This window comes from Spermophilus citellus (genome assembly GCF_964194105.1).
Source record: "Spermophilus citellus genome assembly, chromosome: 8".
Taxonomy (NCBI): Eukaryota; Metazoa; Chordata; class Mammalia; order Rodentia; family Sciuridae; genus Spermophilus; species Spermophilus citellus.
This window is the reverse complement of record NC_138189.1, coordinates 135,760,267-135,904,445: the sequence shown is the minus strand read 5'-3', so window position 1 is coordinate 135,904,445 and position 144,179 is coordinate 135,760,267. Positions and strand designations below refer to the sequence as shown.

Sequence of the window (144,179 nt, the reverse complement as noted above, 5' to 3'; positions counted from 1 at the left end):
ACAAAAGTCATAGGAAACAAAATTCCTTTTTTTTTTTTTACAAATAAAATTCTTTAGGACTATTGTTGTGTTTAATTGCTCTGATATCTTTTTTGAAAATTTTTTTTAGGTTGTAGATGGACACAACCCCTTTATTTTATTTATTCATTTTTATGTGGTTCTGAGGATCAAACCCAGTGCCTCACACATGCTAGGCAAGTGTTCTACCATGAAGCCACAACCCCAGCCCAATTGCTTTGATATCTTGTTCTCTTCAGAAAAAGTCTCCAGATTTGTCTCTTTCTTACAAAATTTTAGACTTCAAAAGGTTTTTAAATATTTTTAATTTTAAAAGGCAACATTCTCATTGGCAAATAAATGATGCTGGAAAAGTAAATACCTTTAAGATCTCCAAAAAAAATTTGGAAATGTGTTCAGTAAAGTATTTCCTTAAATATATTACACTTAACACTTTTTTTTTTTTTTTCCTAAAGATACCCAGCCATGAATCCAAGATGGTGGGCCAGAGGGAGGCAGCATTCTGTGTTGCTCCGTGACCTGGGGCTCAAGTTGTGAGAATACTTCTTCTCTTCAAGTGATATTCCTGCTCCCACGTGAGGCCCACCATGCCTGTCCAGGGCTCCAGGCTTCAGTATCAGAGTAGGTCTCCCAACTACTCGCAGGACTACCAGGGAACCCGATTGAGTACCATCAACACCTGCACAGAACTGTCAGCCACCCACCTGAGCAGAAATCACCACTCCCACACAAGTCACCTGGCAGCTTCCCACATGCAGGAACTCCAGCCACCACTCCTGTGTGGACCCCCATCTGCCAACCCGAGGCTCCCCAGCCACTGCCATCTTGGGACTCTGCAGCAGGAGAGATACTGTGTGCAGTGTCCTGCCTGCACCTGGGAACTTCACACAGGCTCTGAAGTCAGACGACAGCCACACACTGCACAAACTCTTCTCTGAACTCATCATCCAACGCCATGGATCAGCTCCAGCACGTGACCCAACAGCCCACCACTGAAAGCAAGCACCTCCATCTTGGGTCACCTTCATCACCCTCTTCAGTGGGGGCAACACCCAGTTTGGGAATCCAGCTGGCCAGGTACCCAGTTTCTAACTCCTCCCTCTCCCCAGCAGCCGCGACCCCAGCACAGTGACACTCTGGTTAACTTCACCACCCTGAGGGAAGAGATACCAGCTAACAAGAGATGACCCCACCAATTGGATGAGGAGGGAAGCAGGAAAGATTCAGATCTCCAACCAAAACAATCCTGTTTCTTCCTTCAAGATTTTTTCCTCACTCTCTCTCTTTTTCTGCCCTCTCATCCACAACATATGTGAAACCAAGTACTTTGCATGAATTAAGATTTTTGAGGACTGGGACATCTGAATAGTATATCACAGCTGTGAGATTTTTTTTCCTTTTATCCCACAAATTTCTACTATCTTAACATTTTAAATTTTTCTCAATATATATGTGTGTGTATGTTTTATGTACTCTACTGTCTTCCCACTTACTTGTCTATCCAAAATTACTTCCTCTCCCTTCTCCTGTTACTAATCATCCTCTTAAGGTTTATTTTTCACACTTCCTAAGATATAACAACTCTATATCTTCACTTTCTACCTCCTCAGAATATCATCCTTCTCCTTACCCCATGTTCTTTTTTTATGCCTTTATTTTTTATGTGGTGCTGAGAATCAAACCCAGGTCCCACCTGTGCTAGGTGAGCACTCTACCACTGAGCCACAATCCCAGCCCTCACCCCATGTTCTTTGTCCACCATCAGAAACTGTAAACCCTTTACAAACCTACTGAGTATATTGTAGATAATAATTGAATTCTGTCCATTGTGACCAAATTGTAAATGTCTTAATAGCAAACATTGATCTTTAGGGTGTATATTGTTTATATTGGGATCTGATAACATTTCCCTTCACCTCAAAGGAAAGGTATTGGAACCCTATAGGGGCACTATAGGCCTATAGGGTAAACATAGTAGCACCTCAGATCCAAAATGCTAGAAGGGAAGACACACAAGCAATACAGAAAGACAAGGGAAGAAAGTGCCCCAAATAACAAGATACCACATTATTAGAATCCATGGCCAGCACAGAAGAAGAAATTACAGAGAAGGAGTTCAGGATGTACAAGATTAAAATGTTCTTTGAATTAAAGGATGATATAAGAGAGCAAATACAGGCAGCAAAAGATCATTTTGACAAAGAGCTACATAAACAAATACAGGAAGCAAAAGATTGCTTCAACAGGGAGGATAGACGTTTTTAAAACAACAACAACAACAAACAGAAATCCTTGAAATAAAAGAAACAATAAGCTGAATTAAAAGCTCAATTGAAAGCATCACCAACAGATTAGACCACTTGGAAGACAAAACCTCAGACTATGCAGACAAAATATATAATCTTGAAAAGAATGTAGACCACACAGTGAAAATGGTAATAAACCATGAGCAGAATATTCAAGAAATATGGAATAACAAAAATACCAAATTTGATAACCCAATCAACAAATGGGCCAAGGACCTGAACAGACACTTCTCAGAGGAGGACATACAATCAATCAACAAGTACATGAAAAAATGCTCACCATCTCTAGCAGTCAGAGAAATGCAAATCAAAACCACTCTAAGATACCATCTCACTCCAGTAAAATTGGCAGCCACTATGAAGTCAAACAACAACAAGTGCTGGCGAGGATGTGGGGAAAAGGGTATTCTTGTACATTGCTGGTGGGACTGCAAATTGGTGCGGCCAATTTGGAAAGCAGTATGGAGATTCCTGGGAAAGCTGGGAATGGAACCACAATTTGACCCAGCTATTGCCCTTCTCGGACTATTCCCTGAAGACCTTAAAAGAGCATACTATAGGGATACTGCTACATCGATGTTCATAGCAGCACAATTCACAATAGCTAGACTGTGGAACCAACCCAGATGCCCTTCAATAGATGAATGGATAAAAAAAATGTGGCATCTATACACAATGGAGTACTATGCAGCAATAAAAATGACAAAATCATAGAATTTGCAGGGAAATGGATGGCACTAGAGCAGATTATGCTTAGTGAAGCTAGCCAATCCCTAAAAAACAAATACTAAATGTCTTCTTTGATATAATGAGAGCAACTATGAAAAGAGCAGGGAGGAAGAGTAGGAAGAAAAGATTAACATTAAACAGAGACATGAGATGGGAGGGAAAGGGAGAGAAAAGGGAAATTGCATGGAAATGAAGGGAGACCCTCATTGCTAAACAAAATTACATATAAGAGGTTGTGAGGGGAATGGGAAAATAAAGAGAGAAATGAATTACATTAGATGGGGTAGAGAGAGAAGTTGGGAGGGGAGGGGAGGGGGGATAGTAGGGGTTAGGAAAGGTAGCAGAATACAACAATTACTAATAGGGCATTATGTAAAATTGTGGATGTGTAACCGACGTGATTCTGCAATCTGCATTTGGGGTAAAATTGGGGGTTCATAACCCACTTCAATCTAATGTATGAAATATGATATGTCAAGAGCTTTGTAATGTTGTGAACAACCAATAAAAAAATTAAAAAAAAAAGCTACTCCAACACCTGGAGACTAAATAATATGCTACTGAATGAAGACTGAGTTGCAAAAGACATCAAGGAGGAGATTAAAAACTTCTTACAGGTGAATGAGAGCAGATACAATGTATCAAAACCTCTGGGACACTATGAAGGCAGTACTAAGAGGAAAGTTCATTGCATGCAGTTCATTCCTTAAAAGAAGAAAAAGTCAACAAATAAATGACAACACTGCATCTCAAAGCCCTAGAAAAAGAAGAACAAACAAACACCAAAAGCAGAAGACAGAAAATAATTAAAATCAAAGCTGAAATCAACCAAATTGAATCAAAAGAAACAATTGAAAGAATTGATAAAACAAAGGTTGGTTCTTTGAAAAAATAAATAAAATTAACAGACCCTTAGCCATGCTGATGAAGAGAAGGAGAGAGAAAACACAAATTACTAACATATGTGGTGAAAAAGGAAGTAACACAACAGACACTTCAGATATGCAGAAGATAATTAGACATTATTTTGAAAACTTGTACTCCAATAAGATAGAAAGTATTAAAGGCATCAACAATTTCTAGAGTCATATGATTTGCCAAATTGAATCAGGATAATATGCACAATTTAAACAGATCAATTTCAAGCAAGGAAATAGAAGATGCCATCAGAAGCCTATCAACCAAGAAAAGCCCAGGACCAAATGGATACACAGCTGAGTTCTATAAGACCTTTAAAGAAGAACTAATACTATACTCTTCAATTTATTTCAGGAAACAGAAAAAGAAGGAACACTTCCAAACTCATTCTATGAGGCCAATACCACCCTGATTCCAAAACCAGGAAAAGACACATCAAAGAAAGAAAACTTCAGATCAATATCTCTAATGAACATAGATGCAAAGATTCTCAATAAAATTCTGGCAAATTGAACACAAAAACATATCAAAAAGATAGTACACCACGATCAAGTGGGGTTCATTCCAGGGATGCAAGGTTGGTTCAACATATGGAAATCAATAAATGTAACTCATCACATTAATAGACTTAAAGATAAGAACTATATGATCATCTCAATAGATTCAGAAAAAGCATTTGAAAAATACAGCACCCCTTCATGTTCAAAACACTAGGAAAACTAGGAATAACAGGAACATATCTCAACATTGTAAAAGCTATCTATGCTAAGCCCCAGGCCAACATCATTCCAAATGGAGAAAAATTGAAAGCATTCCCTCTAAAAATTGGAATAAGACAGGGATGCTCTCTTTCACCACTTCTATTTAGCATAGTTCTTGAAACACTGGCCAGAGCAATTAGACAGATGAAAAAAATTAAAAGGATATGGATAGCTAAAAAAGAACTCAAATTAACACTATTTGCTGACGATATGATTCTATATCTAGAAGACCCAAAAAATTCCACCAGAAAACTTCTAGAAATAGTAAATGAATTCAGTAAAATAGTGGGTAAAATACAAATTCAGTAAAAATACAAATTCAACACCCATAAAACAAAGGCACTTCTGTATATCAGTGACAAATCCTCTGAAAGAGAAATGAGAAAAACTACCCCATTTATAATAGCCTCAAAAAAATAAAATAAAATACTTGGGAATCAACCTAACAAAAGAAGTGAAAGACCTCTACAATGAAAACTACAGAACACTAAATAAATAAATTAAAGAAGACCTTAGAAAATGGAAAGATCTCACTTGTTCCTGGATAGGCAGAATTAATATTGTCAAAATGACCATTCTACCAAAAGCATTATACAGATTTAATGCAACTCCAATCAAAATCCCAGTGACATTCCTCATAGAAATAGAAAAAGCAGTCATGAAATTCATCTGGAAAAATAAGAGACCCTGAATAGCCAAAGCAATCCTTACAAGAAGAGTGAAGCAGGTGACATCTATACCAGACCTTAAACTATCCAAATTAGATTGAATAGAGGACCAATGGTACAGAATAGAGGACATGGAGACTAACCCACATAATTACAGTTATCTTATATTAGACCAAAAAAAGGTGCCAAAAACATACATTGGAGAAAAGATAGCCTCTTCAACAAATGGTGCTGAGAAAACTGGAAATCCATTATGCAACAAAATAAAATTAAACCCCTATCTCTCGCCATGCACAAAACTCAACTCAAAGTGGATCTAGGAATTTAACAAGAGACTCTGCGTCCAATAGAAGACAAAGTAGGACCAAATCTCCATCATATCAGATTAGGCCCCTACTTCCTTAACACAACTCCTATAGCATAAGAATTAATATCAAGAATTAATAAATGGGATGGATTCAAACTACAAAGCTTCTTCTCAGCAAAAGAAACAATCTGTGAGGTGAATAGAGAACCTAAAACTTGGAAGCAAATTTTTACCACTTGCACATCAGATACAGCACTAATCTCTAAGGTATATAAAGAACTCAAAAAGCGAAACTCCAAAATAACAAATAACCCAATCAATAAATGTGCCAAGGAACTGACAGATACTTTTCAGAAGGTGATATACAATCAATCAACAAATATATGAAAAAAGTTCAACATTTCTAGCAATTAGAGAAATGCACATCAAAACTACTATAAGATTTCATCTCACTCCAGTCAGAATGGCAGCTATTAAGAAATCAAAAACCAATAAGTGTTGTTGAGGATGTGGGGGAAAAGGCACACTCATACTTTGCTGGTGGGACTGCAAATTGGTATAGCCAATATGAAAAGCAATTTGGAGATTCCCTGGAAAACTGGGAATGGAACCACATTTTGACCCAGCTATTTCACTCCTTGGTCTATACCCAAAGGATTTAAAAACAGCATACTACAGAGACACAGCCACATCAGTGTTTACTGCAGCACAATTCACAATAGCTATACTGTGGAACCAACCTAGATGCCCTTCAGTAGATGAAGGGATAAAGAAAATGTGGTATATATATACAATGGAATATTACTCAGCAACGAAAGAGAATAAAATCATGGCATTTGCAGGTAAATGGATGAAATTGGAGAATATAATGCTAAGTGAAGTTAGCCAATCCCCAAAAAATCCCAAATATTTTCTCTGATATAAGGAGGCTGATTCATAGTGGGGTTGTGAGGGGGAGCATGGGAAGATTAGACAAATTGTAGATAGGGCAAGGAGAAAGAGGGAGGGGGCAAGAGGGTAAAAAAAAAATACATGGTGAAATGAGATGGACATTACTACCCTAAGTACATTATGGAAAAGACACAAATGGTGTGAATATACTTTGTCTAGGAGCAGAGAGATGAAAAATTGTGCTCTACCTGTGTAATATGAATTGTAATGCATTCTGCTGTCATATATAACAAATTAGAATAAAAAATTTTTAAAAAAACAGCCATTATTTATTTAGTTTTAAAATGAGTATGTTAACGAATGTTCTTAAGAAGGCAACAACTTTTGATTAGTCATTTAAAAAATTACATTTCTTCATGCTGTATAATAAAGGTAATATAAGAGAATGTAGTTATAAGCTTCTTTTTGCTGGAATTCCAATCGTACAGTACAGTTTAGTCATTTATGTAATGCTAGAATAAAATTTAAAAAGTCTCTTTGCTTCTCTTCAAAAAGTGATGAATAATAACAGAAGATGGCCTGAAAAGGTCAATTTTTCCCCATTCATTCTGTAGTTTTGGAGCCAGTATTTTTAGCATCACAGGCTACAATTTTTACTTTATCCATTTTAATAAGTTCTGTCACCTCTCTGAATTCAACACTGTTCAATACGAAAGTCCACACATTATCTATATATATTTAGAGATCCCTGAAATTGACTCTATTCCTGACCTTCTGAGCCAATGTTGAATTTATAGCCTTATCAAACTGAAGTAGAACTTGAAGGGCAAGTTGGGGGAGATCTGTTGAGACGCTATGAGCTCATTTAGGCTCTCCTGAAGACTGGTTCCCAAAGTGGTATTTCTGTATGACTGGTATGCCATGGCTTAGGAGGAAGAAACCGGTTTTGCTTCAGGTTTGCATTGATGTCCTGAGAGCAAGGCTCTTTGCTCTGGGGAACTCACAGAGAGGAGCTGCCAGGAGCCTGGCTGGAGGTGCCCACCTCACCAACCACCTCTTCAGATGCCTCAGGAAAACCCTCATTTTTTCTCTTAAGACAAGATCTAGCTAAGTTGCTGAGGCTGGCCTCAAACTTGTGATCCTCTTGCCTCAACCTCCAGAGTCACTATGATTACAGGCACATGCCACTGCATCTGACTTCTTATAATAATTCATAGGACTCATACTAGACTTTAGAAAATAAGTTAAGGTTTTATATAATGACACATTAATGAACCATTGCTATTGTACTTATATAATCAGAATCTGCTTTTTAATATGATATCCCTGGAAGTTCACATGTACTTCAAAGTTTTAAAAGCAGTGAACTATATTTCAGTATTGTAAACTTCTCTTATTTTGAAAAAATAAAACAATTTTGCTGAGGTTTAATTCATGTACATAGAATAACAAGTATTTAAAGTGTATAAATAGATATCTGAGTCTGACATATGTATTAATCTGGGAAATCACCATTACAATCTTTCTTTTAAATATAATATTATATTTAATGTAGAAATAAAACGAATGTGTTATTTGATATGGGATCAAAAAGGGCTTGATAAACTAAGTGTGGTGGTAAATGCCTCCAATTCCAGGGCTCAGGAAACTGAGACAGGTGGATCACAAATTCGAGGCCAGCCTTAGCAACTTAGTTAGAACCTATCTCAAAAAGGGGATGTGGCTCAGTGGTTAAGAACCCTTAAGTTCAATCTCTGATACAGAAGAAAAATAAAAAAGAAAAGAAAAAAGAAAATAAAGACTTAATAGACTGTTTAGACTGCTACCTTCTAAATTTTTTTATGCTGGAAAAATTGGCATCAATATCAAATACTTTATTTAGAACTGATAATATATGCTTTTTTGTTTGTTTATTTTAATGTGGTGCTGAAGATCAAACCCAATGCCTCACACGTGCAAGGCAAGTGCTCTACCACTGAGCCACAAACCCAGCCCAATATGTGCTTTTCATTGAAGCAAAAAACATTAACATGAAATTTATCTCCGTAACCATTTCTAAGTCTTCAGTTCAGTAGTGTTAAGTATCTTCACATTATTGTGAAACAGATTTCCATAACATTTTCATTTCATAAATCTGAAACTATACCCATCAAATAACATTGTAAGTTTAGTACACATGCAGCCAAAGCAAGCACAATAGTATATGCTTTTGTAAATATCATTACTTTATTTGCCTTTATAGAATTTCTTAATTCTTTTGATGTTTTTAAGGACATCATTTATGCTGAGTTCAGTCCTGCATCATTTTGATTGACTTTTTGACTAAAAATGTTATGTCAAATTAGTCCTAAGAGAGTGTTTAAAGTGTGTATTTTCAACTTATGCCTAGAGCTTTTCTTTTTTTCTTTCTTCTTGTTGCTGGGGATTGAATCCAGGGCCTCATGAAATGCAAAGCACATGCCGTACCACTGAGCTCCACCCCCAACCTCCGTACCTGTCTTGAGTTCTAGAATTTGCATCTTTATTAATATCATCAATAATTTTTATAAAAGAGCCTGATAAGCTGGTGCATTCCTGTAATTTTAGCTACTTGGGAGGCTGAGATAGAAGGACCACAAATTCCAGGCCAGTGTGAGCAATGTATCAAAATACAAAATAAAAAGAGCTGGGGAGATAGCTCAGAGGTAGAACACCTCTGGGTTGGTGCAAACTATTCAATGTAACAATATCTGCATTTTTTTAAAAACCCACATATCTAACAATTTTTAGTTATCTACACTTAGGGTTGAATCTGAAAAATAATTTGATAATATTTAATGGTTTACTTTATTTAAATGATTTATTAATCACAGTTGCTATAATTTAAATTGTTTATGTATTGAACTCCCTTTATATTGTGCTACATTACTTGATGCCAGTGTTTGTAATCTATGTAATATATACCTTAACATGCACAGTTTTTGTCGTGATTTTTGTGATGTGAAGAAAACTCTCATTATCTCACTCAAATGCTTATTACCTGATCCTTTGAATGTTGAACAGCCTTGGCAAAAACTGCATCTGCATATTATGCCCTTAACAATATCACACTGGGATGATCTCTACTGCTGCAAAGACATTGGATTTTATATCAATTTTGATTGCAATGTTCACTTCACCTCATGATTATAAGAATGTGATATAAAATCTACTCATCTTTATGTCCATTCTTACTCTTTACGTGTTTTTTGCCCCTTTCCCAAAAAATGTTGCAGTAAAGATAAAAAGTAAAATAAATTAATAAGGATCAAGTTATTCATTGCTTGGTTCCCTCACCATTAGGGAGAACTGATCTATAATTCTGAAAGTTTCTGAAAAAATCCCAGTCTGAACTATATTTGAAAGTCTTAAATTCTGTACACAAGGTGGATAATTTTCAACAAGAGTGCACAATTATCTATCACTCAAATTAGTTGGACATTACCTAGAAAGATTAGTCTGAATTTTTTCCCATTTGGAGTTTTTCTTGTTATTTTTCAGTTATAGTTGACATATAGGTAGAAGTTAAAAGCTTAACTTGTCCTACTGATGAGGTGTCAGTGATATATTCCATATAGGTAGAAGTTAAAAGCTTAACTTGTCCTACTGATGAGGTATCAGTGATATATTCCATTGAGATTAATCTTTTTTTTTAAATTTGTTTGTCTACAGTGATTTTTTTTTTAAAAAAAATTTTAGACGTTGATGGACCTTTATTTTATTCATTTATTTGTATGTGGTGCTGAGGATCGAACCCAGTGCCTCACACATGCTAGGCAAGTGCTGTACCACTGAGCTACAGACCCAGCCTGAGATTAATCTTTTTATAAAGTATTTCACATTTTTTCCCAAAAGCTTATTCAATGATGCCAATATTATATTTCATCTATCTTAGACATCATTGGTGATTAATCAAGCACTTTAACTTAGAATTTATAATATTTTAATATATTATCTAAGCAATATACAGGTGAAAATTTAATAACAACTGAATTTTGTTCTAAAGATATGCTAGTAAAAATAAACAATAGAGCCTACATCTTGGGAGCAAATCTTTACCCCTCACACATCAGATAGAGCACTAATCACTAGGATATATAAAGAACTCAAAAAGCTAGACACCAAAAAAACAAATAACCCAATCAATAAATGGGCCAAGAACTTGAAGAGACACTTCTCAGAAGATGATGTACAATCAATCAACAAACACATGAAAAAATGTTCATTATCACTAGCAATTAGAGAAATTCGAATCAAAACCACTTTAAGATTTCGTCTTACTCCAGTCAAAATGGCAACTATTATGCATACAAACAACAATAATTGTTGGCGAGGATGTGGGGAAAAAGGTACACTCATACATTGCTGGTGGGACTGCAAATTGGTGTGGCCAATATGGAAAGCAGTATGGAGATTTCTTGGAAAATTGGGAATGGAACCACCATTTGACCCAGCTATCCCTCTCCTTGGTCAATACCCAAAGGATTTAAAAACAGTATACTACAGGGACACAGCCACATCAATGTTTATTGCAGCACAATTCACAATAGCTAAATTGTGGAAACAAGTTGATGCCCTTCAATAGATGAATGGATAAAAAATGTGGCATATATACATAATGGAATATTACTCAGCAATAAAAGAGAATTAAATATGGCACTTGCAGGTAAATGGATGGAGTTAGAGAAGATAATGCTAAGTGAAGTTATCCAATCCCAAAAAAACCCAAATGCTGAACGTTTTCTTTGATATAAGGAGGCTGATTCATAGTGGGATAGGGAGGGGGAGCATAGGAGGAATAGAGGGACTCTAGATAGGGCAGAAGGGTGGGAGGGGAGGGAGGGGGCATGGGGTAATTAATGAGTTGAATATGATGATCATTATTATCCAAAGTACATGTATGAAGACACAAATTGGTGTGAGTATACTATGTATACAACCAGAGATATGAAATAATTGAGCTCTATATATGTAATAAGAATTGTAATGCATTCTGCTGTTAAATATACATAAAAAATTCCTGCAATTACATAGTAATCACTCACTTATAACTTTATAGTAAGAGTTTATGTATAACATATCTGTATAATAAATTTATAACAATATCTTATTATAAGTCAGTATTTAAGTTAAAAATACTTATATAATGTAAATATATATTTATACTGTATATTTAGAAATATTAACATTTGTTTACAATGTTATATTTTTTAAAAAGTAACATATTTTACAGATTGTTTATAAATAAATATATACTTATATGACATACATCTATTATAAACCATACATATAATACATATAACATGTTAAGATATTTCATAATATATTTTATATTTATGTCTATATTTATGAATAAATATATTCTATACACATGTTTATACATGCATGTATTATCTACACATGATAAATGATAATATATCACTATATGTTATTAAATTTATATTATGAATAAATATATTATAATAGTACTTTAAAGTTAATTACTGATGACCTATTTTATAATGGAAATACTTATGGGTTTAAGGCTTAATTTTAATACTCATTGACTCAGCTATAACATTTTGGTACAGCAAACAAATGGAAGATCTGAACTCCAATATGAAATATCAAATTTAGCCAAGAGTACCAGTAACAACAGGAAATTTATTTCTCTTTTTTTAATTTTCTAAACATTTGATAATCATTACATCAGCCAGAAGACACAGCTCTCTGTTTATAAACACAGATTATCTTAGATATTAAATCATTGAGATTTTCCCATTATCAAATTTGCACCTCATTCACAAAATGGAATGAAAAATACCAGTCAAGTTAGAAAACAACCCTTCACTTTAATCTGCTAGAAAATTATACTTATTTTGTGGGATGAGATACATTAGTACCATCTGTTGGAAAATTATCACTACAATTATACAATTTGTCTGAAATAATTAAGAACATCTGTATAAGTTATCTCTTGCTATTTACCTAACTATCTATCAAATTATCTGAAAAGTTAGCAACTTGAAGCAACAATATACTTCAGTCACTGTCCCACAGTTTGTATGGATCAGGAATTTGGAGGGAATGCAGTTAACTGATCCCAGAGGTCTCCTGAGATGGCAGCCACAGTATCAGTGTGAACTTCGGTGTTCTGGAGGCCTGCCTGGGACTGGATATCTGCCTCCAGAGCTGCTCCCTCATAAGGCTGTTGGCAGAAGGCCTTGGTGCCTCACCCACAGGCAGCTTAAATCCTAACATTATCACATCTGGGTAAAGAACAACCCGAATATTCATATGGTGTCCCTATTATTCCATTTATAATGTAAACAATTGAGAGACAAAAATCTTTCAGGGGCTTGAATTATAAAATAAGCCTTCCGTGATAAGTTATACCAAGCTGTTTAGGGAAGGGTGGCTTAGTGCAAACCCAAACTATTAGAAAACCCAGTAAAATTTAGGGCCCAGATTTAAACCTGGCTAGTATTTTGGTAAGAAACAAGTTTTGATCCATATGGGATATGCACTGGGCACAATCCCAAAATTTAATTCAATTTTACGAGGTTACAGGGGCTGGATCAGGATTTTTTAAAAAACATTTTGAAAGTTGTTTTAGTATTTCCCTTGAACTGAAGCAGAGTTAGGGAAAACATGAAAACTAACCTGAAGTCATAATTCGGTTGCAATTATATCTTTGTATTTCCTGTTTGGAGTTTTACCTATTTTATTCAAAATCATCTGTGACGTGAAATTAAGCCTCATCAGTTCAAAGTAGTATTTATTTTCCAGAGAGAACTGTGAATTGTCTATCTTATGAAAGATTCACCTAGTAAGGCAATGGGGCACCCACTCCAGAGCAAGATAAGAAAAAATAAGAGTTCTAATGACAGGCAGGACAGCACAATATTTCAGGCAGTAACCAGCTCTGGAAACATGATGTGTAAAATAATACTTGTTAGGGACTAGCTTTGTTTGCAGCAAGAAAGGTTGTGGACTATATTTAAGACCCAAAGTTGTTTGCAGTCAGAGCAACACCACTTGGCTGGAAGCTTCTGTATCTAGGGAGACATGGAAAGAGAAAAATATTTACAGGCAAATGTAATCAAGGGAATTTAGAGTGCTATCAACAAGATCAATGGCTCAGTCTCCCAGTCATTCCCACAGCCAGCATGTATTTGGCTTTCCTGTTTTGCATGTCTCATTATTTCAACCACCTTTTTTTTAAAAATTATTTCATCTACATTATTATTTTTTTCTTTTTTTGGTACTGAGGATTGAACCCAAAGGTACTTAACCACTGAGCCACGTCCCAGCCTTTTTTAATATTTTATTTAGAGACAGTGTCTTGCTGAATTGCTTAAGGCCTTGCTAAATTGCTGAGGCTGGCTTTGAACTCGCATCTTCCTGCCTCAGCCTCCCGAGCCGCTGGGATTAGAGGAGTGCACCACCATGCCCGGTGCATATTAAGTATTGCTTCCTATTCGCACTTAAAGACAATATCTTATACCTTAAAATAGGAAAAGAAATTTTTATCTCCCCACAGGACGCACTGGAGAATTCAAAACCAGAAAATACTTGTCTTGGTCTGTTCAAGCTGTGTAACAAAATACCTCAGACTTGGTGTTTTAGTTAGCTTTTTCACTACTGTGACCAAAAGACCTAACAAGAAAAATTTTAGAGGAAGAAAAGTTTATACGGGGCTCACAGTTTCAGAGGTTTCAGTCCAAAGATGGCCAACTCCATTGCTCTGTGACTGAGGTGAGGCAGAACATTGCAGAAGGGTGTGGGGAGGAAAGTAGCTCAGGAAAGAGAGAGCTCTTCTCACTAGGGACCAAATATATAAGCCACAGTCATGCCCCCCAGGGACCCACCTGCTCCACCCACTCCCCCTCTGCCTACAGTTACCACCCAGTTAATCCCTATCTGTGGATTATGCACTGATTAGGTTAAAGCTTTCATAAGCCAGTCACCTCACCTGTAAATTTCTAGCATCGTTTCACACATGAGCTTTGGGGGGACACTTAGTATCTAAACCATAATACTGGGAAACTTATAAACAACAGAAATTTATTGCTCACGATTCTTGAAGCTGGGACCTCCAAGATCAAGGTGCCAGAAAATCTGGGGTCTGGCCTTATTCCTCATGGCACCTCCTATGTGTCCTCAAATGAGAGAAGGGGCAGACAGAATCTCTCTATAAACAGGGCGTTTGTAAGACCATTCATTCCATTCATGAAGGCAGAGCACTCATGCCTTGTTCACCTCCCAGATGACAGCATCACTGCACTGGGGATTAAGTTTCAACATGGGACCGGGACGGCGGTGGTACAATCATATCATAGCAACACTTTACATAGAAGCCCATAAAATTAACCTAAAATAACAATGGAATAGTCAAAAAGGCAAGTACAAGACCTTGCATTGTCATTTAACTCTTTGTATTGGACATGGTAAGTTTATTGGTCTTTTATTATAGATGGCACTGTTGTTGAGTCACAAAATTTTAAAAGGATCTTTATTAAATCCAGATATTTATTATCCTTATTATTCAACTGGCTCAATTGTTAAAAGCCAATGAAGTTAATTAGTATATATAATTAATTAGTATTAAGACAACAAAAAACCTGGTCTAAAATAACTAAATAGAACAAATTGGGTAGGTCTATTTTTGGAACATTGTTTAGTTTTCATAAGGACTAACCTGCAATACATCAATCACATTTATTATAACATATTTCAGTTGCAATTATATTTATACTGCATGTAGTTATGCCCTCAAACTTTAATACTTAATTTTTTGACTTTTCTCCATCAAACAATGAGAAGTTAACCAGTTGGTCATGTTTAGCCAAAATATTTGCATTGTTGTAAGTAATTAAAATCAGCACACTAAATTTTGAATTCTGTGATAATTTCAAGGTCATTATAGAGAAGAAACACAAAGTCACATTCATTTCTATGCCAAGGTAGATAGCATTCAATAATATCCCCAACTTAGGGAGAATAGTTTTATCAAAATTTAGAACTACTAAGCATTTGATTTCTCTTTTGGAACTGAATGGATTATTAATATTTTTAACTTTCTTGGGTTGGTGTGGTACCTGGCTCAGGTGATGCCCCAGAATTCAGGGACAGCAATGCTAGAGGACTCCTTGGTACACACTCAATTAATATGCTCCATTCAGCCAAGGAGACTGCAGGCCTGGAATCTCCTTGTTTCTTGCTCTTTGAATAGTCGCTCCATAAGGGGCTGCCTGACTTCCAGGGTGAGGCCAGGATGCCTGAGTCTTGTCTTTACTCTGCCTTGGAGCAGAGTTGACATGTCCCTGTGGATGTGCTTCATTTTCAGTGATTTCTCTTATGACTCTGTATTTTTCATTCTTGTGCTTGGGACATGGTTTGTATTAAATGTCCTTTCTAATTATGTGGTGTTAAGCTTGGGACCATGGACAGACTCAGCCTGCTTGAGCTCCAGCCCTCAGTGAGGAGGCACAAATGGGCTCCACAGGCCTGTTCCTCCTCAGGCTCCTGGCAGCTGAGCTCCCACTGTAATGATACCTAGTTAACAAATGGAAAAGAGGTTTCCCCTGTGCTCACCACTGGTCATTTCACATCCTTCCATCTTTCACTAAGAAGGGACAGGGAGAGTCACTAATTCCAATCCCTTCTCTTTCCCATCTCTAAAACCACAGAATAAAAAAAAAAATTTAAAGTCTGGGAACAGAAAAGTAAATAGTATGTGGCTAATTTTATCTTGAAAACTTGCCCTGTGCTTAGAGTTCTTTTTTTTTTTAATGTTTATTCTGGATCCATGATTGAAATTTTAGAGTTACCCTCAGTGCCCTCTGTCTACATATGTTTATAATTCAGAGACACTTGTTTTTATTGCATAAGTGTGTAATATTTTTCCATCTGAGCATATTTTCAATAAATTAGACTACAAAGTCATTATTAAAGGGGCCTTTTCCAATTGACTGATAAAATTAAATAAGAACTTGCTTTGGCTGGTAGCATATGCCTGTAATCCCAGTGACTTGGGAGACTGAAGCAGGAGGATCTCAAGTTCAAACCCAGCCTCAGCAATTTAGTGAGGCCCTAAGCAACTCTGCAAGACCCTATCTCTAATAAAACATAAAAAGCGTTAGAGGTGTGGCTCCGTGGTTAAGACCTCTGGGTTCAATCCCTGATACAAAAAAAAAAAAACAAAACCTTAAGTAGATTAAATGACCCTAAAATTCCCAGAAAACTTTTCTTTATTTATTTCTTCCTTCCTTCCTTTCTTTTTTTCCTCAGGTATTGGACCTGGGTGCTTAACCATTGACCCTCATCCCCAGTTCTTTTCATTTATGTTTTTGAGACAGGGTCTTTCTAAATTGCTTAGGGCCTTCCTTAATATGTTGTCCAGGTTGTCCTCAAACTTGAGATCCTCTTGCCTCAGCCTCCTGACTACAGGCATGTGCCACCACACCCAATTTGTAAGACTATCAACTTGCTAGAATCTAAAAGGAAAGAAAATTGTTCTTACTGAATCTAGCAAGAAACATTTTAAGAAACCAAGCTCACAGAAGTATATCTTTGACAAAGAAAACTAATTGAATATCTTCATTTAATTAAATTAGGTGTGTCTTCTCTGACTTATCAGTGTTAAGTATAATTTGATCCTGCCTTAATTCTGATGGGGAATGGTTTTTTTCAAAATTTATGTAAACTACCCTTACTTCCAGTTTATGTTTAAGATTGTAAAAACTATAAATTTGTGTTTAGTTAAATTGAATCATTATTCTGACTTTCAACAGTATTTTAATTTTATGTAAGTCAACTTGAAGCTAATTTCTTTAGGGAACTTAAAACTTTGGACTTACACTAAATTAGTTTTTAGGTCTTCATTGTAATCCTGCATCATAAGTAAGATACAACATGGACACATTTGTTGCTAAGTACAATTTTCAGTTTATATGTTTTTGCTTTGTATTTTAAATGCTATAGAGAAGCTATTTCTTTGGGTCTGTTAGTGAATGTGCTTAATTTTGCTACTGTGAGCAGTTGTATGTGTGTGGCTTTACTAAAATTGTAATGTGTATTCCTGAGCTCCTAATCTGCTGAAATGCCAGTGTATGATATACAGTTAACAATATCTACCCTTCAGTTTTTGACAAAATAAAAGTATAGTGATTTAATTTGATTGGATTAAAAAATACCTAGAAATCTGGTAAAGCATTATTTTGGGGTTTGTCTGTGAGGATATTTCTAGCAGTAATAAGTGTGTGAGTCTAAGCAGATTAGGTGGGGAAGATCCACTTCAGTGTGGATTTACAGTGGTCCCTCCTTATCCATGGGGGATACATTCCAAGACCCCTGATAGATGATCACAGATAGTACCAAACCTTGTGTATGTGTGTGTGTGTTCTGTATATACTTGCCTATGATAAACTTGAATTTATAAATTAGGAACAGTACAAGATTAATAAAAATAACTAATAATAAAATAAAGCAATTATGACAATGTACTACTATAAAAGATACGTGGACATGGGCCCTCTTTTCCTGAACTCTCACTGTGTTGTACTCACCTTTCTTGTCATCATGAGATGATGCGACCCAACATGCTGAGTGGAGAGGGCTGAAAGATGGGGCATTGTGACAGTGTTGTTCTGCTATCGACCCTCTGATGATCTGTCTCTTTAGTCAGACTTGTTCAACTCTTTTGAAAATGTGGGGGATATAGTTCAGCTGGTAGAGTGCTTGCCTCGCATGCATAAGGCCCTGGGTTCAATTCCCAGCACCACCACACACACAAAAAAAAGCCAATAGTTTGGGCTGGGGATGTGGCTCAAGTGGTATCGCGCTCGTCTGGCATGCGTGTGGCCCGGGTTCGGTCCTCAGCACCACATACAAACAACGATGTTGTGTCCGCCGATAACTAAAAAAAAGTAAATATTAAAAATTCTCTCTCTCTCTCTCCCTCTATTACTCTCTCTTAAAAAAAAAAAAAAAGAAAAAAAAGAAAATGTGGTGGCAGCAGCCTCATCAGCAGATGCACCAGCTTCAGGATGTTCCTCATTGAAAGCTTAGTCCTGAATTTGTGTAACTGTCCCTTCTTTGCAGTAAATGGCTTGGTGTCACTCATCTCAGGGGATCCCTGCTGAAGTCTTCATACAGGCTCAATGCTTTCTGGCACCAGGTGTTGTTGTTGTTGTTTCAGAGTAGAAATTAGAAGTTTATTAAAGGACAGCAGAAAAGACTTCTCCCGGAGGAAGAAGGGGACTCAAGAGATGGAATCCGTGGAAGTGCGGTTGTCTCTCCATTTTATAGTTTTTGGTGATGGAATGTAGGTGGGAAGGCCCGAAGGGTTGGGACACAGGTGGGCCAAAGAAGTAATCTGGGCAGGAAGGACTTCATTAACACTTCTTTGGGATGGGCTATCTTTAAATCTGCTGGGGCTGTTCATTAATATTTCTTTGGGATGGACTTTGGGCCTAGGGCTTTTCTCGGGACTTCATTAACATTTCAAGAGTTGCTCAACTTTTTCGGGAATTTATTCTCATGGCCTCCATTTTAGATCTCACTCGATATTAGACCCGATTTACTTAACTACACTGACTACCTAACTTTAAATCTGGCTTCATTCCCTCCTCTAATTTTGAGAACTCCTTACTGATGAAAGGAAAGGGGCAAAGATCGTTCTGGCTTCTTCAGGCTGAAAGGGGATGATGTTGGGCAAGCAGTTTGGAGTCCCCTTTAAAAATCGGGTCTATCGAGTGGTCCACGGTAGAAGTCCAATTGAGAAGTAATAGGCTGGAGGGCCATTTGAGTGATGGGTGGTCTATAAGAGAAACAAGAATTCATTAGTACTGGAACCAGATTGATGCAGCAATAAATGCCACAGCACAGGAATATGCCAATGAGTATGATGCCAAAGATAGAGACTAACAATGTTTTCTGCCAGGAAGTACCAGAGAACCAGGAGCTAAGATATTGTTCCCATGACAAAGTTGGTGAGGACATGGCTTCTATCTGAACATGTAAATCTTTAAGGATATTTGTCACATTGCCAGAATTGTCAGGGATGTAAACACAACATTTAACTTTTAGGGTTATAGATGTCCTTTTTCTTAAGATACAGTTTAATAATTTAATGTCATCTGATCTTGCAAAATCTTTTTTCTAGTATGACCTCTGTGTCTAATAGAGAAACCTTTAATCTTGTTACTCAGGGCTGGATAATCATACTAGCAAACACCAAGCCTACCTGTGTAGATTAGAAATAGCTGTAGGCCTTAAACTAAAAACTACTCTGGCATTCTTTTTGATAGTTATCAGGCATTTCTGTCTGAGAATCCTTCTTTGTAGCCTCCAGTCTTACTTATTTTGGGAGGCTAACATAAAGTGTATACCTTAAAATATTATTATTATTATTATTTGCTGAGAGCCATAGCTAAGTAGGAATGACGCATGGCAATTTCCTTGTCAGCCTACCCCATGTTGCTTAGAGGAAGGACTCTCCATTGTGGAAATGGGCTTGCCTTGGACCTAGGTCATTTGCAGTGACATTGCATGAATGTTTGAGAAAGGTGACCCTGCTCAAGGACCAGGGTGGATCCGGGTTTAGGGAGGATCCTGCTGGATTAGGGTGGGTCCAGGTTTAGGGTGTATCCTGCTGGGAATAAGGAGTATCCTGCTCCTTGAGTTTAGGGCGGTTCCAGGTTTAAGGTGGACCCTGCTGGGAATAGGGCGTATCTTGCTGCCTCAGGCGCCCGCCCCCTCCTTGAGTTCCCATTGAGTTCTCGCAGGATTCAGAGAGTATTTTGGGATGCAGAGCCCAGTGGAAATGTAGATTTTCCCCAGAACGTGCGTGTAGAGTGCCGGTGACAGTTCGGGAATAAAGAATTGCTGTTTGAATCCACAAGGCTGTGAGTGGCTCGTGATTTTGTGCCCAGCTAGACTGCAGCAATTATTATTATTATTATTATTATTATTATTTTAAATGTCCAGGAATGGCTGTGTTTTGGTTTTACCTATCTTTGCTAAGTGTTTAAGATGAAGCAGTCAAACTGACTTTTGTTTCTATCTATTGTTAACAGTCAGCTGAGTTTTTATGGGAGTCATTCCTGGGGAAATTTGAGAGAGGCTTCTCAGTTCTGCTAGTGCCATTTGCACTAGGATGGGTCTAGGTCACCAGGTGTTGTTATTTTTTTTTAATTATTTTTTATTTTTTTTAAAGAGAGAGTGAGAGAGGCGAGAGAGAGAGAGAGAGAGAATTTTAATATTTATTTTTTAGTTCTCGGCGGACACAACATCTTTGTTGGTATGTGGTGCTGAGGATCGAACCCAGGCCGCACGCATGCCAGGCGAGCGCGCTACCGCTTGAGCCACATCCCCAGCCCACCAGGTGTTGTTATTAATTGCATTCTCCTCATGTCTTCCACCCATAAATTTAATGCCTTTTTTGTCTTAATTACTATTTTTCACACTATGGCCATAACTTTTGCAGTTTGAGATATGACAGCAAAACTATCATGAATTTCTTTTTTTTTTTCACATTTTCATAGATGGAAGGTTTATTTTAACTACACATCTCAGCAACCTCAACATATGATGTTTTCTTTCCTTAAGAAGTTGACAACGTTCATTTTTTCACTTAAACACTTTACAGGTTTTTCTTGCCATATCCAAATTGCCAACATGTCTACCCTTGTGCTTTGGGGCTATCATTGAGTAAAACAAGGGATAATTGAACTCAAGCACTGCAGCATAGCAGCAGTTAGCTTGATAACTGTGACTAATAAGTGGGTAGAATTTACAACATGTATACAAGGGGAAAGGGGACAATTCACATCCCAACTGGGATGGAGTGGGACAGTGCAGAATTTTACCAAGCTATGCAGAATAGCAAGCAATTTAAAATTTATGAATTGTTTATTTCTGGAATTTTCCATTTAATATTTTTGGACTGAAGTTGAATTCAGGAAACTGAAAGCTGTGGAAAGCAAAACCACGGACAAAGGAGGTGTTTGTTACTGGATCTGGAATGTCCCCCGAAGCCTTATGTGTTGAATGCTTGAACCCCAGCTTGTCCAGCTGTTAGGAGGTGGTCATACTTAGAGGAAATAGATCACTAGGGGTATGACCTTGGGATGTATTGGGACGTCATCTCCTCTCTCTTTCTCTGTCTTCTGTTTCTGGCTGCTGTGAGCTGAGAAACTGTGTTGTACCACACACTCCCCGCCATGATGCTCTGCACCACCACAGGCCTAAAAGCAACCCAACTACGGCCTAAAACCTCTGAAACCATGGGACAAATATCAAAGGGATAGAAAGCCAATTTAAAGAAATGGTGGTACACACTTGTAATCCCAGTAGGCTGCAGCAGGAGGATCACAAGTTCAAAACGAGCCTTAGCAACTTAGGGAGGCCCTTGTCAACTCAGTGAGACCCAGTCTCAAAATAAAACATATAAAAGGGCTGGGTATGTGGCTCAGTGGTTAAGTGCCCCTGGATTTAAATCCCTGTTACCGGGCTGGGGATGTGGCTCAAGCGGTAGAGCGCTCGCCTGGCATGCGTGCGGCCCAGGTTCGATCCTCAGCACCACATACCAACAAAGATGTTGTGTTCGCCGAGAACTAAAAAATAATAAATATTAAAAAAAAATTCTCTCTCTCTCTCTCTCCCTCCTCTTTCACTCTCTCTTAAAAAAAAAATAAATCCCTGTTACCTCACCCCACAAAAAAAATGATAAAGTCCAAAGACATCAAATTAAATATAAAGAGATTTTCACTGAAACACATTGTAAATAAAATTCTCAAAAGTTAAAGACAAGAGAATTTTGAAAGCATAAAGTAAAAAATTTTGTCACATACAAGGGAAACTCCATAACTTCTCAGCAGAGACCATGAAGGAAAAAGAGTGGAGTAAGACATTCAAAACGCTAAAAGAGCAAAGCTGACAGCCAAGAGTACTACACTGGGCAAAGCTTTATGTTATAAATAAAAGAGGGATTTTACCAAAGAGATGAAAGATCTGTACACTGGAAACTAAAACACTGATGAAAGAAATCAAATAAGATACCAATAAACGGAAACATAGTTCACATGCGTGGATTAGAAGACTTGCTACTGCTAAAATGTCCACACAACCCAAAGCAATATACAGATTCAATTTAATCTCTGCCACAATTCCAATGGAATTATTCATAGAAATAGAAAAAAAATCCTAAAATATATGTGGAGCCACACACACACACACACACACACACACACACAAATACCCTCCCACCAAATAACCAAAACAAGAAGCAAGAAGAAAAGAGTTAGATGTTATACTACCTTTTATGATTAGGATCTAGAAATATCCCCTGAAAACCTCATATTTTCAAAGCATAATCCCCAATGCAGAAAGTTTCAGAGGTAGGGTTTTTAAGCAATGATTAGAGCTATGACATCATTGGTGGGTTAATCCACTTGATGGATTAATTGGAATGGACTAATGTGTGGTAACTGTAGGTAGGGTTCTTTCTTGAGAAAGTAGGTCACTCAGGGCATACCCTTGAACTATCTTTTCTTCTCTCTCTCTCTCTCTCTCAAGCAAAACCACGGACAAAGGAGGTGTTTGTTACTGGATCTGGAATGTCCCCTGAAGCCTTATGTGTTGAAGGCTTGGACCTCAGCTCTTTCTATATATGTTTATATGTGTACATATATATATATATCGATGTGTGTGTGTGTGTGTGTATACACACACACACACACATACACACACACACATACTTCCTGGCCATATGCCATGTGCTGAACAGCTTTCCTTTGCCACACCATGATCTTCTGTCTCATTTAGAGCCCAGGGCAATGGAATCAGATGAGCACATATTAAGATGGCTGAAACTGTGGACCACAATAAACTTTTCCTTCTCTAAGTTGTTCTTATTAGATATCTTTGTTATAGCAACAAAAAGCTGACTCACACATTACCTGATTTCAAAATATGCTCCAAACTATCATTATCAATACAGTATGGTACTGTTATAAAGACAGACATATCAGATAATACAACACAATACAGAACCCAGAAATGAATCCACACATGCCCAGTCAACTGATCTTTAACCAAAATACCAAGAACTCATGATGAGAAAAGGAGAGGATCTTTAATAAATGATGTTGGGAAAATAAGATATTCACATGCATAAGAATGAAATTAGAACTTTATCTCACACCACAGACAAAAATCAACTCAAAGTGGACTAATACTAAATGAAAAATCTGAAACATGAAAGTACTAGGAATAAAACAGAGGAAAAGCTTCTCACATTGTCTGGACAATGGTTTTATTTTATAAGACTCTTCTTCCGAAAAGCACAGAAAACAATAGGTAAATAGTATTGCATCAGACTAAAAAGTTTTGTCCAGCAAAGAAAACAATTAACAGAGTAATGAGACAGCCTATGAAACAAGAAAAATATTTGTCAACTGTATATTTGATTAGGGAGTAATGTCCTAAATATGTAACAAGCTCAGATCTGGGGACATAGCTCAGTGGTATAGCACTTGACAAGTGAGTGTGAGGCCCTGGGTTTGGTTTCTATTACTATTACTACTACTACTACTACTACTACTACTACTAGTACACACACACACACACACACACACACACACACACACAGTATTCAAAATATGTAAGGAATTCAAACAACTGAATAGCAAGAAAACTAATAATCCAAAGCAATAAGCAAAGAACTTGAAAAAACATTTCTCAAAGAAGGCACACAAATTATCATCAGGCATATAAACACATACTCAACATTAATAGTCATTAAAGAAATGCAAGTCAGAATAGCAATGAGATATCATCTTATACCTATTTGAAAGGCCATTACCAAAAAGACAAAAGGTAAGTTTTGGCAAGAACATGCAATTAAGGGAATCCTTGTAAAATGTTGATGGGGAATGTAAATTACTACAGCAATTGTGTTAGGTTTCTGTTACTTTAACAAGTGTCTAAGATAAATCAACTTAAAAGAGGAAAGGTTATTTTGGCTAACATTTTTGAACATTTCAGCTCATGTTCAGTTGGCCCATTGCCTGCTGCAAGACAGTACATTATGGTGGGAGCATGTGGCAGAGGAAACTGCTTACCTCACAGCAGCTGGTGAAAAAAAGAGAGGAAAGAACTATTATTCCAACCTTAAAGGGAACCCCCAGTGACCTAATGTCCTCCCATGAGAACCCCATCTCTTAAAAGGTTCCACCACCTCCCAGTGGTGCCATAAGCTGGCATAGACTTTAACCCATGAGCCTTTGGTGGATACTTACCCAATCCATACCAGCAATCATGGGAAACAGTATGGATGTTCCTCAAAAAAATTAAATTAAAATTAGAAATTACCATATGATCCCCAAATTCCACTTCTGGGTTGATATTCAAAAGAAATGAAATCAGGGCCTAGGAGAGTGATCTATATTTCCATGTTGATTATAGCATTATTCATAGCTAAAACATAGACTCAATCTAAGTGTCCATCAATGGATGAATGGATATAGAAAATCTCATAAATGCACACAGACATGTACTTATGCCCATGCTCATACTCATACAAACACAAGGATGAGAATTGATCATTCGCAACATCAATGGATGAACCTGGAGGACATTATCTAAATGAAAGAGCCAAGTACAGAGAGACCAATACATTATGACCCCACTTACATATGGACACCTAAAAAGTCAAATTTATAGAAGTAGAGTGTAGAATTGTGGTTTCAGAGGTTATGGAGTGAGAAAAATTAGAAAAATTAGAAAAATAGAAAGTGATCATTATTATCCAAAGTACATGTATAAAGACACGAATTGGTGAGAATATACTTTGTATACAACCAGAGATATGAAAAATTGTGCTCTATATGTGTAATAAGAATTGTAATTCATTTGACTGTCATATATAAATAAAAATTTTTGAAAAATAAAAAATAAAAAAAACAAATGGTAGAAAGTTTGTATTATTCAAATTGATCAATTTCTGGAGATCTAAACTATAGCATGGTTACTGCAGTTGATAATACAGTATTGTACACGTGAAATTTGCTAGGACAGTAGATCTTAAATATTCTCAAAAACAAACAAAAAAACAAAAACCAAACAAACCATACACACACAAAAGGTGAGTATGTGAGGTAATGGATGTGTTACCAAGCTTGATTTTGGTAATCATTTCACAATTTATATGTACATCAAAAGATCATATTGGGTAGCTCAAAGATATGCAATTTTATTTGTTACATTTCAATAAGGTGGTTAAAATAAAAAAGAACCTTTTGTCTAGTGCTATGTCCTGAGAATTTTCTTCCATTTTTTTTTGTAAAAGTTTTACCATTTTCAGTTTTACTGAAGTCTATTTATTAATGAAGTCTATTATTAAAATTTTTTGATGGTACAGGAGATTAAACTCAGGGAGTTCTCTACCACTGAGATACTTTCCAGTCTTTTTGTTTTCTTATTTTAAGACAGGGTCTCAAATTTGCAATCTGTCTGACTAAACATCCCGAGTTGCTTGGATAGTAGGTGTGTGCCACCATGCTCAGATTATTATTAATTTTGGGTTACTTTTATACTAGGTTTGAAACTTATAGCAAGCTTCTTCTTTGTCTTCATTTTCATCTTTTTCCTGACTGTGGACATGCCATTTCTCCTTAAGAATTTGTTGAAAATGGTTCTTTCTCTGTTGAATTACTTTTGCACATTTGTCAAAAATCAAAGGAATATATTTGCATGAGTGTACCTGGGTTTTTTTTTTATTATGTTCCATTGAATATCTGTGATCTATGTATTACTTCACCAATATTGAACTCTCTTAATTACTGTAGCTATATAATGAATGTTGAAATTGGGTAAGCTCCTCCTACTCTATTATTATTATTTTGCCCTATTTTAAAAGCTATTGTAGTTCCTTTGACTTTTCAGGTTACAACAATCTTGTTTATAACTAAGAAATCTTGCTGGAATTGAATTAAACCTGCATATCAATTTGGGGAAGAATTTACTTGTTTACTATGTTGGACCTTCCAATCTATGAACATGGTATGTCTCTCCTTTTATTTAGATTGTCTTTGATTTCTTTCACTAGTATTGTGTAGTTTTCAGCATTCAAGTTATATATATGTATATATATTTTGTTCCATTTATACATATACTATATATATATATATATATATTTTTTTTTTTTTTTTTTTTTTGAGACTGACTATGTAGTTCAGGTTGGCCCCAAACTTCTGGGCTCAAGTGATCTTCCTGATGCAGCCTTCTGAGTTTAAGCATGTGCCATCTTACAAGAAGTATTTAATTTTGTAAAGCAATTCTGACTGATATGATAATTTAATTTCTGAGGTCATGTATTCATTGGTAGTATATAGAAATACAATTGAGTGTGTGTGTGTGTGTGTGTGTGTGTGTGTGCGCGCGCGCACGCACTGAGCTTTGAACCTAGGGCCTCACACATGTTAAGCCAGTGCTTTACCACTGAGCTTCATCTACAGTCCATACAATTGATTTTTGTTCATTTTTCTTATATAATAAAACTTTGCAGATCTTATTTGTAGCTATGGGAATTTATGTAGATTTGCTGAGATTTTCCTATGGAGATGATTACATCATATGCAAATAAGGATAGTTTTGCTATTTCTTTCAGGGACTGTGCTGAATATGTATGATGTGAGCAGATAGCCTCACCAATCTGTGTTGTTAAAGGGAAAATATTACCTCATTAAGCATCATGTTAGATGTAAGTTTTATCTTTTTTTTTTTTTGGTGGTACTGAGGTTCAAACCTAAGGACTCACACATGTAGACAAATACCCTACCTCTAAGCTAAATGCCAAGACTTTTCATTTTGAGAAAGGGTCTCATCAAGTTATCTAGGCTAGCCTTGAATTTGTGATCCACCTGTCTCAGCCTCCTGAGTAACTGGGATTATAGGCATGAACCATCATGACTGGCTAGCTGTAGGTATTTTGTAGATGATCTTTAAGTAGAGTAAGTTCCTATTCTGTTTTTTTTTTTTTTGTCCAAGAATATTTATCAGGAATAGTTATTGAGCTTTTGTCAAATACTTTTTTTTTGATATATCAATTGATATAATCATATGACTTTTTTCTCTAAATTGTTAATATGGTCAATAATATTGACCAATTATCAGATACTAAACCAGCCTTATATTTATGGATTAAATATTATCTGGCCAGGGTGCTTAAGTCTATTTTTATATTGCTTAATTGTATCTGCTAATATTTTATTAAGGATTTCTACACCTATAATCATTGGTGATATTGGTCTGCCATTTTATTTCATTCTTTTTTTTTTTGTATTGTCTTTCATTTGGTTTCAGAGTTATGTTAACTTCATAAAATGAATTGGGAAATATACTTTCCTCTTCGATATACTGTAGGAGATTGGGTAGAATTGACATTAGTGTTTCTTTAAATATTTGTTGGAATTCTCCATTGAGTTATCTATGCTTGGATATTTCTTTTGGGGAGTTTTTTAAAGTTACATTATGTAATTATAATGCTAATCACATAATCTAATATTGTCTGAGTTATAGTAGCTTGTATTTTTCAAGGAAGTAGTATATTAAGTTGCTAAATTTATGTTTGCAACATTCCTTTATTATTCTTTTGATGTTCTCAGGGTCTATAGTGATGGGTCCTATTTCATTACTGATAATGGTGATTTGTGTCTTCTTTTCTGTCTTTTTAGAGGTTTGTCAGTTTATTTTATTTCGAATAGCTAGTTCTTTGTTACATTTTATTTTCTCTATTTTTAATTTCATTGATTTCTACTCTTGTATTTATTCTGTCCTTCCTTCTACTTACTTTGTGTTTATTTTTGCTCTTTTTTTCCCCAGGTTTTTGAGGTAGAAGCTTAGATTTAAGTCTTTTTTAAAATGTAAGATTTGGTGCTATTTCCTGTTTAAGCAGCGTATTAACTGGGTTCCACAAATTTTGATGTATTGTATTTTCATTCCATTCAATGTGTTAGTTTGAATTCTCTTGAGACTTCTTCTTTGACCTGTGGACTATTTAGAAGCATGCCATTTAATCTGGACATATTCCTTCTAACTTTTGAATATTGATTTTAAGTTTGATTGCATCATGTTTATGCATTTAGAATTGCTATATCTTCCTGGTGGACTGATGCTTTTCTCATGACACGATTTTCTTCTTTGGCCATTTTCTTCACTCTAAAGTCTATTTTACCTGATAATGATATAGCCATACCTGTGCTATTTTAATTGTTTTTGTGGTATATCTTTTTACATTTTTTTACTTCCAACCTTTTGAGGAAATGAAACCCAAATTTCTTTACTATAGCTTTAACTATAGTTAATTCTTCCAAAAAATGCTTCAAGGATAGTAGTTAAAATTTAAGGCCATGGGCTGGGGCTGTAGCTGAGTGGTAGAGCACTTGCCTAGTATGTTGCATTGGATTCTCAGCCCCACATGTAAACAAATAAAGTAAAGATCCATTAGCAACTAATTAAAAAAATTTAAGGCCATAAAATTTGGGTTCTTAGGAGTATTTTACCTATATTTAATCTAATTAAGAAGAAGAAAATGCAGAGAGAACTAAAACAACTTTGACAAGAACTAAAACAACTTTAAAGCAGTGTTATGTACATCTAACAGATATAGTCACCCACTGCTGTGGATTAATGGCCAAATATGAAGGGAATGTATTTAAATCTTACTTATTTATTAAGAGTGTGGTTAATGTTTCTCTAACTTATTTTTTTTAGGTTTTCATAAAATAAAACGAGTTTGCAATGAAGAAAGGTGCAGCATTCCTACTTTTGTCCTTTGTCAAATCTTAATTCCTATCTGTTACCATTCAATGTCATAAGAGAGCCCTGGTTCTTTGACATCTTTTGTCCTCTAGCATCGTTTCTTTGGTCCACTGTTTTGGTACAGCATATGCTGTTCTTGCACACTAAGTCTAGAGAGGAACTTTAGATATTAACAATGTATATCTATGGATTTGAGATAGAACACTAACATGATTTTAAAATGCAGCATTCTGTTGCTAGGAGCATGGTTAAAGCACTAATCCCTCTGGTGTTTTCTTGTCACAATTCATCTTACCTTCTGCCTTCTAAAAAAACCAGACCCTTCTTCCAACTAGACTCTGACTCTTAGCCTTGTGATTCTTCAGGATAAAAATATGTAACACTCGAACCCAGAGCTCCCCATTGAACACTATATTAACCAACTGACATGCACTATTATCTCATTTAATTCTTATGACATCATTATAAGTACATTATCTCAGTATAATAATATAATAAGAATATTTAAATAACTATAAGAATGTTAATTATATGAATATTATTTCAGTGTGATAATAAAAAGATATGAAACCAATTTCAAAGACATTGAAACTTACCCATATTTACACAACTAATTTCTAGTGCCTGCACGAATCTAGGCTTGTCTAAATTCCCAGTCTATTTTTTTATGAACTACATTAATTTTACATTATGCTATCAATTTGAGAAAAGCTAAATAGTTTTAGCTTTTTAGCTTTTGAAGCAAAACAGGCCTTTTTGATTTTTCCACCAGGTAAGTACTGCCATCTACCTCATTAACACAGCTAATGTCCCTAAGAACTCAGTTTGAAGTCATCCTGGTTTTTATTTGCTTTTCTGCAGCGCCCCTTACCCCTCTCTCATTCTAGACCCTGCTCCAAATCTTTTCTTTTGTCCCTTATGTTAGGCTAAAATTTGAACATTGTTTTACCTTTTTAGCTTCTATGATTCTTTCCTCAATAATTCTCCTTATACACCTTTCATATGAGAAATACATACAGACAAACGTGTTTAAAAGGTAACTGCAATTTGGGGGGCAGTATTTATTTATTTGCACTGTTTTTCTTGCTATTTATTTCTTTCCTTAAATAGTTATCACAGTCAAGTCCTTTCATTTATATACTTATGTATAATTTTAGGGTTTACAAATCAGTCCAAGACTTCTTCTAAAACTGTAAAGAGTAAGGAAATACTCTGAATACTAAATGTTATATTCTACTTAACAATGTAAATATTTAATATTTTTTCAAGTTATTTATGAGTGTGTATATGTCAGGTGACACCCTAGACACTACCCTTTTACTCTTCCACACTTTTTTTTTGTTAAGCTTTTTTTTTTTAAATAAAAGACAAATTTTCTTAAAACAAGAAGATGTTTAAAGGCTACCAAGTTTTAATTATTCAGGATGAAATAAATTCTGAGAATCTTATGTACAGAATTTGAAAGGAAAGAGAGGAACTGGGGAGACAGGTGAGCAAGAAATGAAAGATGGAGACCAGGCAGAGATACGCACAAGAGTTTATTTGTCAGAGCTGACATCTCTGCCATAGACGGAGAGAGGCAATACAGCCTCAGGTTCCTAGACTTTTTTGGGGCAGGCTTAGGGACTTGAGCCTGGTGGGTCCTAATGCAGGTGGTGAAAGGTTGTGTTAGTAGGAGGGCATAGTGAGCCTTTCTCAGAAATGCCCTTGGGCGGTAAGCAAAACTTTTTCTTAAAATGGAGGTGGTCACTTAAGTTGGCTGTCCAGATGCTAAGCAAGTACCTTACAGTATTGTTAGTGTAGTTAATAATAAATACTGTGTATTTGAAATTTTGCTAGGAGTAGATCTTAAATATTCATCCTTCCACCCCATGAAAGGTACTGATGAGAGGTGTGGGACATTAATTAGCTTGGTTGAGGTAATCATTTCACAGTATATCTGTGTATCAAAACATCACATTATGCACCTTAAATATATATAATTTTATCTTTTGCAGTGCTGGGGATTTTACTCATGGTCTCTTACATGTGAGGCAAGAGTGTTCTGCCATTGAGTTACACCCTCAAGTCTATATATTTTTTTTGTCAATTATATCTCAATAAACCTGGAAAAAATTTTCAAAAGTTTTCCCAATACAATATAAAAATTTATTTCAGAAAAAGAAATGGAGACCAAAAGTAGGATATACATACCAACAACATTCATTTTCAATACTTTTATATAAATATAATTGTAAACTTTTACATATTTTCGAATTGCTAAAATTCTTTTTCAGGTAACACTTCATAATAAACTTTTTTCTGTATTAATGGTTGTTAGAGGTAAATAGTTGATTTTATGGTTGGGCAATAGTTTTAGGATTATATGTTGAATCTCAAGCATTTTTGTCAGGTTTTTGCAAGTACATATGAAGATGGTTATTTATTATATGAAGATGTTTATAAACTTATTTATTTCTATATGTTATACATAGGCATTTGTAAACAATCTCAGAAACAGCATTTCTAATGGGGTAGGGGGTGCATTTCTCCTTATCTTAATTCTTTCATTATTCATATTTTTCTTCCTTGTGATACTAGTGATTTAACTTAGGGGCACTCTGCCACTGAGCTCCAACTGTGATCCTTTTTATTTTTTTATTTTGGGAAGGAGTGCCTTGCTAAATTGCTGGGACTGGCTTTCAATTTGTGATGTTCCTGCCTCAGCCTTCCCAGTAGCTGGGACAACAGAGTCACCACACCAGCTTCCAAATCTCAAGTCTGATCAAAGAATTCAATTACTTAAAATTTTTGCAGGCTACATATTCAAAGGAGACTCCTTCTGTTTGAAATTTAACATAACTAAGTTGGCTCAACCCTCAACTTTTGAAAATGTCTTTTTTTATTCAACAAATATTGATATAATACTGGACATGGGGAGGGTAAGACAAAAAGACCTGATGAGTAGGGAAGGGTGTGCAGATTGTCTACTGTAATATGCAGATTTGTTATCAAACACAACACAATGTGTGGTGTGTGTGTGGCTGGGGCTTGAACCCACGGACAGCTTCACCATTGAGCCACATCCCCAGACCTTTTTGAGACAGGGTCTCCCTAAATTACTGAGGCTGGCCTGGCATTTCCCATCCTCCTGCCTTGACCTTCCATTCCTTGGGACTACATGCATGTTCCACTACACCTGACTTGCTAACATTTTTCTGGAGAAGAATGTGCACTTTTATGTTTGTTACTTGAAAAAAAAGACACATCCTATCACCTGTCTCTCTCATCTGTTGATATGCATGTTTCTCCCTTACTGGGTAGTGTGCACATTAGCTTATCTGTTCAACTTCCAGCAGATAAATTCATTGGAAACATCATATTACTTTGTACCTAAGGGGCAGAAGGTATTTAGAAATGATTTGCCGTAGATTTAAATGCACAGACTTAAAACACACACACATGCGCGTTCCCTCTTTAAACGGATTGTTTTTTTCTTACACAACAAAAAAAGGGAGACGTCACTTGGGATAACCAAAACGTCACGCCTTATGGTGAAGGCGGCGGAAGTGGGAAGGCCAACAGAAGCCTCTAAATTTAGGAAGCGCAGAACTTAGTAAAGGTGTCAACTAGTTCCGAGTACCCCAGACTAGCCCCTAAGACGCCGCGGCGGCAGACAGCAAACCGTTAAGAAAGCGCCTACTACGACGCTCGCGTCACGCCAAGGTCCCGACGCACAACCTACGTCTCCGAGCGCTCCCTCCAGGCCCCTCCTACCCTTCGCTCTAGAGTCCGCTAGAGGTCCTAAGGGGGAGTGGCCAAATGTGAAGCGAATGCGCATGCGCGCTTGGGATCATCCAATGAGCTAACTAGCAATCTCGCGAGGGTTGAAAGTCGGTGGCGTAGGTAGTTGTCTGGGATGCTAGCGAGGTAGATGGTATCTATCAGAGGAAGAAGAGGAGGAGGTGAAGCGAGTTCCCAGCCTCAGTCTCTCTCTCGCTTTCCTTTCCCTCTCCCCGAGCCCTCCGCCTTCCTCTAAGTCAGCCCGCCCTCTCTGACCTCAGTGACCTGGGTGGCCCCGCCCACCCTCGTCGACGTGATTCCCGCCGTGAGGTAAGCGCCGGTCGAACCCAGAGCCCCGCGGAAGAGGTCGCCGAGGAAAGGGAAGCTGCTGGGCCCAGCTCAGGCCCGTCGCGGAGCCGCGGCGCGGGCGAGGTTCCGGGTGGGCCTCTTGCTGCTCCATCAGTCCGTTGCGACGTAGCCACCCGCGCCTAGGCCGCCTCCTCCATCCCTGCCGGCCAGGCCTCTGGCAGCAGCGGGTGACGCAGACAGAACATCATGTCGTCCGCGGCCGAGCCTCCGCCACCCCCGCCTCCCGAGAGCGCGCCTTCCAAGTCCGCAGCCTCTGCCGCCAGCAGCGGGAGCAGCAGCAGCAGCCACAAAGGCGGCCCCGAGGGCGGCGCGGCCCAGGCGGCTCCCTCTGCAGCCGGCGCCGGCCCCGCGGACGCCGAGATGGAGGTGAGGGCGGCTCGTGGCGCGGGAGAGGGCGCAGAGGGGAGGAGAGCTGGTTCCCTCGCCGTGGTGCAGGGGATCGCGCGCAGAGTCGTGGCGCGTCTTTGGGCCCCGGGTGGTCCGGAGTGAGGTTCCGACTCCTGCGCCCTTGCGTTAACCCAGTGCAGCCGATCCAAATGAGTAAATGGTGCTTTACGTTTAAATTGTGTTTCTTTTGAGAGTCTTGCCAAATCTTCGAACGCTCCTATTAAGCAGATGTTCTTGATTACTGTGTCGGGGGAAACCTATTCCTTCCACCTCCACAATTCCCTCTCTCCTCCTCGAATCTAGGTTTTAGTTTCTACCAAACTTCGGGGGAGGGCGGGGGAGGTGCCCTTTAGGAGTGGGATACGCAGGCGGGTTGGGGTGGCAACTAAAAGCTGCGCGTCCGAGGACTTGGGCCTCCTTTCTTCGTTCCGGTCCTTGCGGAGGCAGTATCTGTCTGTTCTGGGCAGAAACAATGGCGAGAGCTGGATGGCCGAATGCGCAGTGGGGATAAGCGGGGCACAGCTGCTTCTGTGAAGGGAGCGGAGGCCCCTCCCAGGCACTGTTGCACCGGGAGGGAAGCAAGCCTGGCTGCAGCAGCAGCAGCAGCCGTCTTGAGTCCCCATCTAATTTGGGGGTCTGGATGGGTAGATGAATGTATTACAGAATCAGGGCAGATGTTTGGCTTTCTGTCCCGGGCATTTCCGCTTTTTGGGTTTTGGCCTCTTTAAGAAAAAAACTTAAGCACTCGGTGTTGAGCCTTTTGGGGCCTGGGTTGGCTAGGGGGTGGTGACAGTACCATTGTTTTGAGTGTGTGCGAATGTGGAAAGATGGGGGACCTGCCAGGCGGGTCTCATGGGTATGCCTCCAGGCTTTGCGATGTCTGGGAACAAAGTGATTGTTTCCAATTTTTATTCTTGGCCTTGGACCTGTTTGGAGATATTTTGTAGCTCCAGCCCAAAGATTTCTGGGATTTTCCATACTAAGGCAGAATGAAAGTAATACTGCTTTTAAAATGAGCCTTAATGCAAAATTAACACAATAAAGAAATGATAATGGAGTTTGCCATTGAAGTGATAGGTTTTTTTTTTTTTTTGAGGGGGGTACAGCTAGGGTGGGGTAAAGAAACGGAACTTTAAGTGATGAGGGTAGGTTTCAGTGGAATACATGCTAATACTCTGCAGTTTTCAGTGATTAAGATTTGTTTCACAGTAAAATGTGTTCAGTGTTCTTTTATTTTCCCTTTAAAGTTTTAAATGGTTCTCTTGTATTATCAGGTCTGTTTAACTTGAATTCCAGCTCCAAGGCATAAAGGGTTTGGAAACCTTTGACGCTGAAAGCAATTGGGTGATTAAATATGTAGTTCCCCTACAAAGAGATGTGCTTAGTTATCCTCAGGTTTCCAAAGGGACTTCTGTTCAAATTTGGGATAACAAATGTCTTACCAGAGGCCTTATTTAAATATCAGAAAGGAAAGCAATTTAAATAAATATTTTGACTTTTTGAGTTCACATTTTAAAATTAAAATTGAATTAAAGTTTAAATTTGAGTGATAACTCCTGAAATCAGTAGTATTTTCATTGGCCAGGTGAGGAAATCCAATCTGCTGATCAGTAGAACCTTTGCTAGAACTCAGGTCTGATTCCAAAAGTGAGACTTTTCCCACACATCTTGCTTTGTCATGTACCTAAGATGCTTGGCAGTTTCAGTTATGGAAGAATGCCTTAGTTACTTTTACCGTTATGTTAGGAATATCAGTAACTTTATTTTTTATCTTTTTTATTTTTTTTCTCTCTACATACGCTTCATAGTTTTTACTGCTTCTTTAACTGAATTCAGAATCATTTGAGATTCAGAATGTTTTTCATGACTGAAGACCTTAGTCTAGTTATGCATTTGGAAAAAAGATATTCTAAATGCCTTTTTCTTGTTTGAAAGTAGAATTTAAGGTGATCTTTTTTTCTGACAAATCTCTTTTTCCCATAAAACAATTGTTAGTTTTCCCATGTATTCAGTTAATTTTTCTTCTTGCTTTTTTCCCAGTAATACGTCAAGGAACAGTTCCATTTTTTTAGTTGTTATGTTTTTGATAGTGTTCACCTTATTTATTCATCCTCATTGACCAGATATAGATAGACATGCTGTGTGCCAATAATTGTGTGCCCTTAAGAGGGCTGAAATTCAATTTTTTTTTAAATTATAGAAGAAAGAATGACAATTGTGGAAAGCACTTTGATTTTCTTTGGGTATACCTTTGGTAGTATTCCAGCAGGAATTTTGTTAATTGAAGTAGATGGCAGTTTGTCACTTTTATCTACAAAGACTAGAGATTTATGATGATATAAGGGCACACTGATGCTTAAAAGCCTTAGCAATGAAATTAGACTTGAATTTAGGTCATTTTGGCCCTTCTTCTAAATTCCAACAGCTCTTGTCTCCTATACTTTGTGATCATTTATAACTTTATAATAGTATGTATTGACATGCACAGATTTGGACATTATTAATAAAAAGTATGCTTTTACCAGCTGCTAACTTTTTTTAAATGGTTGAGTGGAACTTGAAAAAAATATATGTGTGTGTGTGTGTATTTAGTTGTCAATGGACCTTTATTTTATTTATTGATAAATGGTGCTGAGAATCCAACCCAGTGCCTCACACACACTAGGCAAAGCACTCTACCACTGAGCCACAACCCCAGCTCAATTGCATGGAACTTTGTAGTGTAAAAATTGGTGCTAAATTTTTTCGTGGCATTTGAATGCTAGGATAATCATTTGTAAGGATAACATTTAATACTAAGTATTAACACTAATACTAAGTATTAACTAAGTATTACTAAGTATTACTAAGTATTAACACTAATACTAAGTATTAACACTGTAGTTAAAGAGTATTCAAATTAGGCTTCAGGATACCTTTTTTGTAATATTCCAGATGATGGAAATTAGAGTGACTAATGCTCCCTTCCATGTGTACATTTGTGTAAAAGCACAGTTAGATAGATGCAATTTTATGATAAAAGGGGAACTCTTTTCATGTTTTATACTATTTTAATTTGGTTTCATAATTTTATTAGAAAAAAGAGGTATAGGGCTGAGATTGTGGCTCAGTGGTAGAGGGCATGCCTAGCAGGTGTGAGGCGTCTAGCAAGGTTCAACCCCCAGTACCACATAAAAATGAATGAATAAAGGTATTGTGTTCATCTACAACTAAAATATTTTAAAAAAGAGTGTAAATTTGCCCATATAACTTGCATTGATAAGTAATTTTATTTATTTATTTATTTTTTTAGTGAGAGAGGGGGGAGAGAGAGAGAGAGAGAGAGAGAGAGAGAATTTTTAATATTTATTTTTTAGTTATCGGCAGACACAACATCTTTGTTTGTATGTGGTGCTGAGGATCGAACTCGGGCCGCCCGCATGCCAGGCGAGCGCGCTACCGCTTGAGCCACATCCCCAGCCCCTGATAAGTAATTTTATTTGAGGATGATGTTGATGGTAATATTTTGTTTCAATCTTGGCAGTAGCCAGACAGCTTACAAAATTGGGTTAAACAGATTATTATCCCCATAGTATTTTATTTTATCCTTATCAGGTTTCCTCTCAGGTTAGATGACAGCCATTTAAGTGTGTAGGGAGTTTGGTGAGGAGTATATTATTTGAAATGTGCTTTGGGCTGAAATCAGTGTATAATGGTGAATTGACTAATCTGAAGAACAATTCCATGATTTTTCCTTTCTGTTAGGAAGTATTTGATGATGCATCTCCTGGAAAGCAAAAAGAAATTCAAGAACCAGATCCGACCTATGAAGAAAAAATGGTATGTTCTGGATACGTATAGAGTATGTAAAGAAACTTTTTGTTAGATGATTAAATATACTAAATATCCATGTTTAACTTTTATATTTAGAGCACAGATGTCTCAATGAAGTATGTAACCTGGAGTACTATAATTTCTATTTTTATTTGCCTACATAAACCAAATCTGATATTCAGTGAATTAGTGAACGTGATGTAATTGTCTAATTATGCTAACACCTATGAGATTTTAGCATCAAAAGTGAGGTGAGGGACCAGGATTGTAGCTCAGTGGTAGAGTATTTGCCTTGCATGTGTGGGGCCCTGGTTTTTATCCCTAGCACCGTATAAAAACAAATAAATAAAATAAAGATTAAATTAAAAAAAAAAAGAAGAAGAAGAAATGAAGTGAAGACCAGAGAAGTAGTTATTCTGTGTATATTCATCCCCATTTTTGTATTGGAGGTGGAACCCAGGGCCTTGCACGTACTCAGTGCTCTACCACTGAACTACCTGCCTAGGCCATGGCTGGGATTTTTACAAAAAGAAAACATGACACACTTTTTAAAGACAAAGTTCACATCCCATATGTTTTAGGAAACAACTTTTTTAAAAAAATATTTATTTTTTAGTTGTAGTTGGACACAATAACTTTTTTTTATTTTTTAAATTTTTATGTGGTGCTGAGGATGGAACCCAGAACCCATGTGCTAGATGAGCGCTCTACCGCTGAGCCACAACCCCAGCCCAGGAACATGACTTGACATAACCAGAGCTTTAAATGAGTTTTAACAGCAAATACTTATGATCTATCAAACTCTGTTCTGAGGGCTTTATGTAGCATAAACACAATAATATTTGAAATCCTTAAGGTGAAATGTGTCAGTTAATAACACTATAGTATGTTTCTTAAACAAGAGTATCCTAATTTTCTTGTGTGTGTCCAGCACCCAGCATAGTATCTGGCAGGTAGTAGAGCTTTATATATATTTTTAAATGTACTTTTTCTTTGTCCTTTGATATTCTCTTCAAAATCAGCAGATATTCTTAAACCTCTTAAATACTACGAATCCTAAAATTGTTATGTTTTATGTATACATGTAAATTTATACGTACATATGTAATATACATAATACATGTGCAGTGTTACATATGATTTTATATATGATTTCTGTAACATTTTGTATATCCAAACAGCTACAGTTTTGCTGCCCAACTTAAAGAAAAAATATACATATAGCCTGCCTTTAAAAATAAGTACACTTTAAAACAAATAATGTGCTTTTAAAGTAAATACCCCTTTTACCCTTTACAATTTAGATTCTGACCCTAACATTGTATTAGTGAATCTAACTTAAAGTTTGTTGGCTTTAGTTTCATTGTTCTTGATCTCACTTATGTTTGACATTGTTGACCACCCCCCAAAAAATCTTTACTTACCTTGAGACACCTTTTACCCCCTTGATACCCTACTTGATTGTGCCTTTGTCCTTTGTTACATTCTGAACATTTCTTCATGGACAGCTTGATTCTTACTACTGGATTTCACTTGCTGTCTTTAAATGGGATACTTTTAAATCTTTTATTTTGAGCCCAGATACCTCTTATTGCTTGTTGGGCATTTACTTTTAAATCACATTGGGACCTCTAATTTGAGAATATCCAGAATTGAATTCACAATCTTTACTTTACACACATACTTAATGTTATTTCAGTGAATGAAAGTTTCTCAATATATATACAAATGCCTGTGACAATACCTCCTACTTTTTATTTTCTTACATGTTTACTGTCATAAATCTTTCTTTTTTATTTTTCCCCTTCATCCTAGCTCAATATTCTTTATTTTTTTAGAATTTTAATATTTGTTTTTTTTTTTTTTTGGTGGACACAACATCTTTGTTTTGTATGTGGTGCTGAGGATCGAACCTGGGCCGCATGCATGCCAGGAGAGCGCGCTACCGCTTGAGCCACATCCCCAGCCCGCTCAATATTCTTTTATTTTGCATGCATGCACTTTTTTTTTTTTTTTTGCCTCTTAAGTTTTTCAGTTTCCAAGCTTCATTACATTTGTGACATGATCTTCCTTTGAATAGTTTTCTTCTAAACAAACTCCCATGTCATCTGCTAGTTCTTAACCCCATTATTTACTCTTCATTCTTGAATCTGGGATTCTGAGCATTACTTCCAAAGACAGAATAACTTTGTTTTTGCGGGGGAGGTATTGGGGGTAGAACCCAGAGGCGCTTAACCACTGAGCCATATCCCTAGCCCTTTTTTATATTTTATTTAGAGACAGGGTCTCACTGAGTTGCTTAGGGCCTCACTAAGTTACTGAGGCTGGCTTTGAACTCAGTCCTCCTGCCTCAGCCTCCCGAGCCACTGGGATTACAGGTGTGCGCCACCATGCCCTGCAGATTTATGGTTTTTATTCTTGGGCTTTTAGTACCTAAAACTTGACTTGGCTGTACCCTCCTTTCCCCCTAAGTTTTTGGATGTATCTTTCTACTCTGTTTCTGCTAACCCTAATTTTCAGGCTTCCTACACACACAAAATCATACTTATCTTATTTACTGTGTATTTTCAAACATATATATAGTCTCTGATGCCTTGTTTTTTTCTGTCTCAGAAAAAAGCTGGTCCATGGTTGTTCAATATAATCTTCATTGAGTTCATTCAATTCCCTAATTTTACTGTATTAATAGTTGCTGCATTTTAGGATCAATTGTTTTTTTTTTTTTTTTTTTTTTTTCCTTTTTACCACTTTTAACCTTTTAGGATCTCAAAATTATTTTCATTTTAGCCTGTTCATTCCCTTAAGCAGCAAGGTGCCTAGTTTTCCCCCTAATAATCGGGACAATAATAGTGACTTGATAAATTTTGAATACTATACAATAGCTTTTACCTTGCATGTCTGGAATTTAATCTGTGGATTTGTTTTCAAAGGTTATATATTTTGATCTCAAACATAATTACAGTAATTGTGAGTAGACTATTTTCAGTTATATGTTATTGGCTTTTATTATATATAATTTTGTGTAAATGTGCACATACTTATATCTTAGTTCCGTACTTGAAATGGTTTGTAATCTTGAAAAGCATAAACTAAGGCACATCATTTATAGGATGTTGCCAGGGAGGAACATGTTGACAGCCTGTTCTAATTGTGCATATCAGGTTGCTTCTATGACTGTTACTATGACCCACTGAAACACTTTTACCACTTCCTGATGGCAAATTTAGCTTCAGTTTTTACACTATTGTGATTTTTAAGATAACCGTTTTCCCTTTTAAAGTATGTGGTTTTTATAACATAAATGGTGTTTGGATACCTTCAGTGTTTGCTTTGGTGGGTCTTTTTTTAAATCTCTAAAACTGACATTTTAAACATTTTTATGGCAGCATTGTTGGGTAACTGGTTTATCTGTTGAAGTTTTCTAGTTTCTCTTTGTTTAAACAAACTATCCTGTCTAAAGTCTGGTTGCCTAACGTCTTGAGATTTTATAATTTTTTTTTTTTTTATGAAAACTTCTCAAGGATCTTACACTTTTTTTGGTTTATACATATTTTCATTCTTTTGGTGTGGTAATAGGAAACATTCAAAGGGGCAGATGGCAGATATGAAAGGCAGGAATAGTGTTGAACTACATTAAGTTAATGAATATTTCATGGTTTTTAAGCCTGATATCTTTTTAAAATTTGACACCAGCCTAACTGATGAATGACCAGTGCCTTTTCTCCAACTTTTGAATAAATTCACTTGTAATGTACAATGCCTTTTAACGTCTTTAAAAATATTTTTTTGTCAACTATTTTAAAGTATAACATACATAAAATGATTTTGAGTTTTGGCAGGTATATGCAGTCACGTAAATAACACTACAGTCATGATGTAGCATACTTTCCATCCTGTTAAAAGCTTCTGTCCCTCTGTAGGCAGTTCCTGCCCCAACCTCTTGCCACTTTTCATCTGCTTTGTGTCTGTAGTTAGTATTTCATACACTGTAAGTGGAATCATATACTGTAGACTTGTGTTTTGTCTTCCCTTGACAAAGTGCAAATTGTAACACTCATGTTGCATTTGTCAGTAGTTTGTTCTTTTTATTCCTGAATTCATAATATGGAGGCTTATTGAAACTGATTTCCAAAGTTTTGATGAAATGTACCTTAAACTTTTTTGCAGCAAACTGACCGTGCAAATAGATTTGAATATTTATTAAAGCAAACAGAGTTGTTTGCACATTTCATTCAGCCTGCTGCTCAGAAGACTCCAACCTCACCTTTGAAGATGAAACCAGGGCGCCCACGAATAAAAAAGGATGAGAAACAGAACTTGCTCTCAGTTGGCGAGTGAGTAATAGTTTATACTTCATAATTCAACCTTGTTTATTACCGATGGTTTTCATTAGAAGCATAAAGCTACTTTATTTTAAAAAAAAGTTAATACAATTGTGTATTTGGCCCCATTGGCTTGGTAGGATGTAGCCTAAATGTGTAAGTATTTTAAAATCCTGCGTGGTGTCTTATTTTTTTATAGCATTATATAGTTTATGGATTGCAGCAGTTATATTGAATAGGGAAGTCAGATATTAATGTTGTTTCTTACAGAGGGTATACATGCATAAGTTAAGTATCCTATTTAGCATCACATAGAAGTACTTAGAATAATCCAGGCTTGAACTTGGATCTGAACTGCTTATGCTCATCTCCAAAACCATATACACTCCTTGAGGGTATTACTTTTATGTGAAGTTTGTGCTGGTGTGTGGAATATTGTAATAATGTATGCCACAGAAGTTTGTTTAGCATTTTTGTTAAACAGTTGTCTTCCTCTAAAAATTGAAGTGTCAAGTTGTATGCCATTGTTTGGTGGTGATTGAAAATAAGTATACATGTTGAGTTTATCAGATTCAGAATTTTTGTGCTGGTTGGATAACTTAGGATGTTTAATTAGTAATAATTAATAGATTTAGGGCATCTTGACTCCCTGGAATGGCTGTAGTTTCCACTGTGAAAAAAATGTGATCAGTAATTGTAATACATAAGATTATCTAAAAGAAGAAATTAAAAATTTATCAATGTTAAATTCACAGAATTACCATGCAAGCAAAATTTCTTCATTTTATTTGAGGTATTCTGTTTTTTCAGTATGTCTTATACCTTGTCTGTTGTGTCTAAAGTGCTATTTTAATATTTGAAACTTTTAAAAGTCAACTTTGTATATCAGATGTATTTAAATTGTTTTAGAATTAAAGTTTATATCTACTTAAATATATTAGTGTCATATACTGGCAATGGGAACTACTATAACAATACTTTTATGGGATATTAATATTATTAAAGAAACCCTTCTATCACTAACCTAAAAGATAAAGGTAGCCCCCCTGAAAATATATAATGAGTTATTCAATTTGATTTGCTCATTAAATAGTGTTATTGGGGAAGATGATTTAGAGGTCTCAGTAGGGCCATAATCTGCTTTCTAAATTAGATCAAGATATTTACTGAAAGTATAAAGGTCTTGAAGTTGGAAGCTTCATAATTGGGAAGAAAGTGGTTTTATTCAGTTCAGCTCTATAGAGGTGAAGCAATTTGAGCTTATGAAGTTGTAGTTAATATATGGTATTTTCAGCTTTTGTATATTTTAGATAGCTGTAAAACATTTTAGATTTATATTTACTAGTAACTTTTTACTATTCACTTGTGTGTGTGTGTGTGTGTGTGTGTGTGTGTGTGTGGTGCTGGGCATTGAACTCAGGGCCTTGTGAATGCCAGGCAAGCACTTTCTAGGTTAATTTAGATGCCTATGAAAAATTATTATTATTATTTTTTTATTTTTTGTGAGTTCATTGTACTTTAATAATAAGGAAAAAAGGAAAACACAAAAATTCCATAACCATGCCTATTTTATTCTGTGTGAGTTCTTTTCTAAATGATAGAGATGTCAAAATTGATTTTTTTTTTTTTTTAGGCTGTGAGATTTGAGACACAACAACTAGGAAATGGCAGTAACACTTCTCCCCCAAATTTGATATTTGCCATGAGACTAATTTTTCTTCTGAAGCATAAATATGGGTATCTGATATTTTAGAAATTCATGTAATCTCACAGATTAGCGGAACCTCACAATGAAGAGAAAATCAGGAGGATTTGGAAGCTTGTTCTGATTCCACACCCTCACAGAGTTTTAATAACCAAAAGTGACATTGGTTGTATCTGTACCAAAAAATATAAAAAACTACTTCTATAAATTGATAACATAAACTGATGTAACCAAGGATGTAAAATATTCAAATGCAGTATTTATACAATCAGTGAAAAGATATTCCCTAAACAGTTATAATTTAGATATAGCCACAGTTTCTTTGCAATTCATCCTGTTAAGAGGTGGAAGCAATTGTTTTGTCCTTCATTTTATTTTTATTTAATTTTTTTTAATTAAAAATTACTGTGGACTCTGAGGCCAGCCACTTGACTTACTATGTTGAATTGTAGCTGGTAGTTAAAGCCAAAACTCAAATCATTTGATTTTATTTTCATTTGATAGCTACCGACATCGTAGAACAGAGCAAGAGGAGGATGAAGAACTGTTAACAGAAAGCTCCAAAGCAACCAATGTTTGCACTCGATTTGAAGACTCTCCATCATGTATGTTAAGCATACTTAAATTACTTGATTTTTTGAAAGATCTCACTTTGAGACATCCTTCGGTTAATGTTTTGGATTTGTCTTGGCTATAATTTGTACAGGGACTTTTTTCATAATCTTATATATTTATTGGTTGTGAATAAGTTTCAGATTTTTTTTTAAACGGAGGTAGTAATGTGTTATATAATGGATATTGTATTTCAGAGTTGTATAAAATGCCATTGAGTTTATTATTGTTTTAAGATACATGTAAAAGTAGGTATGATTTTGCCTTTTACCTGTTCTGGATAAGAAAACTAATTTGTAAAAAAAACAAAATTCATGAAGAATTTTGCTTACTCATCTCATGCTGTTATAGTAGCTTTAATTTTTTTTAACATATATTTGTTTTCAGTGGTTTTCTAAAAGGAAGAGTATTTAAATAGGTTTGTATAGTCTTTTTTTCTTGTCTGTTGGTATTAGAGACTTACACATTCTCTTGAAGCCTAGCATCTACCCCAACCCCCACCCCTCCAAACCTCCTCTAATGCTGCTTTATTTACGTGAACTCTTATCTAATTGAATTTCAGCTGGACTCATCTAGTTAGAAATTCAGCAATTGGTTTAAGGTGTACACTTTCAGGCTTCCTTTTTTTTTTTTTTTTACTTAGCACCTGGTATCTATTTCTATCCCAATGAAGTGAGGCCAGATGTATGGCATAGGGGGAAAGGAAATTTTGGATTATTTTTGTCTCACATTGTTACATTGTAACTAGCACTGGTTATTTTTCATCCTTAAGCAGTGATTTGACTTGGCAGGCAAAATAAGTAATGTGTATATCCTGAAAGAGTATTATTAGTCTAAGATGTATTGGGAAAGTAGCTTAGGAGAAATGGTGAAGGAAAAGGAATTTCCTATCATCTCATTTTTACTAGGAGGAAAATAAAATATCCAGAGAATCTGTGTCTGATCTTTATGAAAGATGAAAGCGTTCGATCACAAATGTTTTTGGTAAGGTTAGAAAGAGAAAGAAGTTAAAGAGTCTAGGACCAATATATGAAGAACAGAAAGTTAATGATTTGGATGAATACTCTAATGCCCAATCATGTTACCAGGAGTTGGTTATCTTTCACATCATTCGTGCTCCTACTCCATTGCAGACTCCAACAGCTACCTCTGATGATTTGGGATTTGCAGAATTCATGTAAGAATATCCTAGAAAAGAAAGCAAAATCAGTAGGCAAATGTAGGCCATAGTTAAAGCTCTGGGTATCAGATGAAGGGGGCTACTTTGTATTCCTGCCTTTAAAATGTAACCTTGGGTTTTCTCTTGTTCTCAGATGTAAAATGGGGTAAATTGAGAGATTATCAGGTCCGAGGACTGAATTGGCTTATTTCTTTGTATGAAAATGGCATCAATGGTATCCTTGCAGATGAAATGGTATGTGATTGGTAGTTTTGATTGAAGGCATGTTTTGTAACTTATTTTATAGAAAGTTTAAGATATACAGCATGTTTTGTTGATGGCAGTCTGGAATTTTTAGTAACTAATTTTCCTTCAGACTATTTTATAGTTGCATTAGTGAAGTCTTCACTTGTGAGGAATTATCTATGAAAGTAGATTTTAAAATAACACATTTTGTGAAACTTTTAAAAAAACTTTTGTAGTACCATTGTGTAACCATTTCCCTTCATTTTTATGAAAAATAAACTGAGGTCATTAAATGTTTATCACCTGTAAATATTAATTTTGTTTTCTAGAATGGCAGCTTGTACAGTTTTGTTTCATAAAAGATTTTATCTCTTATTTACTACTATTAATTATATAATAAAGGTTTTAAAAAGATTCCTTATTACCGTAGGGCTAAAATACTTAATTGGTTGAAGAAAGTATAGTGTCAAAGGAAAAGTGTTTTGGTTCTAACTGTGCTACATGATCTGGGGAGAATCACATTTTCTGAGCCTCACTGGGGTGATAATAATACCTCTGTCATAGACTTGTGAAAATTATGTGATATATAACACTGTGAGCTTTCAGATATTAAGTTTATGTTATATGTTAGCTATCATAAACATATAGCATTTCTTTTAAATGTTCTATATATGTTGGGCAGTATAAATATGGAACACTGCGTTTGTTTTTTATTGTTTTATGATTACTTTGAACTCTTTCAGGGCCTGGGAAAGACTCTTCAAACAATTTCTCTTCTTGGCTACATGAAACATTATAGAAACATTCCTGGTCCTCATATGGTTTTGGTTCCTAAGTCTACATTACATAACTGGATGAGTGAATTCAAGAGATGGGTACCAACACTTCGGTCTGTTTGTTTGATAGGAGATAAAGAACAAAGAGTAAGATTTTAGTATTTCATTACATTTTTCATATTAAAGGAGTTTGAATTCAGGCTTGGGGTCAGGAATTGCTGGAGGAAGGATAAAAGAGAAAGGGTCTTCAGAAATATTAGTAATTTATAAATGTAATATTGTCTAGATAGTTAAAATTTTTCCCAGAGAGAAGGCATTAGAGACTAAGAATATGGTTTTCCTCACATTTTGGAGGGTGATTATATAAAATCAAAGCCTGTGCCCTTCAGCAGTATTTTGTTTTTAAAAACAAACAGTTTTGAATGTGAGAGGCAATTGGAAAATTTTTAGGTTAGTGTATAGTGATAATAGTGTGTGTGTATATATATATATACACGTATATATATATATATATATACGTGTGTATATATATATATATATATATATATATATAAACAGTAGTCTTTAAAGATGAGTTGAGCCAGCTATTTTGATATCTATTGAATAAGTTACAATGTTGATTAATAAATAACATCTTTTTGGGAAGAAGACGTGGAAATAATGACACCATGAAGAATGTAAAGGTCAGATTTGGAAACTTACTCATACTGCATTAAATGACTTTGTGCTTACTTTGTTTTCCCTTCCTTTATCTCAGTGATGAGTGTGAATTGCTTTTTTTCCCTTATAGGTAACCAAAGGGTTATGTTAAGTTAGCAGATTGCTTTTTGTTTGGGACTTACTTAACCATTCTTTGCTTCAGTTTTCTTACTTGTGAAATGAGAGTAAAAATAGCAATGTGTTAATACATTTATGAATCTGAAGAGGGGAATGAACATGTTTACTGCAAACAGTCCCTTCAGTCTTCCTTTCTTCATATTAAAAACTTGTCTCCTAAGTATTCCAGGACTTAGTGGAATTGTAGAACGAAGACTTTTTGAAGTTTGTATTCATCAGCCTTATCTTTTTTTAAAACCTAATGATTCTGAAATCTAAATGATGACTGATTATTTCAGTGGTAAGAAAGCTAGTTCTGAATGTTTACATGATACAGCAACTCTATCCCTTTTTAATATTCCCACTCCCTTTTATGGATTAGATTACTTGTCATCAAGAAGTTTAATGTATAATTGATTTCTGAACGTTGTAATTTTTTAATTTTGCTACACAGGCTGCTTTTGTCAGAGATGTTTTGTTACCAGGAGAATGGGATGTTTGTGTAACATCTTATGAAATGCTTATTAAAGAGAAGTCTGTATTCAAAAAATTTAACTGGAGATACTTAGTTATAGATGAAGCTCACAGGATCAAAAATGAAAAATCCAAGGTAATTTGATATTCTGAACATTGTGTCTGAGAATTTAATCCATATTACAAATATTCTGATGATGTGATTGGTTCTTTCAGTTATCAGAAATAGTGAGGGAATTCAAGACTACAAATCGACTATTACTAACTGGAACACCTCTTCAGAACAACTTGCATGAGCTCTGGTCACTTCTTAATTTTTTGTTGCCTGATGTCTTTAATTCAGCTGATGTAAGTATTTCTAATTGTTTTCTGGTTAATAATTATGTTTTGTTTAATGCTTATGTGTTTTTATAATAGAATTGGCCTGCCTTTTAGTGCTACTTGAGGCAGTCATTAATTTCTCATGCTTTTATGTAGTTAAACCTGGTGGTTACCTATTAGTTGTCTGTGCATTCTTAGAATTTATTTTTGAGCCTTTTGGTTTTAGTCTCATTTCAAATCATTGTTTTCTTTGTGTGCATTGGCATAGGTTGCCATTGGCATGACGATCCTAGTTGATAGTCATGTTGGTCTGACTTTGTTTGAAGGATTGTGTCTGGGTTGACTGTTTGTACTTTCAGGATGCTGCTTTAAGCATTCCCAGGTGAATTTGTGTATCTCATATTGCTTATGTTTTAAGGCTCAGACATGACTTTCAAATATGACAAAATCTGCCTAACCTTTGTTATGTGATATTCTAATAAGCAGAACTTAATATTTATCTTTAAGTCATAATATTTATCTTAAGTCATTAAGAAATGATGGTAGCAGCTAGGCGCGTAGGTGCACACCTGTAATCCTTCCAGCTTGGGAGGCTGAGGTAAGAAGATTGCAAGTTCAAACCCAGCCTCAGTGACTTAGCAAAGGCCCTAAAGCAAATTAGATGCCAATAAGAAATTTCCTCTTAACAGGATCATCCTGTCTCAAAATAAAAAAATTTTAAAAGGCCTGGGGATGGGACTTAGTGGTAAAGTGCCTCTGGGTTCAATTCCCAGTACCAAGAAAAAAGAAAAAAATATGGACTTGAACTTAATGGTTTTAGTAGATCACAACTCAAATATTATACTAATTCTAGAAATTATTGTTTTATCTGGGATTATTGGAATTTTGTTCACACTGTCTCTAACCTTAAGATTTGTTTTATTTGTTAATCTAGGACTTTGATTCCTGGTTTGATACAAACAACTGTCTTGGGGATCAAAAGCTAGTTGAGAGGCTTCATATGGTAAGTATTTTGGAGTAGTGTTAAGCATATTTCTAAAGAGAAGAAATGATAAAGATTAAAATTAGATTATATTCTAGTTAACAAAAGCATAATGGCAATAGAATCAAAGCTGTTTGGATCTTATTTGATCTTATAATGGGGATATGGAGTGATGTGTAGTGGCTTAGTGTTGGAACCTAGGATGGGATTTTAACTTAATGAAGGGAAAAAGTAATTGCAGGTAAAAAAAGGTATAATGAGGGAAAAAGCATTACTTAATGACCAATATAGACTACTTTTAAAGCTTAGTCCCATTTAAATTCTATAGAATCTAATAAGTTACTTCTGAAAAGACAAATGATCCATCTGTTGTTTGGAATTCTAGTAACAAATTATATAAGTCAACTAATATTGCATTGTGTGAGCAGAGCTGGTATTGTGGTTTTTGTTTTGATGTGTAGCTTTGTTCCGTTCTAGGACAATGCACAAGTGAAAGTTGGTAGGTAAAGAAATTTCCTCTTAACAAATCTGAGATAAAGAAAGGTACATACCTAGTGAGCAGGAGAAAGCAGGACCTTGTAAACATGTGGAAAGCCCCTTGTGACCTGTCACCTTTGAACTTGTTTTCACATTTTGGTGTGAATAATTCTTTGGGGATGGGGAATTGGAGGGGTAGGGGAGAGAAGGTTGCCCTGTGTATTTTAGTATGCCTAATAACACCCTTGACATGTCTCCTCCTCATTAGATGCCAGTAATAGTATGCCTCTAGATGTAACAATGAAAAAGTGTCCCTAAACATTGCCAGTGTCCCCTGGAAAGCACAGTCATGCTCTGCGCCCCTTCCCCTGTGACCTGACCTTTCTAATATATTTACTTGATGAAAATTAATTGAACTGTACACTCATGATTTGTATACCCTGCATATAGGTTGCTTCCATAGATTAGGATAATAAATTTAAAAGCTATTCATAAAGAATTCAGTGTGGAACTCCCAAATTTTAAGCACTGTATAAGGGCAAAATTAAAAAGTTTAAGATCTTGTTAATTTTTAAAATATTTTTCTTTATTTTTAAAAAGTTTTATGAACGTATGAAATCTGAAAGGCCGTACTTCGTATTTTTTTTTTTTCCTAAATAGAAGATACAACATGAAATCAGCAGTGTGAAGTGGCTGCAGAAAAAGATACAAGTAACTAGTTTTAAACCTGGAAGGCAGTCACTGTAGAAAACAACATCTTTAAAATGTACTACTGTTTTTAGTGTTTTATGAGTGTAATTGTATGTTGGTTAAATAACAAAATTCTATTATTACCCTTCAGGAACTTAGTAGTGATAAATTATATATAGTTTGAATGGAAAAGTCCTAAGAATCATTTGATATTCGAGCAGACTAAATGTTGGTAAAGACATTAGTCTATATTTAATAGGTGATTTTTGTTCTTTTAAATTTATTTTAACTAGGTACATGTGACAGCAAAATGCATTTTGATTCATTGTACACAATTGCAGCAGAACTTTTCATTTCTCTGGTTGTAGCCTGATGTAGTGTCACACCCTATGTGCAGTCTTACATGTACATAGGGTAATGATGTCCATCTCCTTCCACCATCTTTTTAATAGGTGATTTTAAGATTTTGAAAAAATACTAGTATTACAGGTAAGGTCATCTCTGTTTCTCTTTGCTTTTTCTAAGGTTTTGCGTCCATTCCTCCTTCGTCGGATTAAGGCTGACGTTGAAAAAAGTTTGCCTCCCAAGAAGGAAGTGAAAATCTATGTGGGTCTCAGCAAAATGCAAAGGGAATGGTATGTTTTCTAAGATACTTGATATCACTATTCTCAAAATTTCATTTATATAGTATTTTGTTTTACTAATTTGTGCCTTCATGGAATTGTTGTTTGCTGGATTGAACTCATCTTGAAAAGAGGCTTGCTCAGCATATATATCATATAAAATCTTGAAGTACAGTTGAGAGAATCACGATGAAGCATAGTAAATTCATTTTTTATGAACTGAGACTTTAAATTTGAGACTTAAACAACAATACATTGAAAACCCTCTACTTTGGGATTTTTTTCTTTTAATTGTTGAGGACCTTTATTTTTATTTATGTATTTATATGTGGTGCTGAGAATTGAACCCAGTGTCTCACACATGGTAGGCAAGCACTGTACTTCTGAGCCACAACCCTAATCCTCTACTTTGGTTTTTAAGAGGAGAGTAGGGTGGTGCAAGTGGGAGACATAAGAGTTGGTTAACTGGTGATTAATAAGTAATTGGATCATGGATTTTGGCTAGCTAGCCTCTGGTGAAATTGTAGATTATAGACATATAAAACTTCCGTGCTTTCTTTTATCCCATAAGACTCCATGTATTTAAAACACTATTCTGAACCAAAGTTTTATTTTAGGCAGAATAAAATGTCCTTTTGAGAAATGATGATGATGATACCTGATAGCTATTTTTACATATTTGTATAGGGCAGCATTAAAAGTTGAAGACCTTAGTTAATTTAAAAAAATATATTTTTCCTCATTTTTTAAAGTTTTATAGATGTATGAAATCTTTTTTTATTATAAGTAGAACATACAACATGAATTCAACAGTGTGAAATGGCTATAGAAAAAGATAGTCTTCCTTTAGCATATGTTAATATAAGTTGTGTTCAAAGGAGGGAAATAAGAGCTTCCCTCTTTACTAGTCTTAACCATATTTCAAATGTATCCGATAACATATTTGCAAAATATTGGAGTAGCAAAAAGGCTAAAGGGATATATAGAGATCTGAGCATGCTCTCTGAGAAAGAGAGGTCCACTGTAGAAAGTGAGCTATCCTCAGTGTCCTCAAAACTTTTGAAAGGCTATTACAAAGTAGTGAAGATATTAGGCTTGTCTTGAATATATCCTATAGAACTAACACATGAGTCAGTGCAAACAAAAGGCAAGTATTTTTTTTTGGTTAAGCATTAGTGAACTTTATATCAATCAGAATGATGATGAACTTTACCTTGAGTAGTTTTTATGCTCCAGGATGGAGGTTAAACATAGATTCCTTAGGTTTCTTAAGTTATTTTGCTCAAGGGATTCAAAGTTTCACTGAAACTTCAGTGTTTACTTATTCTTTCAGTAAACTGAAATTCTGTGTATGCATTCATGGCTTTTTTAGTAATTTGCCTTAGCCTGTGGCTGTAGATTGATAGATCTCATATCTCCCTCTCCCTATGTATTTAAGCAGATGTTTAAATCACATTGTATTCATATCATTTTCATCCTCCTGCCTTACCTCTCATGTTTCTTCCTTCTCAGATTAGGGTTCTACTCAAATGCTGTACTAGCTACATGGTATGTGAGGCAGTTGTGCATCACTTAATGTCAAGATATGTTCTGAGAAATGTGGTTTAGGTGATTTTGTTTTGTACATATCATATAGAGTGTACTTGCCCAAAGCTTTGAACTCACTAGATGATGTAATTTCATGGGACTGCTGCCTGTGCTCATTGAAACATCATTATGTAGTGCATAACTATAAATGAGTAATGGTACTTTCTGTTGCAAGACTAGAAACTAAAATTATGTTTCAAAATTATAATTACTCAAAAATGTTGTATTATATTGCTATATTTAATCCCATCCAAGGAGACCATTTTGTATTTTTTTTTTTAAAAGAGAGAGAGAGGAGAGAGAGAGAGAGAATTTTTAATATTTATTTTTTAGTTCTCGGCGGACACAACATCTTTGTTGGTATGTGGTGCTGAGGATCGAACCCGGGCCGCACGCATGCCAGGCGAGCGCTCTACCACTTGAGCCACATCCCCAGCCCATTTTGTATTTTTAAAATAATGATGTCCTCAAGATCCAATGCATAAAGTATAGACAGTAGTACACTATGGGATATAAAGAAAAAGCAGAAAAGAGATTTCAGATGATAGATTCTAAACCATACCTTAGAAGTTGATGACTTGTTTCTTACAGGTATTTCAGAGTTGAGTTGGGGAATGGGAGTATGTAAAGTGGCAGGGTTTAGTCAGGGAATATTTGAGTCCTTAAAAATACTTTTCTTTTCAATAGGTATACTCGGATATTAATGAAGGATATAGACATACTAAACTCAGCAGGGAAGATGGACAAGATGAGGTTATTGAACATCCTGATGCAGTTGAGGAAATGCTGCAATCATCCGTATCTCTTTGATGGAGCTGAACCTGGTCCACCTTATACAACAGATATGCATCTAGTTACCAATAGTGGCAAAATGGTGGTATTAGACAAGTTGCTTCCTAAATTAAAAGAACAAGGTATTGTTACTTGCATCAAATTGAGAAATAATGGAAACTTAAAATGCTAGTGTTAAAATGAAGGGAACAATACACTTTTGAAATGACAGCTCTGGCACTTTTCTAAAATTTTCTGTCCATTATTATCTGAGGTTCCCCTCACTTCCTAGTAAGCCTTAAGTCTCTTAGCAGGTAATAAAGTAGTAGAGGCAGAAACAATTCCTGGATTTGGGTGTGTTTCTTTTTGGGGGGCGGGGGTAATGGGGATGGAATCTAGAGGCACTTAGTCACTGAGCCATATCCCCCGCCCTTTTTAATACTTTATTTAGAGACAGGGTGTCCCTGAGTTGCTTAGGGCCTCGTGAAGTTGCTGAGGCTGGCTTTGAACTCCTGATCCTTCTGCCTCAGCCTCTTGAGCCACCATGCTCAGTTGAGTTTCCATTTTATATATGCTTTCCTAGAAATTTCAGCTTTTTAATCTTAAAGTATTAGAAATTCTCCTTCCACCCCTACACAGATCCCAGATCCTTTGTTAGATAATGGTGTCATGGTATTGTTTTTCAATTATTTGGTTTTAAAAATTTAATCAAATATAGTTTACATAGACTCAACATTTTTATCTGTAGTATGCTGATTTTGTAAATACAAAAATAGATGTGTATCTCTGGTATTTATATTGGTATATCGAAATTACATGAATATGGAGAACTTAGTGTGAAGCCAGCTTTAGCAGTTAACACCTATGTAAAACTTGTTTTATCTATGATATACCTACTCTTTATAGATTATTTGAAGCAAATTATTCATTATGTAGCTCTTAAGGATGTTCCTTAAAGATGAGGAATATCACAAAGATTGCAGAGATGATAGGCGCCACATAATTTGAGACATGGTAGATAAGTAGAAGGATTTAAGTGTAGATAAGAGGCATAAGTTTATGGTCTTTTGATTGGAACTAGAATGAGATCAGGGATATTTGGTGTCCATTGTGGAATATGGGAGGCTTTGTGAATGGAAGAATTGTTGTTGATTAGTGGAAGATTATTTTAAGTATCTGTGAGGTAACAAGCTAATGATTCTCTCAGGCTTTGGGGTGGCAAGATCTCCCAAACTAGAGATAGATAGCCTTTTTGATTGCCTTAGTGCATTACCCAAATATTATCCTTTCTGTTTGTGTCATGATGGAAAAGAGGTAAGAAATTACTGATTTGAATAGTTAATCATGTCATTTTTTACCTGAAACCAAGTAGATAACTTGAAATTAAGGTGTAATATGTTAGTTTTGTTTAGCTTTAACTTTTGGAATAGATTTTTCTACTATTGAAACCTTTAATAGCAGGCTATTATATTTTCTAACAGGGTCACGAGTACTAATCTTCAGTCAAATGACCAGAGTATTGGACATTTTGGAAGATTATTGTATGTGGAGAAATTATGAGTACTGCAGGTTGGATGGGCAGACACCCCATGATGAGAGACAAGTGAGTGAAATTCTGGGAAGGAGAGATAAAAACATCAGATAATACAATTTTCTGATCCTGACTTTATTTTATATCCATAGGATTCTATCAATGCATACAATGAACCAAATAGCTCAAAGTTTGTTTTCATGTTAAGTACGCGTGCTGGTGGTCTTGGCATCAATCTTGCAACTGCTGATGTAGTAATTTTATATGATTCAGATTGGAATCCCCAAGTAGATCTTCAGGCTATGGTAAGAGAAAACAAACATTCTGTGCTTAATAGATTTCATAGTTAGGCAAGCTAATTCTTCCAATGTCAGTGTCTTAACCCAGTAAATTTGATTTTTTTTCTCTGATCCAATGGTTTAGTGAGGGTGTTTTGAATACCATCTAAGGGTATATTCATCTTACGGCTCTGTCCTAACTTGGGATGTAGGAGTCATCTGCTGTATCTTCTGTACCCTGATAGCAGAATTGGGAAGAGTAAAGAATTGCTCTGGAAATGTTTAGTGGGTCAGACCTTAAAGTGCTCCCACATTGATTGGCCAAAACTGAAATGTAGCATAACTTAACTACTTTGGGAACACCTCGCTGTTCTCTTACTTTTTTTTTTTTTTTTTTTTTTTTTTTAAGAGAGGAGAGAGAGAGAATTTTTTTTTTAATATTTATTTTTTAGTTCTTGGCGGACACAACATCTTTGTTGGTATGTGGTGCTGAGGATCGAACCCGGGTCGCACGCATGCCAGGCAAGCGCGCTACCGCTTGAGCCACATCCCTAGCCCGCTATTCTCTTACTTTACATGCTTAAATTTCATGCTTGTATATGGGAGTGTCTGGCTGGATCAGGAAATTATTATTATGCTCAGCATTATTATCTGTAGATTAATATGAAGATTTACAGATTTTTGTTTGATAATGCTAATGACTCAGTCTGTGATACTGGTGACCATTAAGCCAACTTTATTAAATCTGATAACTGGAGAAGATTTGATAATTATTACAAATAAGAAATGCTTTGTGGGAATGTGGTTTGTAGATTTACTAGATGTTAAACAGAAAATTATATGCAAAGTAATTTTCAAATGTGCAAATTTCTCTATTGTATTTATAAATTTAGTAATATTTAAAGAATAGGATCTTTATATTGTTGGTGAAATTTATTTTTTTCATGTCACATCTTTAATAGAAAGCTAGAAAGTATCTTGTACTTAAGAATACTTTATCAGTATATACTTTCATATATTATTTATATGACTTTTTAAATATATTCAAAATAACATGTTATTTCACTTAGGACCGAGCACATAGAATTGGACAAACCAAGACTGTCAGAGTGTTCCGTTTTATAACTGATAATACTGTAGAAGAAAGAATAGTAGAAAGGGCTGAGATGAAACTCAGACTGGATTCAATTGTTATTCAACAAGGTGGGCCCTAGAACTTTAAAAATTTACTAAGTTGGATTGATAGAATGAGTGATTGATTGTACGATTGTTTTTTTTAAAGGAGAAATCTCATCTGTTGAGTCAAGCTAGCACCCAGTAGAGATGGTTTGAATTCCAAAGATTAAACCTTAGTTTTGTTATTAAGAAGATGGGTTGGGGCTCAGGAAAGTTGAGATCTGAATATTGATTTGCTAGTTAGCTGTTTTTTTTCTATTACCTGAGCCAGTTTCTTAATCTACTAAATGAGAATAAAAATAACTATTGCTTAGGATTTTTTTAAATTATTTTTTTAGTTATAGGTGGACACAGTATCTTTATTTATTTTTTATGTGGTGTTGAGGATTGAACCCAGTGCCTCACACTTGCAAGGCAAGAGCTCTACCACTGAGCTACAGCCCCAGTCCCTTGCTTAGAATTTTTAAGAATTAAATAGAATGTGTATATAAAATAGCTAACATTCAGCATAATACTTATTAAATAGAGCAGAGTGATTATGCTTTGTAAGCACTGTTGCTTACTTGGGGAGATACTGAAGAAGTAAAAATTAAAATCAGAGAGTCTTGTTTTTATAAGACTGAAAAACTACTTGTTGAGTACCCTTTGTATGGTGTTTTCTAACTTTCAGGTTCTACATTTAGTGTGAGGGAGTGAGACACTGAGTAGATTAGAGGGTAAAAATGGAACTTTATTTTGGATTGATTAAATGAAACTCAAAATTCCCATTCTGGATTAGTGTTTTTAAGGAAGACACAATATTGATGCCTATATTTTTTGAAAACACGAACTACACAGATTGGCCAATACTGACCAATTGAAGGTCTTTATTAATGCTAAATTTCATCTCTGATCAAAATAAATTTTCAGGAGTTTTGAATTCTTCAGATAGAGAAGTTTTTAGAAACTGATGTTACATATTTCAGTTTTTACATAAAGTTTGATTTCATGAAGGTTTTTTGTATTTCACTTTTCTGAGAAAAACTTGTCTTAAGGGATTTGCAATGATATCTTTTTTCGCTCATCAGAAACTTTTGTTTATAATGCTCACTTATATTTAAATTTGTTTTTTTCTTCCCCAGTAATTTTGATTCTCAAGTAGTGTATCTATTCCACAAAAGAGAATATCATTGAGATAATATATAGTAGGTGACATTACATAAGTCATAAGCTTTAGAAACATTTCAAAGCTGAAAAGTTGGCATTAAGTTTAATAGGAAAATGATCAGATGTGAATTACCAGTAAACAGAAATGATTGATGTTTGAGACAAAAGTACAAGTTTATTACATCTAACATTTAGAATTTCAAGTTTCCAGTAAAATAAAGTCTGTTTGGCTAACTTTATACAATACAAACTTTTATCTCAGGGAGGCTCGTGGATCAGAATCTGAACAAAATTGGGAAAGATGAGATGCTTCAAATGATTCGACATGGGGCAACGCATGTATTTGCCTCAAAAGAAAGTGAGATCACTGATGAAGATATTGATGGAATTTTAGAAAGAGGTGCAAAGAAGGTGAGATGCAGATTAAATAATAATGCTTTTAATGAGTGTTACAGACCAAAACTATTTGAGGGACTATTGTTCTGTGAATTTATAGATGATTTTTATTATTATTGTATTACTGTACAAAACAGCTTTTGTGTACTGTAAAGTCATTTTCATTTTGACTGCATGTCTAGTGCTTTTTTCCTTTCTCATTCTGATGTTTCTTTTGTCTAGACTGCAGAGATGAATGAAAAACTCTCCAAGATGGGTGAAAGCTCTCTTAGAAACTTCACAATGGATACAGAATCAAGTGTTTATAACTTTGAAGGAGAAGACTACAGAGAAAAACAAAAGGTATTTTAGAAAGAGATTTAGTGGGGCTTGGGTTGTGGCTCAGTGGTAGAGCATTTGCCTGGCACATGTGCAGAACTGGGTTTGATTCTCAGCACCACATGTAAATAAATAAAACAAAGGTCCATCAACAACAACAAAAAATTAATTAAAAAAAAAGATTTAGTAATGAAGCTTTATTTTCCTGGAAACATGAACTTTTAAGTGCTAGATGTAATACCTTGTAATTGTGTCTCAAACCGTTTTTTAATTAGATGTATGTAAATGTATCTAAATTTTTTTCATTATGAAAAATTTTGTTTGTAAGTGCTGAAATGTTTTTAAAGTTTATGTAACGAGGTTTAGTTGTATATGGTTATAGTGAAGTATGTTCTTGCAACAAGAGAACATAGTAGTTTGGGATATTTGAAAATGAAAATAATGTCAAAAAAGTCACAGCTGATTTTTTTAAACAGACTTGCTTGGTAATATGAAAAGGAATAATTTCTTAATTTCATAAGTAATACTTGACAAATGTAGAAATTGGAAAATACCTATAGAAAAGAAAATATAATTCTACCTAGAGCATATCTAGAGTTTTCCTTATTAACATTTGGGCACATATATCCTTAGAAGTTTTCCTAGGTTAAATGTGTTTCTCCATTTTCCTCCTAATTTGGGTCATAGCAAACATTCTGCAGCATTTTCCCTCACATCCAACAGAATTATTCATTTGGGCAAGAAACACTTCCTGAACACCTGTGCTGTTTACTAGACATTGTCCTGTGTTAATTACGTGGTATTTAGCAAAACATTATAGTTCCTACCCTTGTCAAAGTGCAGGATTTGTTTTTCAGTATCTTTTAATTCATAAACATCACTCAATAATAATTTGTTACACTTAATAATGCAAGTTGATGATTTTAATCGTTTCCCACATGCTAGATTGCATTCACGGAGTGGATTGAACCACCCAAACGCGAAAGAAAAGCCAACTATGCTGTTGATGCCTATTTCAGGGAAGCTCTTCGCGTTAGTGAACCTAAAGCACCCAAGGTGAGTTGACATAGCATCAAAGTATCTTAAAATTTGAAAATATAAATTATTTTTTAACATTCTTGCAATAAAATAAGATTGAATATTATACTTTGTATGCTTTTTATAGAATATCCTCTTCAGATTTCAATTAACACTTTTTAAAATTAATTTTTAAGTTGTGTGTTTAAAATTTGATTAATGTCAGTTTATTGAAAGATATACTGAGTTGCTTGGAGAATTGGCTGTTATGATTTATGAAATGAGAGAACTAAGTGTAGTTATTTTTTTTTTTAATGGACAACCTTTTTTTTTTTTTCTTTCTTTTTCTTTTTTTTTTAGGCTCCACGACCTCCAAAACAACCCAATGTTCAGGATTTCCAGTTCTTTCCCCCACGTTTGTTTGAATTACTGGAAAAAGAAATTCTGTATTACAGAAAAACTATTGGGTACAAGGTAATTGCAGTTCTCCATTTTGTGTCCTCTTCCACCCTGAAACCGTAAAATATATGAACATTAACTATTATTTGTTAAACTATTTTGAGCCTAGTAGGAAAGAATATTATTTATGTATCCTAGCTGTATATGCCTAGCACATAATGTTTGAATTGTTCTTCATTAAAAGGAAAGGAAAGAACTTTATTCATGAATAATCTTTATTTTTAATATAATAAATGCAGGGTATTAGTATGTTTTCTCTTGTGATTAGATTGGAATTTGTGAAATGTTATTTAGTTGATTAAGAATGTAATTCATCACATGCTCTTTAATATATATTGTTTTATGGCATGGGAAAATGTCTTTTAGGTACCTCGAAGTCCTGACCTTCCTAATGCAGCACAGGCACAGAAAGAAGAGCAACTTAAAATTGATGAAGCTGAACCCCTTAATGATGAAGAGTTAGAGGAAAAAGAGAAGCTTCTGACACAGGTATAGTCTTCAATCGATTCAAAAGTTAGTAATTGTTAATTTTATAAAATATCCTGTGAGATCGTGTTGGCATTCAAAGTATATTTCTTCTTATACAGAGAGAATAGCTGAACATGGTAAAACATGGATAAATGCTACATTTTAATTGTCATTAGTTGAGGTGGTCAAGAAGATTATAGATTTGCACTTGGTAGAGTGTGTGTAATTTTGAACACCTTTTTTTCAGTGTTCCCATCTTTCCTGTGAATCTTCCACATTGCTACCAAGTTATTCTCAATTATAAACTTCTGCTTGCTGCTTTAAAACATGGGATTCATTCAAGGTCTTTCAGAGTGCTATTTAACAAAAGCTTTCCTTTACCTTATGTTATTTACTCCTTTTGGTAAACTACAACAGCAAAAATTTCCCCTTTCATACAGCATATTTTACTGTCTCCAACTTTGAGTTATTGCTTGGGTATCTAAGCAATTAGAAACATTTTGTGTAGTATTTGGAAGGATAGGTAAAGTATAATAGCATTTTTCCCATGTTTAATGTACTGTAATGAAATATTTTGTTTCTTTTACTATGTAGGGATTTACCAATTGGAATAAGAGAGATTTTAACCAGTTTATCAAAGCTAATGAGAAGTGGGGTCGTGATGATATTGAAAATATAGCAAGAGAAGTAGAAGGAAAAACTCCAGAAGAAGTCATTGAATACTCTGGTAATTCTTTTATTATTATAATACATATTTTATAAGTCTTGCAAGAGCTGTTCGAAGTTTCTTGTTTTCTTATTCTGAATAGTTTTGATCAGCTAAAGTTTCCATTTTAGTGCCTTGTTTTGTGCTTTTTTAAAGAATATGAACATACACACACACACATATATGTATATATAAATGTAGAGAGAGAAATACATATTTTTAGTTGCAGAAGGACACCTTTATTTTATTTATTTTTATGTGGTGCTGAGGCTCAAACCCAGTGACTCACATGTGCTAGGCAAGTACTCTACCATGGAGCCCCAACCCTAGCCTGACTTTGTGCTTTTTGAAACAAAAAAATGTCTCCCTCCCTAAAATAGTTGTCTGGGTTTTTTTGGTTGTTGTTTTGTTTTCTTTTCTTTTTTTAACTAAACTATAGCCAAGAAAGCTAAAATAGACACAAAATAATTGTGCTTTAAAAAAATTTTTTTAGTGTGCTTTAATTTTCAATTTATTATTTTTCTTTCAGTTCTCAAGTATTAGTATGCTTTTGTTTTTTGAGGTCAGTTGGAAATGTCAGATTGAATATGTGTAGTTATGCTGTGCTGAGTATGCTTAGAATTTTAGATGAGTGGAAGTTTAAAAGAGTTGGTAGGTAATTTAAATCATCCATTTATCTCTTCTTTCATTTAAGGAAATTGAAAAATTATAAGTGACTTGCTTTCTAGTATTAAGTGTGGGATAATTGGGAATGTTTCTTAGTCCTTTGCAAATAAATTACAACAAGTTAACATGTATGCTTCCTCCACTCATCCCATCTGACCAACTTTTATTCTTTTAAAGCTGTGTTCTGGGAAAGATGCAATGAGCTCCAGGACATAGAAAAGATTATGGCTCAGATTGAAAGGGGAGAGGCAAGAATTCAGAGAAGAATAAGTATCAAAAAAGCACTTGATACAAAGGTACTTTGTATGTTAATAAAAATTGTACTATCTATAATATAGGAAAGTTAAAGTAACTTTTTAAAAGGAAAAGCAGTGAAGGTTTAACATTTAAAATTTCCTCAAAGTAAAGCATTCAAACGTTATAGATGTTATTGTAATTTACCTGAGTAGTATTAGACTGACTTAACCTGGGTCAAAGTTGCCAAGATTGACTCCTTCTTAAGTAGTGTAAGGAAGTCTGAGTCTGTATTTCTCTTTGTAATAATAATAAGGACTATAAAGGCTTGAGAACACAAGTTATATAATGCATTTGAGGTTCTCTGGATAGAAAATTTTGATTTGAGATATAATATTTCAAGCTAATTAGAGTAAAGCTGAATTTGAAATAAAATTATGTAGGATTTGTATTTTATATATAATATCTTTTATAGATTGGACGGTACAAAGCACCTTTTCATCAGCTGAGAATATCATATGGTACTAACAAAGGAAAAAACTATACAGAAGAAGAGGATCGTTTTCTCATTTGTATGCTTCATAAGCTTGGGTTTGACAAGGAAAATGTTTATGATGAATTGCGACAGTGTATTCGCAATTCTCCTCAGTTCAGATTTGATTGGTTTCTGAAGTCCAGAACTGCAATGGTGAGTGCTCAGGATGTTTGTGTAGTGTAGCAGAATTTAGACTGAAAGTCCTTTTAAGGTAACTTAAAATTTGTTGATATAGACTTTTGTCGTAATTTTTTGGTAGTGTCAGAAGTTAAACCATTTTCTTAGAAAACTAATCACATCCACATTTTAAAAATCTAGCATCATAAAATGTTTATTGGTCTAATTCTTTAATATGCATTTTTTTTAACATTGTAATATATGATAGAACTAATTTTTGATAGTAATGTTAATCTGGTACAAAGTGGGAGGCAATGTTGCCATCAGTTTCAACTTCTGAATGTAATGTCTTTGATTTTGAAAGTAGACATGTTTCTGTAGAAAGACTTTTTGCATGCAGGCATTTGTACATCAAAATACTGAATCTGGGTTATTTTTAAATGACTGAATGTAGTAAGGCACTATTTTTTAGTACTGATTTAATGCTCAGTTTTGTTTTTATTTCCAGTGCCTGGCTGTATCTGACTAATGTTCTCCATTTCTAACAACCTAAAATTAGAATTCAGAAAAGTTTAACTTTGGATTGATCCTTTTCTTCCATTGTTTCATCACCTTTGAACTTTTAACCTTAACTAGTGTTTTGCAAGATGATGAAAATGTAAAAATAGGTTCTCTGCTCTTAGGTTTGAGACATGCTAGGAGAAGCAAACTCTAAATATGTAGTAGGATTTCTCAGAGTATTTGAGGTATATTGCCACTCTACATGACACTGGGTACTGTTCAGTGTTTTCATATTTGATCAATGGAAAAAAATTTTCACAGGGTAACAAGAAGGGCTACTATTTTGTGATACCCAAATTAGGGTAATGTTGTAATTCACATGGATCTACTTTGAAGGTTAAAAAAAACACTATATAAACATGTAATTAGGTGGAAGCTCTTCAGTGTCTTTTTAAGTAGAAACAGTTTGATTAATTAGGGATAATGATTGTATACTGTCTGTAATGAGAGACAGAGTGTCACATACCATATAATACTACGGTCTAAAAACTGCATTACTTTCTAGCATGTCTCATATTAAAGCACACAAAAGTCATGATATATATAGCCCCTTGCTGATAAATAATTCTTGTCTAGAAGCCCAGAGGATTTATACACATAATTGTAATACATTGATACAGCTGTTAAAGGAAACAATTTTAATGTTATTACCTTCTATCTCTATATGTTATTGCACATATTTCTAAGCTTTGTATGGTGTCTTCTATATAGTATTTAAATTATTGTATCGTGGTTGTCTATGTAAAAGTTTAATTTATTACAGGAACAGAGTTACTTTTGCTCTGTAAGTAATGGAGTTGTTACCATTGATTCAGATGGATTTAGGTTTCCTGAAGTGTTTACTACTACATTAGACTTAAAACCCTTTCTGGAGGATGTATAGATTGCTAGACAGAGAGGTAGAACTCATAAGGCTTCCATGGTCATTTTTTCAAAATTGGGAAAGGTAGCATGAGCTACTTTTACTACTTTCATTCTAATAATGCCTTTTTTTTTTTTTTTTTTTGCGGGGGCAGGAAGGTACCAGGGATTAAACTCAGGCACTTGACCACTGAGCCACATTCACAGCCTATTTTTGTATTTTATTTAGAGACATGGTCTCACCGAGTTGCTCAGCACTTCGCTTTTGCTGAGGATGGCTTTGAACTCACAATCCTCTTGCCTCAGCCTACTGAGCCTCTGGAATTATAGGTGTGCGCCACCACACCAGGCTCTGATAATGCTTTGAAGTGAAAGATTATGCATATGTTAACGTTCCAGCTGATTTTCACCTTCAGATTATGCATTATTGATTTTTAAAAATTTTGTGGTATAAATAGCATGGAGTTCTCAGTCATAGTAAAGTTAACAGTGTTGCATATATTTGCATATATTCTGAGATGTTCATTTTCACTGCTTCAGTTCCTAAATGTAGGAAGGATTTGTGAAGAGTATTCACCAGTATGATGTAAAAACATCACATATCTTTTTTAAATCCTCAGCATGGGCTCTACATGAAAATAAATTTCTTTTGCTTGTTTTTGTTTAAACTGTCAGTTTTTTATGAGTGATTTTATATTATCCTACTAAGACATAACCTTAGTTTAAAAATTGAAATTAGGACAACTTATAGATGGAAAATATAAGCTTATCATGTAATTATGTTTATAACTCAGGAACTCCAAAGGAGGTGTAATACCTTAATTACTCTAATTGAAAGAGAAAACATGGAACTAGAAGAAAAGGAGAAGGCAGAGAAAAAGAAAAGAGGACCAAAGCCTTCAGTAAGTATTCATGAATATGTGAAGGTGTACAGACCATGTAAAGTTCATTATTTTCTTTTTAAGTATTTGAATATTACTTGACTATCATTAATGTGTTAGTTTTTTCATTTTTTAATGTTTTGTTTTTTAAAATAATAAATTCTTTGAAAGTGTAAATGAAACTTCACTATACTGTGTAGGGAAAATCATGTTATCTTATTTAGGGGCTCCTGAAGATCTGCAAAGGTATGTCTCATGGATGCCCAGAGTGCACAGTCGTTTTGGGAATACAGGTCATAATTTTAGAATAATTTAAGAAATATTAGGAAAACAATGGCATCACAAACCCTTGCTTTTAGCTTTTAACTTTTGGTTTATTGTCCTAGTGAGATCTTAGCAATGTTAAGATAAGCATTATAAAGGGAAAAAAATTATTTTGCTACTTAATAATAATATGATTATTTGGGGACTTCATAGTCTGGGGGGAAAAATTCTTGTACTTAACTGTTACTATGTAGCAGTGATAACTAAAGTGCCATCATATGTCTGCAGATTATTTCATGTTGGTATTAGTCTTGACATGAAAAATAATCCTTCTGTTTGTTTGTAGACACAGAAACGTAAAATGGACGGAGCACCTGATGGCCGAGGAAGAAAAAAGAAACTGAAACTATGAATGCATATTTGTTTCATAATCACTAACTTTAAACCAGTAGTTCTTTAATTTACGGGTCTTCATAAGATGTACTGTACAATGCTCAATTGTTATGTCATTCAAAGACATCAGGTTCATCTGTTTACTGAGCTAGAAATATAGTATGTAGTTTCACTTTTTTAAATGCAACAGCTGTGCTGAAATTTTTTTTATCGTTAACACTTGAAGTAATAAAATAGGCTTCATTTATTAATAAATGTTTCATTTGATTTATTTTTCTATTATAGTTCCATTTGTGAAGATTGTGATTTTTTTTGTTTATCCGCTATGATTTGTACACTTGTAAGGCTTTAAAACAAGCAAACAAGTAAAAAAAAAAATTGCAAATAACATTTGTCCCTTCAGTCTTCACTTGGTTGTGTAATTGTTTTAATTCACTTTGCCTTTGCAGAAATTTGGGTATTTTCTTTATAGTGCTATTGAGTTTCATCTGGAAAGATTATGTAAATTGCATTCTCCTTGCTTATTATAGAATGGGGAAAAAGGCAAGTCAAATTATCATTAATTTCTATGCATATTTCTGTTATGCTTTCTGGTTTTATAGTTGGTTCTGAAGCGAATATGCCCTATTCTGTTGGAAGAATGGCCTTTTAGTTGTATAGCCAAAGACATTTAGTATTTTCTGGTTCCTTAAGGTGTTGTACCATTTTGTAAAAGGAATATTATTATTATTATTTTTTAAGTATTTGGTAAATATTTTGACAAATAACCTTCTGAAACAGCCACAATTTAGAAAGATAATGTCAGAACTAAGGTGATTTTTTTTTTTTAATTTAGAAAGACCCAACTACAATAAGGTGTGAATTTGTCATGTTGTTAAAATTGGTAACAAAGTGTATTCACTCCCAGTTTATAGTATTTTTTGAGTTTTAGAGTAAATGAAAATTTTATTTTATTATATTTTAAAATAATTTCTAAGGGTTAGCAGCAAGACTGAGTATAATTCCAGTTTTTATTTTCTATGGAACAGACTTGATAAACTGGAGACCCTGAAGCAGGAATACCCAAACGGTAGTGTCAGGATTTTAGCTATACCAGAGGCCTTTATGTGCTACACATAATTTGTATAAAGTTTTATATGTGCAAATTGGGTACATAAACAGTTCTCCATTTTTCTAAGGGAATGCAATAAATGTAGCATCGTGAATAAATATAACTTTTATAATCCTCAAAGTGGTCTTTTCTTTCCATTAAAAGTTTTTTTTCTCACTTAATTTTCCACTTTTTTTCCCTTAGGACATTCTCTCTTTCCCTATACTTAGATTGCTTCCTCTCATATTTCTATTAGATATTTTCATCTGTTCATATATAATTGAAAATTCTGATTGATTAGTATTACTCATACTGCATAATTTTGTGAAATATGGGATTGCTGATGCTAACATCAAACAAAACAGTTTTTATGGTAAATTATAGAGTAGTTTGGATTTATTACATGTTCCCCAAACTAAATTGACTTCTAAAACAACATTGGATTCTTAAATAAGAGTTGTGACCTCATTTTAGAAAAAAATAATTGGGGGAAAAAATGCAAGGCTGAAAGAAAACTATAGAGGTCACTAAAGTCATGTTTTTCAGAGAAAGAAAAATTGGGAGGAGTTAAAAGAGTGGAAATATAGACTGAATTAAATACTAGTCCTTGAGAGCTTGCAGACTCAAATATAAAATAAATTAATATGAAGAAAAATGGACTTGGGAAAAGCATGAAAACTAATAATGCCTGTATTTAGCATTGCAGTTTTGCCAATACAGTGGATGTAGATATCACTGTTGCATGTTCATCTAGAATAAAATCAAATCACATTTTTATTTGCTATTTAAGGGAAGGAAAAATGGTAACTAAGTTCAAATTACCCCTCTGTCTTAAAGAACTAACTGTGAAGATAGACTGAAAATTGGAAAACAAACCCATCCCATACTGGTAGGATGGTCCCTGAAGTAAATCCAGAAGAGCCAGTGTTAACATAGTGATGACATAGTGATGTGTTTCAGCAATCTATTATCTAGAATATTTCATTTACTTAATGAGTAAGGCTGTGTATATAATTTCTGTTGGGAAGGTAATGTCTGTTACTTAATAAAATGCAATTGTTATTTTCTACTCCCAATATAAATGTTAATCTTAAAAAGAATGGAAAATGTTCCAATAACAAGCTTTATTTTTAAATATGCATAATGTTACAGCAATGCTTATGTGCGTTTATTATGACGAATTAAAATTATTAGGAATTTTGCACTAATCAGTCATAATTAATAGTTGTATTCAAGGACATCTAAATATTTTTTCTCTTACAAGATTCTAAAGTGTCTAGTTAAATGTATTGATAGAATTCTAGTATCTAGTTAAGAGGTAAAAAGTAATAGCAAAAAGGAATAAGTAGGTCAATATAAGTATTTGACACACAACCAATTAATCTACTGATTTGTTGGTAGGTTTCAAATTTTCTTAAATAGAATCCTATTATATGGTGTTGGATTCCATATTTATACAGTATTTTAAAAAGCCATGTCAATTTTGTTTTTCCCTTTAGAGATTTGCAAGTCCTTAGTTCACATAATGTTCATTAACTCCCATGCTGAAAAGCCTACAGTCCTTAAAATTTGACACTTTTTCTTATGAAGTATTTCTGTGGGTGAATGAATTCACTAGGCAGACTCAAGTTGTAGGAGTTGAAAAAATATGAAGAGGTTGAACTCAAGTGAACTCAAAATAATACACTTGTTTCAGACATAGTAAAATAGGTTTTTTTTTTCTATGACCATTTTAAAGAAAGAAGCAGCACTTTATAAACTTGTATTTCAGTATATTTGGACCTAAACTGCCTGGGGCCTCATGTAGGTAAACCTTGACAGATGCAGTGGTTGGGTAGCGCTTTACTATCTTCATGTATGCTTTCCCTTAAAACCACCTTTGTAGCTTACAACTTGGGCATTAACTCAACATTACAAGTTTTACTAGAAAAAGTCACTAAGTATAGTGTGTTTTGAAAATTGAGGTCATAGTAATCCTCTGGGCCTACCAGGGATATGTTGTAAAACCTTTACCTGGGAGTTTGTTAGAAATGTAGAACTTTGGGCCTCGTGCCAGATCTGAATTAGAATCAGTCTTTTATCACCTCAAAAGTGTTCAATATAAGCAATAAAATTTAAAAAGCTTGGGGCTGGAGTTGTGGCTCAGTGGTAGAGTATTCACCTAGCATGCATGAGGCACTGGGTGCTATCTTCAGCACCAAATAAAAATATTGAGTCTGCCTAAAACTAAAAAATATTTTAAAAATTTAAAAAGCTTTGTTTTAAGATATTTTGCCAAAGCAAAATGAAACCAGACATTTTCAAGATTAGCATGGTGATCAAGTTAATATGGATCTTGGGGTGGATGTTGCCTGAACCTAGGGCCTTTTGTACTTTTCCACTGAGATATTCCCCCTGTGCCCCTACCCCAACCTGGATTTTTAAAAAATGTATGATGAATATTTCAGAATGCATTTTCTTGAATTTATGCAGATTTACCAGGGTCTCTTTTTATATACTAGCTTTTAAGTCATAATATCTTAATTATATCAAAGATTCATTTCTCCAGTGTGTCCTAAGACTAGCAACAGTGGCAACAACTGGGAGCTTGCTAAAAAAAATTCTCTTGGGGCTGGTGGTATAGGTCAGTGATAGAGCTCCTGAGGGGACATGCTTAGCATGTAAGAGGCCCTGGTTCAGTCCCTCGCAATAAAGAACAAACCCAAAAAACCTCTTCAGTCCATACTCAGATTCCTGAATCAGAATTTCTGTGGGCAGGGCCCAGCAATTTAAGCTGTCCAAGTAGTAATGAATCAGAACATTTCAATTTATCTATTGGTTATTGTTTTTCCTTTTTAAAAGTGGAATAAGTAGTACAGAACTTTTCATCATCAGTTGCTCAAATTTACAAATCAGTGTATCATAAAATGATGCTGTGCAAGTAAGTGATGAAATGATGGCCGAACAACATTTTTGGTAGTCGGTGCAAGGGACTGTTGAATTGTAAGCCACTTTATTACAGAAGTGACAAATGGTGGTTAAAGAATTAGACTTGCTGATACAATGACTTTGGATGTTTGTCTCGTTTCTTTCACAGGAGGGATACTTTTTTTTTTTTTTGTCTTACTGAGGATTGAAAGCAAGGGCACATTACTACTTAGCTACATCTACCCAGCCCTTTTTATTTTTTATACTGAGATGGGATCTTGCTAAAGTTGCCCAGGTTGGCCTTGAACTTGTGATTCTCTCCTGAGTCTCCCTTGTAGCTAGGGTTACATGTACCTCTGTCCCTAGCCAGGAAGGACAGTTTTTAAGTCAATATGTACAAGTAATTCTCAGGCACATCCTGCTGTATATCTCACATGATCTATCGAAGTCAGAAGTTTATGTTCCCATATTGATGCATTAGGCATGGGCAGGCTATTCAATATCTGTAGGTATTTTTCATTACTGTAGAAAGGTTACAGTCTGGGTGCTATTAATGTTGAATTTTTTTTTTTTTTGTCTTGAGTTCCAAACTGTATAAATAGGAAGAAAGTCAGTAATACAGTATATAGCCCAAGAATAAGACACCAAATCTTCCCTTCCACCTGGGCAACTATGAAGATCCATACCCAGAACTTGTAGTGCTGTTTGCTCATGAGCTTTGCCCTGTGGGAACACATGAGGACTCGGGACAGCTTTTTTAGATTGCTTAGAAATGATGTGTTGAACATTAATGTCTCCCTGCCCAATTTTGAGGTACTGGAGATTGATTAGTGCCTCTGGGTCTTGTAAGTTTTTTTTTTTTTTTAATCACCTACATCTGGAGATAGAGTTGGCACTCCTGTTGACGCTTATGTTTTTAAGATTGTGCCCAGAACGAAGAATACAGTAGTCTGATGACAGAATAGGCTTCTCTTTCTAAACCCTCAACAAGCAGTGACTGTAAATTGTGTGGATATAGTACTCTCTTCCAGTTGCCTCCCTTGAAAAAGAAAAGATCTGCTTTGAGGAAGATCACAAAACATGAGAAGTAAACGGTGGGAAATTTGGAGGCTATTGTTAAAATGCATTATAGGACATGTGCCTGAAATAGGGTAGCAGAGGACAAGCTGAAACCATTAGATCTGTGGCTGTTTTACCACAGGAAATCCTTTTGGTCTGAGGATCACCAAGCATCAAAATTCACATTGCCAAATTTTCTGATTTGAGTCTTTCATTGAGCTTTATCCTACAGATGATATGAGGTGTTTGATATTAGTTTTTAAACTCTAGTACTATAAAAGAATAGTCTCAATTTACTTCTCCCTGACTTAAACACTTAAACTTTTGATTTAAAAAATTAGCATTAAATCAATTTCATAAATGTGTTCAACATACCTCCTTGACCAGCCATGTTATTTGCCAGTAGCAACAATATTCTTTGGTTGTAATTCCCCTCTGTGTCCCTAAGGTAGTAGGCTACTAGCAATAGAGTGAACATGAACAAGAATTATTGGGATTTTGGACCTGTAGAGTAGTGAGGGTGAGTTGGCCAAACAGCCATATTCCTTATTTTCTGGATTGTATTTGGGAATGTGCCCATCTTCTGTATACATAGGAATATCCCAAATTGAGAGTCACCTACATTTTCATTGTTTTTGTGCTAGGAATGGAACCCTGGGCCTCACAGGCTGGGCAAGTGCACTGCCGCTGAGCCACACTCCCAGCCTCTAAATTTTGAACTGAGGAGGTGATTAATTCTCTAGCATCCAAGATGTACGGGTCTTACTGGTCCGATGCCAATGCTTAATATTGTATATCATCCATCTTCAGTAATAAGAGAGACAATGCTGAAGGCTTTGTTGTTTAAACAAGATAATCACCACATTAGCAAAAAGGCTATTAATACACTTGCAAAGTCAATAATTAAGCATATATTTTTCTTTCTCAAGCACACTGTCTTTGAGGGTGTAAATAACCCAAGGGTGTTTTTATGTATATAGGTTGTTTCATAAATTGGGGAAAGAAGTGGAGCTAAATAGAGATTATTTCTTCACCTTAAGCTGTTGTGAATTCCTACTTTGATTCATGAGATAAGCTTTTCTTCTTTAGTCACTGAAAATAGAATTTGAATAAAAAGCACTTGATGATAGAAACTTCTTTTTCATCCTAAACCCAATTTTGTCCTCAAAACAATTTGCTGTGAAACCTTAGACGCAACTCTGGTGCTGTGCTGGAATTGGAAGGTAGGGGGTCTCACCTACAGAGGCTTAACATGAAGGTGACCCCAGCAAGGTCAGACCCTAGTAGGACAAAGGTGCCCGGGTGCTGGGGAAGGGCAGATTGCAGACAACAGCAGTCTTTCCAGAGTCCAGTTAACAAGAACACACAATATTCATTAAACATGATAGAAGTTCTGCCCCTTGTTTCAAAAAGCCTAGAAAATTTCAGCACGAATTAAGCACTGCTCCTAGAGACCATGGTATTCCCCTCTTACTGACATTTGAGGGTTTGTTGGTTTTCCTTGCAGTGCTGGAGATGGAACCCAAGAACTCGTGTGATAGGTGAGTGATCTACCACTCCATAAGAATTGGCTTGGTGAACCGACCATGGGCAAGGAGGGTGGCACATCCCAAACTCCAGGGCACAGAAGCTCCTGTGCTTGGGACCCTTCTGCACCTTGCCCTATGTGCCTCTTCATCTGGCTGTTCATGTGAACTCTTTATTATAAATCAGTAATAGCAAAATACTACGTATTTTCTTGAGTTTTGTGAGCAAATTATCAAACTAACTATCACACCTGAGAAAGGGGTTGTAAGAGCTTGTGACTTGTAGCCAAGCTGGAGAAGTATCAGAGGTCTGGAGCTTATGTCTGGCGTCTGAGGTGGGAGAAGTTTTGCGGGACTGCAGAGCCCTGTGGGGTCTCACATAATTCTGGGAAGATGTTGTAGGACACCCAGCAGGTGTCTAGGGAGGTGGAGGATTTGTTGTTGGTGTGGGAGAAAACCAACACATTTGGTGTCAGAACTGTTAAGAGTAGAGCAATGCCTGTCACTTAATTACATTCCTTAATATGTGGATGATGAGTAGCTTAGGGACAGGACTGCCTACAACTTCTTTCTAAATACAGGTTTGCATGGCCCAGGCTGGGATTCCCATGGCTTTTAGACATGGTGCATGTGTTGATGTTGCTTGGAAGCAGCAGCACTCTCAAATGGGCTGAGACAGGTCTTCAAGACAGGGTCTCAACTGCTTCCACAAACATTACCTCACAGTCAAACACCGAGTGTCTTATTTTTTGTACTTTCTAGTTTACTTTGCCAACATCAGCAAATTCTGCAGATCTCTCATTGGGTACTAACTTCCTGTGGCTGTTGTAACAAACTGTCCCAAACTTGATGACTTATCACGATAGTCTATCTTTCATAGTTCTGGAGGTCTCCAGAAGTCCAAGTCCCTGGGCCAAAGTCTAGGCCTTGGCAGGGCTGACTCAGGGCATTGTGAGGCTTAGGGATATATCTGAGAGTTATCCTGGCCCATGTATATTTTGTATATAGCTTTTCCCTAACATTTGTGAAGGGTCTGTATCTTTCTAATCTATAGAAAAAAGTCCAATACATGATTGTTAAATTTAATTGAGTTTATAAGATTTTTGACCCCAGTAATTGGGCAAATTGTATGATGAGGGAGGATTATATTCTTTTGGTGAATTTGTCTTCCTTCAGAAAAGAATCAGACAAAACTGGAAGGGATCTTAGAAGTTGAATCCAAATATCTCATTTCACAGAAGGAGGAGCAAAGTTAAGAGTTACAAAGTAGCTTAGAAAAATGTTTTCTCTGGATGGGAGAAATGAAATCAAGCACTGAAGCCAGGCCCAGGCTGATGGTGAACAAGGACATCTCCGCCCATCTGTGCAGGTTGCCTACAATAAGAGCCTTTTTACCCCTCCTCCAAGTTTGGGAGAAAGACTTCTTGAATGGGTTCTGTTGAACACCAGGTTGGCTTAGAAATAGGTTAATGTCTGAAACACATTTTTACAAGTTATGCACAATAAATACCTCAAAAATAGCAATAGGGTACAAAGATGTGGCTTCGTAATAACTTGAAATGATTTATGTGACGTGCATGAGGTACACTAAAGACTATAAATATTGCCATTCCAAAATTAGTTAAGAACTAATTGGGCAGTTTGAGAACTATGCAAATCTTTAAACTTTCTTTTTTCTCCTCTCGGATACTTATATTTTTATCACCTTACTGTTTATTACCCTTTTTACAAAGGGGTGCAAAAGCAGGGCTTGTTGATGAAACGACGTCCCTACCAAAGTGGCTCTGATGAAGGGCTGTGGAGGGAAATTGAACAAATGGCCAAGAGGAACTTGTCTGCAAATTTCAGATATCTGCACTCCCATCCAATAATCCAGAAAATTCAAAACAGAATGATGATGATAATAATAATCATGTGTGTGTATGTTCATAAATGAAGTATTTCATGTTCAGCCTCAATCAGTAAAGAGAGGTCAATCTTTGGTACTCAGTATTGATTTAATTGACAATAAAGGGTTTTACTGGTCTTAGAAACAAAGTAAAAGAAAATAGAAATAGGACAACAAAAGCACAGTCTCACTTATTGTGGGCTCAGTCCATTCTTTGTATATACATATTTTTATCTCCATGCAGTTGCATAAACTATTTTTGCACATATCACCAAAACTATAACACCAATGGCACTACAACAGCACTACTATCCCAGAGTTGCAAAGCTCTAGCGACAGTGGAGCTTTATTCTGTGGTGGGGACACATGTTTGGCTGCTTATATTTCTCAGGAAGCTTCTCGGTCAAAGAAACTACAGGCACTCTTTTTTAGTCAGCAATGCTGTCATTGATGATAACGGTGGTTTTATTGGGTTCTCCAAGCACTGCACCAGTAGGCATCTGGAGAAGTAATTCAAACCTCTCTGGACCCTCCAAGACGGGCTGTCCCAAGTCATTGAGGATGGTCACTCGGAATGTCTGCATGTGTACTTCTGGGGCAAAGTCCAGTCTTTGGATGACACCAATATAATCAACTCCAGCTAGGGGCAAGGAAAAGGCACTGGTGAGACTCTAGAATTCATTGTTGTAAGGTATTTTTCAGAGAAAAATGAGATGGCTCATCAACTCTGCAGCATTTGCCTTTGTCCTCAGCACCCACTCAAAATCATATTGTGGGCTCAATCCCTAGAATGGGTAAATTTTCATATCCTGCCAAATGCCATATATGTAGTTCCTCATCCCATGTCCATGTGCTATCCTTGACTCGCACATCATTTTCTAATCAGTGAGTGTGGCATGTCATTTTCCAATCACTTTCACAAAGAATGCACTGAATATAATAAAAGTTCTCTGAGGGATGCTTCAGTTAGAAATGAAGGGGTTTCCTTTTTAAATTTTTAACCTGGAAGCTAACCATTATGAATTTTATTTTGATGCGTTTTCACTCATTCACCTTTGCCAGACATCTGGTTTCACTGTGCAACTTTCTGCTCAGTCCATAGAGCTTGTGCCTGCCATATTCTGGGTTGTTAATCACTTTTGCAAGCTGCTGCCCCTGACCATATAGCTTCTTTGCTACTTTTTGAAAAGTCATCACCCGTTATGATACCAACAGTGATAAGTGCTGAACCGAAACTAGAAACCCCCAAGGAACATGAATGTATTAATAATTTGAGGAAGAGAATATTTATATGGTCTCAAGTTAACTGTGCATAAAATGCTTATTAATTGAAAAGAAAACAAGTAACTTTATAGTGGGAAAACCTGGAAGATACCACCTTGATCAAGTGATCAAAATTAACACCTCCTGTAAACAAATTTAAATGGAAAAAGTACAATGAATCAATTGGTCTATTCGTCTTTGGTTCCATGTATATACCTAGAGTAAGAATGACCCTCTATGAAGATTAAAAGAAAGAAAGAGAAATAAATCAAGAGAAAAAGAAACTGGCAAGAATCATTACTGGTTTCATGTACAATGTCCTGAGATAATTCGGTAGAGTTCTAATGTGTGAATTCTTCCAAGTGTAAGTAAAATGGCTATGTTTATTTACTTTAACATTTCTGGATGTATGATGAAACTGGCTTTACATTTTCAATTCATAAATGTGCATTTTACTTTTCGTATGCCTCATCAGTTAGTGCAGCTCTTTAGATTACTGGGTATTATTTACAGGAGTTTTGCTTTTTCTTTGCTTTTGTTTTAAAATATTCTCAGGGGTTTTGGATACACAAGATACTAGTCTGGAGCTATGCTCGCTGTCCATGTCCCAGGAGACCAAAAGGTCCAGCTGCAAATGTGAACATGTAAGTGCAGGGTAGATGGAGCTGCCTTTTCCTTCCTGTTGGGTCCTACTATTCTTATTTTTCTGCTAAAGCAACTGAGGTCCACAAGAGGGAGTAGTATCCAGAATTGTCCAGCTCTGCTGCTGGAGGTCCTTGTTATCCAAATCAGGAAACACAAAGGTGAATGGGACAAGAGGAGAGGACATGTTGCTGAAAACCAAAGAAAATGCCCCAGAGTCAGATGGAACAACTTCTTTGCTCCAAAGGTCTCAGATGTGACTGGATTCCTCCAGGAGTTGGGACTTGCTCAGCTTTTCTGGGGGTGCCATCATCTGAAATATTCTTTATGAACTGCTTAACTACCTACAAATATTCTGAACTTTAGAAAATTAATCTGAACTTATTGGAAGCAAGTGGGTAATGAATGAATCATAAATGGTGATGTTTGAATATTCTATATATTTTATAGACAGCAAAAATTGTTACATACGCATGTGATTTCTGTGTTCAGGTAGGAGATGCCCGTCAAGAAAGGCTAGGCTGGACCCTACTGAAAATGCATATTATAATGTTGTATCCATTCAATGGCTTTTTACCTTCTGCTGACTTCTGCTCAGTCTTCCTTGAGCTTATGGTGACAGATGATGCCTGGGAAAGATCGGCACCTGCTCTCCTGACACACACCTCCACGTAGCCAGCACGTTCATCAACATGATACTCTGCATCCCCAAAGTGCAGGTTAGGCTCTGCAGAGGCACAAAGGACAAAGAATGCTTCCACCTCCCAGGAGAACCCTCTTCTTTGGCCTGTCGTGAGCCTGCGTATTCATCACAACAGCAAGACTTGACAGATCCTACAGGTCCTGTCAATATTTAGCTCAGGGAGAAAAAACCCAGAAACTCCCCAGAAGCCATGTCAGAGTGACATGCCATGACTTTGACTCCAGGAAGTACCTGGAGATAAAATCAGTTGGAACCCTATTCATTTTTTTTTTTTTTTCTGTTTTAAGAGCTCTCTTTGAAAAAGGAGGGGAAATTGGCCAATTGGCTGTAACTCGGACAAGTCAGTGACTCGGAAAAGATGGTGGGGAGTTAGGGAGTCTTTTCTTCTGTAGAAACTGTTCTTGATTTGAGGCAGGGTTCTGAATTTGGGGACTGCTGCTGTGCATTTTCCCAAGGCATTTGGTGATCACAGGGACAGACACTAATCCGAGGGGAGGCAGGATCCTGTTAGCAGAGATGCCAGATGCTTTTTCCCCATAGATGCAGGGAAGTGGCTCTCTGGAAAGAAAGCTGAAGGAGGCCAGAGCAGGTCACGGCTTGGGCAAACGTGTATCTTCCAAAAGTCAGGAGCATTTAACAATGAGTGTTGAGGTTTGGCCAAGCAAATATGCAAATATGGTTCATTCTGTTCTAAAATGTAGCCTACAAACTTGCCCATTTAAAGATTACAAGGCTTAGCTGTTACACTAGACATATGCTGTCCTAAAAAAATTTTGAAATAAATGTTTTTGTTTGAGTTATGACATCTGGAGGCCAATAACCAAAACAAAACAAAACACGTGTCCCCTCTAACCCGCCCCCCCCACCCCCCCACCCCCCCCCCCGCCCAAAAAAAAAAAAAAAAAAAACCATTGAGAAGCGGTTTCCCCTAAGAGGAATGACCCTGAAATTGGAAAATGGAAAATCAAAGTTACAGAGATGACACCTTCACAAATATATTTCACAAAGAAGCATATTTGACTTAAACATTTGGAGGGTAAAAATCAGATTTAATTTGCTTAGGATGTATTTTAATAGTTCGTAAATGCTGAGAAAAATTTTACTATAACATGCAAGATCTCTCATAATCTGAATTGAGTCCATTTTTTTTTCTGGAATCATCTGCAACTTTGCCCCACACTGTGCCCTGTTTCCCAGTTGCTGCAAACAGCTCATAATGCACCCAGTGTAACAGGTGCTTGGAGTCTCCATCTTTGCTGGTGATGTTGTCTGAGCTAGAGTGTAACAATTTGGCAAATGCTGACTCATGCTTTAAGAATTTGATAGAGTTACCTGTCCCAAGGAAGCCACATTTAACTCTTTCAGGAAACTAAGCATTCTTTATCCCATACCTCTTTAACATTTGGCGTAATTTTACCACTGTGGTAATGAGTTCCGTTTGCCATTTGCATTTGGCAAAGGTGCTAAGGTCATCTCTCTTTTTTTGTTTTCATATAAGAACCTTCTACTTCATCTCCCCATTCTTGCTAACGATGTTTCTGGTGTCTCCAAGGTTGGGATGGGAGAGGCAGGATAGCAGGAAAGTTCTTTTCTTGATGGGTATCTTCATGGTGATCAATACTCTCTAGTCTTGGAAGATGGAAGAAAAGCTGATTCTGTTTTCCATGGGCTTTTTTTGTGTGGGTTCTTTGGAGACCTGTCCCTCCCATAGTTGGATATCTCTTCTGTGGTCTCTAGACACAGATGAAATGTCAATATTCTGACTGGTTATTTAATCCTTTCTCAACTCCTGTGCATTTGGCACCACCTCTGCTGAGGACCATTCAGCCCTCTGGATGGCGCTTTTGGCCAAGATTTAAGATAAGCCCAAGCTTGCGGCTCTCTTTCATGTGCAGCTCACATCTGATTGATGGCACCTTCCTGCTTCCTTTGCCTTGATAAATTCTAGGAATATTGCTTAATCCCAATGCAGTCCCTTTTGTTTGCTCATTGTGACAGCAGCTAACTAGCTTATCTCCCACACAGCGATGTTTCAGGCAGAGCCAGACTCCAGCTCCAGTCCACTGTTCTCCATGCACATGATATTTTTTTTTTTTTTGCAGGTGACATGCATTACATCCCAATTGTTCTCCTTTCTTGATTTAGCAACTCTTGGAAAGGGAAACTGTTGAAGCTACATTCTATCGTGGTGTTTTGTGTTCTTATTAAGACCTATGGACTTCCCAAGTTCAGGGGCCACATCCCACATCCCTGTATACTTAGTGACACGGTGGCCAGCATATTCTCAGCATTCAAGAATTCACTGGAGAATAGATAATTTTAACTAATTTATAAAATATTTTAAATTTATTACAAAGTTGTTTTAAAATTTGGACAAAGTAACCTGCTTTTGAAAAAAAAATTTTTAGATGTTGATGGACCTTTATTTTATTCATTTATTTATATGTGGTGCTGAGAATAGAACCCAGTGCCTCACACATGCTAGGCAAGTGCTCTACCACTGAGCTACAGACCCAGTGTAACCTGCTTTTGACAGAGAAATTATACTGTGTGGTTGTGAGGAAGGGCAAGGAGCAAGAAAGATAAGAAAAAATTTGGATCAGTTATGACACTGTTTAAAGGGGGAAGAAGTAAGAATTCACCTCCACCTCCTTATTTTTGTGGTACTAGGGTTTCACACATGCTAGGCAAGTGCTCTACCACAGAGCCACATTCCCAGCCCTCAAGCCTCTCTGAATAATAAAATATAATATGTGAGAGGAGGATATTGTCACTTGGAAAAAAATCATAAAGCTCCTCTGAGATGCCCCATGTTAATTTGTATTAGGAGATTTGTCAGATTGGAGAAAACAGTTCCTAGCACGGTTTTCAGATAGTCCTTATCTGAGACACTAGCAATGATTCCTCAGGACAGGCAATTAGGAAAGTCTGATTGAAAGTCTGAACATCACACCTGTGTTCAATGAATTCTACAGCCATAGGTATATCTCACTGAAAAGAGAATATTTTTTAAAAAGAGAAACAGGGAAAAGCAATATGACAAGATGCAAAATAAAGGTCTCAAAAGACACATGGCCATGCTTTAAAAGGAGTTTAGTATCCATAGTCACAGAAATTGAATGCCAAGGCTTGTAGAAGAGGTGACAGAAACACTCTGTCAACTTTGAGAAACCACCACAAACAGGATGAGTATCACAAGGTGGAAACCAAAATGCTTTTTCAGTTCCTCATCTAGAATGCAGATTCTAGAAATAGACTGGTAAACTTAGTCTTTGGAAAAATTCTAGAGCTACTTATTGGAACAGGTTCTGGATTCTTAGAAAAGAAAGAAAATGCATATGAATCAATTTTGGATCTTTAACATACTGTTTGGGGTGAAATAAAATTCAATCTTTCCCTCCCTCCCTCCCTCCCTCCCTTCCTTCCTTCCTTCCTTCCTTCCTTCCTTCCTTCCTTCCTTCCTTCCTTCCTCCCTTTCTTTCTTTTTCTTTTTTTTTGGTACCAGGGATTGAACTCAGAGGCACTTGACCACTGAGCCACATCCCCAGCCCTATTTCGTATTTTATTTAAAGACAGGGTCTCACTGAGTTGCTTAGCACCTCGCCGTTGCTGAGGCCAACTTTGAACTTGGCAATCCTCCTGCCTCGGCCTCCCGAGCCACAGGATTACAGGCATGTGGCACAGCACCCTCAATCTTTCTTTTAGTTCAGTTCAACAAACATCTATTGAGCACCCTCAAGTTTGAACTAAGCAGTATTAGGATGGAGTGGGAGAGGAGAGTGGCAGAAGTGACTTGAGCAGCACCCAGTGATTGGGTATAGGATGCCCTGCAAGCTTAAAATGTGGAAAGTGGGCAAGGGAGGCACCATAAGAGCTCAGTTGAGAATAAAGGAGGAGAAATGATGTTGAGTGGGAATAGAGAAATAAAGATGATGAGTTCAGTTACAGATGTGGAGTCTCAGTTGCCTATGGAATCTCTAAATGGATAGCAGAAACACTATCATGTGTCAATCTAGAATTCAAGAATCTAGCTAGGACTGGAGATGAGATCTGGGAGGACTAAGCTCAAAAGTTGAGGGCGAAATTTCATATAAGAAATTAAGATCATCCAATGGGAATGAATAAAAAGAGAATCATGGTGGGGGACATCAACCCTTAGGGAGACAGGTTGATAGACAGGAGCCCTCCAGAAAAGAAATAGACAAATAAGCAAACAAAAAATAATTGGAGACATGGCTGGGTGGGTGGGTGGGGGCAGCGTGGGGAAGCAGAGAAACAGAGAGTAGAGAGCAGAGAATTTTGGAAAAACAAGCAGCCCCGGTGTCAAATACAGCACGCACATCCAGGAAGATAGCAGTGTGCAAGTGGACAGTGGCGATCAGCAGCAAAAGAATCAAGATGCACCTTAGGACATGGTCAGCCGCATGGTGTGAATTGTAGAGCCCAGTGAAAACTCTACTCAAAGGCCCGTTTGATCAACACTGTCTGTTTTTATGCCAGTACTGTACTGTTTGACCACTGTGGCTTTGTGAAGCATTTTGAAATCAGAAAGCATGATAGCTTTGCTCTTCTTTCTCAATTGTTTTGGCCATTTGTGGTCTTTTGTGGATCCATGAATCTTATAATTGTTTTTTCTATTTCTGTTAAAAACACCATTGAGATTTTGATAGGGATTACATGGGATCTGTAGTATGGGCATTTTTTTTTATTTTTTATTTTTAAATTTTGAGACAGGGTATCACTAAGTTGTTAAGGCTGGCCTTGAACATGCAATCCTCCTGCCTCAGCCTCCTAAATCACTGGGATTACAAGCATGTGCCACCATATATGGCAGTATGGGCATTTTAATTAGTCTGTAATATCTTTCCATGTGTTTTTATCTTTTTAAATTTCTTTCCGATGACTGTAATTTTCTATGTGCTAGTCTTTCAATTCCTAAGTTTATTCCCAAGTATTTATTCATGTTAAAGTTGTTTTTCTAATTCCCTTTTTAGATAATTCATTGTTGGCATAAAGCAATACTATTGGTTTTTATATATTAATAGGTAGACTGCCATTTTACATTTATTAGTCTAACAACTTTTCCTATTCTCTTTTTATCTCCTCTTTCTTCTTTTGTTTTGTTTGTTTAGAGTTTTCTCTATAGAAGATCCAGGGGCGATTTTTCTTTGTTATTTCTAATTTGGATGACTTTTATTTATTTTTTTTTTATTGCCTAATTTCTCTGCTTAGGACTTCCAGGATGATCTTGAGTAGAAGTAGAGGGGTTGCACCCTTGTCTTCATCCTGATCTTACAGGAAAATCTTTCAGTTTTTCACTGTTGAATATGATATTAGCTGTGGGCATTTCATATATGCTCTTTTTCACATTGAGGTAATTTCCCTCTATTATTTGCTAAGGATTTTTTTCTTAATCATGAATTAGTGATGAATTTTATACAATGAACTTTTGTTTTTGCATCTATTGAGACAGTCATGACTTTTCTTCTTCATTCTGTTAATGAAGTGTATCCTTTTAATTGATTTTCAGTGTTGAACCATCCTTGCACTCCAGGGATCAATTCCACTTGGACATAGTGTCTGGTCCTTCTTGGCTGGTGAATTCAGCTTGTTAGCATTTTGTTGATAGTGTTAGCATCAGTGTTCATCAGGGATATTTGTCCTAGTTGTTTTCTCTTGCAGTGTCTTTGGCTTTGTAATCAGGGTATTGCTGGCTTCATAAATGAATTTGGAAATGTTCCATCCTTTTGAATTTTTTGGAAGGGTTTGAGAAGCATTGACAGTAATTCTTTAAATGTTTGGTAGAATTTATCAGTGAAGCTATCTGGTTCTGGGCTTTTCTTTGTTAGGAAGCTTAATTAATGATTCAGTCTCTTACTAGTTATAGGTCTGCTTGGACACTCTTTTTTTTTCATGATTCAGTCTTGGTGTGTTATTATGTTTCTAGGAATTTATCCATCTCTTCTAGGTTACCCAGTTTATTGAACTATAATTAATTTGTTGGTGTCATAGTATCTTATGATATTTATTTCCATGGCATCAGCTATAACAGCTACTCTTTCATCTGATTTATGTGTTTGAGTTTTCTCTTTTTATCTTAGTCTAGATAAGGGGTTGTCACTTTTTTATCTTTTCAAAGAATCAATTTTTTCATTAATTTTTTTCTATTGTTTTTCTCCTTTCAATTAAATTTGTTTCTGCTTGATCTTTATTTCTATCATTTTGTAAACTTTCAGCTTAGTTTTTTCTCTTTTTTTTTCTCATTCTTTGAGATGCAAAGTAGTTTGGGATCTTTCCTTTTTTTAGTGGCAAGTATTTTTGGTTGTAAACTTCCCTCTTAGCATTACTTTTGCTGTATCCTATAAGTTTCGGTATGTTGTATTTTGCTCCCATTTGTCTCAAAGTATTTTTCAATTTCTGTTTGATTTTTTTTTCTTTGCTCCATTGGGGTTTTCAAAAGTGAACTTTTAAATTTACACATGTTTATGAATTTTCCAATTTTATTATTTTTATTTTTGGTATAAGGGATTGAACCTAGGTAAGCTTAATGAATGAGCCCGATTCTTAGTCCTTTTTATTTTTTATTCAGAGACAGGGTCTTGCTAAGTTACTCAGCTCCTTGCTAAGTTGCTAATCATGGGTTTTGAACCCATGATCCTCCTGCCTCAGCCTCCAGAGTTGTTGGAATTAAAGGTGTGCACCCCCTGCACCAGGTTCCAATTTTCTTTCTGGTTTTGATTTCTAGTTTCTTTCCTCTGTGGTGGGAAAAGATATTTGGCATGTTTTCAACCTCCTAAAATTTGCTAAAACTTGTGGTGTCTACTCTTTAACTGAATCTACTCTTTCCGGGAGAGTATTCTGCATGGGTTTCACTATTACTGCTGTTGGGTGGAATGCTTGGTCCATTTGGTCTGTAGTGTTGCTTGGGTTCCCTGTTGGTTTCTCTCTGGTTGTTTCCTCTTTATTGACAGTAGAGTGTTGATGTCTCCCACTACTATTGTGTGGCTATTTTCCCTTTCAGTTCTTTCAATGTTCTCTTAATACATTTCTGTTCTCTGATGGTGAGTGCATATATAATTATTATAACTACCTGGTGAAATGATCCTTTTATCATCATATAATGCCCTTCTGGTCTGTTGGGTCAGTTTCTAACTAAGGGGTTTTTATTTTGCCTTATTTAAGTACAGCCTCCACTGCCATTTTTTTCATGACCATTTATATGGAATATCTGTTGCCTTCCATTACTTTCAGGTTATGTGAGTCCTTCAGTCACTGTTTTTTTTTGGGGGGAGGCGGGAGGGGCATACTGGGGATTGAACTCAGGGGCACTCAACCACTGAACCACATCCCCAGCCCTGTTTTGTATTTTATTTACAGATGGGGTCTCACTGTGTTGCTTAGGGCCTCACCCTGAGGCTGGTTTTGAACTTGCCATCCTCCTGCCTCAGCCTCCGAGCTTCTGGGATTATAGGTGTGCACCACCACACCAGCCAGCCACTGTCTTCTAATTAAGGAATTTAATCCATTTGCATTTAAAGTAATTATTGATAGGAAAAAATGTAATATTGTCTAACAGATTTTGTTGCTGCTGTTGTGCTGGGAATTGAACTTAGGGCCTCAGAATCCTAGGTAAGTGCACTACCGCTGAGCTATACCCCTGTCCCCTGCCTGTTATTAATTGTTTTCTATTTGTCTTCTTGTTCTTTTTTCCTTCGTTTTGTCTTTTAATGTATTCTTTTTTTTTTTTTTTTTTGCATGGGTATGCTTTGATTCCTCTCTCTCTCTCTCTCTTAACTTCTATGGTTACCATGAGATTCGCATAAGATATTTTATGATTATCACAGTTTGTCTTAAGCTGGTAACAAATTAATTTCAATTGCATGCAAAAACTCCACACTTTGACTTTTCCCCATACTTTATGGAATGGATGTCACAATTTATGTCTATGAAAATTATATTCATTATTGTATTTTAGTTGTAATTATTTTTAATATTTCAGTCTCTTAATCTTTATTCTAGACTTAGAAATGATTTACCCACTACCATTACAAAATTATAATAGTACATTATTCTGTATTGCTATATGTTTATCTTTACTAACAAATCTTGGACACTGGGCAGTTATTTGCCCCAGTAGAGATGGGTATCTTGGTCAGATAGCACTGCTAATACCTCACACCTGTTACTCAATCATCTGTTTACACAGTGGCTATCCAGGTAGAGCCTTCTTTGAAGAGAGAATGAAGGACTCTGATTTTTAGTTCTCTTTGACATTGGTTGTTCACTGTAATTTATAATTTGGCATTTGTCCTCACACATCCATCTCCTAGGGGTCTGTATCTTGTCTCTAGGCTGGCTGTCGAAATGGAGTTTTGGACCTCTGACCTTGACAGGTCACGGATTGGCAGACTAAACAGCAAACAAAAAATTATTTTTAACCTCACTCATATTTACCTCTGTTCTATGGTTGTTTTAAAATTTTTTTTCAAGCAGGAATTGTCCTATAGTACATGATAAATTTGTCATACCCGTTTTGAGAGTCTATATGCTGTTTAAACTCTACCCAGGCTGTTTCTCTGGGCATAGCTCTCAGTTTTATGGGAGGTGTGGGACTATAGAAAAAGCACTCACATTAGTTTTGGATCTCTGGTAGCAGGCTGGTTTAATCCTGACTAGATCTGAGCACAGCACCCCACAGCCTTTCAAATCCAGGCAGAGGCTTGGTTAAGAGATGAAGCCACTAATCTGAGATAAATAATAAAATAGTCTCATCTTGGCCATCTAGAGTACCATTTCCTTTAAAAAATGCTCCCTATAGAAATGGAAATAGAAACCTAGAGTGTTAATACTGGGCTTGATACTTCTTATCACATCAGGGAGGGAAGGGCTGGTGCTGAGGAATGAAGAGCTCCTCTCTTCTCTGGCTGAATTTCAGCTGGGCTCCCCAGGGACAGGAGCCAAACTTCCTGCCAGAGAGCCCTGGGAAGAGAGGGTCCAGATGCCTACATATGGAGCTCCTCTATAGCACAAATAATCCCTGTGCCATTTGAAGCCTCTCATGCACTGACTGTTGTCATAGAGGATCCCCATGCTGTGAAAGCGAGTGCCTTTGTGGGGCTGTCTTGGTTGGGAACATAGATTCTTGACTCAGGTCCACTTCTTGACTTCCTTCCAAGTCTTGGGTCACCTTCTTGACCTGTATTCACTCTTTTTTTTTTTCCTCTTAAAAATAAAGTCATATACAAATATTTAATCTTTCTGTGTTGCTATTTTGCTGTAGATATTGGTGATGTCTACCAATTTGAAAAGATACCACTTTTGGAGAAAGAAGAACATCAAACATTCCTTTAAAAGATAAAATGAAGTTAGATTTGCCTTTAAACTGTTGAAAGAATACATGAGCAGGAGGCAGCTACAGCCAAGAGTAGGGAAGCGGGAAACGGACTTACCATCCTCAGCATCAGCCAGGATGATCACCTTGGTGGTGGGGAATTTGGATCCCAGCTGCCCTCCCACAGGGAGGCTCAGTGAAACACTGAAGGATTCCTCCTCTTCATAGAGGGAGTCATCGATGATGAGAACCCGGCAGCTCTTCTCCGTCTCATCTTTGTCAAAGAGGAGGATGCTGGTGTGGTCTTCTGGTAGTGAGATGTAGTCAGAGAAAGATAAGGCCATGGGCGGAATCATGCCTGTGGCAGAACCTACAGGAATGTTAGAAGGAGCAGGGAAGGTGAGGAGAATTCCAAATGGGGATTCCTTATTGGTTCCTCAAACTATTTCTAGATGATAGCTCTCTGAATTACAAGGCACGCATCTCTTCCAGTCACCAATGTTAATGTTGTGATTAGAAAGCTTTCAGAATAGACTCTGGTATTTTGGCATGATCCAGATTTACTGTTCTTTCAATAGGGTGTATTGAGTAGGGTTGGTTTAGATTAAGGGCTAAATGAACTGAAGGATCGTAGGCTGTCAGAGCTGGCTTAGCTCAAATCTCTCGTTATAGATGGAAAAACTAAAGGGCAGAGAAATAAAACTAGAAAATCCATAGCAAGATAATGGTACAGAATTTCTTCTGCCTCTACACTGTCCAAGACATGGCTCTGAGGACTAGGAACATAATCTAATTTTTCACTCCGACTAGAGTTCCTTGTATGACACCATAACATAGCCACAAAGCTACTTGTTAGTTTACCAGGCATGCAGGACTGATTGGGAGATTTCAGTTTAGGTCCACAATACTTTAAGTTTTATTATAACAACTTACTTATATTAAGATTTATCAATGTCAATACACCATTTACAAGTTGTAAATGGACACAGTGTCTTTCTTTCTTTATTTTTATGAAGTGCTGAGGATTGAACCCAGTGTCGCCCATGTGCTAGGCAAGTGCTCTCCCACTGACCTACAACCCCAGCCCCCTTGATGAGTTTTGATAAGTACATAAGATCACTACCAAAATAATAATGTGGGACATTTTTATCTACCCATAAAAGTTGACTTGTAGCCTCTATAGTCCATCTCCCTCCTTGCCTCCCAGCCCTCAAAAACCACAGATCTGCTTTGTGTCACCCTAGGTTTATTTATTTATTTATTTATTTATTTATTATTTTTTTAAAAAAATATTTTTTTTAGTTGTAGTTGGACACAATGCCTTTATTTTATTTATTGTTATGTGGTGCTGAGGATCGAACCCAGCGCTTCGAATGTACTAGGAGAGCCCTCTACTGCTAAGCCACAACCCTAGCCCCAAGATTTATTTCCCTTTATGAGAATGTCACACAAGTGGAACACACAGTACTTCTGTAGTCTTTGGTGGCCAGATTCTTTCATTTAGCACCTCACTTTGAGATTCACTCATGTATCATGACTTCCTTCTCTTTTACTGTGGACTCCTCTTCCTACAGTTTGTTGACTCATCTACGAGCTGATAATGGGTTTTTTCTCATTCTTAGCTGTTTGGAACAGCACTGCTATGAATATTCTAGTATTGGTCTTGGAGTGGGTATGTGATTTCATTTCTCTGTAGTAAGGACTCAGGAGTGGGATTTCTAGGATTTAGTGCATTTCTGTATTATGAACAGCAAACCAGTTTTAGAGCTAAAAGAGTGAAAATCAGCCATCGTAATTGAAGTGATTTAGTGCAATATTTTAGATAAGTGATATCTGAAAAGTCTAAATATTTCCCACCATAACTTTCCTTAATAAAAAGCAATGGGAATATGGCAGGAAGATTCTGGAAAGGATACTCTGGTCTTGTAAGGGCCTTTCTTGTTTGTGGTATGGTACGTGGGCAAATGCAAGACACTGTCAGTGCCTGATGTCTTCTAAACATGAATAGGAGTTGGTATCTATGGCTGTATGCTGCATGGGAGGAGGACAGCTTGCTAAACAGTAGTCTCCAAAATGACATCAGAGGCTTTGTTCAAAGGGGCACCGACTTACAAAATGTTTCAGAACGATATTAAAAAAACCAAACCAGATTTTAGAAGAATCAGAAAGTCACCTATTGATTGTTTCATTAGTGTGGGAACATATAAAAAGTTTTAATCTGGAGAACTGAAGAAAATAAAACCTGTTTACTAGGGCTGGGGCAGAAACTGTGATTAATGTCCGGCTCAGGGGACTCTCACTGGGAGGTAGGTTGGCTAATTTTCAATGTGGTTCTGGGGCCTTGAAACCTTATTCTTTCTATCTCCCCCTAAAAACCTGTGCCTCCAAGAGTTCTCTGAGCTCCTCAGCCAGGAGAGGCTGGTTCTTGGGATGGCAAAGGTGAGCATTATGGCTAAGTGACAGAGATAGGCACTTTTCCACTAGAAGGGAATGGGGACAAGTGCCAGCCACATAGGAAGGCAGGTGGGGTGAGTCACTCCAGGACACACACACTCACACACACACACACACACACACAGACACACACAGACATACACACACAGGGAAAAAAAGGTTTTAAGTCTTACAACCTATGATTAATAGTAATCATTTGGAATATTTTTTAAAAGAGTTAGATGTTTACACGGGAGGACTTTATGTTGGAGAATATACGTTCTTACTGTGCCTAGTCATCAAGCAGGTGACATAAAAAAAGATGCCTGTCAGAAGCAGCATGCTTAGCTCCTCAAGATGAATACCCAAAGCAGATATACACTAGGCTCACGTAGTAGTCAATAATGCCTTTACAAAATTAAATAAAATGATTAAATCTCTTTGTCAATATCTGACCCCTTCCTCCTAGGAGTCCAGAAAATTTATTTTGGGAAACCATTTGATCAGTTACATTCTATGGTCAAGAACACAGAGTACTGGCATTTATTTAAGTTTAAAAATTTTTCTATTTTATTGGTAGCAAATTAAAAAATCCCCAGAGTGGAGATAAAATTCTTCCGTGATTGGAGGGAAGCGGAGGAATAAGGGGTGAGGAGGGCAGCTGGGGGAGGCGGGCTGCACAGCATGGGGGCTTCCATCCAGAAGACATTCTGTGACTTCTGTTCCCAGCCTTTGGCCAGTGAGTACCCTGCAATACTCTCACACAACAAAACAACTAGAAAAAATTATACTGGCTTTTCTGTGCTCCCAGGAAGCAAGGAAAATCACCTAGGGCCAACAACAAAAACAAAAAAACCCCAACGTCCCAAAACCTGAGCCTGATAATCTAGAGCAGGATCTCTCAAAGATAAACTGGTCTCCTCCCTTGAGCAGGTGGAACACCAGCATAGCAGGGGGTGCCTGGGCCTCATCTGGGTAGCTCAAGGAGCTGTTGTGGAGTGGTTGATGATTCCTGGGGACCTGGGGCTGCAGGAGGGTTTCTAAGTGTTGCCCTGTCGATTCTGGAAGAAGCAATCACATCCTTCTCAGAAAAAAACGTCTTCAAGAGAAGCCCCACAGAACTTCCACAGCTTTTGATCACATACAGGTGAGAAGATCTTAAACATATAAAAATGTCCTTGCTACAAAGATGACTTTTAGACTAAGGACAACTTCTTTGTTGGGTGTGTGTGTGTGTGTGTGTATGCGCGAGCTAGGGATTGAACCCAGGGCCTTGTGCATGCTAGGCAAGCACTCTACCAACTAAGCTATATCGCCAGCCCCTGGACAACTTCTTAATAGCAACATTGGAAGCCAGAACAGAGTGGAGTAATGAGTTCAAAACACTGGGAGAAGATTACTACCGTCCTAGAAGTTCAAAGATGGGGTTGAGATAAAGTTGTATTGTGATAAGTAGAAAACTGAGTTTATCTCCAGCAGACCTACAGAAAAGAAACTTTTAAATGACATTGTTCATACTTCAGAAAAAAAGAAAATGGTTCCCCAGGACCCTATGAGATGCAAGGCATGACTTCTGTTATCTAAAAGCACACTCATTGGGGCTGGGATTGTGGCTCAGAGGTAGAGCGCTCGCCTAACATGGGCAGGACCCGGGTTCGATCCTCAGCACCACATCTACACCTAATAAAATAAATATTTAAAAAAAATAAAAGCACACTCATAACCAAATAAATCAACATATCACATGTTTAAGAGGCAGAAGAGGGCATGTTTTTTTTTGCCTGGATATGCTTGGAACCCTCTCTGAATAACCTGCTTCCCATCTCCTTCTTAGCACGCCTAAGAGAAAAAGTGCATGTACTGCCAACATCATGTACATTTTAGCAATTCTCAGTTTTAACCTGATTTTACTCCATTTGGGAATTGAAAAGTGAAGAAGAGGAAAGTGAGGTGGGGTGAAGTACTCCTTGTGGGCTCCTTCCTTCCCCAGCTGGCTGCCCAGGGATCCCAGGGAGAACGCACCCAGCTCTTGTAGAAAACACTTTCTTCTCTCTGGGCTTCAAGCTGGGCAGCTTGATACCATGACACAGTCTCTATCTACAACCAGAGGGTCTCCCAGATGTGACTGGGAGAAATGAGGTGGTAAACAGCCTATTTGGTGGATCACGGGAGATTGCTGAACTGCTGGTGTCCACTTGGGCAGTGGCTTCCTCCTCCCACCCCCTGACCACATGGCAGGGCCACATCCACATTTAGCTTCTCATGGGATTCCTCTGTAGGACCCAACTTGCCAACAGGTCTCTAGGGGTGAAGGTGGCATTCCCAGAAAACTCTGAGCACAGCAGGCACCCAACTCACACTTTTTGACACCTGAGCTTTGACCTGGGATTCCCCAGGTCAAACTTGCAGTGAAAAACCACAAGAATTTAACAGGGTCAGGGGCCCTTCCTGGAGAACTCACCACGGTGTGTATGGTAGTACCCTGACACGTTTTGTGGAATTATGAGAGACTGATAATTGTGAATCTCATATTGCCTGTCATTGTGACATTGTCTTTACCTCCAGCCTGTGGGTAGGTACTTCACCCTCTCAGAGGATGGAAGTACAATTTGGTGATTTAAGCCTCTTTGGAAATCTTGTTAAATAAATGTTTAACAATTATGTCATGAAAAAAATACTCTTGAGCTGTATTAATGATTGAATGGAGAGCAAGCTCATGCTTTGCTTGTTATTAATAATGCATAGCTACCACACATGGCTATAGGTAATTGAAAAAGGAAACAAAGATTTTTGTTTCTTGTTTCTTGTTTTTTTTTTTTTTTTTGCTTAGCTTTGATAGGCACTCAAGACCCTACCACTAAAGTTTCTGTCTGCCCAGACATAACCTGTACTTGCTACTTGATGGAAATATCCCTCATTAGTACTCTCAGACCATGACACGGGGGGGGGGGGGGGGGGTTAGTATTAAAAAAAGAATGTGGGGGAGAAAGAAGAGCTACAAGAATTATTTCTCCAATATTGCTTTTTCAGTAAGAGCATCAATCTCGAGACTGAATATATGAGCAGACAATAGCTATACTGTTGATAAAGGCAGACACCCACACACAGTCTGCAGCAATGATCCCAGAAGCCAAGACACAGTTGTTAGCAATCAGCCCCAAATAGTCAGGCCCTAATAATTGTCAGCCTCCATGATCTTCGTTCCTCTCCTAACAGGCCTAAGGGAAGAAAGCCAGATATGTTCTTACAAACCATGTAGCAAGCCCTGCTTCTTCTGAGCCTGCCTTCCCCTGTGTCAACAGCTGCCAGTCAGGGCTTGACTGATACCCTCTATTTTTTCTGCTATAAAAACTTCTCATTCTTGTGCCTTTGAGTCTCTGCCAAATGCAAGTGACAGTGGCTGACTCATCTTGTTCTAGCAAGCTCTGAATAAATAGCCCTTTTTATGGTTTAGATGCGAGGTATCCCCCAAAAGCTCACATGTGAGACAATGCAAGAAGATTCAGAGGAGAAATAATTGGGTTATGAGAAAGCCTTAACCTAATCAGTGAATTAATCACCTGATGGGATTAATCACTTGAGTGGTAACTGGAGGCAGGTGGGGTGTGGCTGGAGGAGCTGGGTCATTAGGGTGTGGCTTTGGGGTCTATATTTGTATCTGGTGAGTGGCATCTCTCTTTCTGCTTCCTGATCATCATGTGAGCCATTTGCCTCTGCCACACTCTTCCTCCATGATGTTCAGCCTCACCTTGAGCCCAGAGGAATGGAGCCAGCTGTCCATGAATTGAAACCTCTGAAACTATGAGCCCCTAAATAAACTTTTCTTTCCCTAAAATTGTTCTGGTCAAATCTTTTAGTCACAGCAGGGAAAAGGCAGACTAAAACACCTTTCTTGTTCTCATTTGGATGGTCTTCATTTATTTCCACATTTTTTATTTATTGTAGTTACAAATAAGTTAGAGACTAAGAGCTTAAGAGGGTAGGGTATTGGTGGCTAAATTCTGACTGTATAGAAGTCAGAAAGAATGGAAGCTTATTTTGGGATGGGAGGACACCTGGTCCCAAGGTTGTAAGCATGCATTTGTAGATGTAAAATGGGAAGGGAAGAGACTGTATTCAGTCTCTTTACTTTTTTGAGACTGTATTCAGTCTCTTTACTTTTATGGCTCATTTAGAAGACTCTTTTTACAGTGTTGTCCACAGGCAATTCAGACTATTATAAATACAAATTTTTCTTATTTATATTTTCACCATCAGTTATATTTTCACCAACAGTTTTCATATACAGTGTCTCATTTGATTCTCACAAAATTTTGTGAGATAGTAGAAAGAGTTGTTTTCATCCCAATTTTGAGACAATTCATCTGACTGAGAGCAGTTCTGAGCAGCCAAGACTCCTGTGCTGGTCAGCAAGGGAGGTTAGCCGCAGCTCTGGACGACGAGTAGCCCAGGGGTCGGCACCTTGCCCTCTGCTTCATCGCCACCTGCACAACTCCAGGGCCACCACAGTCTCATTCCAATAACCTACTTCCTGCCTCCAAGATCCCCATGGAGCCTCCTACCTTGATGAGTTGAGCAAATGACCCTTAGTTCCTGGCTTGCATCTCCAGACCTTCTCACGGGAATCAGGAGCTCCCCGGTGCTCTCCTGTATTTTATATTCTGCCTCAGGAATATAGACTGTTGATTCTAGAAAAGATGACAGAAGATGTTTCAACAGGGTTTAAATCGGGTCGGTGATATTTTAACACATCTGAGCAGAAATACACGTAGTCTTTGACCCCTGCATTTTCCAACATGATCAACAGTATTAAATATTGTGAGAGTAGGAAGTATTATTCATTATTAAGTGCTCTTAGAAAAGCAGTGAAATTGGATTTATGAGACTCCTTATAAAAGGCTAAAAATATTTTTCAGAGGCTTTTTTAAAATGGAAAGGAAAATCCTGCTGCAATTTATTTTTAGGTAAAATTTTAGATCTCCTAAATAGAGATCTAATATTGTTGCCTTTGCTTTACTTTTATGGCTCATTTAAAAATATGTTTTTAACAATCAGGTAATCTAATTCATTAACGAAGAGAAATACCTTTATGCAGTATTCTGTAAATACCTTATTTAAAATTTATTGAAAAGACACTGTGGATAAGACACTATATGGGCCACTTAGTATGCAGAGAAAAATAAGTTACAGGTCTTGTCCTCAATTTTTAAAATAATTCACTGATTATGCTAAGTGAAGCTAGCCAATCCCTAAAAAACAAATGCCAAATGACTTCTTTGATATAAGGAGAGCAACTAAGAACAGAACAGGGAGGAAGATCAGGAGGAAAAGATTAACATTAAACAGGGGTGAGAGTGGGAGGGAAAGGGAGAGAGAAGGGAAATTGCATGGAAATGGAAGGAGACCCTCATTGTTATACAAAATTACATATAAGAGGAGATGAGGGGAAAGGGAAAAAAAAACAAGGGAGAGAAATGAATTACAGTAGATGGGGTAGAGAGAGAAGATGGGAGGGGAGGGGAGGGGGGATAGTAGAGGATAGGAAAGGTAGCAGAATACAACAGTCACTAGTATGGCATTATGTAAAAATGTGGATGTGTAACCGACGTGATTCTGCAATCTGTATACGGGGTAAAAATGGGAGTTCATAACCCATTTGAATCAAATGTATGAAATATGATATGTCAAGAGCTTTGTAATGTTTTGAACAACCAATAATAAAGAAAAAATAATTCACTGAGTTGTGCATTGTGTGTGGGGCTGTGTATATACACATACCCCAACATACCATTAAAACTGTCATGAAATATCAATATGAGTATTGGTCATGTCTTCCTGATAGAAGATTATACTATATTTCTCTGGGATTTTCAATGTTTCCAAGGCATTCTTTAAGCATGCACTGTGCAATTAAAAGTATCTGTGGGCTGGGCTATAGCTCAGTGGTAGAGTGCTTGCCTTGCATGTGTGAGGCACTGGGTTTGATCCTCAGCACCACATTAATTTTTTTTTAAATAAAAAAAGTTATTGTGTCCATCTACAACTAAAAAATATTTTAAAAAACCTGTTTGTTTAAAAAAACAAGAACTTAAAGAAGGTTGAATCCACAGTGTATCTGGATCATACCACATTTAATTGCTCAGGTCTTTTCCCCATATCAAATATGTAGCTAGATTTTTTTTCTCTTGGCAACGTGAGAAAGAAGGGAAAATGTTGTAGAAGACCATCCTTCCTTCTTTTGGAAATAATACTAATCTAGAATTCAGGGTTAAATTATCTGCTTATCACATATTACATTTTTTTCCTCTTCACTTTCTTCCCTAAGTTAGTTTTAACAGTACTGCTATCAGCTTTTAAGAGAACACGGGTCTTGAGTTACAGGGGAAAATAAGCCAGTTGTGATTTTCTTTCCTCCGTTTAATACCCCCTGACATGGCCCACTTCCTCTACATCTCTCAATTTCAAAAGTTGGCATCTTGAAGGAGCTCAACCAGTTAAAGTTATGATGTCATGTGACAAAACTGAAGAGCAGAGGACTGAGTTCTTCAGTCACATTCTGCTTTTCCAATCTGGAAAACCTGCTCCTACCCACTGTGGTAATCAAAGCCCACATGCTTTTCAAGCCTCTCCTCAAACCCTTTCTCCTCCATGAACCTTAATACTTTGGGCCATGGTGAATGCTCCACATCCTTTCTTTCCCCATCTGTCTTATATTTGGCTCATAATTGATTCATGTTTTAAGCATCGTTACAAACAACACTGACCCGACACTTGTTCACAGGGTGGTGGGGGCTGTGTTTTCTTTGGTGTTGGCCCAAGTGCGTGCAGAGCATAGAGAATGATGTTTTTTAAAATTGTGTTTCAATTAAAGTAGAACTCAGAGAATTTAAAAAATATTCCTTGGAGAGGACAAAAACAAAACAACAACAAAACATCCATAGTACAGTTTGGGGAAACCAGGTTAGACAAAATTAAACAGATTTGTTTGTAAGAGAGTATCTCAGAATCCTTAATATGCTAATGCGAATTAGGATTTTTCAAGAGTGAGGAGGACTGAAATAGTTCCTAGACTTATTTGCTCTGGGAAGTTTTCCACTCCTCTGAAGTAGACATTCTATTATGCTAACATTCGCTGATGTGGTTAGGAACATGTTAATACAGGGAATTTCTCCCAGAGCCCTGTGGAGTACAAGGCCAGCTTCCTGGTTGTAAGTTCTGCACTTCCAGGTGCACTTAGATTTTTTTGACTACTCTAATAATAAATAAGTCTCAGTATTACTTCAAAGATGAATATTAAAAGCCCCCTTTAGGGAATCCTCTACTTGGCCAAAATGGGACAGCAAATAGTATGATTACTAGTTAGAGTTGTTTGTTTGGTTGGTTATTTAATTTCTCTGGATATTAGCTGAATGAATGAATATATAAAATTGGCTGATGAATTCAAGAATATGATGCCACAATTTTAACAGAACTTTGTGGAACACATGTAAAAATTAATGGGTTGGCAGGTACCCAGCAGCCACATTGAGGACAATGGAGATCTAAGTCTCCACTTGAGCTGCTGAGTGGACTGCAGAGGCTGCAGGGAAAAAATGAGCCTGTGGAAAAGAGGCCTAGAATAAGCCCTGTGGACTAACCCTCTTGGGCCAGGGTTGCTCCAAACTAGTGGTATGCTGGAAGCTCGCAGCAAGGACCCTATGAATGTTAAAGGAGTCCTGGTAAAGATTCTATTTTCATCTTCTACATTCTTTTTAAAAAATTCTGCTGGGGACAGTGGTGCATGCCTGTAATCCCAGTGGCTCAGGAGGCTGAGGCAGGAGGATTGTGAGTTCAAAGCCAGCCTCAGCAACTTAGTGAGGCCCCAAGCAACTCAGTGAGACCCTGTCTCAAAATAAAATACAAAAAAGAGCTGGGGGTGTGACTTAGTGGTTAATTGCCCCTGAGTTCAATTTCTGGTCCAAAAAAAAGAAAAAAATTCCTGAAAGCAATTACTGCCTTGAAGGGATTCACCTCACATTAAATCATAAATGAGTATGAATGCATCCACAGGATAACAAACAGAGGAAGACATGAAGGTGGGACATGGACCCGCAAGCCCGGACTGACTAGTAGAACACATCAATCAATGTCACATACCGTCTTCAGGGTCCACAATTTCAACTGTTGCCATTTCTGGAAACTCCAGTGCAGCCATGCTGGGCTCTGCTAGAATGATCTGGAAAGTTTCTGAGGCCTCGTACTCATTGTCGGGTATAATTCTCACCTTCCATGTGGCTGTAGTCTGTCCTGGGTTGAACTGCACCTGTTGATGGGTCTTTCCTTTAAAATCTTTATCTTTCTTTGCAGTTTCATCTTTGGTTCCGATGCCTGAATAAGAATCACGACACCATAAATATAAAGTCAGGGGACGAAGGAATATTCTCCTTTCAAAGTGGTTTCTATTGTTAATGAGAGTAGATAACACAGACATTGCTTCTTTTTTGTTCTTTCTTCCTTTCATGGTACTTGGCATTGAGCTCAGGGCCTCCTTCATAATAGGCAAGTGCTCTACCAGTGAGCTGCATCCCCAGCTCTTTACAAATTTTATTAAGAGACACGGTCTCACTAAGTTGCCTAGGCTGGCCTTGAACTTGCAAACCTTCTGCCTCAGCCTCCCAAATTGTGGGGACTACAGGCACAGGCCAACAGATGTGGCTTCTTTTAATGCTCCAAAAGACACTTATAAATGATGCTTCTTGGCTAAAAGGATTTAAGTAAGTGGAAGTGAACCAAATTGAGGGGAAAGCAGGAGGAAGGAGTAACAGAAAGAAGAGAACACAGTGATGAGCTTATTTATTTTAGCTTCTGTATAGTAGGGCCTCTGATGTGACCAACTCTTTTGGGTGCTGGGGTTTCGGAGATGAATAAGATACCACCCCATCTGCCAGAAAGCTCATGGTCTAAATAGAAGATATTTAAATTGAGCACTATGGAGGTGGGGATCTTTGGTGGTTTTATTCACTTATGAATTCCTGGGACATAACCTGGACATAGTTGGAACTCAATTAAAAAAAAAAAAATATATATATATATATTCTGAATTAAGAAATAGGAACTAATGAGTACCCAAAGAGAAAAAACAACAAAATTGTGTTAAAATGTCCAATATTAGATATGAAGATGAAAGGTGCTACCCCATCGAGACTGAATAAATACTTCCCTCAGTATAGAAAGTTTGAACAGCATTCTAGCATTGTTTTATTTTAACATCCTAGTGAAGTTTTAATGAAGCAGGAATACTTTATGTATCATTGTCAGGTTTAGGGTCTGCATTTATTTGAATGTGTGAAGTCAAACATGAGCTGATACTAGCTATGGTGAAAAATGACAAAGTGAGATTAACAGCCCTTTGTCTGATTCTCTAATAATCCAAAACCTGGAAAAAGATATCAAAAGGTGTAAAGTGTGAAAATAATTTCTAAGGCAGGACAGCTAGTATTGTCTTTGCTAAATTGCTAAAGGAAGTGTGTATTCATATAGTCTGGTAACCAAGAGTAAATGTCCAATTTGGGAAGAATCTCTTTTGGCCACATGTTGAAAATAAGGAAGATGATTGATGTCGTCAAGCTGAAGCTTACGTAGAGCAATTGGCGTTGCTACAGGAACGAAGCAGGCATATAATTGTTGAGCACTGGCTGTATGCACGGGGCTGAGGATGTCACCCAGAATTAGGCACAGCCACTACTCTACATGTTATCTAGATATGAGGAGATAAGCAGATGACCAGGTGGTTCCAATTCTGTTTGACAATGCCATAGAATAATAATAGTATTATTTTTGTGCTCAATAAACTGTAGCTACCAAATTAAAGTCAGGAACCATGCTAGATGTATTTAGAATTATTATCATGTATTATGCACATATTATATCACATATCTTATATTGTGGATAATCGACACATAAAGAAACTGAAAGTTTTTTGGATCATTGCAAAAAAGAGTAAGTGGCAACACAGGAAGCCAAACTCCATGGTTATTTCTTTTTTTCATTTAGATTCTGTTCTTTGCCACTAGCCCTAGCCTGGGGTGGGATGGGACTCTTGGGAGGACTTCTAGGAGCATCTGAGTGAGATGCTTTGGAGGTTCACATCTGTGGTGTGGATGTGGTTCTAGGCAATATTGTCAAGAACAGAAGGCTGACTATAGCTCATGCCACAGCAAATGATGGGTGACAGTCATATGCCCTACGTTGTGGGGGAAGGGGCATAATTAAAACGGAGTTCCTGACCATGTGGAGCTGGAAACTTACTGGGAAGACAGACCCATTAAACATGCCTGGGGATAGTTAGTGCAACAAAGATCTATGTGCAGGGCAAGGGGACAGAGCCTGGCAGAGGTGCTGGATTAGCCAGACTGGAAGTTCTTCTGAGGGCTTTAGTTAGTTTGCAAATGTTCAAATGGTTCTATCAACTTATTTTTTTCTTTTCCTTTACTGAGCTAGGATGATATTAACCCACACTCACAAGAAGACCTTGAGACAAACAGCTTTGGAGGAGGCAGATCTGAGCTGAAGTTCTGGGTAGTAGTTCCACCAAGAGTCGGTGAAGAAACCTGGGACTTGGCCTGAGGCTGGGGCGGACCTCTAAGAGAACAGTCCTAGTACAGAAGCCTTGGGCCTGAGGATGACCCTTGGGAGCCCATTTTCTTTTAGCTTACTTCCTCTTGGCTTCTCTCCAACAGTTTTGATACGTTGGCTGGATTGAGTCCTGCTTGTCTGGGAGGCCCAGGATGCTCATTTGTAAAATGAAGGCAACACACCCCTATTTGCCTCCTTAATAGATATGAAACTGAAGGCAAATGATTTCTGAAAGTTCTGGCAGGTAAAGATGCTACAAAATATAATGCATTATTAGAATGATTATTATTAATTATTAATGATGGTAATTAAATTCATTATGCAGGCATGACATTATGTGTGTGTGTGTGTGTATGGCCAAAAAGATATTTTTCTGTACTAGGTCCTTGTAAAACAAAAAATTTCGATACTGTACATCCTCACAGAAGTTATAATCTTATAGTAGGGCTAAAATAATTATACATAATCATAAGAAATAAAACAAACACCAGTAATGCATCATGTACTATTAACAATTCTTCAAAAGAAATAGCTAGAGCTAAACATAATAATGCCTTATATGCTTAAAGATATGTTAAAAGAAATTGAGTGACTTGGGGACTGTGAGATGGCTAGGCAATGTCTTAATTTTCCTGGAATCCTACTGAGTTATAAAAGAGAATGTAGCTGGGTGTGGTTGTACATTCCTGTAATCCCAGTGGCTGGAGAGGCTAAGGTAGGAGGATTGCAAGTTTGAGGCCAGCCTCAGCAATTTAGCAAGGCTCTAAGCAACTTAGTGAGACCCTGTCTCAAAAGATAAAAAGGGCTGGGGATGTGGCTCAGTGATTAAGTGCCCCTGGGTTCAATCCCTGGAACCAAAAGGAACAAAAAGAGAGATGGGGTGGGGGAGGAATATACCCTGCCAGAAAGAGGAAAATTGAAAAGGATAAAAAAAACAAAAACCCGATATTATCTGAGCCTGTAGTTCACAGTGAACAATTTTTACATATAGTTTGCTAGGGGTTCCCCCAAGATGGTTATTGATCCTCTTTCAATCTATTCTCTTCTAATTATTTTTAAGCCTGCATTTCATCGTTCCCTGACCATTTGCCAACAGCCAATCCCAAGTAACTTACTGACAAAGGATGTTCCTTCAAGGTAGCCTCTGCGCCGGAGGGTCACTTTTAAAAACACGGAGTCTTCATCCACAATGTAGTACTCTTTCTCCAAAGAAATCCAAGCCCAGTGTAGGTGGAAAGGCTGGTTTGTCAGTTTATTTCCTCCTGTAGTTGACAGGTGTAATGGGGAATTCAGTGGCAGTATTTGGTAAAATTAATGATCAGGGTATGTGTTTTGCTACCAAAGCCATGGGTTTCAAAACATTTTATTTTTTGAAAGAGAGACTAAGATTCTTTGGGTTTCTAGAGAACATCAAGGGGATCATCCGAAGTCCTATTAGTCCTGCTGGATGTGAAGGGAGCTAGTGTCTCTTTTCTTAAAGCAACTTATGCACCAGGGCTCCAAAGAACCACAGCTTGACAGCTTTAAATGCAGGTTGTATGACCTTCATCCTTTCTTCCTGCCTCCCTGTTCTCTTCCTGTCTCCTCCTCTCCTTCCCCATTTCTTCCTCTTCTCTGGTGTGTGCTTCTTTGCATTGGGGGACCTCCGCGTGCTCACACATTCGTCTAGAGTTCCCTGAAGGCAGCGCTCACATTACGTTGACTTATCACTTTCAGGACCTGGCATGGGGCCTTGAACTCAGATACTTAAATGTTTTAAAACCATCCTAGAGGCAGCAGACAAGGATTTAAGGCTGTGATTTCTTCTTGTCCACACCATGCCTCTTTGTGGAAGGTCAACCTGGCCCCTTTATTTGGGGTGCACTATGTGTGGGTTGGAAGAAAGGGCAGTTTTTCCTCAGCTGGGGAGTGGCGGCTGCAAATCCTCACTTCCAAAATGATGTTGAAATGGGTCTCTCTATAACTCAGTTTCCACTGATGGGCCCATGAGAGGTGTCCAAAACCAAATGACCCCAGGACAGAGCATCATATGAAACGTTTATCAAGGAAAGCTCTACTAACCAGTTCCAGAACTCCTGAACCCCTTAGTCAGATCAGACATAGCCAAAGGGGGCCATGTGTGGACAAGAAAGGAGTGAAGAGAATACTTTAGGAAAGGCGGGCTCCAGGGTGGGGATCTCACTGATCACTCAGAAGGGAGAGGGTGTGGGCTGGTGCCACAGGGTCCACCTCCAGTGTAGAGGGAGTGGGTTGCCATGACCTTCTGTAGGTTATCGAGGAAAGCTTTACTGACCAGTTCCAGAACTGTAGGTGGAGACCCAAATGAACGACTCATTCTCTAGAGAGCTGAAGTGGCCTTGGCCATGGAGAGAGAGTGAGGGGGCTGCACTGGTGTAATTCAGCAGCATAGGGGTGGGACAAGGGAGCATGCAGGTGGATCAAGGTGGCTCACCATCCAGTGGGGCCAGACCGGGAGGCCAAGGCTTCTCAGCAGGAAGGATGCTGGGACCTGACTGCCAGATTCCATGAACCACAGAGCGGTAAGGGACAAGGAGCTACAGGCAAGGAGACAGGAATCTTCAAGGAACCCATGAAGCATCAAAAAAGTAAAAGTCCCCTTTAACAGTGGTCACCCAGGAGGCTCTGATATTGGGGGAAACAGCACTCCTCACACCAGCTATGCTGTACCCCTCATTCCTTTGCTCTTTCTCTTGCTCTCTCTGCGGCCACCCCTTGCTAGTTAACTAGGGGAACCATGACCACGGAAAGGGTGAAGCTGGCCTCAGCTCTCCTTCCATATTGCAGGTCCAGCCCACAGCGACAGGGAAAGTCCCACACAAAACAGTTCTCAGGTCTATTTACTGCCTGGGACTGTGAATTCTAATGATCAGATTGGTACTGTTATTTTTATTTAATATGATGACTATAGGAGTTTTTTTTTTTTCATGATATGGTGACTAGAAAGGTAGAAAGAAGAGAAAGGAAAGACTCTTCCTCTTGCTACCACCATTGAATTAATGCTAAAAAGACCTATACCTACAATTATAATTGGATTCACTACAGATGATGCTTATTGGGCATGCTAGGGACACACTGATGCATAACCCCAGGAGAAATGCGTACTTTTATATGTTTACTCTTTGTCTTCTATCTCTTAAAAATGACATCATTGATACTAGTTTGGATATTCTGATAAATACAGAAAAAATATGACAAATAAAAAATACCAGAAATTCTACTGTTATTTAAAAAATATTGAGAGTCTGAGACCATTTTGATTCTGCATGGATATAATCCTGGGATTTTGAAATCTTGAGTCAAAATAATAGGTTGTGTTTACTTTTGGTCTTTTTCTAAATTGTTTTATGTGCTCTTTATTTTTTTATTTATTGATCTTTATTTTTACAATCATATTACAGATAGGGTAAATATTAGTCTCATTTTATAATCAGACAGTTTCAGGATGATGAAGTGACTTGACCAGGTCCACCCTGGTTAGTGGCCAGGCCAGCCAAGCCCAGATTCAGAGTGCAGGGCTCTGTTTTTGACTCTGAGCTTCTACTCCTACAATCCATGCTCTTCAAATACTGCACAAGGAAACTGGGCAGAATCTGTTACAGATTGGATTCTCTGAATAAAAAACAATGAAGATTATGATAAGTCAGGTTAGGCAACCCCCCAAACAAATGCCGAATGTCTTCTCTGATATAAGGGGGGTGACTCAAAATGGGGTTGGGAGGGAGAGCAAGGGAGGAAGATTACCTCTAGATAGGGAATAGGGGTGGGAGGGAAAGGGAGGGAGAAGGGGAATAGCATGGATGGTGGAAGGAGACCCTCATCATTATACAAAATACATGTATGAAGATGTAAAAACAATTGTGATGCAAAAAAAAAAAAGCAACAAAGTACATGTATAAAGGCATAAACTGGCAGGAACATACTTTATATACAGAGATCTGAAAAACTGTGCCTATATGTGTAATAAGAATTGTAATGCTTTCCACTGTTGTCATGTAGTTAAAAAATTAAAAAAATTAAAAAAAAAACAATAAAGAGAGTGTGCACAGTGAGAGACAGAACCATTCTGTACTCCTGACACAGCTATTTGCAAATCTGGTCAAAAGCACAAATTCTTGAGTCAAATGGACCCACGTTCAAATTCTGGCTCTGCCACTTACTAGCCATGTGATCACAATCATTGACACATTATGGAACTCAGCTTCCTCATCCATAAGTACGATAACAACATGATGTGCTCTATTGAGCTGTTGTGAGGATCAGAGAAGCTGTTCTACAAAGTGCCTGCACACATTAGGTGTTCAACATCTGTGGTTAGTGTCCATGATAACTTTGAAACAACATAGAATTGATTTAGATTAGGCTGTCTTGCTTCTTCTTCTTTGAGGAACAAATTCATTATGATGTTTCTGAAAATACCAGAAACCATGAAAAACAAAGCTGAATATTTGACTGTATGAGAAGCAAAATACAAGTAAAAATAACTTTTGAAAATTGTGTTTAAGCTTCGAGGAACATAATTTAAAATGCCAATTTTCATTCTTTTCTCAATAGAGCAAAACAAGTTCACTAACCCACAACAACTAGGGTGTTTCTAACTGCTGTAATTTTTTAAAATTAAAAAAATAAATAAAAGCATTCGATTCCACCCTGGAATCATCATTTGTAAACAAGATTCTCAAATGTCAGTGAAAATAGATGATAACTTGAAAGCAAAAGCTATCAGTGGATGAATTTAGAACAGAACATGGTAATTGTCAGTTGGGGAAGAACAGCTTGTAACACTCAGGTCTTATCAAATACAAATAAACACAAAATGTGACTAGACCCAAACTGTAAAATTCTTTTGTAGAGTAGCAGCTTCACAAAGCAAAAGGAACCCAGTTAGTGCCACAAAGTTCTATGTTCTGTAGCTGTTATTCTGCTTTTTTTTTTTAAATTCAGGTATCGTAGGAACATCCTCTACTTTTATTGTAATATTTTCAATTTTAAGGCAGTTTCTTATTACATTTCATATTCGTTTGCTGTTCACCTACATTTTGTCTGCCCCATACCTAGTACAATGATCATTTGCTTTGCTTTAATCTTAATATGCCTAGCTCTTGAGTAAGATAAGAAAATGTGAATATGTCCCCACCTTCCTGTGTGAGGGCTTCAGTGTTGTAACCTGACACCTTAGCACATCAAGGCTTCCGAAAGCTTGTGATTGCAACTAGGCTCTCATATCAATTTACTTGGAAAGAGATGAAAAATATAAACATAGTCTGACTAAATAGGTAATAGTCTATGCATGAAAATATTTAAAAGGAAGGTTCTTTAAACCAAGCATGCTAGGAGGAAGAGACTGGGCAGAAATTGTTTCTAGTTCTAGATGAATCTGAGAGGTGAAGTTCGTCCATGTATGTTTTAAGGCTATAGTCATTAATTTTGCTAAATAAAATCAACCCCAGAAATACAGCTGCAAATATCTAGGAAACAACTCAGTCCAGTTTTGGTCTAAAAATACTGGTGGCTAACATGTAGTAAGTAGATGCATTGGGAGATTATAGAAAAAACAAAACAAAATAAAAACAACCAAAACAGCTGATTTTGAAAAGTCAAAAGAACTGAACAGTGATAGAAAGTTTTTTAAAGATATTTTCTCTTTCCTTCTTTCTATAAAACAACTCAAAAAGAGATTAATGGCCCTCTGGTGTATGGGTCATATCCTACAGATTGATTTTTTTTCTTCCCAATGCCCAGGATTGAACCCAGGGGCACTTTATCACTAAACTGCATCCCCTGCCATTTTTTAACAATTTTATTTTGAGACAGGGTCTTGGTAAGTTGCTGAAGTTGGCTTCAGACTTGTGATCCTCCTTCCCCAGCCTCCTAATTAGCTAGGATTATAGGCATGCACCATCATGGCTGGACTTATTGATCTTAAATACCCACTCCTTGCCCTGCATTAAAAAGACATTATTAAAGACATTATTATATTTGAATTAAATGTGAACTTGTGTCAAACACAATATTATTTGATCCTGGGACTGGCTTAGTACATAATACTTAAGTTCTAAAGGATCTACCATTGCAAATGCCAGTTTACCCATGAAATGACTCAACATTCAGAAAGGTTGTGTTATTGTAATGCTGTCTTTAAGTAAAAGTCAATATAGTAATGATGATATCTATATGTTTATTTCTTTTCTTCTCCAATCCAACCAGAAAATAAAACATGCTCGTATGAAGCCATTAAATGATAACACAAGGCCAATATGGTTATGGATACAAATAGATGAAGTGAGAAAGGCTCCCTGGGCTGGGGTGGACTTGGAGAAATGGGTGGCATTTCCTCTGTGGACAAGAGGTAGAGGCCTTCTTAATATGGAAGGAGAAGAGGGCAGCCCTGTGGGTAGCAGAGTCTGGGGTCATATAATGCCTGGTACCTTCTCAGCTACTTGTAATGCAGTATTCTGTAGTAAAATGAGATAAAGCATGAAAAATCTTTCAGAAGGGATTCACAGCTATCCCTCACGCCCTTCTTTGACTGTTTTCCAACACCAATAGTTTCCTTTCCAAATATGTTTTAAAAATGGACCTCATTTTGTGTATCACTGGATCAGTTACTGGGAAGCTGGAGATTGTCTGATTTTCTGTAACATCTGGCAAGTTACAGGAGCAAAACCAAAATAAGCTTAGAATATTATTTGATTGAACAGTTGTCACCTGAAAGAACTGTAATTTTTGGTACAACTTAGAATGGGTAGTCATGAGTCTTAGAGTAAAATCTGAAGGTAGTAATTTAAAAAATTATTTATAGCTTTAGAAAGCTATTTAAAATTTCTGAGCAAAGGTTTCAAACTTTGTCATGAAGTTTGAATCAATGAAGTCAAAGGAAAAATTCTTTATTCAAAGCCAACAGCAGCTAACATACATTTTTTTCTTCTAAGATCTCTTATGTGATGATCCATGCCTGATGATTCACATTGAATGCTCTTGTTTTCTGTCACCAAATAACTCTTCCAACTTTCTAACCTAGGCAAAGGACTTTGAAACACGTAAGGACAATCAGAACTAGATGTTACAAGTGCAACAACTACATTTTTTTTTTAACCAGGGATTGAGCCCAGGGGCACTTACCCACTGAGCCACATCCCCAGCCCTTTTTTATTTTATTTTGAGACAGGGTCTCACTGAGTTGCTTAGGGCCTCACTAAGTTGCTGAGGTTGGCTTTGAACTCTAGATCCTCCTGCCTCAGCTTCCCTAGCCACTGGGATTACAGGCGTGGGCCACTGTACCAGGCAACAAAAATTTCTTATTGCTGTTTGGCTGTAAACATTTTACCTTCTGTTCAGTTACTTGTGGTCATTTATACCTAGGATAGTCTAAAACTTTTTGGGTTTAAGATTTTTTGGGGGGGCATGTAGCATAGTACATTTCTCTACCAAAACCCATATATTTACCAATTTTACTTGCAATTCCAGGGGATTTATGAAAACCCTTCCTCCCATCTTTGGACTTCTTAAATTCTATGTGAAACAAAGGAAACATATATTGGTTATTCAGAGTAATGAATAAGTTTAATATTTCCCTATTGATGCTCAGTAAACAATTTAGTTAATATAATCATCATGTTCTTGGGGAAAAGAACAACCTGTGATCCATGAGGAGTGCAGTATTGAAGAGTCAATTACTGACTGTATCTCTTTCCTATCCTGCATCTAAATCTTCAAATCATGCATAGAAATGTATTTCTCTGAAAGTGGAGGAGTTTCTCACTATCAAAATACTTAAACACATTTAATAATCAGCAATCCTGATTGCGTAAACACATTCTAAGGGTCCTTTCAGTTTCTTGGTTTGAAAATTATAGAAAGAAAGTGTTTTCATGAAGTCTAGAATTCCTTCATATACCTAAGTTACATTCAAGGTTTTTGAAGGATTGATGAAAAATTACAATTGATCAATTTGGTGATTCATCCAATTACTCCATGTTGATTATGCTGTTCACTGTTCCAAGTGTCCAAGACACAGAAAGAAGTGCAACAGGATCCAGTGAGAGTAAAATAAGCAAACAGCATGTGACATGATGTTAGTGATGAGCAATATGAAGAAAAATAGATTAGGTGGATAAGAGTGGCTGGGAGAATCTGAGGGACAGTTAATATAGAGTGGGCAGGTGAGGTTTTCCTAGAGGGGTGATTTTTTTTTTATTAGAAATTAGGGGAAGAGCTGGTGGTGATTCACGTGTGCAATCCCAGTGACTGGGGAAGCCGAGGCAAAAGGACTTTGAGTCCAAAGTCAGCCTCAGTAACTTACAGAGGTCCTAAGAAACTCAGTGAGACCCTAATGCTAAATAAAATATAAAAAGGGGCTAGGGATGTGGCTCAATGGTTAAGCACCTGTGGGTTCAATCCTCAGTATCAAAATAAATGAATCAATCAATAAATGGGAAGAATATTCTAAGCAGAGGGAAGAGTAATTACAAAATCAATATGTCCCCATTTTAAAACTAATCCACATTCTGTCATGACCAGCATTTACTGGAGCTGTGTCCTCTGATGCCTTTTTCATTCTTTGCCAGTCAATCAGCATTTAGAAAGGAAGAGTATCATTTTCAGACCCTTAGTGTTCAATATAGCTGTGTGGTTAGCATGATTGTATTTTCTGTTACCCATCAGCCTTTGAGCTCCCTGTCTATGTTTGGACAATTTGTTGTGGATGAATCCCACGTCCTCTAGGAAGAGGTCAGAGAGTGTCATCTTGCCACCTTCTTTAGGGTGGGGCATAAGCACATAACACACACTTTGCCAGTGGCTTAAGAAGATGGTTCAGAAGGGGGCAATGTGAGGATTCAGAGCTGCCTGGACCTCATATTCTGGAGAGGGTTGCAGTGAAGGTCTCTGTCTTCAGAGGTGTTGGTGGTAGAGGTCAAGTGTCCAGGAACAAGAGTGAAAACTGTGCCTACTGGCCGAGACAGCTGGCATCCTTTCTTCTGCATAGTCTATCATTGTCTCTCTGACCTAGAGATGCTACTGAAGCTCACTTCTACTCCATTGTGAATTATTTCTTGTCCTAAGTAGACTTGCAGTGAAGAAACCTGGTTCATACACCACTGAACTTGTTTTTCTCTTAGTTGAGGTTGTAAAGGGATAGGAAGGCACACACCCAAAATAGAAGATTTGGGGAGGGGGTAAGTAGAGCTGGATTTCTCAAGAAACTGGGCTTAGGAACATACTATCATTAGGCTGTAAAAGACTGCCCTAAATCTCGGCCCCCTAGAGCCACATGGTTTCTAGTTAAGACTGCCCGGTGGGCATTTGCTACATTCTGCAATCCCTGAAGAGGAGCCTGCCTTCTCCATGTCTCCATGCATATGGTCACATTCATTGTGAGTCTGATTATTTCTGGTTCACGTAACCAGCTAAAAAAGTTTAACATCTTGGCAGTTCAGTGGTCAAGCTTGGCTCTGCTTGGCTGAGGTGCAGTTAACTGTGGTCTTGGCTACAGTGTCAGGGTATGGAGAAGGGTAGTTCTCAGAGAAGAAGGCCTGTAGATTCAAGATAACACAAATTGCTGGGTGTGGTGGTGCATGCCTGTAATTCCAGCAGCCCAGGAGGCTGAGGCTGGAGAATTGTGAGTTCAAAGTCAGCCTCAGCAAAAGCAAGGTGATAAGCAACTCACTGAGACCCATCCCTAAATAAAATGCAAAATAAGCCTGGGAATGTGGCTCAGTGGTTGAGTGCCCCTGGGTTTAGTCCCAGTTATCCCCCACTCCCCCCAAAACCAGATAACACAAATTGCATCTGTCTTTACATGAGAACCCAGAAACCGGGTGAAAATACTGGAAGTTCCTTTGCGTTCTTGTCTCTAATAATTCTTCTATATTCAGATCTCCAAAGTAAAATATACAGATAACAAATGGAAGCTGAATGGGATAGGAATAGCAGGGATTTTGGAAATAAAATCAAATGGCCACCTGCCATTAATTAACTATATTAACTCAAGAAAGCTTCAAAGTACTTTTGGGTTTTAGATTTCTTAACTGTCAAATAGGGACGCTAACAATAATGACAACAGCAATAATATCTTCCTCACAGAGTGGCAAAGGCTACATTGGATAGTGAAGTTGCAAATGATTAAAACAAGAAACCGGGGAACATTAGGTGATATTGACATCAATGAACACATTTTAATGGGGAAGCAGGGGAAAATAAGTATAAATCAATATTTTTGAATGCATAAATTGATTAGGTACAGAAAACCACTTGTTCGCTCATTTACACAACCTATAAATAATGACTGTGCAATCAAACAATATATCAGGCCCAGGGCTATGGGTTTTGCTAAGAGGTGTGGGCCAAAAGAGATGGTGGGTGTAGTTTCTTCAGAGAGGATGTGGACAGTCTTCACAAGACAGTATAAGCTTAAGCATTGGGCAGTGACAGTAGAGGGTTAGAGAAAAATGAAGGACAAATGGACAGGATATGGGGACGACTGGATGGAACAAGGGATAAGAGCTGTTGGGGATGATTCAGAGAGCTCAGTGAGCAGCTCGTGTTGGATCCTTGAAATAAAGATGTAATACCAACAGATAAAGAGAACTCAGGAGAGAAGGCAACTTGGGAGTTTGTTTTTAGATTTGTTTTTGAAAGGATAGTAATAAGTGGAAAAGTTCATCAGAATCTTGGCTGTGTGGAATAATAGGGGGACAAGCAAAGGTTAAAAAAACACACATAAATTTTGGACTAATTATGATACAGCCTCATTTACCAATACTGGTATTGCCCTCTAACATTGAGGAGCCTCCTCTGTCATTGGGGAACTGTTCTGGTTTAGAACAGAGCTCTAAACCTACAAAGTTCATGTGTAAGACAATGCAAAAACATTTAGAAGCAAAATGATTGGGTTATGAGAACTTCAACCTAATCAGTGCATTGATACAGATTAACTGGGCAGTAACTGTAGCTGGGCAGGGGCTAGAGGAGGTAGGTTACCAGGGGTGTACCTTTGGGGTTTATATTTTGTCCCTGATGAGTGGCACTCTCTCTGCGTCCTTGTTCCCATGTCCTGAACAGCTGCTTTCCTCCACCATGCCCTTCTGCCATGATTGTTACCTTGAACCCAGAGCAATGAAGTCAGCATCTATGGACTGAGACTTCTGAAACTGTGAGCCCTAAATAAACTTTTCCTCCTCTAATTGTTCTTGTCAGGTCTTTTAGTTACAACAATAGGAAAGTTGACTAAAACAGAGTCACACATTTAAATTTAAAAAAAAAATTCAGTTGAGGCAGGGGTGGTGAAACGTGGCTGTAACCCCAGTGACTTGGGAGGCTGAGGCAAGAGGATCACAAGTCTGAGGCCAGCCTTGGAAACTTATGAAGACCATCAGCAACTTAATGAGACCCTATGTCAAAATAAAAATAAAAAGGACTGAATATGTAGTTCAGTAGTAAAGTGTCTCTGGGTTCAATCCCCAGTACAAAATAAAATTAATTGAACAGACTATTTCCTCTTAAGTGCTTAATAATTTAAATGAAAATATGACATTAGACTTATGATTTCTAATATCACATGGCATTTTCAAATATCTTCATTGTTGTGTTTATTTCTACCACTCTTATCATAGTACAGTTTAAGATATATTTGAATTCTATAAACATCTACTCACATACAGTTGGAAATAATACCTATTCCTCAAACTTCATTTAATTTCCTTTCTGTAGAAGCTGGTTTCCTTCCTAACTGAGCAACTGGGTTAAATTTTGGAACTCACTATATGGTTAACATACCTCATTAACTAAGTAGATTCTCTGTAAGGTTTATTCACATTATTCCTCCTCTTTAAGCTTTGTGGACCTAAGAAAATTTTTCTTTGTATGGCAATAGACCATATAATTTGTGAAATCATACTTTGACCATTTCCTGATTTCTATAATTCTCAATAAGGGTAAACTGACATTTAAATTTCTACAATTTCCCCTCAAATTAATAAAGAGTAAGAAAATATGTGAAATATTTTAGCTAAATATTGTATTCAATTTCACACTGTATACATGCATCATACCCTTGCCATACCCCATAAAGATGTACAAATATTATATCTCAAAAACTCCAAAAAATTATATTTGAGATTTAATTTTGATGCTGTTTATTTACTAATTCTAGTTTTGGAAATAATCTCTTCTTTTAAAAATGCAATATTTTTAAAATTTAAAAGGGGGCTATATATCACTAATAAAAAATTTAAAAATTCATTCAATAAATGCTGACTCCAAATAGATAAAATCGAATACCAAACGATAAAATGGTAATCACTGTCAAATGTTAAATGTTTTTTGTCCTTGAGCTTGAAAAAATTTTATTGAAAAGGATAGGCTATTTGATCTTAAGTCTTTGATGATTAAAATGACAGGCTAACATTATAGGTCTTTATGTTTTCTAATACGCTATGACATTTTCAAATAGTTTCATTGTCATAGGCATTTAACTTCTTCAGCTCCCACCATAGTATAGTTTAAAAATGTATTTGAAATCCAAAAGTAGCAACTCACCGTGTATTTGGAAATAATGTCTATAATCAACCATTGTCACATAGTGAATATCAGCGTCATTTGGAAGAAACTGCAACAGGGCCTCATTGTAAGAAAATATGTTACTCTGAATTGGTTTCAACATTTGCAGCTCCAGTTGCATGTCAACAGATTATAAATATAATGGTCTTATTTCTTCTCAATAGAGCTATAAATTGAGGGAGATAAAGTAACTATAGATAGAAGGACTTACCAATCAAGTAAGAGAAAAGCCCAATTGCATATTTGCTGGGTCTCCATTTTTTCCCCTAGCAATTTCAAAAACATACCCTGTTGGGTGAAATATGCCCTTTTTCCTTTCTGAGCAGGAATACAGTTCCAGCTGATTGTGCGTTCTTATTTCTCTGACTTTGACTCAACTCTGCCGTGGGCCTGCATGATTCTTTCCACTTGGTGTTTCAGGGTGCAACTACCCGGGTCCCAGAGCTGGGCAGGAGAGGTGGCCCTCTGGAGTCTCCATCATTACAGACAGGGGCACTGTATTTTTGAACAATAACCTATTTCATGCAACTACACATCAGGTTTTTCAGAAAAGAAGGACAAATAAAAAATAAAAAAACCTAATGCACAAACTAAAAAATAACAGAGGTATCTGCTGTCATTTCTCTGGTTCTATCCTAAGCTACAAGATGCTACCCTCAGACTAGGCTCCCGAATCCACTCCTGCCGCCTGTGGAAATGTGGGGGCAGGTGGTTGAGGAGGGAGGGGTCTTTGTGCTCACATGGTCAGTGGGTGGGTGGGACATCAGGGGGTGTCACTGGACAAAGCTTCCCAGCTCTAATTTGGTAACCAAGGGGTGTTTGGTATATTCTTTTTGGAGATGTCCCAAATGGTCTTGATGATATGTTTGGCTCTCTATTTTAGAGAATAAAAATCCGGCTAGGGTTGTCGCTCAGTGGTGGAGTGCTTACCTTGCATGTATGAGGCACTGGGTTTGATCCTCAGCACCATATAAAAATAAATAAAGTTACTGGGTTCATCTACAACTAAAAAAATATGTCTCTCTATTCTATATATATATATATATATATATATATATATAATTTATATATATTTATATAATTTATAAATATAAATTATAAATATATAGAAATAGAAATAAAATATATAAATAAGAATAAATATATATAAACATATAATTATATATATATAAATATAAAAAAAGAATAAAAATCAACATGCTACTGGGGTACATAACAATTCAAGTTCTCTGTGCCCTTTTCTCCTTCTTAAAATAGAGTTCTTCAACATGAGCACAGCAGGAGCAGTGGAAACAAATGAAGAACACAGATTTTCTTGGATTCTTTTGCGTGTTTTGTGTCGAGGGGCATCGCAGGCTGCTTTTGTCATGAAACAAAACCCAAAGAATCCTCAAAGCAGAACCTTAGAAAAATCAAATACTTTGTAAGACTGTTGTGGCAGAAGTTTTCCATTCACTGGTGAGTAGCAGTGTCCCCATCTTGTAGCTATATGAGCAGTGGTTACTCTTGGTCCTCAACTTGACAGAGTTGAGAGCTGCCTATAAAACTGGTCAAGCATATTTCTGGGTGTGTGTGTGTGTGTGTGTGTGTGTGTGTGTGTGTGGGTGGGTGTTTCCAGAGATGAATGAAACGTGGGTCAGCGACTGAGAGGGGACGTCCCTGCCTGAATGTAAATGGCACCATCCAGTAGGCTGGGGACCCAGACAGAGGAAGGGGAATAGTATGCCTGTGGACATGCCCGATTCTTCTTGAGCAGGTAGGTTTTTGCTTTGCCATCACCCAAGGATGACAGACCTCAGCTTTTGGACATGGACTTGTACCAGCCTCTCTCCAGGGGGCGTCCATGCCTTCGGCCTTCTATCTGGGGCTATGCGATAGCACATTCCTGTTCTGAGGTTTCAACTTCTTGGACTGAGCAGCTACTGATTTTCCCAGCTCACTGTGGGATTATTCAGATTCTGATTGTGGAAGCCAAAGTCAATTTACATACATATTCTATTGTTTTTACTCCTGTGGAGAAACCTGACTAATACATGAGCCATGTCTGTTTGGGAGCTAGGGCTTCATGTGGATTAACTGGAACAGGGGAAACACTGTGCCTTCTTCCATCTCAGGATTTAAGGAGGACACAGAGACAAACTCTTCCTTCCAGAGAATGTATATACTATACTATATGATAAACTAAAACAACTTTTAAAATTTGTTCTTTTTAGATATATATGACAGTAGAATGTATTTTGACATATTAGACATACATGGAGTATAACTTTCATTCTTGTGGTTGTACATGATTTGGAGTAAGACTGGTCATGTATTCATATATGAACACAGAAAAGTTATGTCCTTTTTATTCCACTGTTTTTCCTATTTCTATCCACACCCCCTCCCCTTCATTCCTCTTTGTCTAATCCAATTAACTTCTATTCTTCCCTTCCCCACTCCCCTTATTGTATGTTAGCATCTGCATATCAAAGAACATTTGGCCTTTTTTTTCCTGGGACTGGCTTATTTCACTTAGCATCATAGTCTCCAGTTCCATCTTTTTACCAGCAAATTCCATAATCTCATTCTTCTTTAAGGCTGAGTAGTATTCCATTGTGTATATATAACACATTTTCTTTATCTATTCATCTGTTGAAGGGCATCTAGGCTGGCTTCATAGCTTAGCTGTTGTGTATTGAGCTGCTATAAACTTTGATATGGCTGTGTCACTATAGTATGCTGATTTTAAGTTTTTTGGTATATACCAAGGGATGGGATAGCTGGGTCATATAATGGTCCCAAGTTTCTAAGGAATCTCCATATTGCTTTCCAGAGTGTTGGAGCCAAATTGCAGTCCCACCAGCAATGTACCTCTTCCCTCACATCCTCATCAACATTTATTGTTACTTGTACTCTTGATAATTGCCATTCTGATTGGGATGAGATGAATCTCAGTGTGGTTTTAATTTGCATTTCTCTAATTGCTAAACATGTTGGACTTTCTTTCATATATTTACAACTTTCTATTTGGAAATCAAAATAATCATACTCATTTTTGGATGTAGTCTAGGTTGGTCCAGAGAAAGTGACTGGGTATTTTATATACGGAATCAGATTCCTTTTCTTCATTTTTATCTCACTCTGTTTTCTTTTTCTTCCACATTGGAAGTTAAGACTATGTTTGATCCTTCTACTTTGGAGCCAGGGACACCAGGGCTTGCTGTGTCCTAAGTCAATTAGCAAAATAATTTTTTTTTTCCATGACCGTCATGAAATATCACTGGTAAGAAGACAGGGATACAGCACTGCCTGCTAGATTGAGAGGGAGCTGAGCATGCCCATCAGGCTCACCGAGAACCAGTTCTGCTTGGGTAAGTGCCACGTCCAGGTGCATTGCCTTAGTATCATCGATTCCATAGCCACTCTGCTGATCACTGTTTGAAATTATTTACACTCACTTCCAAAATCTTAATTTGGTGCTACCTTTTTTCTTGGGATTCTCCCCTTCTGTATTAAGATTGTTAAAAGGATCAAAAGTGATGCTAGATGTGGAAGTTTTGGAAAATTTTGAATTTCCCTAAACGGAAGTTTGTAAGGCTCTGAGTGGGATAAGAAGGCTTCTCTATTGGCAGAGATCATGGAAGGAGATCAGGATTTGGGGAGCAAGCTGGGCAGATTGGTGAGTCCTATTGAAGTGAATCATAGGAATTTTTATCTTTTCAAATTAAAAAAAATGGTTGAATGTCAGCAATTTCACATGGTTCATCTTCACATATAGAGGTGACTGGAAGAGGACTGGACTCAGAGGGAGAAGACCTGGGTTGAAGCCTCAATGACACTAACTAGAGGCAACCTTGGGTGCGCTTACTTCTTGGGAAGGCCCAATTTGAACATAGCCAGTCAAGGAAGCTTCCTGCAGCAATGGCTTGTCTCTGCCCTCTTTGAATGACCTTTTTGGTAGCAGCTCTCGGGATCCTGTGGTTCATTGTTTGCATGTTATTTTCTTTCTAAATTTGGAGCAGACTGCACATGTCTTTTCATCTTGGAGCATGTAGCACAGTTCCAGCAGTTAACAGGGGCTCAGAAATGCCTGTAGAATGACTGAATGCTTCCTGGAGAAAACCTGACCTAAATATAGATTGAAATATGGAATGAGCACTGCTAATAATTTAATCTATGTACAGTTTGTAAATATGTTGCTTCACAAGTGAATAAGGGTTAAAATTTTCTAGGAATATCATAGTATAAAGATGAAGATTATTCTAGTTAGCAACAGGGAATTCCTGTAGCCAGGCTCTTGGATTCTTAGTTTAGAGTTGCTTCTACAAAACTGTGTGGACCTTCAGGCTGTGAACTGATTTTTGAGTCTTATTCTAAAGAAATCTTTTAAAAATGATATGTATATAATTTCCATAGCATATACTATTTAAGTTTTTTCACAGTCTGCTTTTTAAAAAAATTTTAATTTGTTATATATAACAGCAGAATGCATTACAATTCATAGTACACATATAGAGTACATTTTTTCATCTCTGGTTGTACACAAAGTAGAGTCACACCATTTGTGTCTTTATACATGTACTTAGACTAATAATGTCCATCTCATTCTACGTCTTTTCTACCTCCATACCCCCTCTCCTCCCTTCCCTCCCCTTTGCCCTGTATAGAGTTCATCCAATTCTCCCATGCCCACCCTCCCAACCACATTATGAATCAGCATCCTTAAATCAGAGAAAACATTCAGCATTTGCTTTTTTGGGATTGGCTAACTTCACTTAGCATTATATTCTCCAACTCCATCCATTTATGTGCAAATGCCATGATTTTATTCTCTTTTAATGCTGAATTATATTTCATTGTGTATGTATACCAATTTTCTTTATCCACTCATCTGCTGAAAGTCATCTAGGTTGGTTCCACAATTTAGCTATTGTGAATTGTGCTGCTATAAACATTGATGTGGCTGTGTACAGTCTGCTTTTTAAAAAATCTTCTATAAATTGCTCATGTCACCCTGGTCAGGTAAGTGTGTATTTGACTGACATGGGAAAAGAGAGAATTTCACAGATGCATATTTTCTGGAAAGCCATACTGGACTGTATATCTTAGGAAGGCGGGATCCCTCAATGAACTAAGTCTTGACGCTTCCTTATGGGTGTCTAACACAGGATATGCTCCCTGTGTGTTTGTGCTGATGTCAGTGACTAGTGGCTCTGAAGGACTGGGTGTACAAGCCTGAATCATTTATTCTCTTAAGAGCATAGAGATAAATGTCACATCCCTATCTCTGCTTATATGCATAGTGTACTTAAAGGCACAGGATTCCAAGAGCCATCTGATTGACACATGTTAGGAAAAGGTGATCCACATGAAGGTCCACATGAAACAAAGGAGATAAGAGAAATCTTGGGAGGCATAAAATAAAATTTTGTTGATCACAGGTCAGATTTGGGAACCGAGGGGGGTTCATTAACTGTTGTAAGTGGGTTCGGCCAAATCTTAGAACTGCCCAAGAGGAGAGATGACCTCTAGTTTGAGGTTTGATAACAATAATAATTAGGGAGAAAAGGTTGGGAACTAAAATAAGCCACAGCAAAATTCTGCAGCAATGATCCATTGTTAGTCCATACACTATAAAAGTGGTCAAGCCAGGGATTCAACAGATGTCATTAGCCTAGTTCTTGGCAAGCACTTATCAGGCTAAGACTATAAACTGAGCTTTTCTTTCCAGGGGAAGCATTCCATTTGCCAACAATTCCTTCCTGCCAGACCACAAATCAACAATGGCTAGATAAATGAAAAGCTTCTACTCAACTTACAAACTCTTGGGTAAAATATTCTTTTCTCTAGGAGGAAAAAAAAAGAGCCTTTTAAAAAAGCACAAGCTATAAATGATCCCAGTGGGATCCACTAAAGTAATCCACTATCAAATCCATGAATCTCACAGATACTTAGGGAAAACAGACTGGGTCTCTTAGGCATCATTTTGAATGATGCTCTTAGTGGCAAAAATAAGAGGTGGCAGAATAGGTCCCAGCTGAATCATGTTCAGTGGCAGCTTGAACCTGGATACTGCCTTCAGCCGTGGTAAACAAGTAGCTTCAGAATGATTCAAAATATATTTTACTAGAATGAAAAGAGTTTTTAAAGACTAGATTCTATACACTATTTTATGAATTATGCTGCTGCATTATTTGACACAGCATATAATTATACAGTTATGAGGAACATTCAGGTAGGGAAAGAAATGTGACTGGGAAAATCACACAAAACAATCATCCAGGCCCTTGGTCCATGTCTTTCCCTCAGGCTTATTCTCCTTGTTATGGTTTGGATAAGAGATGTCCCCCCAAAACTCCTGGTAATGCAGGAATATTCTGAGGAAAAATCATTGGATTATGGGTAACCTAACCAGTCCATCCTGGTTTGGATGGACTGACTGGGTGGTAAGTGTAGGTAGGTGGGATGTGGCTGGAGGAGGTGGGTCACCGGGGGGGGGGGGGTGATGTCCTGGAAGAGTACATCTTCCCTGTGGCCTCTTCCCCCTTTCTTCTTTCTGCTTCCCAGCTCCTGTAAGATGAGCAGAGCTCTTCTACCACACCCTTCCGCCATGATGTTCTACTTCATCTTGGGCCTAAAGCAATGGAGTTGGGCCACCATGGACTGAACTTCTGAAACTGTGTGCCAAAATGAACTTTTTCTCCTCTGAAGTTGTTCTTGTCAGGTATTTTTGCCACAGTGATGCAAAGCTGGTTATCACGCCCCTCCTGTTGTTATGTATAAAGGATATGATTGTAGTCAGCCTATGGAAGGCTGCTACAGTGTGGATCAGGTTGGATCAGGAGACCTACCCGGGCCGGGCCTTTCTTCCTCTTTTATCTTTACCCTTTCCACATATCTGCATTACCTTCTTTGTCTCTGTGAATACCTGAGCTCTTGCCAGTTTCTAGAAGACTAGTATTTAGTATTTGTATATACTCTCCTTTAAAAATTTAAAATATAAGAATGATTATTTAATAAGTAGCACCTGCAAAGAGGTTTCTAGATATATTCTTCCCCTGTTTCTAATTAAAATTGGAAGTTTCTAATTAAAATTGTAAGGTAACACTTCACTCCCATATATTTCACTGGACGAAGAAAAGTGGCATGACTTCAGAGGAACCTGTGTCAATCACTGAGGAGAAGAGAAGAATCATCTCTGGAGTGAAGGCCTGACGCTGTTTGTACGCATGAGCCCATCAGGGTGACTGCAGGTCTGAAGCCCACCTTCAGAGCAGAGGAACCCAGGGCCCTGGGCCTTTGGTGAGGAATCAGTGAAAGCAGAAGGCTTCCCTAGGGGTGCATGACCACGTTAGTGGTCTCTACAGTTGCTTCTTCACTCTTGAAAACTCCTTCTATTTGTTAAGTCTGAGAAAGGGAGACCCTGATTTACTCTGATGGTCTCCTCATTCAGGGCTTCTCTATGAAAGGCTGACTCATACATCTCCTAGCTACACTAACTTTCCATTAAATGCAGTGTACACTTTTTGCTCTAACACACACACACACACACACACACACACACACACACACATCCCAAGTTCCTTCCTAAACTGTGGGAAGCTGTTCTCACACGTGATTGGGTACCTCCCTGACTGGGTGTGAGGCGCTCAGGCCAGCTGTGTCAGAGCTTTCCCCACCTTTTCCAGGTGCGAGGGCCTGTCCGTGTTGGGGTGTGACTGACCATTGACCTGGAAACCAATCACTGACCCTGACCTTGGAATGCTGTTCCCCTCGACCTTCATTGGATGGAATTTTCCCCTGAATTTTTTGTTCCCCAATAAAAGCCCACTCTCTGGCGTGCTTCTTCCTCTCTCCTGCTGGTCTCTTGTGTAAACCTCGCTACAGCCAGGTGGCTCCAGGCAGGAGCCGGGAGAAGCAGTCTCTTAGCTGGGCAAGAGGAAGGTAAATTGAGTTTTATGTGTCTTTATTTTGATCTCACTAGTTAACTTCTATGTTTGGAACCTCTAGTATGAAGCTAGTGTGCTGGTCGCGCGGCAGACTAAACTTCTGTGAATGAAGCAGTGGCACCCACTGAACTCGAATATCTCCATTTTCCTTGGTAATTAGAACTCCTGCCAAAGAGATAAAAGACTCCCCTTGCCATACAATGACCCTTAAACTGGGTTTCCAAACTTGTGTTTTTTTTTTTTTTTATTATGTCATCCTACTTTGTAGGGAACTGGGAAGTGAGGGAACACTGAGTCTAGAAAGAAAACAAGTTAAAGATCTGACAGCAAGTGAAGAGATCAGTGTGGGCACGGAGGACAAGTGGCTGACGGGAGGAGCCTCACAGAGCTGGAGAGGCAGCGAGGAGGGCTGGGGTGGTGGGAGCAAGGTTGTGGAAAGGACCTGAAGCCCCAGTAGAAATCTGACAGCCAGATCCAAATATCTCCACCTGCACAGTGTCCTGCCTAGGAGTCCTTTTTTCCTACAAATGAGCTCACAGGAAGAAAAAACTGAGGTTGCAGAGAAAAGTCAATTAAAAACATCAAAGGTGAAATTACGTAGAAAAATATCACCTATTCATGCTTAATTAATCACAGAAAATATATCTGCCAGAAAGAAGCCATTTGATCAGAAAACAACTCGTATTAAACAGTCAGGGACACAAGGTTGCCCAGCCAACTCAGCTACACTTGATAAAGTAAGAGGAAAACCACTGCAGGCCTATGCCGCTGTATTCAGTGGTTAACAAAACAGGAGTGTTTTGCCCCCAGAGAGAGCCCTCTCAGGAATTTCTTCTCAGTCTCTAAAACTAACATTAGGATGATTCCTAATTGATTGTTTTGATCACTTCACAATTTAATTTTGGAGATTAAAATGCAATTTTGCCAAAACACTATATATGCTTAAGTACCCATGGACAGAGGTCACAGATTGAAGGTTGTAGAAGATAGTTCCAGATCTTTCATTTTGAGCAGTGGATGAGAGAACTCTGGTGTCTGAGAAATTCTAAGTTAAGAAAACCACAAATTTCAAATTAAAGAAATATTTCTCAAAGTTGCAGAAACACAAGATTCTTTTTTCTTTTAGTATAACACCTCTGCAACTGCTAGTTCCATAGCGCTCCATTTAGGAAATAGCACTTAAATTATTTGGAATTCATATCAAAACTATGTGAAAAAAGATTCATTCCATCAGAGCTTCTCCAACCCTAAATTGAAATACTGCTAAGAGCAAGTGAGAGTAAACTTGTCCTGAGGAGGGGCAAGTCCTAGGGACTTGAAGCACAGCCGGAGGCTATGAGCTTTGAAGTCTCAGAGATACCTTAAAAATTCCCTGTGAATTCTGTATTCTGTTTCATAACATAAGCATTTGTATTAACATGAAAGTAAAACTCTTCTTAGGGAATATGTGTCAGATTTATTGAGTCTTCCCACAGTCACCATCTCATGGATAAAACCCCTATATGAAATGACCAATATTCCTTAGAAGACTTGGTAATGAAGCTATGAAGTTTCCTAGGAAACCCATCCAATGCACAGCACTAACAATTTCTCACCTCATTATAGTTATAAGCTTAAAAAAGGGCTCAAGTCTAAATGTGTTTTCAAAAGAAATCCAATTGGTTTTCTATCAACTGACTCTTATTATTCTTCTCACTGGAATGAAAGGTTGCCCAGGGCAGCCATGACAGTAGATATCAAGAAGTCCTGGGATCTTAAAATTGAGAGGAAGCCTTCCACTCCAAGTGTATCCCCAAGAGAAATAAATCCATGCAAAACTAACCCCTACACAAAAATCTGAGCATGATTATTCTTAACAGCATGATTTCTAATATCCCCAAAGTGGACACAACCCGAATGAGTAGGAGTTAGCCAAACAGAAGCAAAAGAAAAAGATGAGTGCAGAGGAATAAAGGGAGAAAGAGCACAGGAAATTAGGGGAACTGCTTGAATTCACTCTGACTGCATAGATCAGAAAGCAGAGGTCTGACAGGAGCTGAGGGAGTGAGCGGGCTTCAGGAATCAGTGATGTTACAAATGCTGTCAGCAGACTTCACCTGAGGATACTGAAGGACCAGTAGAAAGGTTTAGACATTCTCAGTCTGTCCATGCTGCTATAACAAAATATCATAAACATGGGGTTAGAAACAACAGGAATTTATCCCTCACAGTTCTGTAGACTGGAAAGTCCAAGATCAAGGCACTGGCATATTTGGTGTCCGGTAAAGGCCAATGTCCTGGTTCATGGGTGGTGACTTCTCTCTATGTCCTCACATTGTGCAAGGTGTGAGGGGTCTCTGTCTGGCCCCTTTTATAAGGCACTAATCCCATTAGCGAGGGCTCTGTCCTTATAAACTAATCACCTCTTGAAGGCCTCCTCCCAACACCATCACCTTAGGGGTCAGGATTTAAACATCCGAATTTTGGAGAGGTACAAACATTCAGACTGTAGCACTCATTATACTTTGTTCACATATTTTTTTTTTTTTTTTTTTTTTTTGCAGTATGAAGAATAGATTGCTGACAGAGGCAAAGTTAGAAAAAGGGAGATGAAGTGTAGAATAAAATGAGAGGTGAGAGAAGAGGATGGGTTTTATTTTAATTACAGGAATTGGAATCAGAAGATATTGAGTTTAAATAAAGAAAAAGAGGGAGTCAAGAGTGGCCCCCAGGTTCCTGGCAAGGGCACTGGATGACAAAGTGACAGAGAATAATGGGTTCAGCTTGGACAAGTTGAGCATGAAGTTCTCATTCCAGATCTAGTCATTTCTAGCTCTGTGGCCTTGGGCAAATCATACAACCCTTTTGAACACCTTTACAAAATAGAGATGCTAATTCCTGCTCAGTTCATAGTGAGGAGGCACTGATTAAATGGTGTACGTGGAAACCCTTTATCAACTGCTAACCACTGTACAACAGGAAAGTGCTGCGGTAGCGATTGCTACTCCAGTGATAAATGAAAACCTCCTTCATGATCATCACAGCTGACATGATTTATCAAGAGACAGGCCTAGTGGGTATGTATCGGCCTGGGGACCTGGAGCCCTAAGGGACAGGCCCAGCTCTGCTGCCTGCTGGCTCTGTGATTAGCATAGTTTACTTATTCTGAACTTTCAAGATTATGCCAAATTTCTATATTTATAGTGATTGCCCCTTTTAATTTCAGACTGTAAATACTGATAGAGTTTTTCAGATCTAAATTATTTTGACTTAGATGAAAGAGAAAATAATGTGCAGAGGTTCTGGATCTTTTGTGTGGGATGGAGCCCTTTGGCAGCCTGGGAAAGCCTATGGTCCCCTTGTTGGAAGCATGTTTCTAAATGCTAAAGAAAATGCACAGGATTATGTAAAACACACACACACACACACAAAAAAAAAAAAAAAAAAAAAAAAAAAAAAAAAAAAAAAAACAACCAAACAACCAATCAACCAACCAACCAAACAAAAACAATGATAACACAGGTTTCAGAATCTTTCAAAAGGAATTTCTGTGACTGTCATGGAAATCAGTTTGGCAGTTCCTCAGAAAAGCTAGACAGAATTACCAAATGAGATCCAGCAATTCCACTCTTAGGTATATTCCCAAAGGAATTAGATGCAAGGATGTGAAGATATTTGTACACTAATGTGCATGATAACATCATTCGCAGTAGCCAGAAACGTGGAAATGACCCACATGTCTACCAAGAGATAAATGGATCAACACAATATAGCGTGTACATAGGAAGGAATATTGTTTAACCACAGAAATAAATGAAGTACTGACACATGCTACAAATTTAAAAACCTTGAAGACACTGTGCAAAGTGAATTAGTCAGATGAAAAGGACATGTGTTGCCATGAGTCCATCTGTATACCTATCTAGGGAGGAAAATTTATAGAGGCGTAAAGTATATTAGAGGTTACCAGGAGAGAAGGAGCAGGGAGGTACTGTTTGTGTTTATGTTTATTTTGTGGGATGGAACCTGGGGCATCACGCCTGCTGGACAAAAGCTCTACCGGCCAGCTACATCCCTAGCCCAGGAGTTACTACTATTCATACTACTACGGAATTTCTGTTTGGGGTGATGAAAAGTTTTGAAAAGAGATACGCCCAGATGGTTATGTACATTCTATAAAAATGATTGAAATGGGAAGATTTATGTTATATAGGGTTACTACCAATTAAACAATTTAATGACTTAATATACTAAAAATATAAAATTTTATAATTTAAATAGATGAATGGTATGGTATTTGAATTATATCGCAAGCTTTAAAAAATAAATTTATGATGGAGTACTTACCAAAATTTCAAAGTCATGATGAAGAGAATAGATATTTTGACATCTCCATGGTGCCTGTAATTTGATATTTCTACTGGTTGCAAAGTCAAGGTGCTCTTGGTAGTACTGTCATTTGTTACCTATGTCTATATATAATTAGGGGAAATGCTGCATTTTAAATGGAGGTTAATAAAAATATTCATTATTTCATCCGGGTTCACCACCTTCCTCAATTCTATCTACAGATCTCTTGGATTAAGATTTTCAGATTCATTGTACTAAAAATAAAGACTTATCGGGAAACTGATTTGCCTTTATTCTCTGTAATTCATCTCCATAAATAATTTTGGCAACTGACACTCTAGTAGTGGGTGGCACTTACATATTTAATATTGCTATTAAATCAAACTACCTTTAACCAAGGAAATGGGAAACCCATTGTCAGTCTTCCCCCAAATAATGGTTTAACTCCTGTACTTCTATCCAGTCACTTAAAAAGACTATAAAGTCATCATCTTAAGAAACTCCTTTTCTTTCCTCCTGATTTCTGGCCAACTGGCACATATTCAGAGACCAGGGGCCATTTTCAATGTCATAACTTTTTTGGTTGAGTAACTCATTTGGCTGTCTCCTTCCAGCTGTAACAAAGCCAGTGCTACACAGTGCCTGTGCCAGGGTAGCTGAGCACCTTTCCGGATGAAGGGAAGACAGAGGGTGTCTGGCTCCTGCAAACTCACTGTGAGAATGAACATTTCACATAACCAGTCTCAAAGGGAATTCCATTTTCTTCCCTTCAGTAGGATTTCTTTTCTGTAGACTTTTTCTGATGTACTTAGCTTTTCTAAAGCAAACATCATGACAAGTCATTCTGACTCAAAGAATTTTTATTTCTAGAAATAATATAATGGCACACCTTCCTCAGCACATTTATGGCTAGATATAATAAAAGTAGTTTAGTATATGACATGGAGACTGATTTATGAGTAGAACTCTTACCTTTATAGAGATATTTTTAATAAATACATCAAGGGATTTTATATTTTCTAACACTTATTCTGCAGAATGAAAGAATAAGACCTAAGTAGGCATTCAGAAGGTAAATAAAGTCACAGTGGAGTGTGTTGTGGGAAAGAGAATGAAGAACCAAGGGACAGGATAAATGTGATGAACATGCACGGCTACTTCTACAAGCCAGACCAAAGGAATTAAAAGCAGAGGAAGCAGATTGGGAGGTTGAGGCAGGAGGATCATGAGTTCGAGGCCAGACTCAGCAATTTAGTGAGGCCTTTAAACAACTCAGCAAGACCCTGTCTCTAAATTTAAAAAAAAATTTAAAAAGGGCTGGGGATGTGGCTCAGTGGTTTAAGCACCCCTGGGTTAAATCCATGGTACCAAATAAAAAGAAGGAGAAGAAAAAAAAAATCTGGAGGCCATGAGTTTTCCACTGCCCACTGCTCATGCCAAACTGCATGACAGTCCATGCTTGAATTCACTTTCCAAACAGAAGCAAAAGCAACCACTTACTTGCATGTGGTATTTAATAACAAGCCTAATTAACGAAGTGCTGTGTCCTTGACCACTGGGTCAGGCCACGCCTTCCCTGTGTCCTTGACCACTGGGTCAGGCCACGCCTTCCCTGTGTCCTTGACCACTGGGCCAGGCCACGCCTTCCCTGTGTCCTTGACCACTGGGTCAGGCCACGCCTTCCCTGTGTCCTTGACACTTGATCAGGCCACGCCTTCCCTGTGTCCTTGACACTTGATCAGGCCAGCCTTCCCTGTGTCCTTGACCACTGGGCCAGGCCACGCCTTCCCTGTGTCCTTGACCACTGGGTCAGGCCACGCCTTCCCTGTGTCCTTGGGCACTGGATGAGGCCCTGCCTTCCCTTAACACTGTCTTGAGCTTTCTCCAGTGGCTGACTGGCTTCCCCTTTTTGCACTATTGCTAGTGCATGGGCCTCTGGAAATCTGACCATCCTGAAGCGCAAGGTGTGCATATCTTACTATATTATCTGCTGCGGATGAGACCGGGGCTTGATATCCACTCCCGGCATCTTACACATCTTCAATTTCTCTACTACCTTGTCATAAATATTGAGGGAAAATATGTAGATGGATACATGTATATTCATTCCAACTTTTTATAAATTACTTTAACAGAGCCTGAATCATTGTCATGCATGGGGACAACACAGTGTCTGTCTTGATTATGAATGACAAGCAAAATGCCCAGCAGCGGACTGAGGGGAAGCTCAGCCGGAATGCAATGTGCAAATAGTTTTCTCATTAAAAACACCATTTCCAGCGAAGCCAGACAATCAAGGCTGAGGGTGAGTCATCCACACTAATTGGAAACAGTGGTTTTCAGTTTTTAGAAGGGGCAGTGGCACCCTTCAGTGGCATCTGTGTGACTTGCCCATTGGGGCAATTTTTTTTTTTTTTTTTTTTTTAGGGAAAGAAACTAGTCTAAGGCTGAGAGGCTAATGAAATAGAAAAACTAACTACATTAGGGACTGGGGTGCGTGATGGTGAATTCTCTTATACAGATTATGATTCTATTCTTTCAGTTCTTAATTAATTTCATGGGAGGTTTTATGTAACACCAGTGAATGTACTCAATTACCTTCCTGGTTCAGTTTGTTGCCCCAAAAAAACGTTACCCAAGGACTTGAATTTGTGCAGGTACTACATACAAACATCAGCATGCCTGTAGTTTTTGCTTTAAATTATCTTTTTGAATTCCAGAGAAGCATGCCACTTTTGAGCTAGTAGTAGATCAACACATTGAAGGATACTTTAAATATTGACCTAATTTCAGAAGGATTAAGATTTTATAATTTTCTTATCCTTCCACATTCCTTCCTGGATTAAGTGCCGATCCCATGAATAATAACCATTTTATTCAACCTCATCAATATTGGTTTCTCTCTATAAGGTGGGGGCTAACACCCACGTCACAATGTATCATGGAAGTAAGGTATAACCAAGAAGCAAGGTATAGCATCTGAGATAAGTGTTCAGGAAGTACTGAGCCTCAATTTGACAGTATTTTACCTTATTATCAGGAAGACTGATATATGTTAACTAGCCATTCCAAGTGAGTTCATTTTTTTCCTATTTTTAAGAGAACTGTATGTATACACATTACTAAATATTAATATACACACATATATGCATGTACACACACATATTTACTTATTTATAATTATTTACTTGGCACATGTATATGTACATGGAATTTAGGACTTAATCTTGCAGTTGCAAAGTTTAATTTTTTTTCATTTTTTTTTTTTTTTTGGTACCAGGGATTGAACTCAGGGGCACTTGACCACTGAGCTACATCCCCAGCCCTATTTTGTATTTTATTTAGAGACAGGATCCTACTGAATTGCTTAGTACCTTGCCATTGCTGAGGCTGGCTTTGAACTTGTGATCCTCCTGTCTCAGCCTCCCGAGGGATTACAGGCATGCACCACTGTGCCTGGCCTGCAAAGTTTAATTTTAAATTCATCCCTGAAGTAATTATTTAACATCCTGCCTATGTAATTCAAAATAAGAATAAATTTGAGTTTTTCAAGCAATAAGCTCTGTTTTCAAGCAGCACCATGGTTCCTAAATTCATGCATATGGTAGTCAGGATATTTAGAAAGTAGAAGACAAAGGCAGAAGATAACACAACCAGGCAATCTAGGCATAATATGTACTGATTTACTAATAAAGAATATTAAAAGAACATCATTCACAATATTTCTTTTTCTTTCAAAACTATTTTCTCTTTTCATTAATGACTTTTGGAAATGAGATTTTTTTTCTCTTGTATCAGCACTTTCTTAGGTTACTGCATGCTCAAGCTGATTATTTTCATACATAGAATTACATGATTAAGAAAACTAAATTATAGTGACAATAGAACCCCATGTTTTATTTTATGAAGGAAAGTGTCAGCAACAAGTATAATTGTTGATTCCTTTCTGCCTGAAAAGAATCTATCCTGATTTGCCTGTGTTTAGGTTAAGGAATCCATTACATCATTAATGGGAGACATTTCTGAGGTTCATACAAGTCAGGAGAATGTGGTTAGTCATAGTAATCAATATTATTGAACCAAGTTGGATGTGAAGTATTTGAGCCCTCCTTTTTTCTTAAATGGAAATTGCTTTTTTCTAATAATAAGAGTGGCTATTATAAAGCATTTACACAAGAATTTTTTAAAAAGTAAAAGAAATACAAACAACTTATAAGCCATCACTGACATTATAAGTCAATTTTACTGTCTTGCTATATAGATGCTGTAGACCTTTTTCTATGCATATACGTATATGTGCACTTATGTTTTCATGTAATCTCCTTACACCTTTACACAATGCTTTCTAAGTGTTTTTCTTCATTTAGTAACATTCTGAGAACCTCTTTCCACATTTGCACACACAGATTTACTATGATATCATCTTCAAAGGCCCAAAGAATGTTTTAGAATCTTAATAAAGTTACATCTTCTCCCACGTTAAAAAGAGCTAGGGAAATACATTGAGCACTTTGTCCCACCACTAATTACACCGTCTCTTGGATTCTAATGCATTTTAATTCTTTATCTGCTCATTTCTTTTTTTAAAAAAAAATTATTTTATTTTTTACACAAGTGGAGCACATCTTTTCATTTCTCTGATTGCACTTGTACATGATGTGGAGTCACACCATTTGTGCAATCCTACCGGTACATGGGGCAATGATGTCCATCTCATTCCACTCTCTCCCCACGCCCTCTCCCCTCCCCTCCTTTTCTTCTGCCCAATCCGGAGTTCCTCCATTCTTCCCTGCCCCTTCCCCCCACTATGGATCAGCATCCATTTATCAGAGAAAACATTTGGCCTTTGGTTTTTTGGGATTGGCTTACTTACACAATATCCATCTCTATCCATTGACCCATAAATGCCACAGTTTCATTCTTCTTTAAAGCTGTATCTGCTCATTTCTATTCATCTCCAGAATTCTCTGTTTTTAACTTATATACTTTTTCTTTTCCCACATTTTAAAATTGGTGCATTATAGTTGCACATATCAATGGGATTTGTTACATATTCATACATACAGATAATCTGTGTGGTATAACTTAAATGCTTTTCTACCATTGTTTTTAATTTAAAATTAAAACTATGAGGAAAATAATAGTAGACAGACTCCAAGGTAGGGCTTCTTTGGGTCAAGTGTGAAAATGTTAGGCCATGGATCTGATAATTTGATTACTGAGAGACATTTCTGTCTTGCCTTTGAATTGTCAGATGTGTTCTAGAGAGTTAAAAATTCTAAATAAGTGTGACACTTAACTATATGGGCATACTCACTGGATTTATGGTCAGTCCTAACACTTCTTTGGGTCTTATTATTGTATTTTCATACTTTTCTCCTGATGATATTCTTATTGACCATGAGGCAAGTATCAGGTGAGATTCAAATATCAAAATGCATAGCATTAATTGAATTGGCTTTAGAGACTGAATATTATATAAAAAAATTGTTTCAAGTCTTACAAAGAAAGTTAAATATCTGTAGTACATCAAAAATTAATATTATCTTACTTGTATTTAACTATTCACTGAGGCTTATTAAAAAGAACTTACTTGGTCCCTTTAGGTCATTCCTTCATGTCTATCATTTTAATTTCTTAATCTTAAAATTTGAGATAATAACTCCTATCTCTATCTTGGAGATTGTGGTAAGAGATCAATGGGATAAAACTAATGGAAAACTGTAAAACACTTTATAGAAATATTAAGTGCTGTACAGGTTTAAGATAATATTATACGGTAAGTGGAAAAGACCCATTTGGTGTAGGTATAGTAGAGATAGGCAGAATTTCAATTCAAATCTATGAATCTTTGAGCATGATGACCTAGGGAGAGGAAGATTAACGAACCTGACAGTAGATTTAATTGGCACAGTTCAGAACTTTAGAAGTCTAAGATGTATTCCCCGTTCTGCGTGTGGCTTTTATGGTAACCTTGAATATAATGAAATCTGCCTCCAAAGTTAAAAAGAAGACTGAGAGTTTACACTGGAATAGCCTGAGTCTAGATTACTTAAAACTGCACAAATTGATGGAACCTACAAATCAGTCACATTGGCAAAATCTTTCATTTAAATTGCTAAACTCTCCAAATGAGGATAGTTATGTTCACAGCATGTGAGATGAAAGGAGAGAGCATAAGTTCATTGAGCAATTGATTCAATTGATTCATGCTAGTCTCATATAACCCAGCTGAAAATGCTAAAGATGGTATTTATTGAGTGATTGCCGTGTTCTGGACACTTCTAAGTGTCTTGTGTGTGTTGATTCTGTTAGCACTGTGGTAGGCAGAATAATGTGCCCCTAAAAATATCCACATCATAATCCCTGGAATCTGTGAATATCACATTACATACCAAGAAGGACTTTGTAGATGTGATTAAAAGATTTCAAGATGGGGAATTATTCTGGTTTATCAGAGCGGGCCCAATGGAATCACAGGTCTACAGAGAAGTGAAAGAGACAGTAAGTGGGTGCCAGAGTTATGCAGCATGAACAAGCTGGCCCTGGGGATAGGGGAGGGTGCAGCCTCCAGAGGCTGGAAAGGGCAAGGAAAGGCTCCCCCTCGAAAACCTCCACAAAGAAATGCAGCCTCACCCAAACCTTGGTTTTAGTACAGCGAGAGCCATTTTGCTTTTCCAGTCTCCAGAACAGAAAGACGCCAGATTTTATTTTAAGCCTCTGCATTTGTGATACCTTGTTATACTTCAGCAATGGGAAACTAACGGAACCCTTCTGATAATTCCATGGAGAGCTTAGGATTCCAGTTCACAGATCACTAAGCACAGACATTTTCTCAAAGCTAAGCCACTACTGTGGGGGTGAAGCTGGGATTTGAATGCAGGCTGCTTGGCTTCAGGACCTATGAACTGGAAGCCTTTGGAGTATCAAGCTAGGAGTTTTGGTAAAATTGCAGCTCTAGGATCATCTTGCCAGGACCCTCACCTGTAGGATCCCTGAGCTCACCCGAGACATAAGCCTGATGCACAGGCGTGGAGAAAGTTTATAACCTCTTCAGAGTTTGAATATTGGTACTGAAAACAACAACAATAATACCACCACATTCTACTTCCATCTAATTGTGAAAAATTCATCCCTAGAAGTCTGTCCAGCTAAAATAGCTTAAATGACTGAAATGTACCTTCTGTTAGTGCTATGTACTTTCAGGAAATAAAACTTTTAATAGGTCAAATTGTAATTTTCATGAAACATTCCATGTAGGGAATCATCATCTAAAAGTGGGGATATCTTAAAAGGAATAAAAAGGTTAAGTTGGCTACTGTTAAGAGATGAATTCACACTTGAAAATATCAGATAAAAAATGTTTAAAGGGAGTTTTTCATCAGTTGGTGGAAGCTGTTTTAAGAATGCTCATCAGTAGCAGACATGGATCTTAGTTCAGTACATGGCATTAGAGGAAATTTAAAAATCCCCCAAATAAAAGAATGCACACATATTTAATTAACTCATGGTTGTGAAATACTTAAGGATCTTTCTGTTTTAAGACCAACTATTAACAGATGGATCCTCAAATATTTTTGAGTCTGTTCTTGATCATTTTTATCATTTTTATTTACAAAGTGCTTCTTTGTTGGGTTAGAAAGTGCCACCTTTGACATGTTCACTGACTTTCCAAGATTTCAGATTCCTGAAGCAGTGGTATTGTAGCATTAATAATGAAGAGTCCCAGCTTTGGAACTGGCAAGACCTGGATTTGATTCCAGCTTATTTGCTTATTACCTGTATGACTTCAGACAAGTTATTCAACCTCAGTGCCTTTATGTGAAAATTGGATTCCAATTCACATCACAGTATCATAGGGATTAAAAGTCACTTTACACACACACACAATCAGCCTCCTAGAAAACACTAAAAAATGTACACAACTCACATTACAATATCATCACAGATCATTCTTGCTCCTGGCACTGCCCACAAAGCAGCATCAGAATTTTTGAAGGTGTCATCCTCAAAAACAGGAAGGAAAATATTCACTATAAAATATTCTTATTTCCATTTGATTCAATTTTAAATGTATAAATTCATCACTTTAAAACTCTGATTCTTGAGAAATTGGGGAAGGGAAGAAAGATTTGTTTTCAAGTTTAAGTGAGAAGATGGAGGGGGGATCAGGGTTTCCTGCTTTGGGCCATTAATAAAATTATCTCACTTGATCCTCTTAGTGAACCCCTTGAATTAGGCATGAAGACCATCATTTTATAGATGGGGAATGAATGACAAAGAGGTCAAAGTAACTCATTCAAGGTCACATAGAGCAAGTTAGGATTCAAATGCAGCATACCATCTGGCTTCTCACATAGGGTTATTTGCAATAAATCAGTTCTTGACTGATTACATGATTTAGGCAGAAAACACTTGTTCCTTGCTGCAGGGACTGGGTAATGATTTATACTGAAAGAGGTTATTGAGTGGTGAGCAGCACATGGACATAATTTCTGCTGTTATCCTGTCATACTGAAAAATGATTTTTCTTCTAACCACATAATTATCCTATCCTTAGCTGTTGAAAGAAATAATTTTTTGTTAACCAGTTGCTACCCATTATGTGACTTTCAAGATGCAGTGGACAGACACAGTACAGCAGAAACAGGCATCTTTTTTGCATATTCTCCTCTATGCCAATAAACACCTTTTTTATCCCACCCAAGGTTACGATTCTCAGGTCAGGGAACCCTAAGATTCATTTCTGCAGCTGAAATCTGAATGAAATCTAAAGGTAGATTTTCTAATTTATTTCAAAATGATAGAAACCAGTAGCTGTTTCTCAGAGTCCCCTGAAGATAGGATTCAGTTGCCTTTAGAATGTCACACATAATCCAGGACAGCTACCAGGAAACATTCTTCACATTTCCTTCATCAAATTCCTCATTGCTTTCTCCTCTGAAACATTGATTTTTCAAGAAGCATTGGGCACAGGACCACAAATAAAACCAAAAGAATTCCTTTGTTGGTATGAGGTATGACATCGTTGGCTGTTTTGCCTATATAAAAGACATAGTTTTTTTTTTTTTTTCAACTTTGTCTTGATTTCAAATTCATGATGGATCTCTTTTAAGGTTATACTGTTGACTTACCATTGTCTTCAACAGAGAAGTAGAAGATGTCCTCTGCTGCATTGCTGCCCTCGTTCAAGATGTAGTAGACATGCATCTCATCAATGTCAGCTTGAAGACAGAGCAAACATCACACTAAGTCACACTCGCACAACAGAAAATGGGGATTTTAACAACTTCAGTGTTTCAGCAGAAATAATATTGTAATATTATATATTACAATAAATAAAATTTGAAATAACAATGAAATGAACATGAATCTGTTTCTTAAAGTTACAATGACAAAAACAAAGCTTTAGAATTTTTAAAGACCTACTATGTGTATGATCTTTGGCGTAATGTCAAAAAGGAGGACATTATAGTTGGCATGCTTTATAGCATCCTGGCTCAATGGAAAGTCAGGTCTGTTGGGTTTTAAGTTTTCAGCATGAATATAGAGCTTGGCATCATGGTGGATACGCATTAACTATTTGTCAAAATGAATTGAAATAAGAGTAACAGTTATATTCAAAGAAAACAGAAAATGAGAATAAAATCATGTTTTTTTCCTATTATTGATTTTCTTGAATTTTTAAAAAACATATTCCTTGGATCAGTAGTTGTATTTTTTCATATTGGTAATTATTCATATTTAGAATTTTTTTTAGTTGTAGTTGGATACTATACCTTTATTTTTATTTATTTTTATTTTTATGTGGTTCTGAGGATCAAACCCAGTGCCTCACACATGCTAGTTGAGTGCTCTACCCCTGAGCCACAACCCCAGCTCCAATTATTCATATTTTAAGGACAAATTTCTTTTAGGGGGAATTTATTTATGAGAACAATTCTTAGGGAACCATACATGATTTCATTTGTTTTAGAAGAAATTCTGCAAATGTAACCAAATTGTGTTTTAAACACCTTCCATAAATTTACTGATACTGAATCCAGGCTTAAATGCATTATACTTGGGAAATTTTATGCACCTTTATGCACAGGGGTACCTAAAGAAGATGTAGGACAACGCAAAGAATATCCAAAAGACACCAGGTGTCACATCACCTAGAAAAGCAGAGGGACTTGATTCTATTCTTTGTTTTTAAGAGGCAGAAATCACATTTAGTACACTAAAAATGCAGTGTAATGATTTATATCCAAACTCCAGATAGCAGACAAAAAAATCTGAGCTTACTAATAAATGATGCAAAGGATTTCTCAATATGTCTTCTTAACATTCAAAACCATTCTGACACTATTGAAATGAATGCAGCTTTATCTTACAATATTTCGGAAGCTAATGCCTTCTCCTGTGTTTCATAATTTTAAGGTGTAATTACAAGCTTTGTTGCCTTTTTTTGTTTGTTTTCAGAATAATTTTGCATCCCACTGTGTTTTATTAGAACCAGAGTCTTACTGCAAATGAGCTGAGGTCAGAACAGTTTTACACAGGGCTGAGAGATCTGATGCACCGAAGGAGACAGACAGAAGAATCAGGGAAGAATGTGACTAACCTTGTGTAAACACATGAGTGCTCTTGTGTCCAAGGCCAGTATTGATGAGGAAGCCATTCTTTGGTCCTCTGGTCACTTTATATTTCAGGAGTCTGTGGGGACTGTCCTGATCTTCTGCCGTTAGAGACTTGCTGGTAAGGAGGAAGCCCGTGTGCCCAGTGTGAAGGCGTTTCAAGGCTGGGGCTCCCCTGTTAATGGCAATCTGGGGGAGGCTGCCGTTGCCGGAGCTTATCTGAATCCTCATTACCTGGGGTTTGTGTGTCTCCTGGGCAGTGTCTGGGAAGACACAGAAATCAGTGTGAGTGCCATCCGTCACAGTCAAGGAGAAACTGTCTTCAGGGTTCACAGTGCCATCGTGCCAGTAGCTAATCAGATTCTCGTTCAGGTCCCTCTTGGTAAAAGTGGTCACAGGATGGCTACCATTATACAAAATCCTGCCGTGGGTGGGGACCTGGATGATGGTAAAGAGAAGAAGATCATCTGGGGTATCTTCGTCTTCCACTGTTAACTCAGAAGGTGTGATCAGCTTCCTGTCTCCTCTCTGGAGTGTTAGTTTATAGATGGTCAAGATAGGTTTCTTACTGTCCATATCCTTGATGAAGATCCTGAAGGTTCTGAACACAGGGTTGTGTCCATCAGTCACTCTCAACTCAAAACTATCTGTCTTTATCCCATCAGTGGAAGTGTGGACATAAGATATTTTGTTGTCAGTCAATTGTAACTGAGTAAAAGAGACAATGGGCTCCCCAGGTTGGTTAGAGCTTTCCAAGTGACCCAGGCTAGGAGCCACGGTAATGCTAAAGTAAAGCTGTTCATCAGGGCTGTGGATGTCATTGGTGTTAAGCACTTCAGTGGTAAGAGTCACTCTGCCACCTTCTGGTAAAGTGACCCCTTTGCTGACCACCTCAGGGAAGACCCTGTTTAAGCTGCCAATGGTGACATAGAAGTAGCGGTCTATCAGAAGGTTAACCCCATCAGTCACATCAAACTTGAAAAGGTCAACAACCCCTTCTTGGCCTGTGTGAGTATAGCAGATGAGGCCTCTGTTAATTTCATCCTGGGTAAAGTTCATCCCCAGAGTGAGGTTGTTCCTCACTTCTCCTTTGGGCCTTCTTAGTCGTTGTAGAAGTCCTTGTCGTGGTCCAGAATGGAGGATAAAACTGAGGCTCTTATCATCTGAGTCCAGATCTGTGGCCTTGAGGACCTGCTCTGTGATGACCTTAGAGTGTCCAGTCTCCACCCCCAGGCCCCTGTTGATGGTCAGCTGTGGGGTTTCATCATTCACCAGGATCACCACAATGGGGACCTTCTTATGGGCGGTATGCTTGCCATCACTCAGCCAGACCTCAAAACTGTCCTCGGTGGTCTCTGAGTCATCATGCTCATACACAATGGTGGAGGCCTCCTGGATCTCCTGTAATGTGAAGCTGTAGACAGGCTGGTTCCCTGTGGCCAGCTGCTGTATGATTCGTCCATGTCGAGGGAGGGCTGTGAGTTGAAAGTGGAGCTTGTTTGGTGGTAGGTCAGCATCTGCTCCATTGAGCAGTAGGGTGTCTATGACTAAGCTCATCCCCTCTAATACCACAAACTCTTGGGTAAAAAGTTCAGGCTGCTCCTCATTGGTGGGTAAGATGATCACAGGGAGGAAGACTTTTGGGGAGAAGTTGATGCCATCAGAGCAATACAAGGTTAATTTGTCTGCTTGTGGCTCGACCCCCTTGTGGATACTCTGTACATAATTGATATGCCCCACTTGGACATCCCTGATGGAGAAGGCACTGATGGGGCTACCAACCCGTGACACATCTGAACCAGGAGCTGGTGCAATGTTTTCCAGGTAGCCAGAGGCTGGCTGACCAGTTATTATGCACAGGATTTTATCATGGGGTGTGTCCACATCTGCAATCTTGAGATGTTGCAAGGTTAAGGGGACCTTCCTACCTTCATAGACAACGAAAGACTCCCCCACCAAGACCTTGGGGGCCACATTGTCCACTGGAAGCACAGTCACTTGAACCTGCACCCTCTCAACTATGCTGTCCCCCACTAATGAGTGATAAGAACCCTTGGAGAGGAGGAGGCTGAAGACATCAAGCTGCTTTTGGAAACCAACTTCACCTCCAGTGTGGACATAGGCTACTGCCCCACTGCTGAGGTTCTCTAGGGTGAATTGTTCTGTGGGCAAACCATTCACCAGAATAATGCCCAATTTGGGACCATTCTCCACAATGAAAGACAGCATTGAGCTGTTCATGTCTTTTCTGACATGAATAACACCTGTGGTGATTTCTGTGGCACTATTCTCCAGTACATCTATAGAGACATCCAAAAATGGACTACCTGGGATTGAGATCCTGGAACTTTTATTAGCTACAGTAGGATGTACAGAAATCTGGACAGTGATGGGTACACTGTGTACCCCGTCACTTACCTCCAGATGGAAGATATCACTGGTACTCGAGTCTTTGCTATGCTGGTAAGAGACACTCCCATTAATGATATCAGCTCTCATGAAAGATTCCCCTGGGACCATATATTTTTTACAATACTGCAAATGTCCATGTTGGGGACTCCAGACTAGTGTGAAGACAATTTGGTCAATATCTGTGTCAGGATCTATAATATCCAGCTCATTACTGCTGAGGATAAAGCTCTCTCCCTCTAAGATAGCAAAGCCTCTGTTGATGACTTCTGGAGGCTGGTTGTCCAAAGGCTGCAGGAACAATGTGAATGTGCCTGGTACACTATTGCCTGCAGCATCTTCTACCTGGTAGGTAAACTGCACAACTCGAGGTGCAATACCCAGCTTCTCCTGTGGGGGCCGGTAAGCAATTTTGTGGTGATTTACCTGGGCCTGGGTGAAGTGCATGATGGGAATGTCTGGTGAATCAGCAAGCACAATTTCTCCAGCCTGGACTTGGTGGTTGCTATCTGTATCAGTTGGGGGTGTAAGTAAGGTGTACCAAAGTTTCTGATCATCTAAGTTCTGGTCAATGTATTGGAGGAATTTCTTCTGAAAGTGTGTGAGTTGGTATTCTCTTACAGTCATTTTCAAGGTAGTTCCTGGATATAGCTCTGGACTTAGCCTATCCATTGGCAGGGCATTTATGGTGAAGAAGTGCTGCTTGGATAGATTGGGTGGGTCGTGGTCATCCTGCACATGGAAAGGCAGCCGTACCATTGCAGATTGAGGGCTGTGTGGTCCAAGATAGCGGAAGAAGAGCTTCCCTTCTGTTATGTCTTTCTGCAGCCACTCAGTCACAACCTTCTCATAAAGTCCTTCTTCTTCCACATAGTACCAGTCATCTAGAGGGGACAGAGGTGGTTCAGCCTGCTGCAGCAACATCTCCCCAAGGTACTGACTTGAGGAACCAGAGGCTAGATCCCATTCTCTCTCTTCCTCTTCTCCCTCCGGAGGATGATCATCCAGCACAAAGCGGATGGTTGAATCTTCAGAATCAATATCCTTGGCACTCAGGACAAAGGGGGAGATTTGGACCACCTGCTGTTTGGTCAGTGAGAGTCCTGTGTTGGCACTGACCACTGGGGGCTCATCATCCACAGGTATGATGGTGAGAGGGAAGAGGAATTCCACCTGGTGGTGCCCATCCTCCATCCGGAAGATTATATTGTCACTGTAGGTGTTGCTGCCATCATGCTGGTACACCACTCGCCCCATTGCCAGGTCCACCGGTGTGAAATACGTGTATCCTGCAGGTGCCCCAAGTATCACCAGCTGTCCATGTCTCAAGCCTCTGACTGCAGTCAATTTCACCTCTTCTAGGTTATCTCGATCACTAATCTGAAGGTTGTGGTTACTGGACAGGGACTTTGACTGACCTTCAAAAAGCAGTAATCCCCTGTGATAGCTAGTCACTGGGGCCAGGGCACTGATGGGCTTCACTACCACCATGAAGCCAAAAGGGTCTGAGGTAGCTCCGTCTTCATCCACCACCTCTAGCTCCAGCTGGAAGATGCGCTCCCGGTCAGAGCTCTCTGTCGGGGGCTGGTAGGCGATTTTCAGCTCCCACAGCTCCTGCTGAGTGAAGAAGGAGACTGGAACGCCCAGGGGGTCGTCAGTGCTGACCAAGTAGCCCTGCTGGTTCGGGTGCCCTGGTGGGGCTGTGGGGGCATTGAGAATGTGGAAGACCAGGTCATCAGGGTCTGACTCAGTGTCCTCTGCTGCCAGGGCATCCGGTGTCAGGGCTGTTAGCACCAACTGGTCAACTTCCACCATCATCAGGGCCGCTAAGCTGGGCCTGGGCGCCGTGTTCTCCGCTCCCTTCTGGATCCTCACTAGAAGATGAAAGTGCTCACGGATCAGCACTTCCACCGAGCCAGCACCTGGGCCCTCTCGTCCTAGCAGCTCCACCATCATGGGCACATAGTCCCGATTGGGCCCGGAGGTGGTGGGGGTGTGCTGGTAGCGCACTCCAGCCAGGAGGAACGCCTCACAGTCTATCGGCTTGCCCCTGGGGAGCGGATCTCCCGTGGCATCCACCAAGCGCCCGTACCTGGGCAATGGGTCACCCTCGTGAGGAAGCGGGGTGAGCCGGCACCTCTGGGTGGCCGGTACTCCAGACTTGGGGGAGGCAAAGTCCAGCACTCTCCTGTCAATGGTCTGACTCCAGCCCCGCAGTTTGAACACCGTCAAAGGCCTGTTGCGCGTCACCAGCTCCAGCTGGGAGAAGACCACGTCCACAGCCAGCGTGAAGGGCAGCACCAGCGCGTGAGTACCGGCGTCGTAGTGCAGCTGCAGCCGCACCCGGGCGCGTCTGGGACTGCGCGAGCCGAAGTGAGTGTACTGGACCTGGCGAGCCCCAAAAGCACAGGGGAAGCGGCGAGGAGAGAGCGAGCCTTGGAATGGCGGCAGGACGTCCAGCACTGTTACCTCGCACCCATCTCCCGGCTGCACCTGGATCTCCAGGTCTCGGTGTGGGTCGAGCCAAAGCGAGCGGCCCAGGGGCACCCGGAGCCCGGGGTTGGCAATCAGGACGCTGGGGCCCTCCTGGTTGCTCCCATCAAGTGCTCCCGAGGCAGGCAGGTAGAACACCGGTTGCGTCTCGTTGTCCGGAGAGGGTGCCTGTCTCTGCAGCGCCCCACAACTCAGGAGCAGGCAGGAGAGCGCCACGACAAGCTGTGGGGGCGTCCCGGAGGGGGTCCGAGAATCTCCAGCCATAACCAGAGATGAGACCCTGGCTTTTGGATGCCTGGAGGGTGCCCTATCCAAAGAGGGGTTCCACTCAGCCGCAGGTGCAGGAGGCGGAGGCGGTGGCTGCTGTCAGGTCAGGTGCGGATGCGCGGATCCAGCAAGAGCCAGCGGCTGCCTTTTGGCTGCGGCAGGTAGTAGCGGGGGAAGGGGATCTGTCACCTCCTACTCAGCCCGGTTCCCAAGTTTCTCCTCTGCTGGCGCCAGGGACCGCCCAGATATTCCCCAGCGCGGGAGACCTAGAGAGGGTGCAGGCGCTCTGTCCTCCACTCCGGGTGGCTTTACCCGCTACCTTACAGACCTTCGCGCTGAGAAGGGTGACCGGCCAGGGTGCAGCCCCAGACTGCCTGCGTCGGACCAGCTGGTCCGGATACTCTCTTCAGTGAGTGCCACAAAGGGATTGTCCCTCAGGAGTCGGAGAGAAACGGAGAGAGACTATAGCCGGGTCAGTCCTACGCGTGGGAGACACCGCTCTTGTGGCGTGGTCCATTCATTCTGGGAATGGTGTTTCTGAAAGAATGGAGAGACACCATTCCTCTTCCTTATCGCTGACAGGAGTGCATTTTCTTGCCAAAATTGAGTCTCACTTTGGACCTCAAAAAAGCTGGCGGGAGCTATTTTGCAAATAGGATTTTCTAGCTGTCTGATGAAGCAGTTTATTCCAGGTTTTGTAATTCCCTGTTTCCAAAACAACCCTGCCATTTTTTTTTTTTTTTTTTTTCCTGCTCAGCTTTTGGGAAAAGGGAACAACCTTCAGGCTGGCAAACTTGAATAGCTTGTAATCTGTTTCTAATCAGTGGGTCTCACATAAAGCAATCCAGTGTACAGGTCACTTTTTGTCCATTTTTCAGCATGTGGTTTCTAACTCTGATCAACAGAGACCGTTTATTAGACGTGTTGTTTCCTAATTACTTTCTTTGTATAAAAAAAAATATACAGTAGCCAGAAGGGAAGATATCAAGAGAAACAGTAGCAGAGAAAATACCACAGACACTTGCATTCATCTCTATGAATCAATCCATTTAACACCCGTAATCAGACTCTCAGACCCCCTGTGGGTGTCTTGTTAGGTACAGATTCATCTTAATTTTTTAAGTATTAGAAGAGTCTGGTCACTGTGCAGAACACTCTTTTCCTTTACAAAAAATATTAGGTAATGTGTTTTCTCATGCAATTAATATGAACGAGGGCTACTTTTTAGTCACAGTAAAAATGAAGGCATACAAAATTGTACTGATAAAAATGGTTTCAAGAGGAATACAAATCCTCCCTAAATTTTATTCCTTTTTTTTAAACAATGTTGCAGATGCCTGTTTTATTGACTTTAATAGCTTTAGTAGTAGCAGCAGCAGCTGCCAATTCTCCAAGTAAGAATAATGTGCTAATACCTTGAAAAAGTTAATCTTCTCTTAAATATTAAATCTAATCATCCAGTGAAATGCTGTGCTCTATATAATCCACTAAAGTAGAATGCTAGTACAACTCTTTAGCACACAAATTTGTTCACATAACAGAATTTTAAGAGCTAGTATATTTGAAATAAAGTATGTTTAACCTAGTTAGTCCAGTGTGTCCAGAAAATATTATTTTAAAATATTTTTAATTGAAACACAGGTAAAATTCCCTTACAAAGGAAAGAGGCATTGCTATTTCATAAAGCTACTGCTTTGCCCAAGGATGAGTTTTTACAAAAGAACATTTGTTAGTCTGCATATATTAAATTTTGACAAGTGAATTTTCCTGTGTGAGTGTAGTTTTTGTTTCTGAAACCAGCACCACTCACTTTGGGGCAGTACCTTGTTCATGTGCTGTTTCCATTAGAGACAAAAATTGAGGTAGCAGCTAAGACAGAAACGCTAAATTGCTATATTTATATTTTGGTCTTCTGGCTTGCCTTTTCTGGCATAATTCCCTCTCCCCTTCATGACCATCTAATGTCTTCAAAGGATCCCCCAACCCCATAATGTATCCATTTCTTCACTTGCCTCTGAGGACACTCGCATCTGATTTCTATCTGAGACACACCAACAAAACTCTTTCTAAGGTTATTAACCTACATGTAGCAAAACACTATGATACCCTCTCCTCTGGTCCATATTGCTGCACCCTTCTGGTTTTCTCCTATGTTCCAGTTAAGTCCCACTGCTTCAGGAAGACTTTTCCATGTGGTCCCCGAGGCATGTTACTAAATTTCTGTTTAACTTCATATCCATTCATGCACGGGTCTAAAAACTTCTGGGCTGGACTTGAGTCTTTTCTGAGAGCAGAGAATATGCAATGCTCACCATCGATGCCCAGAACTTATGCTAACGACTGACATGTAGCATACATGTAGCAGGAATGTAATAAATATGTGTTGACTGAGTGAATAGATGTAAGAGCATAAGAAATAGTCACTGACATCATTTAGTCTAGGTGCTAAGTGAAGGGATTGATGCAGGTGAAGCTTAACTTCCTTTCATCCTTAGAATATGCTAGTTCTTTAAGGTTGCTGTCAGCTCTGGTTAGAGAATGCAAATTTGATTTCTAGCCAAAATTTATATTATCAATCTCTTCTTTCCAAGGAGCAGTTTATTTATCCATATTGCCCTTATATAGCTCACCACCCCAAATTTATCTTTTAAGCCTGAGCTGCATTACAAGTGAATCAGAAAGCAGGAATGAAAAGAACTATAAACTATGCTCTGTGCCCACGGTTTTCATAAGCTCTACATCAAGTGATCCTTGAAAAATCCCTGCAAGGTGGTTATGGGTCTTATTCGTAATTTATATGCAATAATAGAGCTACACTCTATGTAGCTGAATTGAATGGATTACTACACATAAAAGACTTTGAATAGTGTCTGGCATAGAGTCAGCACTCAATAAATGTAAGTTACTATTATAATTATAGATGGAAAATTGAGATTTACAGGAGATAAGTAGAAAATTGATAAGTACTAAATTGAGATTTACAGGGGATAAGTAGACAAATTTTACCTTGAAAATTAATCCCACTATCACTAAAAGTGTAACCTAGAGGGAAGGACTCCTCCATGCCCTTGACATCCAGGGGGACTTTCTGTCTTGTCCCATTTTTTAAATAATTGGCTTTGCCCTGAAGTTCACAGAATAAATGACATTCAGGAGGTAATAAAAAAGAGACTATGTGTCCAAATATTCTGCATGTGCTTTGGCAGAGTGATGATCCATTTTTAGCAAAGTCATATTCAGCTTTCTGGAAAGTGACAGAACAGGCGGGAAACGTTCCTGCCTCAGGAATGAGGACACCTACAACAGCGATTCTTACTTCCCCAAGCGAAAGCAGCCACGACCAGCTAATCAACCTGATCATCGCTGAAATCATTTTTTTCTCTCCCAGGTGGAGGAAGGTTAAGTTCTTACACCTGATTATCAGAGGACGATCACCTTGAATTGGCTTAAGCTACATCTGGAGGCTTTGCTGTAATTGGCCTCGGGCCCCCCAAAGGACTCTTAAACATTGAAGAAATGTGCTCCAGGGAGGAGATGAGTAAAACACAAAACAAAGTGAAACCTTACAATGGCATCTGTGAGCTGTGTAGGTCATTGTCAGGACTGCAGCATGAAGGGAAGGTAGCTAAGTCAAGTCACACAGCCTATCTGCTTTGTCCCCATTACACGCATAACCAAGGGGGCACCTGTTTCTGATTAGTCTCTCCCAGTCTGAAGAATGCAATGGCTACAGCTGCACTTCACTCACTGTACCTCAGGGCCATGTCTTTGTCTAGATCTAGACCAGGTTCTCCATGCACTGCAGGATGGCACCCTTGTTCTCTGTGCCTGTGTATGTGACAGGACATTATTAAGGGCAGGCTCCATCCAATGGGGCAAACAGAAGATCCCCAATGGGAATAACCACACAGTATGTACCCCAAAATTTCCCAATGAAATTGTAACTATTCCCTTTAAAGAAGTGGTTTAATCAAGGTACACTGATGCTGTCAGAGTGTTTTGGGACTAGATGGTGTGGAAAAGGAGAGGGAGAAGGGAAATCAATGCTTTGCCTGTCCTTCTGAGAGATCAGCTGGCTTCGGGAAGAGAGAGAGTCATCCTTGAGGCTGTTGGGTGCATGATCCCTGATTTCCAGAGCATCTCCTCAGGCTCTCACTGCTCAGGGAAAATGACAGGTAGCAAGAACAGGGAAGCAGGTGGGAGGCAGATGGAGAAGAGTTTTTTTTTTTGCTGCTCTGCACCAATACAAATAGTCGATTCAAGCTCCCTCATTCCTGGTTGCAATAAGACCTTGGGAGAATGAAAGGGATTCTTCAGAACTAATTTATGACATGATAATTGATCATCTTACTTTAAATCATACAACATATAAAAGAAGTAACTTTTTTTATTTCAAAGAGAGGCACTAGGAACAAACGTAAGCCAGAATCAAAATTAATAAGTTGAGAGTTTTTCTAACCCACCTGAAATGCTTTGTTCTATTTATTGTATGTGTAGGTACAATGTTTATTTCTTGTAATATTGTTATAAGTATTGGCAGTAAAACCTCTTGTGATGAATAGTGATATTGTGTAATTGTCATTGTATTTTTTTGGAGAACTCTTAGTTGAATCTGAACTCAGAATGACTTTTAAATGACACAATTTTGCTTGGTATTTGAAGTTTCCATGAATCCAATTTGAGTCACTCAAATGGAAACCTGGCTGTTAGGTTCTATTTTCTTGTGTAAAAGTTTTATCTGATTAAGAATTATGTTTATTTGACTCAGTGCAAATTCC

General features: G+C 37.8%; 2 protein-coding genes and 1 pseudogene across 3 annotated transcripts; 1 reads left to right on the top strand and 2 right to left on the bottom strand.

Moving 5' to 3' along the window:
* Positions 1 to 7,201: 7,201 nt before the first annotated feature.
* LOC308654858 (transcription initiation factor IIA subunit 2-like) lies at positions 7,202 to 7,521 on the bottom strand (annotated as a pseudogene). The gene has a single exon. The product of its transcript is annotated as a transcription initiation factor IIA subunit 2-like (transcript).
* A 25,722-nt stretch (positions 7,522 to 33,243) lies between these two features.
* On the top strand, positions 33,244 to 67,562 carry SMARCA5 (SNF2 related chromatin remodeling ATPase 5). The gene is made up of 24 exons (XM_081304966.1): positions 33,244 to 33,919; positions 37,685 to 37,759; positions 41,921 to 42,087; positions 44,285 to 44,385; positions 45,706 to 45,806; positions 46,541 to 46,720; positions 47,844 to 47,999; positions 48,080 to 48,211; positions 49,119 to 49,187; positions 50,859 to 50,968; positions 53,231 to 53,457; positions 54,796 to 54,917; positions 54,998 to 55,150; positions 56,194 to 56,326; positions 57,708 to 57,856; positions 58,064 to 58,183; positions 59,105 to 59,215; positions 59,537 to 59,650; positions 60,002 to 60,124; positions 60,698 to 60,830; positions 61,653 to 61,771; positions 62,185 to 62,397; positions 64,578 to 64,685; positions 65,275 to 67,562. Exons 1-24 carry the CDS (start codon positions 33,740 to 33,742, stop codon positions 65,338 to 65,340), a joined length of 3,162 nt encoding a protein of 1,053 aa, XP_081161092.1. The 5' UTR covers positions 33,244 to 33,739; the 3' UTR covers positions 65,341 to 67,562.
* A 6,657-nt stretch (positions 67,563 to 74,219) lies between these two features.
* On the bottom strand, positions 74,220 to 139,398 carry FREM3 (FRAS1 related extracellular matrix 3; the record flags this gene model as incomplete). The annotated part of the gene is made up of 8 exons (XM_081304712.1): positions 74,220 to 74,431; positions 76,274 to 76,423; positions 85,849 to 86,100; positions 92,726 to 92,851; positions 96,300 to 96,530; positions 99,893 to 100,039; positions 132,748 to 132,837; positions 134,220 to 139,398. 8 exons carry the CDS (start codon positions 139,396 to 139,398, stop codon positions 74,220 to 74,222), a joined length of 6,387 nt encoding a protein of 2,128 aa, XP_081160838.1.
* Between the last annotated feature and the right edge of the window lie 4,781 nt (positions 139,399 to 144,179).

Bases quoted from the DNA above. Each gene is read 5' to 3' on its own strand.
- SMARCA5 (XM_081304966.1), top strand. From the start codon at position 33,740: ATGTCGTCCGCGGCCGAGCCTCCGCCACCCCCGCCTCCCGAGAGCGCG. The intron at 48,212-49,118 runs GTAAGTATTTCT...TTGTTAATCTAG, and splicing joins ATGTCTTTAATTCAGCTGAT to GACTTTGATTCCTGGTTTGA. The intron at 49,188-50,858 runs GTAAGTATTTTG...GCTTTTTCTAAG, and splicing joins TAGTTGAGAGGCTTCATATG to GTTTTGCGTCCATTCCTCCT.